At 64.0% G+C, this 124,656-nt stretch overlaps 45 protein-coding genes across 45 annotated transcripts in view; 27 read left to right on the top strand and 18 right to left on the bottom strand.

Annotated features, from left to right (window-relative positions):
- The window catches only part of TAF2 (transcription initiation factor TFIID subunit TAF2), a gene marked incomplete at both ends in the record, with an annotated part of 6,413 nt that extends 3,145 nt beyond the window's left edge, over positions 1-3,268 (bottom strand). Inside the window, 6 exons of the mRNA XM_076649208.1 lie at positions 1-88; positions 151-261; positions 326-490; positions 546-665; positions 744-3,092; positions 3,200-3,268. The exon at positions 1-88 is cut by the window's left edge and continues 119 nt beyond it. Of these exons, the coding sequence (XP_076505218.1) occupies positions 1-88; positions 151-261; positions 326-490; positions 546-665; positions 744-3,092; positions 3,200-3,268 (2,902 nt within the window). The remainder of the gene's footprint in view (positions 89-150; positions 262-325; positions 491-545; positions 666-743; positions 3,093-3,199) is intronic.
- Positions 3,269-4,467: 1,199 nt separating this feature from the next.
- On the top strand, positions 4,468-7,340 carry JCM10292_004014 (uncharacterized protein; the record flags this gene model as incomplete). Its single annotated transcript, XM_076649207.1, has 11 exons — positions 4,468-4,494; positions 4,641-5,598; positions 5,673-6,021; positions 6,099-6,122; positions 6,184-6,269; positions 6,348-6,431; positions 6,536-6,615; positions 6,686-6,768; positions 6,849-6,924; positions 6,987-7,259; positions 7,326-7,340. The coding sequence occupies 11 exons, from the start codon at positions 4,468-4,470 to the stop codon at positions 7,338-7,340; spliced, it is 2,055 nt and encodes a 684-aa protein (XP_076505217.1).
- A 698-nt stretch (positions 7,341-8,038) lies between these two features.
- JCM10292_004013 (bifunctional nucleoside/nucleotide kinase/histidine phosphatase family protein) lies at positions 8,039-10,437 on the top strand (the record flags this gene model as incomplete). The annotated part of the gene is made up of 14 exons (XM_076649206.1): positions 8,039-8,045; positions 8,134-8,172; positions 8,240-8,296; positions 8,382-8,394; positions 8,476-8,531; positions 8,635-8,825; positions 8,938-9,010; positions 9,089-9,156; positions 9,222-9,446; positions 9,514-9,678; positions 9,759-9,988; positions 10,055-10,151; positions 10,259-10,331; positions 10,400-10,437. The coding sequence occupies 14 exons, from the start codon at positions 8,039-8,041 to the stop codon at positions 10,435-10,437; spliced, it is 1,332 nt and encodes a 443-aa protein (XP_076505216.1).
- Positions 10,438-11,173: 736 nt separating this feature from the next.
- Positions 11,174-13,819, top strand: JCM10292_004012 (fungal specific transcription factor domain-containing protein; the record flags this gene model as incomplete). Its single annotated transcript, XM_076649205.1, has 10 exons — positions 11,174-11,531; positions 11,590-11,774; positions 11,833-11,960; positions 12,149-12,239; positions 12,294-12,460; positions 12,521-12,868; positions 12,929-13,139; positions 13,194-13,361; positions 13,429-13,613; positions 13,672-13,819. The coding sequence occupies 10 exons, from the start codon at positions 11,174-11,176 to the stop codon at positions 13,817-13,819; spliced, it is 1,989 nt and encodes a 662-aa protein (XP_076505215.1).
- A 285-nt stretch (positions 13,820-14,104) lies between these two features.
- JCM10292_004011 (uncharacterized protein) lies at positions 14,105-15,547 on the bottom strand (the record flags this gene model as incomplete). Its single annotated transcript, XM_076649204.1, has 6 exons — positions 14,105-14,343; positions 14,405-14,569; positions 14,626-14,820; positions 14,887-15,137; positions 15,204-15,254; positions 15,315-15,547. The coding sequence occupies 6 exons, from the start codon at positions 15,545-15,547 to the stop codon at positions 14,105-14,107; spliced, it is 1,134 nt and encodes a 377-aa protein (XP_076505214.1).
- Positions 15,548-16,056: 509 nt separating this feature from the next.
- JCM10292_004010 (uncharacterized protein) lies at positions 16,057-18,734 on the top strand (the record flags this gene model as incomplete). The annotated part of the gene is made up of 14 exons (XM_076649203.1): positions 16,057-16,212; positions 16,281-16,435; positions 16,518-16,601; positions 16,664-16,804; positions 16,874-17,005; positions 17,099-17,291; positions 17,347-17,403; positions 17,477-17,523; positions 17,632-17,757; positions 17,918-18,062; positions 18,127-18,149; positions 18,244-18,259; positions 18,394-18,441; positions 18,543-18,734. 14 exons carry the CDS (start codon positions 16,057-16,059, stop codon positions 18,732-18,734), a joined length of 1,515 nt encoding a protein of 504 aa, XP_076505213.1.
- A 423-nt stretch (positions 18,735-19,157) lies between these two features.
- ADY3 (Ady3p) lies at positions 19,158-20,908 on the bottom strand (the record flags this gene model as incomplete). The annotated part of the gene is made up of 6 exons (XM_076649202.1): positions 19,158-19,227; positions 19,303-19,423; positions 19,478-19,765; positions 19,823-20,143; positions 20,205-20,322; positions 20,399-20,908. 6 exons carry the CDS (start codon positions 20,906-20,908, stop codon positions 19,158-19,160), a joined length of 1,428 nt encoding a protein of 475 aa, XP_076505212.1.
- A 1,842-nt stretch (positions 20,909-22,750) lies between these two features.
- On the bottom strand, positions 22,751-23,927 carry DIB1 (U4/U6-U5 snRNP complex subunit DIB1; the record flags this gene model as incomplete). The annotated part of the gene is made up of 9 exons (XM_076649201.1): positions 22,751-22,776; positions 22,862-22,931; positions 23,016-23,065; positions 23,194-23,212; positions 23,352-23,370; positions 23,432-23,463; positions 23,528-23,565; positions 23,626-23,698; positions 23,826-23,927. The coding sequence occupies 9 exons, from the start codon at positions 23,925-23,927 to the stop codon at positions 22,751-22,753; spliced, it is 429 nt and encodes a 142-aa protein (XP_076505211.1).
- A 285-nt stretch (positions 23,928-24,212) lies between these two features.
- Positions 24,213-26,035, top strand: JCM10292_004007 (uncharacterized protein; the record flags this gene model as incomplete). The annotated part of the gene is made up of 5 exons (XM_076649200.1): positions 24,213-24,268; positions 24,336-24,498; positions 24,589-24,729; positions 24,785-25,358; positions 25,428-26,035. The coding sequence occupies 5 exons, from the start codon at positions 24,213-24,215 to the stop codon at positions 26,033-26,035; spliced, it is 1,542 nt and encodes a 513-aa protein (XP_076505210.1).
- Positions 26,036-26,421: 386 nt separating this feature from the next.
- GUA1 (GMP synthase (glutamine-hydrolyzing)) lies at positions 26,422-28,576 on the top strand (the record flags this gene model as incomplete). Its single annotated transcript, XM_076649199.1, has 8 exons — positions 26,422-26,521; positions 26,601-26,708; positions 26,784-26,896; positions 26,960-27,319; positions 27,380-27,926; positions 27,980-28,356; positions 28,460-28,511; positions 28,572-28,576. The coding sequence occupies 8 exons, from the start codon at positions 26,422-26,424 to the stop codon at positions 28,574-28,576; spliced, it is 1,662 nt and encodes a 553-aa protein (XP_076505209.1).
- A 723-nt stretch (positions 28,577-29,299) lies between these two features.
- Positions 29,300-31,320, bottom strand: JCM10292_004005 (uncharacterized protein; the record flags this gene model as incomplete). The annotated part of the gene is made up of 8 exons (XM_076649198.1): positions 29,300-29,442; positions 29,510-29,918; positions 29,976-30,127; positions 30,193-30,309; positions 30,369-30,437; positions 30,499-30,701; positions 30,763-30,880; positions 31,008-31,320. 8 exons carry the CDS (start codon positions 31,318-31,320, stop codon positions 29,300-29,302), a joined length of 1,524 nt encoding a protein of 507 aa, XP_076505208.1.
- A 290-nt stretch (positions 31,321-31,610) lies between these two features.
- On the top strand, positions 31,611-34,890 carry JCM10292_004004 (Zn(II)2Cys6 transcription factor domain-containing protein; the record flags this gene model as incomplete). Its single annotated transcript, XM_076649197.1, has 7 exons — positions 31,611-31,685; positions 31,748-31,893; positions 32,039-32,080; positions 32,140-32,745; positions 32,803-33,225; positions 33,290-34,016; positions 34,078-34,890. 7 exons carry the CDS (start codon positions 31,611-31,613, stop codon positions 34,888-34,890), a joined length of 2,832 nt encoding a protein of 943 aa, XP_076505207.1.
- Positions 34,891-35,151: 261 nt separating this feature from the next.
- JCM10292_004003 (thaumatin family protein) lies at positions 35,152-37,740 on the bottom strand (the record flags this gene model as incomplete). The annotated part of the gene is made up of 14 exons (XM_076649196.1): positions 35,152-36,001; positions 36,086-36,181; positions 36,240-36,316; positions 36,373-36,379; positions 36,440-36,455; positions 36,526-36,548; positions 36,612-36,691; positions 36,774-36,882; positions 36,940-37,015; positions 37,087-37,146; positions 37,205-37,299; positions 37,358-37,379; positions 37,439-37,552; positions 37,635-37,740. 14 exons carry the CDS (start codon positions 37,738-37,740, stop codon positions 35,152-35,154), a joined length of 1,731 nt encoding a protein of 576 aa, XP_076505206.1.
- A 240-nt stretch (positions 37,741-37,980) lies between these two features.
- JCM10292_004002 (uncharacterized protein) lies at positions 37,981-39,288 on the bottom strand (the record flags this gene model as incomplete). The annotated part of the gene is made up of 2 exons (XM_076649195.1): positions 37,981-38,457; positions 38,524-39,288. 2 exons carry the CDS (start codon positions 39,286-39,288, stop codon positions 37,981-37,983), a joined length of 1,242 nt encoding a protein of 413 aa, XP_076505205.1.
- Positions 39,289-39,460: 172 nt separating this feature from the next.
- Positions 39,461-40,518, bottom strand: JCM10292_004001 (DUF2470 domain-containing protein; the record flags this gene model as incomplete). Its single annotated transcript, XM_076649194.1, has 5 exons — positions 39,461-39,553; positions 39,636-39,950; positions 40,052-40,265; positions 40,395-40,427; positions 40,490-40,518. 5 exons carry the CDS (start codon positions 40,516-40,518, stop codon positions 39,461-39,463), a joined length of 684 nt encoding a protein of 227 aa, XP_076505204.1.
- Positions 40,519-40,964: 446 nt separating this feature from the next.
- JCM10292_004000 (mitochondrial pyruvate carrier family protein) lies at positions 40,965-41,858 on the bottom strand (the record flags this gene model as incomplete). The annotated part of the gene is made up of 6 exons (XM_076649193.1): positions 40,965-41,070; positions 41,234-41,360; positions 41,428-41,498; positions 41,570-41,602; positions 41,699-41,705; positions 41,789-41,858. The coding sequence occupies 6 exons, from the start codon at positions 41,856-41,858 to the stop codon at positions 40,965-40,967; spliced, it is 414 nt and encodes a 137-aa protein (XP_076505203.1).
- A 223-nt stretch (positions 41,859-42,081) lies between these two features.
- On the top strand, positions 42,082-46,049 carry JCM10292_003999 (uncharacterized protein; the record flags this gene model as incomplete). Its single annotated transcript, XM_076649192.1, has 9 exons — positions 42,082-42,720; positions 42,786-43,100; positions 43,184-43,408; positions 43,515-43,604; positions 43,669-43,740; positions 43,812-43,874; positions 43,980-44,273; positions 44,356-45,469; positions 45,532-46,049. 9 exons carry the CDS (start codon positions 42,082-42,084, stop codon positions 46,047-46,049), a joined length of 3,330 nt encoding a protein of 1,109 aa, XP_076505202.1.
- Positions 46,050-46,290: 241 nt separating this feature from the next.
- JCM10292_003998 (uncharacterized protein) lies at positions 46,291-49,846 on the bottom strand (the record flags this gene model as incomplete). Its single annotated transcript, XM_076649191.1, has 9 exons — positions 46,291-46,611; positions 46,690-46,852; positions 46,914-47,228; positions 47,294-48,047; positions 48,107-48,221; positions 48,278-48,516; positions 48,575-49,112; positions 49,175-49,494; positions 49,555-49,846. 9 exons carry the CDS (start codon positions 49,844-49,846, stop codon positions 46,291-46,293), a joined length of 3,057 nt encoding a protein of 1,018 aa, XP_076505201.1.
- A 133-nt stretch (positions 49,847-49,979) lies between these two features.
- Positions 49,980-56,323, bottom strand: JCM10292_003997 (uncharacterized protein; the record flags this gene model as incomplete). The annotated part of the gene is made up of 5 exons (XM_076649190.1): positions 49,980-50,399; positions 50,455-52,761; positions 52,817-55,752; positions 55,813-56,207; positions 56,280-56,323. 5 exons carry the CDS (start codon positions 56,321-56,323, stop codon positions 49,980-49,982), a joined length of 6,102 nt encoding a protein of 2,033 aa, XP_076505200.1.
- An 89-nt stretch (positions 56,324-56,412) lies between these two features.
- JCM10292_003996 (uncharacterized protein) lies at positions 56,413-58,145 on the top strand (the record flags this gene model as incomplete). Its single annotated transcript, XM_076649189.1, has 6 exons — positions 56,413-56,429; positions 56,554-56,684; positions 57,055-57,280; positions 57,348-57,486; positions 57,542-57,628; positions 57,717-58,145. The coding sequence occupies 6 exons, from the start codon at positions 56,413-56,415 to the stop codon at positions 58,143-58,145; spliced, it is 1,029 nt and encodes a 342-aa protein (XP_076505199.1).
- Positions 58,146-58,509: 364 nt separating this feature from the next.
- On the bottom strand, positions 58,510-60,204 carry JCM10292_003995 (acetamidase/formamidase family protein; the record flags this gene model as incomplete). The annotated part of the gene is made up of 8 exons (XM_076649188.1): positions 58,510-58,701; positions 58,765-58,820; positions 58,877-58,954; positions 59,020-59,077; positions 59,132-59,222; positions 59,289-59,403; positions 59,467-59,485; positions 59,545-60,204. The coding sequence occupies 8 exons, from the start codon at positions 60,202-60,204 to the stop codon at positions 58,510-58,512; spliced, it is 1,269 nt and encodes a 422-aa protein (XP_076505198.1).
- A 1,009-nt stretch (positions 60,205-61,213) lies between these two features.
- Positions 61,214-64,374, top strand: JCM10292_003994 (sodium:solute symporter family protein; the record flags this gene model as incomplete). The annotated part of the gene is made up of 14 exons (XM_076649187.1): positions 61,214-61,385; positions 61,523-61,621; positions 61,723-61,787; positions 61,855-62,128; positions 62,191-62,210; positions 62,274-62,390; positions 62,544-62,698; positions 62,803-63,014; positions 63,091-63,265; positions 63,330-63,408; positions 63,471-63,613; positions 63,678-64,067; positions 64,123-64,211; positions 64,268-64,374. The coding sequence occupies 14 exons, from the start codon at positions 61,214-61,216 to the stop codon at positions 64,372-64,374; spliced, it is 2,097 nt and encodes a 698-aa protein (XP_076505197.1).
- A 340-nt stretch (positions 64,375-64,714) lies between these two features.
- Positions 64,715-66,719, top strand: ADE13 (adenylosuccinase ADE13; the record flags this gene model as incomplete). The annotated part of the gene is made up of 8 exons (XM_076649186.1): positions 64,715-64,743; positions 64,891-64,942; positions 65,043-65,150; positions 65,224-65,553; positions 65,617-65,739; positions 65,799-66,145; positions 66,204-66,351; positions 66,408-66,719. 8 exons carry the CDS (start codon positions 64,715-64,717, stop codon positions 66,717-66,719), a joined length of 1,449 nt encoding a protein of 482 aa, XP_076505196.1.
- Positions 66,720-67,149: 430 nt separating this feature from the next.
- Positions 67,150-68,524, top strand: JCM10292_003992 (uncharacterized protein; the record flags this gene model as incomplete). Its single annotated transcript, XM_076649185.1, has 4 exons — positions 67,150-67,298; positions 67,572-68,084; positions 68,169-68,402; positions 68,464-68,524. 4 exons carry the CDS (start codon positions 67,150-67,152, stop codon positions 68,522-68,524), a joined length of 957 nt encoding a protein of 318 aa, XP_076505195.1.
- A 327-nt stretch (positions 68,525-68,851) lies between these two features.
- Positions 68,852-69,556, bottom strand: JCM10292_003991 (uncharacterized protein; the record flags this gene model as incomplete). Its single annotated transcript, XM_076649184.1, has 5 exons — positions 68,852-68,871; positions 68,943-68,952; positions 69,013-69,070; positions 69,143-69,199; positions 69,348-69,556. The coding sequence occupies 5 exons, from the start codon at positions 69,554-69,556 to the stop codon at positions 68,852-68,854; spliced, it is 354 nt and encodes a 117-aa protein (XP_076505194.1).
- A 232-nt stretch (positions 69,557-69,788) lies between these two features.
- Positions 69,789-72,529, top strand: JCM10292_003990 (uncharacterized protein; the record flags this gene model as incomplete). The annotated part of the gene is made up of 2 exons (XM_076649183.1): positions 69,789-72,213; positions 72,297-72,529. The coding sequence occupies 2 exons, from the start codon at positions 69,789-69,791 to the stop codon at positions 72,527-72,529; spliced, it is 2,658 nt and encodes an 885-aa protein (XP_076505193.1).
- A 461-nt stretch (positions 72,530-72,990) lies between these two features.
- On the bottom strand, positions 72,991-76,305 carry JCM10292_003989 (uncharacterized protein; the record flags this gene model as incomplete). Its single annotated transcript, XM_076649182.1, has 10 exons — positions 72,991-73,178; positions 73,242-73,363; positions 73,421-73,475; positions 73,556-74,027; positions 74,839-74,960; positions 75,069-75,118; positions 75,179-75,241; positions 75,305-75,356; positions 75,416-75,767; positions 76,000-76,305. 10 exons carry the CDS (start codon positions 76,303-76,305, stop codon positions 72,991-72,993), a joined length of 1,782 nt encoding a protein of 593 aa, XP_076505192.1.
- Positions 76,306-76,716: 411 nt separating this feature from the next.
- Positions 76,717-78,320, top strand: JCM10292_003988 (uncharacterized protein; the record flags this gene model as incomplete). Its single annotated transcript, XM_076649181.1, has 4 exons — positions 76,717-76,731; positions 76,797-77,135; positions 77,204-77,525; positions 77,581-78,320. 4 exons carry the CDS (start codon positions 76,717-76,719, stop codon positions 78,318-78,320), a joined length of 1,416 nt encoding a protein of 471 aa, XP_076505191.1.
- A 154-nt stretch (positions 78,321-78,474) lies between these two features.
- On the bottom strand, positions 78,475-80,962 carry JCM10292_003987 (MDR family MFS transporter; the record flags this gene model as incomplete). The annotated part of the gene is made up of 9 exons (XM_076649180.1): positions 78,475-78,844; positions 78,902-79,158; positions 79,218-79,438; positions 79,499-79,777; positions 79,839-79,909; positions 79,968-80,041; positions 80,095-80,365; positions 80,459-80,605; positions 80,670-80,962. The coding sequence occupies 9 exons, from the start codon at positions 80,960-80,962 to the stop codon at positions 78,475-78,477; spliced, it is 1,983 nt and encodes a 660-aa protein (XP_076505190.1).
- Positions 80,963-81,883: 921 nt separating this feature from the next.
- Positions 81,884-83,360, top strand: JCM10292_003986 (class I SAM-dependent methyltransferase; the record flags this gene model as incomplete). The annotated part of the gene is made up of 4 exons (XM_076649179.1): positions 81,884-81,951; positions 82,005-82,198; positions 82,265-82,474; positions 82,525-83,360. 4 exons carry the CDS (start codon positions 81,884-81,886, stop codon positions 83,358-83,360), a joined length of 1,308 nt encoding a protein of 435 aa, XP_076505189.1.
- Positions 83,361-83,624: 264 nt separating this feature from the next.
- On the top strand, positions 83,625-86,862 carry APL5 (Apl5p; the record flags this gene model as incomplete). Its single annotated transcript, XM_076649178.1, has 9 exons — positions 83,625-83,649; positions 83,708-83,841; positions 83,905-84,066; positions 84,121-84,567; positions 84,618-84,831; positions 84,884-85,029; positions 85,085-85,581; positions 85,638-86,346; positions 86,407-86,862. 9 exons carry the CDS (start codon positions 83,625-83,627, stop codon positions 86,860-86,862), a joined length of 2,790 nt encoding a protein of 929 aa, XP_076505188.1.
- A 190-nt stretch (positions 86,863-87,052) lies between these two features.
- Positions 87,053-90,145, top strand: JCM10292_003984 (uncharacterized protein; the record flags this gene model as incomplete). Its single annotated transcript, XM_076649177.1, has 6 exons — positions 87,053-87,370; positions 87,441-87,938; positions 87,996-88,046; positions 88,106-88,214; positions 88,274-89,702; positions 89,761-90,145. The coding sequence occupies 6 exons, from the start codon at positions 87,053-87,055 to the stop codon at positions 90,143-90,145; spliced, it is 2,790 nt and encodes a 929-aa protein (XP_076505187.1).
- A 426-nt stretch (positions 90,146-90,571) lies between these two features.
- On the top strand, positions 90,572-95,245 carry JCM10292_003983 (class I myosin; the record flags this gene model as incomplete). The annotated part of the gene is made up of 13 exons (XM_076649176.1): positions 90,572-90,574; positions 90,643-90,735; positions 90,803-90,906; positions 90,973-90,994; positions 91,062-91,427; positions 91,487-91,564; positions 91,623-92,732; positions 92,797-93,002; positions 93,062-93,620; positions 93,684-93,934; positions 93,999-94,188; positions 94,248-94,938; positions 94,995-95,245. 13 exons carry the CDS (start codon positions 90,572-90,574, stop codon positions 95,243-95,245), a joined length of 3,924 nt encoding a protein of 1,307 aa, XP_076505186.1.
- Positions 95,246-95,550: 305 nt separating this feature from the next.
- Positions 95,551-96,635, bottom strand: JCM10292_003982 (uncharacterized protein; the record flags this gene model as incomplete). Its single annotated transcript, XM_076649175.1, has 5 exons — positions 95,551-95,745; positions 95,806-95,919; positions 96,015-96,122; positions 96,192-96,313; positions 96,362-96,635. 5 exons carry the CDS (start codon positions 96,633-96,635, stop codon positions 95,551-95,553), a joined length of 813 nt encoding a protein of 270 aa, XP_076505185.1.
- A 369-nt stretch (positions 96,636-97,004) lies between these two features.
- Positions 97,005-98,737, top strand: JCM10292_003981 (uncharacterized protein; the record flags this gene model as incomplete). Its single annotated transcript, XM_076649174.1, has 9 exons — positions 97,005-97,088; positions 97,231-97,387; positions 97,459-97,487; positions 97,562-97,665; positions 97,727-97,998; positions 98,059-98,079; positions 98,141-98,273; positions 98,330-98,630; positions 98,702-98,737. 9 exons carry the CDS (start codon positions 97,005-97,007, stop codon positions 98,735-98,737), a joined length of 1,137 nt encoding a protein of 378 aa, XP_076505184.1.
- A 347-nt stretch (positions 98,738-99,084) lies between these two features.
- JCM10292_003980 (O-fucosyltransferase family protein) lies at positions 99,085-101,272 on the top strand (the record flags this gene model as incomplete). Its single annotated transcript, XM_076649173.1, has 9 exons — positions 99,085-99,334; positions 99,404-99,489; positions 99,549-99,639; positions 99,710-99,776; positions 99,836-100,044; positions 100,102-100,205; positions 100,263-101,008; positions 101,118-101,165; positions 101,230-101,272. 9 exons carry the CDS (start codon positions 99,085-99,087, stop codon positions 101,270-101,272), a joined length of 1,644 nt encoding a protein of 547 aa, XP_076505183.1.
- Positions 101,273-102,442: 1,170 nt separating this feature from the next.
- Positions 102,443-102,805, top strand: JCM10292_003979 (uncharacterized protein; the record flags this gene model as incomplete). Its single annotated transcript, XM_076649172.1, has 1 exon — positions 102,443-102,805. The coding sequence occupies one exon, from the start codon at positions 102,443-102,445 to the stop codon at positions 102,803-102,805; it is 363 nt and encodes a 120-aa protein (XP_076505182.1).
- Positions 102,806-103,505: 700 nt separating this feature from the next.
- On the bottom strand, positions 103,506-104,659 carry JCM10292_003978 (uncharacterized protein; the record flags this gene model as incomplete). Its single annotated transcript, XM_076649171.1, has 4 exons — positions 103,506-103,907; positions 103,976-104,027; positions 104,090-104,371; positions 104,454-104,659. 4 exons carry the CDS (start codon positions 104,657-104,659, stop codon positions 103,506-103,508), a joined length of 942 nt encoding a protein of 313 aa, XP_076505181.1.
- A 575-nt stretch (positions 104,660-105,234) lies between these two features.
- Positions 105,235-107,600, top strand: JCM10292_003977 (alpha-keto acid decarboxylase family protein; the record flags this gene model as incomplete). Its single annotated transcript, XM_076649170.1, has 9 exons — positions 105,235-105,342; positions 105,406-105,679; positions 105,745-106,184; positions 106,246-106,317; positions 106,382-106,391; positions 106,445-106,566; positions 106,624-106,697; positions 106,761-107,254; positions 107,320-107,600. 9 exons carry the CDS (start codon positions 105,235-105,237, stop codon positions 107,598-107,600), a joined length of 1,875 nt encoding a protein of 624 aa, XP_076505180.1.
- Positions 107,601-108,327: 727 nt separating this feature from the next.
- JCM10292_003976 (uncharacterized protein) lies at positions 108,328-111,041 on the top strand (the record flags this gene model as incomplete). The annotated part of the gene is made up of 5 exons (XM_076649169.1): positions 108,328-108,709; positions 108,765-109,552; positions 109,613-109,939; positions 110,010-110,846; positions 110,910-111,041. 5 exons carry the CDS (start codon positions 108,328-108,330, stop codon positions 111,039-111,041), a joined length of 2,466 nt encoding a protein of 821 aa, XP_076505179.1.
- A 325-nt stretch (positions 111,042-111,366) lies between these two features.
- On the top strand, positions 111,367-114,073 carry JCM10292_003975 (uncharacterized protein; the record flags this gene model as incomplete). Its single annotated transcript, XM_076649168.1, has 8 exons — positions 111,367-111,775; positions 111,865-112,029; positions 112,088-112,166; positions 112,236-112,295; positions 112,442-113,217; positions 113,290-113,480; positions 113,547-113,811; positions 113,874-114,073. The coding sequence occupies 8 exons, from the start codon at positions 111,367-111,369 to the stop codon at positions 114,071-114,073; spliced, it is 2,145 nt and encodes a 714-aa protein (XP_076505178.1).
- Positions 114,074-114,393: 320 nt separating this feature from the next.
- JCM10292_003974 (uncharacterized protein) lies at positions 114,394-115,505 on the top strand (the record flags this gene model as incomplete). The annotated part of the gene is made up of 2 exons (XM_076649167.1): positions 114,394-114,748; positions 114,832-115,505. The coding sequence occupies 2 exons, from the start codon at positions 114,394-114,396 to the stop codon at positions 115,503-115,505; spliced, it is 1,029 nt and encodes a 342-aa protein (XP_076505177.1).
- A 1,271-nt stretch (positions 115,506-116,776) lies between these two features.
- On the bottom strand, positions 116,777-121,615 carry TOF1 (Tof1p; the record flags this gene model as incomplete). Its single annotated transcript, XM_076649166.1, has 19 exons — positions 116,777-117,322; positions 117,380-117,445; positions 117,510-117,811; positions 117,868-118,135; positions 118,200-118,319; positions 118,381-118,476; positions 118,535-118,687; positions 118,749-118,895; positions 118,970-119,094; positions 119,172-119,299; positions 119,381-119,526; positions 119,591-119,641; positions 119,718-119,971; positions 120,055-120,250; positions 120,339-120,753; positions 120,825-121,026; positions 121,085-121,252; positions 121,308-121,429; positions 121,500-121,615. 19 exons carry the CDS (start codon positions 121,613-121,615, stop codon positions 116,777-116,779), a joined length of 3,621 nt encoding a protein of 1,206 aa, XP_076505176.1.
- A 319-nt stretch (positions 121,616-121,934) lies between these two features.
- On the top strand, positions 121,935-123,242 carry RRS1 (ribosome biogenesis protein RRS1; the record flags this gene model as incomplete). Its single annotated transcript, XM_076649165.1, has 6 exons — positions 121,935-121,975; positions 122,051-122,146; positions 122,210-122,360; positions 122,428-122,614; positions 122,676-122,944; positions 123,003-123,242. The coding sequence occupies 6 exons, from the start codon at positions 121,935-121,937 to the stop codon at positions 123,240-123,242; spliced, it is 984 nt and encodes a 327-aa protein (XP_076505175.1).
- Positions 123,243-123,430: 188 nt separating this feature from the next.
- Positions 123,431-124,656, top strand: JCM10292_003971 (uncharacterized protein; the record flags this gene model as incomplete). The annotated part of the gene is made up of 5 exons (XM_076649164.1): positions 123,431-123,488; positions 123,558-123,601; positions 123,662-123,696; positions 123,761-124,316; positions 124,376-124,656. Coding segments are annotated over 5 exons (974 nt in total), but the record flags the coding sequence as incomplete, so codon positions are not given.

The raw sequence follows: 124,656 nt of genomic DNA, 5'->3' as shown, positions 1-124,656 counted from the left end.
ATTCGTCGGTCTCGGCGCGCGGAACGACATTGACGAGCGCATGCGACAGCGAGTGGATGAGCGTCGTGACGTAGAATGCATCCGAGTACTGCATAGAACAGAGCGGCATGAGCCCTGGCAAAGGGGTATCGCGGGACGAGCGAGACGCACCTTGTTGCCGAGGTTGTCGTTGTAGGTGAGCAGGTCAACGAGGAACTGCTGAATGACGGCGGGCGTCTGCCCACGCTCGTCGCGCACCATCGAGATGGCCGTGAGAATGGCCTGCGAACGTGAGAAGCATCAGGCCTCGCCGCTCGCAAACGGAGCAAGCTGGTGCAGAACGCACCTTCTTGAGGAAGTAGAGCGTGAAATCGGCAAAGTCGTTCGTCTTGGGAATGCAACGAAAGCCGAACGGGTCCTTGGTCTCGATGTCGGGCTCGAAGCAGTACCAGTTCTGGAACAGCTTGAAGAGGTGGAAGAGGCCGAGGTACTCCTGGTCGAGCGTAGCGCACTGCGGGAGAGCAACATGAGGAGGGGATGACAGATGAAGCGGACGAGAGACGTACGGAGATCAGGGCGAGTGCAGCCTCCATGCGGATACGGAAGAAGTAGTTCGACACGAGGACCGTTTTGCACAGGTTGGACGACACGATCGGCGAAGGGATGCCGGACAGCGCATGGATGGCCTGTGCAGGACACTACGGGTGAGCATCTGATCGAGCGCGACTAGCCGCAGAAAGCCAGAGCGTGAGAAAGCCACGCACTTCGAGCTGGGCAACGACGTCGCGGTCGCGCTGCAGCTGACTGAGCCACATAAAGTCGGGCTGCGTGAACCGCACAATGCAGATCCACTCAAGGTCTGCGTCGATGCGGATCCACTCGTACGTCGCCTGGCTCATGACGGCGTCGTCCTCCTCGGTCCAGTCGGCGACGCGCCACCGGTCGCGCTCGTCCTCGTCCTCCCACATGCCGAGCGAGAAGCCGACGTCGATGAGGCCCATGTCCTCTGCGGCCTCGGCGTCGCCGAGCGCGGCGGCCGTCGCGGCGGCCTGGCGCGCCTGGTAGCGCTTCGTGTTTCGCCGCACGCGCTTGTACTTGGTGTTGAAGGGGACCTCGTGGCGCTTGAAGGCCTCCTGAATCGTGAGCACGTGCTCGTACGGCGTGCCGTCGGCCTCGTGGATGCGGATCGTCATCTGGCCGTCAAAGAGCGGGATCGGGCGCAGATGCCCCTGCGCCTCCCACGGCGCCTTCTGCGACCACGCGTACGCGTAGCAGCGCTGCGTCACGTTGAGCTCGACGGCCATGCGCTTGCGGTTGAAGTTGGCCGTGACCTCGAACGTCGGGCACCCGGACCCGTACACCCACTGGTCGAAGAAAATCTTGAGCGCCTCGGACGACCCGCCACACGCCTTGCGGCACGTGCGCATGAAGGACGTCGTCGAGAGCGAGTTGCCCTGCGCGGCGAGCTCGCCCGAGATGGCGTCGAGGAAGAGCTTGGGGAGGACCTTTTCGAGGCCGAGGCTCGTGCCCGACTTGCGCAGGTGCTTGTCGAGGATGTTGAGCACGAGCGGTGCCTTGAGCGCGATGAACTGCATCTGCGCCGGCTCGGGCAGCGTGAGGCGCGCGGGCACACAGATCGGCTCGAACTGGATGTCCTGCTCGACGCAGCGGTTCATGTCCTTCTTGAGCCGGAAGCGGTACTCGTTGTTGCCCCACAGGTGCCGAATGAACTGACTCGTCATGTGCAGCGCAATGCCGATCACGAGCCAGCTGTCGGACGCCGTGCGGGGGACGAGGTTGACCCCTGACCACTGCACGGCGACGGTGTGCGCGAGGAGGTGTCGCGTCTCGTACGCCTGGTCGATGACGCTCGACGGGTGCAGCAAGTCGCTCGAGAGGATGGCGAGGCCAGCCGAGTGGAACGGCGGCGCGCCCGACGCGAGCGAGTCGACGAAGCACACGGTGAAGCTGACGAACGGGTACGAGCCAAACGACTGAGCGTAGAACTCGATCGCCTGCCGCACGACGCCGACCGAGTACTCCATCTCGTGTTCTCGCCCAGGCAAGCACAGCGCGTGCAGCACGGGGCCGTCGTCCTGCGCTCCGCCGGCACCGCCTGCCTCGTCGTCGAGGTCATCCTCGGCGCGGCCTGCAGCCGCCGCATCCTTGTCGTCGCCCGTGCCACGCTTCGCCACACCCTTGATCTCGGTTACGACAAAGGGTCCGACGGCCCAGGCAATCTGCTGCACGCTGACGGGCGACACCTGGACAAAGTGCCAGATGACGCGGTCGGAGCGGTCCGGGTGGACGATCTGCTCGACGAGCTCGCCCGACGCGGCAACCGAGATGGGCCACTCGGCCTCGACCTCGTCGTCGTCGTCGTCGTCGTCCGTCTCGTCGTCGTCTTCCGACTCGTCCTCGGTCGTCGCGCCCGCCGCCGGCGCGCCTTCCCCCTCCGCAGCTCCATCCGCTGCGCGCTCCTTCCCCTTTCCCTTGCCGTCGCGGTCGCGCTCCCGTTCACGCTCACGCTCACGGCCTGGCGGCGCGCTCGCGAGCACGCGGGGCACGACGAGCTCGAGGTCCCACGAGCATCGCTCCCTCGGCGTGTCGATGCAGGGGACCCACGTGCGCGCGGCGATGTCGCTCGCGGCGCTCGTAAAGACATGCGGGAAGCGCGCCGGGTTGGCCTCGTCTGGCGCGACGACGACGAGCCCGAGCCCGGGCTTGGTCACCTCGTACTCGACGGCGATCGTGAACGGCTCAAACTCGTCCGTCGTTGGGAGGGCGCCTGCGCCGCCGGGCGTGGGTGCGAGCGAGGGCGTGCGTGCGGACGAGGCGGCGGTGCGGACGATGCAGCCCGAGGGGATGGCGATTCCGAGCTCGCCCTCTTCGCCCTCGTTGTCGGCGCGCCAGATCTGGCGCTTCATCTCGGGGTAGGTGTGGATGTTGTCGGGCTGGGTGAGGGCCGGGGTCGCGGGCGGGAGGTGCGAGAAGGCGAGCGGGACGACGGTCGGGAGGCGGAGAGAGGCGCCAAGGATCGAGAGGGACCGCGCATGGAGCCAGACGGTGCGCAGGTCGGCCTCGGTCGGCACGATGGTCAGCTCGGTGTAGCCCTGCGAGAGCGGACGAGGGTGAGTACAGTCCGACGAGGGGAGGTGCAGTCACCGCTCGAGTGGCCGCAGCGGATGCGGCAAGCTGTGGGTCATCGGCGTGAACGCACATTGATCCTGCCGTTAAGCCCGACTGCGATCGAGACCTTTTGGTTGGTGATGAGGAAGCCCTTGCCCATGATGAGGACGGCGGAGGGGGGGGGAGGAGCGGGGCGGGAGAAGCGGGGCAAGCAAGCGAATGCCTCCCTGGCCTGAGTAGCGGTGGCCCTGGTCGCTGCCGGTCTCTGAGCTAGCCTCACGCCCGAGTCGGGCCAACGTCGACGAGCAAGAGCAACGCCCTCGCGCAGGTTCGCCCCGACCGGCTCACGCTCTTCGCTCGGCTGGAACGAGTGTGCGTCCTCTGCTCTGAGTCGGCTGTTCTCTTCATCGTCGCATTGCTGGGCCCGCACCCGGAGCCGCCGGCAGTCCGCCCGCTTGCATCCGCTTCCACCGCAATCCGCTCGTCAGTCTGTACAGCTACCGCCTCTTGCAGGGCTAGGAACCTCACTGTGCTGCTCTTTCGGTCCGCCTCGCTGCCTGCCAGCCATGTCGAGCGCGTCGGCCAGTCGTCCGCCTCCCTGACTTCGGCGGGCCTCAACGAGCAGTCGTTGTGGGTGCTTGCTGAACACTCGTGCGCTAGACATGACTTTGCAATCTGGGCATGGCCCTGCTGCTACTCGGCGCGACAACGCTGGGGCGTATAAAGAGTATCGACGTCGTTTCTTCCTGCTTTGCCTTGCCCCTCAAGACTGCGCCTGCGCCGAGCACGATGCACGGACAGTCTTCCGCGCTCACGTAAGTTGACTGGCGCTGTTGTGCTGCCGGCACTAGGAGGAAGCGCTGCTACGACGGCTTTTGCGGTATGTCAGAGGCCGCCGGGGGAGAGGGGAGTCGTCGCCCACCCTTTTCCACGCGCAAGTCTCGCCTGCCTGCACCATGCTCAAGGCAGCTGCATGCAGCGTGAACGAGCGGCCGAGTGATCAGAGCGAAGAGGCAGGCTCGTAGAGGCGCCGCGCGAAAGCGAGAGCAGGAGGAGCGGGTGAGGCAGCGTTTCTCGCGGGCTCGAGGTCCCTGATCGGCGAGGTACAGGCCAACGCGAGAGATTAAGAGCCTGCAAGGGAAGGCTGGGGCGTGCAGGCTTGGCCTTGGGCGGGACGGGCAGCGGGCCTTGGTCACGCCGGCGAGGTCCAGAGGGGGTCGCGGCGCGCGTCGCCGTCGTTTCGCTTCGGCTTGCCTGTCTGCGCTGCGTGCTGCTACTGCCCGCTTCTAGCTCGTGCTACCGCCCGCCGTGGCGACTCTTGCGCTTGCTCTCTCGCACTACCACTCCGCTTCCCTACCAATGGCCATCAAGCAGGGCTCGGTCGAGGTGCGCCCGCCGCCCTCTGCTCCGCGCCGCTCAACAACCCGCTGACGTCCCCACATTGCCCCAATCTCGCCCCTCTCCCGCCTCACTCGCCGCCCTGCCACCTGCGCTGCATTCCTCTCGAACACTGCAACCTTGCCGTCTGCCAGGTCGGCCCGCCCGCAGCCTCGGGCGAGGGCCGCGCACGCCGCTCGTTCGTCTCGCCCGACGAGCTCATCTCGTCGCCACAGCCGGGCAAGATCTCGGTCCTCGCGCACATCCTCGACCACGCCGTCAGCGAGTTTGGCAACGTCCAGGCGCTCGGCTGGCGCGACACGATCAAGGTCATCAGCGAGGACAAGGAGGTCAAGAAGCTCGTCGGCGGCAAGGAGACGACCGAGACGAAGACGTGGAACTACTTCCAGCTGAGCGAGTACAAGTGGTGGACCTACAACGACTTCAAGAGCCGCGTGACCGACGTCGGCGGCGCGCTCCGCCATGTCGGCTGCTCCGACGGCACCGTCTTCAACATCTACAGCTCGACCTCGCCGCGCTGGCAGGTCTTTGCCAACGCCTGCGCGAGCCAGAGCATCACGTTCGCGACCGCGTACGACTCGCTCGGCGAAGAAGGCCTCCGCCACTCGATCAACGAGCCCGAGGGCTACGGCATCTTCACCAACGCCACCCTCCTCGGCACGCTCGCGAGCGTCGCCCACGAGACGCCCTCGCTCCGCGTCGTCGTCTACGACGGCGCCGCGAGCGACATCCCCGCGGGCGCGCTCGACAAGCTCAAGGCGACGCCGCCCTCGGCCGACGGCAAGAAGCTCGAGGTGTACACCTTTGACGAGTTTGTCCAGCTCGGCAAGGAGCACCCGTCGGCGCCGCACATCCCCAAACCCGAGGACATTGCGTGCCTCATGTACACGAGCGGGTCGACCGGCCCGCCCAAGGGCGTCCAGATCACCAACGCCAACGTCGTCGCGTGCATCGGCGCCGTGCAGAAGCTCCTCGGCCACGTCGTGTGCAAGGGCGAGACCTACATCGCCTACCTGCCCCTCGCCCACATCATGGAGTTTGCCGTCGAGATGTGCTTCATGTACGTCGGCGCGCGCATGGGCTACGGCAACGGTGCGTCTGGTCCCTTTTCCTCGTATCGTCGTGCGCCATGGAACGTGTGCTGACTCGCTCGTGCCAACTCACAGTCAAGACGCTCACGGACGCGTCGGTGCGCAACTGCCTCGGCGACATCCGCGAGCTGCAGCCGACCATCATGGTCGGTGTCCCCGCCGTGTGGGAGACGATCCGCAAGGGCATCGTGTCGAAAGTGCGCTCGGCGGGCGCGCTCAAGAGCAAGGTGTTCGACCTCGGCGTGTCGATGAAGCGCCTCGGCGGGCGCGGGAGCATCCTCGGCGGGATCGCCGACAAGGTCGTATTCGAGGCCGTCAAGCAGGGCACGGGCGGAAAGCTCAAGTATGCCCTCAGCGGCGGTGCGCCCATCTCGAAGGAGACGCAGGAGTTCCTCAGCATCGCGCTCGTCCTCATCATCCAGGGGTGCGTCAACGACGCTGTTGCAAGCCTGACTGGCGCGTGCAGAGTGCTGACATCTGGCTCTTCGTCAACGCGCACAGCTACGGCATGACCGAAAGCACGGCGTAAGTTCCCCTTTCTGCGCCCGTTCCTGTATAGGAGCTGATGACCGGTCTGCCCCTCCAGCATGTGCTGCCTTCTCCCGCCCGAGATGCACCAGTACTCGACCGTCGGTGTCCCCGTCCCCTCGTGCGAAGTCAAGCTCGTCGATGGTGCGCGCTTGTCCACTTCGGCTCTGCGTGCTCGCGAAGACCGGACCATAGCTGATGTTGTGGCTTGATCGCGTACAGTCCCCGACGCGGGCTACAAGAGCACCAACACTCACCCCGAGGGCGAGATCTGGATCCGCGGACCCAGCGTCACGAAGGGCTACTGTGCGTTTGCGTTTCGCGCTCGCCGGTCGCGCAATCGGCCCCTTCGGCCGCGCGCGCATCTCGATGAGTGAAATTGTGCTGACGCAAACTTTTGTCGCTCGCAGACAAGCAGGACGAGCTCACCAAGGAGTCGTGGACCGAGGACGGGTGGTTCAAGACGGGTGACGTCGGGCGCTGGAACAAGGTGCGACCCGGCTCCCTCGCTGCACTTCGCGAGTCACTGGCACGGAGCTGACTCTGTTTGTCTCGTCCAGGACGGCACGCTCTCGGTCATTGACCGCAAGAAGAACCTCGTCAAGCTCGCGGGCGGCGAGTACATCGCGCTCGAGCGCCTCGAGTGCGTCTAACCCGCGCTTGACAGTGTTTCTGTCCCACTCTGTGCAGCCGACTGATTGGCCAGTGACGTCTGACGTACAGGTCGCTGTACGGCTCGTGCGAGTACTCGGCGCGCATCATGGTCCACGCCGACAGCAACGCGAATCGCCCCATGGCCGTGCGTCTAGCCTCGGGAATTGCCTTCCTCCGCTTCAGCTGACTCAATGAGCGTCTCTGTAGGTCGTCTTCCCGCACGAGGCCAACTTGAAGCAGCTCGCGTCGTCGCTCGGCGTGCAGGGCGACCTCGGCACGCTCGTGCACAACAAGGACGTGCGCGACGCGGTGCTCAAGAGCCTGAACCAGGTCGGCAAGAAGGCGGGGCTCAAGCCGCTCGAGCAGCTCCAGAGCGTCGTCCTCAGCGACGAGGAGTGGACGCCGCAGAACGGCCTGCTCACGGCCGCGCAGAAGCTTGACCGCAAGAAGATCATGGCCAAGCACAAGAAGGACATCGAAGTGCGTCCCTTCCCTCGATTTCCTGCTCTGGTTGGGCATCGCGACTGACGCGCCACCTTGCGACAGGCCGTCTACCCGTAATCGCCCGCTCGCATCGTTCGCACACCGCTTTGCCTTTTTCGTCCCGCTGTCCATGCCCCACTCCGCACCGACTACCCGTTCCTTCCCCGTCTGTGATGTATGCCTCTCCGCCCCCCTCGCTGCAGTAAGTACGCTTGATGCCCCTCCCGTGATCTTCCGTAGCACCGCTTTCCTCCCCCCTACACCCCCTCAGCCGCGATTGCCGTCTTTCGCCCTGCCTATGCCGTGACGGACTCTGCCTGCCTGTGATGTACACCGCCTTTGCCTTCCTGAACGCCTTCTTCAGGCAAGTCATGCAGACGAGTTGATGGTGAAGAGTTCGTCTAGCTTCGCAAGCGCTCTCCGACTCGGTAGGTAGCCGGACTTTCCGCGTGGTATCGTGATCCGTCCTATGCGAATATACGGTCTACACGGGGGTCGCGCAGGACGTCAGGCTGGGCAGTCTCGCCTGCTTCCGGTCATCGCATCTCGCGGCGCGGGACAGGCGGAGAGTGGAATCCAGAAAGGATACGTATGACGGGACAGTGCCGGTATTCGACCGAGTCAAATTCTGCGCACTGTTGGACAGCTCGAAAGCAGCTTCGGCGGTGCTGCGGTGAGGCGCAGGAGGCCAAAGAGCGACGCCGGGAAGGAGCAGGTTGACGTCTGCTGCCGACGTTGCCCTCTTCCGCCGCTCGCCAGTCGTCCGAGGGTTCGAGATGGCTGGTGCGCTCCAGCTTCTCCCGCCTGGCCCATCCTGTGCTCCTCAGCTTGAGCGAGAGCAGCGCTGACGGCCTCATCTCTCGCACTGCAGCCCCGCTCTATCAGACCGACAGCGGCCGACTCTGGCACGGTGAGCTCGACTGCGATAGCTTGGTGCTCGTAGCGGGATTCGACTGACCCGCTCGGACCGCCCGCAGCCGGTCAGATCCTCCTCGTCTTTGTCGGGTTGCCTGGTGAGCGCGTTCGTCCTCTCGGTGCAGGCAGGCTGCAAGGGTTGCGATTGCACGAGAAGGCTCTGTGAAGCCGCATCGATCAGCACTGACAGCGTTGCCATCGCAGCTCGCGGCAAGACGTGCGCTCTTTCGCCGACCTCTCCCCCACCTTGGCGCCGCGTCGCCTCCGTTCAAGCTAACTGACATGCTCGCACCCGCAGTCATGTCTCCCGCAGCGTCGAGCGCTATCTGCGATGGCTCGGAGTGCGCACGCAGGGTGAGTCGCAGCACAGCAGGCATTCTGACGCGGTCTCTGTCCTCGTCGCCAAGCTTGCCGAGAGTGTTGCTGTGAGCTCGCGCTGACACGTTCGCACGCGCAGTCTTCTCCCTCGGTGACCACCGCCGCCGCATGCTCGGCCCGTCGGCACGACTCCCCCCAGACTACTTCCAGCCGCAAGCCCGCTCGCCCGAGACGGACGAGCTGCGGACAAAGATCCGCGTCACGCTTGAGGAGGAGATTGCGCGCTACTTCAAAGACAATATTGGCCAGGTCGCCATCTACGATGCGAATGTGCGTTCCGCTGCCGAGTGCACTTCTGGCTGGCCAACGTGTCTTCGTCCACCGAAGGCCCGCCTTACCCTCATGGTACAGCTGTCCGCTAATGTGTACGTCTGCCGAACAGAACGGAACAAAGGCAGCGCGGATAGCCTTGCGGCAGAAGTTCGAGGCGCAAGGGGTCAACGTCTTCTTCATCGGTCCGTCTCGTTGTCTTCGTCGCCGACAACGGCATTCGAGCCTTGACGGCCATGCTGACTCTCACTTGGTGCATGCAGAGAACATTTGCGACCGCGAGGACATCGTTGAAGCCAACATCCGCTCGGTCAAGATCAGCTCGCCAGACGTGCGTCTAAGCAGCCCCCTTTCTTCATCTGGAGCCGTCAAATTGACGTCCCCTCTCCTCTGAAGTACGCAGGATGGAACCCAGACGACGCCGTCAAGGACTACATGCGCCGCATCGCCGCTCACGCCAAGCTGTACGAGACGATGGAAACGTCGGGCGGGCCGTTCGTCAAAATCTACAACATTGGCGAGCGCCTCGTCGTCAACAACATTCGCGGCTACCTCCAGTCGCGCATCGTCTTCTTCCTCATGAACGTGCACCACAAGAAGCGGACGATCTGGTTCGCCAGGGTGCGCCCTCCCTTCCGCTCCTCACCTTCCACCTCGAATTTCGAGTTGACTCGAAGCGCCCATACAGTCAGGTCAGTCGGTCGTCGAACAATCGTTCAAGGCGGACGCAGACCTGTCGCCGCAGGGGCAGGAGTACGCAATCAAGCTGCGCGACTTCATCGTCGCCAAGCGGAGGGAGCTGCTCGAGGAACGGGTCAAGTCGGGCGAGCGGGCGCACGAGCGGAGACTAACGGTGCGTTACGTGCTGCCCTCTCCGGATGCGACGGTGCGATACCGGCTTTGCAGCGTGCTGACATTGCGCGCGCGAAAAAGGTGTGGACCTCTGCCCGCCGCCGCTGCATCTCGACCGCGCGGCCCATGGCCGAGCTCGGTTACAAGGTCATCCAGCGGCAGCAGATGCACGAGCTCAACCCGGGCGACGTCGACGGCCTCACGCCGGACCAGATCAAGGAGAAGTACCCCGAGGAGTTCAAGCGGTCCGAGACGGACCCGTACGCGCACCGCTACCCGCGCGCCGAGAGCTACCACGACCTGAGTGTTCGGTGCGCTCGCCTCCTGCAACTGTCCTGCGGTCGAGCGCGACTGACGGCGTCGTGATCGCACTGCAGCCTCGAACCGGTCATCCTCGAGCTCGAGCGCGAGCCCGCCGACATCCTCTTCATCGGCCACGGTTCGGTCATCCGCTGCATCATGGCCTACCTGCAGGTGCGTTGTGCATCACATCCTCGTGCGAGGCTGAGCGAGCTGACCTTCCTTCGACTCCCCACGTCTTCTGTTCGACTCCTTCGTGCTCCACTTCCCGCCGCCTGCAGGGCATGACGCCGCACGAGATTCCGAGGGTCGAGCTCCGCCGCGGCGACGTCGTGCAAGTGACGCCCAGCGCATGTGCGTCTCGCCTCTTCCTGCGGCTGTCTCGCTTGCTGTGCCATCTGACGTCTGAGCTGGCGTCGCAGACGGCATCAGCGTCAACACGCACTTCTTCTGGCAGTAGAGACGGGCGAATCTGTAGCTGTCCATACCCTTTGTGTACGGCTTGCGCAAATGTGCGAGGACGAGATCAGTTGTAACCCTGCCTCGCTGTCGAAATGCCTTCTCCGGTCGCATCAGGCGTGCTGTGTCGTCCCTCTGCTTGCTTGGAGACTGGACTAGAGTGCGAGAAAAGGCGGCCCAGGAGACTTCGCCGCGGTCCCCACCCTTCCGCGGTCGTGCCATTCTCTGGCACGCTACACCCGCTCCGCGTGCTTGCTCAAGCGCGGTACAAGCTTTCTGAAGCTATCTTGTCCGGTCCTTCTTGCTGCGCACTCCACGCGCCGCGTCGGCGGATCGCCGCCAGCCTCGTCCCGCCGCCCTCATCGCGAAGGACCAGACAACGCCGACAACGGTGCTCGACAGCTGTCTAAGCATCTGCGACGCCTGAAAAGTGGGTGCTTGGACGGTTCCGCGCCCAAGGACCGCTCGAAGCAGTCCGCATCGACTGCCGCCGACCGCTCGTCTCGTGCCCGCGCGCCGTCGACACCGTGCACAGTCTGGCGGCATGGCCGACAGGCCCTCGAAGCGAGCAAAGAACACGGCACGAGCATGCGACCAGTGCCGGACCGGCAAGAGAAAGTGCGATGGGCTCGAGCCGTGCGGGCACTGCACGCGGAACGGGAGGAAAGGTGCGCGCATTTAATGCCATACCGCAAGATGATGCACACGGCCGACGCTCAACAGAATGCACCTACACAATGATCGACCGGCGGCGGCGGCGCACGAGCCCTGGTTCCGTTGACCTCGACGATGCCGCCGACTCGCTTGCCTCGACCAGCACTGCACCGCAGCCCCCGACCTACCCGCTTGCGCCGCCCATCTTACCGCCTCCACCGCTCGCTGGGCCGTCCACTCGCCCGCTCTCCTCGCCAGCGCTTCATGCGCACGCCCTCCCGGCGGCGCCCGCAGAAACGGGCCCTTCGCCTCGCTCCGCCGCAGATGAGGCAATGCTCGCTTCGCTAGCGAGGGCGATGGCGAATGAGCCGCAACCAGGTGCTACGCCAAGCGACTTGGAGGAAGCTGCTGTACCCCCGGGGGAAGAGTCGCAGGCACAAGGTGCGGTCATCAATCGGCTCCTCCTTGCTGTCGACCCCATGCCTGACGAAATTTGCAGCCGACCCGACCGGCTTCCTAACCAGCATCCGCCGCCACCTCACCTCAATCTTCTCCTTGCGCGCTGTTCCGCAAGGCCGGCTGCAGCAGGGCACCGATGTGCTCGAATCGGGCAAGGACTCGACCGTCTTCTTCATGCCATCGCGCACCGAAGGACTCGCTTATATGCGGTGCTACTTCGACCACGTGCGTTTAGCTCTGCAAGGCCGGGCGTTTGTTCTCATCTTGACCCCTTCGTTTACAGGCTGCTTCAACATACCGCTTCGTGGATGATGACGAGATCACCAAGGCAACCGTTGGACTGTACGACGACCCTGCAAGTCAGGAGGATACGGAGATGACCGTACTTGTCTTGGCGCTGATGGCGATCGGGTGAGCCTCCTGAGCTGCGGCCCGTCTGCATGAACTCCGCGCTCACGAAGTCTGGCTCGTACTGACACCATACAGGTGCTTGTGGACGCCCTCCTGGACTAAGCGGGATCCACACGAGATGACGAGCCGCGCGTAGGCTTCCTCTGCTTACCTAGCCTTCGAGACCTTGGCTCACGGAGCTCCTGCAGCGTCAAGCTGTACCACGCCTCGCAGAGACAGGTCGCTCTTCTGCCGTCCTTCCCATTACGCATTACGCTTGTACAGATTCACCTTGCTTTGGTGTGTTGCCCTTCGCTCTTCTGACGCTGAGCCCGCTGATGGGGGCTCCCGCAGACGCACTTCCTCCTCGGTCTTTCGCGCTTCCAATCGGCCTACCTTTCCTTCGGCATGGCTGCTCGACTCGCGCTCATGCTGGGACTACATCGCGCCGATAATGTCACATCTCCCGCCGAGCGCGAAAAGCGGCGCCGGATCTTCTGGAGCGCTTTCATGATGGATCGGTGCCTATGAAATGCCCTGAGCCGCTCCTCCTGGGCAAGAACTGATTGTTGTCCGCACAGGCATCTCTCGGCGGTACTGGGTCTCCCCGTCCTTTTCGACGAGCGTGACATCTCGCAGCCGTACTTCAAGGTGCCAGATAATTCGGCTCTCCGAACTGAGCTTTCGCAACAGTCGCGCATCCTCATCGGCTCGCTCGCCAACATGAAGCTCTCTCGCACGCTCGGACGCGCCATCCGCTGCCTCGGCTCGCCCAGGGGCATCACGCCGGAAGAGCGATCGGCGCATGTACTAGCGCTGGAGGCGGAGCTTGCACAGTGGGCGCAGGAGACGCCGGCTTTCTTCCAGCCCGCGGCAGGTGCTGCTGCCGTCGACGAGCCTTTCGCACAAGTTCCGCACATCTTCGAGCGGTGCGTACGGGGTTCGTCCGCTTTATTGGCTCCGACACTGACCGCCGCCGTTCCCTGCAGGCAACGGCATCGCGTACACTCAGCGTACCACTTCATCCACTTGCTCATGTACCGCTCGTACCTGCTTGACGAGCTACTCGGGCGATTACGGGGTGCCGGCGGATCCGCCGTCCCGTCGCAAGAGGTGCAGGCTTGCGTGAATGCGGCGGTGCGGATTGCCGAGACGGCGGTGGCGATGCAGGACCACGCTTCGTACAGCGGTACATTCTGGGTGCGTCCCGTCGACGCCAAGTCCATACCATGCACTGACGACTATGTGGCGCAGAGCACTGCCTACTTTTGCTTCGCGAGTCTCACTGTCCTCTTTGTCTACCTCATGCTTTACCTCGACGCGCCGGACCGCGCGCACATCGAAGTCGTCATCTCGCACGCCCTCCAGGCCGGTGCGCAGTGGAACGGCGCAGCTTCGACCGAACAGCAGAAGCTCCTTCAAGTGTGCTTAATTCCAGCTTTCACACAACAGTTGCCCGAGTGCTGACAGTCTCGTCATCACACTGCAGGAATCGCTTCGCATTGCCCGTATCTTGACGCCGCCCCGAGCTGGGAATGCGCCAGCAGGAGTCGCTCCTGAGCGAGCAGGCTTGGACGTCGGCGGCACGAACGACGACCTTGCCGACAACGGCATCCCCTTCTTCCTGCCGGCCGATCTCGCCAGCGGGGTCGAGTCGACTTCGCTTGTCGCGCTGTACGTCGCTGTCAAGCCTCCAACGCTATGGGCGCTACTGACTTCACAGCTTCCACAGCGGCGCGACGGCAAACGAGTGGGAAACCTTGTGGAACGATCTCCAGGGCATGGTTCATACCGGCTTCGATGTGACGAGCGAGGGCGCGTTTGCCGCAGGCGCAACGTTGGAGAGTTTGCTGAACGGTGAGGGGATGGAGGGCTTCTAGGGGTAATTCATCGCTGCTTTTGCTCGCCTTTCGGCCGTTCTACATGTGCTTTCGAGAGGACCGTTAGTCTCACTGCATGGCACGGCAACGATAGCGGCCGTCCTCGCGACCTGTCAGTCGATCCCAAGCGAACAGTTACAAGCGTTGCACCTCAGGCCTCACAGCGTCTCGCTCACAAACAGCGAGCAATGCAGTTTTCCGTACATCCGTGGCAGCGGAAGGAAGCAGAAGGGGGAATGCACTGCAAGAAAAGAACGATACATGTACAGCCAGAGAAGGGAGCGACTACTTAAGGATCTCCTGGACAACCGCAGCCGTCACCTCCTTAGTTGTGGCATTCCCACCGAGATCACGCGTCTTGATGCCCTTCTTGCAAACCTCCTCGACCGCTGCCATGAGCTGGTCGCCTGCCTCCTTCTCGCCGAGCCACTCGAGCATTTCGGCTGCCGTCCAGAAGGTTGCAACCGGGTTGGCGATGCCCTTGCCCGTGATGTCAAAGGCCGAACCGTGGATAGGCTCGAACACTGAGAGTGGGTGTGGGTCAGTGACCACTAACAGGGGGCCAAAGCGAGAAGTGCGACGTACTCGACGGGTTCTTCCGCGACGGGTCCAGGTTGGCGGTGGGGGCGATACCGATCGAGCCTGCAAGAGCGGCAGCAAGGTCGGACAGGATGTCGGCGTGCAGGTTGGTGGCGACAATGGTGTCGAGAGACTCCGGGTGGAGGACCATGCGGACAGTCATGGCGTCAACTGCGGTTGAGAAGGTCAGCAAGGAAATGCGCTGCTGCATGAGTGCCGCAACACACCCAGCATGTGGTCGAGCTTGACATCCGGGAAGTCCTTCGCCACCTCGTACATGACCTCGTCCCAGAGCACCATGCCGCTGCGCTGAGCGTTCGACTTGGTGACAAAAGTGAGCATCTTGCGCGGGCGCGACTGGGCGAGCTGGAATGCGAAGCGAGCAATGCGACGAATGCCGGTGCGAGTAAAGATAGCGACCTCTGTGAAGCGGTTTGCGGCAAATTAGCATACTACTGCAAAGACAGAAAGAAAGAGGAGAGTGGTACCAGTTGCAACCTCGTGGTCGTGTCCCGTGTGCGAGCGACCACCCTGGCCGGCGTACTCGCCCTCACTATTCTCACGGACGATGACCCAGTCGAGCTGGCCGGGCTTGCAGTTGGCGAGCGGCGAGGACGTGCCGGGCAGGACGCGCGTCCTGCGCACGTTTGCGTACTGCTGCAGAGGTTGGCAGATGGCAAGGCGGAGGCCCCAGAGCGAGATGTGATCGGGCACATCGGGCGCACCGACAGCGCCGAACCTGGACAAGGAAGAGAGGGTTAAGTCGGGCGGTTCGGCAGTAGCGAGGAGGATAGTGAATACGCACAGGATGGCGTCGTAGGCGCGGAGGATGTCAAGGTGATTCTCGGGGAGGTACCTGCGTGTTGAAGGCTTCAGTCAAGACTCGCTACAAGGGAAAGAAGGCTAGAGCACGAACGAGCCAGTCTGCTTGTAGCGGTCCGATGACCAGTCGAGGTGGTCGAAGTTGAGCTCGAAGGTGCCGCGCTTCTTTGCGATCGCCTTGAGGACAGCAATGCCCGCGTCGACCACTTCGGGGCCAATGCCGTCGGCAGGGATGGAAGCGATCTTGTACGCCGGCTTGCGGACAGCGGGAGGTGCGATGCCCTCGACCGAGGGCTCGTTGAGCGCGGAGAGTGCGATGGGTGCCATGGTGCGACGCAGCGAAGTGACTGAAAGCAAGGAGAAGACCGCCGAGCTTGCATCGGGGCTAGGTCGAGTTGGAGCGAGCGGAGATGGGCTGTGCGGCGTGCGGGAATGCGCCCACGTCTCCTTCTCCTCACCCGCCCCCGCCCCTGGGGCGCCTGCGCAGTTTGTCCAGACGCCAAGGAGTCCCGGTTGCCCCGTGATCAGGGCAGCGAGATGCCCGTGGAGGGACTCTGAGTGGATCTCCGCGGGTCCTTCTGCGGACTTGTCTGCTCTGTGCCCTCGTCCTGTCTCTTCTGCCCGCGGGAAGCTCCGCTCCGCTGCCGCTCCCATTCTGTTCCGCCCACGGGGCCGCCGCTTCTGGTGTCGAGACGGCGGAGCCCCCGCCGCTCTTCTTTCGTCCTCATCCTCTTCCTGCCCACTCTTCTCTGTCTCGCACCTGTCGACGACCCCGACTCGTCTTTGCGTCCCTCCGCCCTCCGTCGATATTCCATCCCGCCCTGTCCTACTTGATCATGAGCACGGCCGACGCCAAGCTTGCGGTCACTCACCTCGAGCATACGACGGGTGTCGACCCAGCCAATGTCTCGGAACTACAGACCGAGATCGACAAGGTTGCGCTCCTGACGCCCGAGGAGTTCGCCGCTGAGGAGCGCAAGCTTCTGCGCAAGGTGAGCTTTTTTGATTGTGGAAGCCAGCGACATCTCCTTGTTCTGACGTTTGCATCTCTGTATTGCAGATTGACTACACTCTCTTGCCGACACTTTTCATCCTCCTCATCCTCAACTACCTCGACCGCAATGCGCTGGCTTCGGCTCGTGTTCAGGGCATCGAGGACGACCTCGGAATGGAGGGAACCGACTTCAACATTGCGATCTCGGTGCTTTTTGCCGGGTGAGCTCCGTCCCCATACTCACCAGCGTGTCTCGCTTCGCTTGAGATGTACATGTGACTGACGTATAGACAAGCCACGCAGGTACATCATCGGTCAAATCCCGTCCAACGCAATCCTCGCCCGCAGCCGGCCGTCCATCTACCTCTCAATCTGCGTGCTTGTCTGGTGCGTGTCGGTACTTGTCCTGTATCTATTTGTTACAGCCATTGATGCGGCATCATGCACAGGGGTGTCGTCTCGCTTTGCACCGGCTTCGTCCAGAACTTCAACCAGCTCATTGCCGTCCGCGTTTTGCTCGGTTTCACCGAGTCGCCGTACTTCCCGGGCGCACTCTTCCTTCTCTCGACTTGGTATACCAAGCGCGAGTTGTTCGTGACATTCCCCGCGCTCCCTCACTCACGCCTACAAATGCGTTGACACCTGTTGCGCAATTACAGGGCGTTTCGCACGGCCTTTCTCTACTCCGGGTCCCTGCTCTCAGGAGCGTTCAGCGGCTTCATCTCGGCCGGCATTCAAGGTGGCCTAGACGGGAAGCTGGGCCTCGAGTCCTGGCGTTGGCTCTTCATCATGTACGTTCAGTCTCTTCCCCCTTCTACTTCTGCTACGCCTCTTGTTGCGCCACCGCACTTCGCCACCGTACTGATCTCTGCGCAATCTTTCAGTGAGGGTGCCATCACTGGCTTCTTCGCCATCTGTGCACTCTTCACCCTGCCCGACTATCCGGCCACAACCAAGTGGCTCACGCTTCGCCAGCGCGCCATCGCGGTGTACCGTATGGAGAAGGACGCCGGCGCTAAAGACGAGGATAGCAACAGTATGGTGCACAACCTGAAGCTCGCTTTGTCGGACTACCGCGTGCGTTTCCCTCTTCCCTTTGCCTCAATGAACCTTCCTGACGCCTCCCCGACAGCTTTATTTGCTCGCGATTATCATCATCACCAAAACCACCGCAGGTGCCGTGACTCAGGTACATATCGTCCCGCCTTGGCGGGCCTCGCAAGCGAAGGAGAAGGCGCAAATTCATCAGCCGGGCCCTGCAGTTCTTCCCGACCGTTGTCCAGACCTTCGGCTACTCCAAGATCGTTACGTGAGTTGCGTATCTCTGCATACTCTGCTTCTGGGGAGTGAAGGGCTCTGAAGATTTCGTTGAACGGGAGACGTGCTCGAATTGCTCTGACCTTTCTCCCCGTGACAGCCTCGTTCTCACCGCTCCCCCGTACCTCATGACGACGGTCCTGTCGCTCATCATCTCGCGCACGTCGGACCGCAAGCCGGAACGGTGCTTGCATCTTGCGGTCCCGCTCGGCGTCGGTTTGATCGGGTGCGTTTTGTTGCCCGTCTCCCTCCAGCTTTCCTGCATTTCCATAAACTTCAGCTGGGCATCCACTTCCGACTGTGTCTTGCTTGAGACAACCAGGACATTGATGCCGTGGCTCAGCAACAAGCGCAATCTGTTCTGACATTCCTTCTCCTGGTCACAGCTTCATCATTGCCGCGTCAACTCTGAACACAGCAGCTCGCTACGTATCGCTGTTCTTCATGCTCGGCGGTATCTTCGGCTCGTATAATGTCGCGCTGGCCTGGATCTCGTCGTCATTCCCGCGTCCTCGCGGCAAGCGTGCCATGGTTCGTCGCCTCGCTGAACATGTCTGCTCTCGCTCTGTGCTGACATCTTCATTGTGATGTACAGGCCTACGCCATTATCAATTCGCTGTACGCCTGCCCGCTCATTCGCCGCCGAACTGCCTCAGCTGACCTTCTCACCCTCCTCCCCCGTTGCAACTGACTCTGTGGCGTGTTTTCGCAGCGGCAACATTGCACAGGTATGTCTCTCACGCCTGTGCAAGTAGAAAGGCGTACCGGGCGCTCTTTGCATCGTCTGAGAAAGCGTTTCGCGCTTTCGGAACGGCCCCGGCGTGGACAGGAGCTAGACACAAGCTGACTCTCTCTCTTTTAGATCTGGTCCCCTTACCTCTACCCAAAGAGCGACGGGCCCAAGTACTCGGTGCGTGAGACTTTGCTTGACATTTCAGGATGCGGGCCGCCCGGCTCGAAGCCGCTGCTTCTGGCCGACCAGGACTCGTCGCTGACTTTGCGTGCATGCAGACGGCTTTCATCACCAACTCGGTCATGACGGCGGTGTCCATCACCTTCTGCTTCATCCTGCGCTACTTCCTCAAGCGCGCCAACACCCAGATGGACCGCGAGGACGCCGAATACGACGACGAAAAGGAGGCCAATAGCGACGGCGTGTCGCGCATTGCTCCTGTCACCAAGAAGATTCGCTACGTGCTCTGAGTAGGACAGTACCGCAGCGTGATCCCTTTCCTTTCTCTCCCTTCGAGTTCTTCTGCCGTCCGACTGCGTTCTCCTGCCCTCCCACTGCGTGTCTTCTTCTCTCGGGTCTGTCGTTGTGTGAGCATGTATCAATCTGAATCACAGCCATCACTGTCGTGTGCTTGCTACCTATGATCTCGTCGCGGGGCAGAAAGGCAGCTCAAGAGCGTATGCAAGGCTCCGCAGAACCAGTTCATCCTGCTCAACGATCGCCTAAGACCGCTCTCGTTGTGCTCAGAGCGGTAAAGAAAGTCGAATAGCAAATCTTGAACAACAGAGGAAACAGGCAATTGAGTGCCGCCGTGCGCATGGACGGGATGCGGAGCAGGCGAGGAGAGGCGGGAATGGCCCAAAGGCGGTTCGGCTATGCCGAGCAAGGCGCATTCATGCCTTGATTTTGTTGACGGCATTAAAGAGGCGCTTGAAGAACTCGGCGGACATCTCGGCGCCGAACCTGCCAGTGCGGATGAGAAGGTCAGCTACAACCTTCACGATCTCGACGCTCGCGTTTGACAACCCGGCAACGCACCGCATGTACCGCTGCAGCTCAGGCGATAGGACTGATGCGAGAACGGCATCGCGCTCGGCATTGACGTCGGGCGTGTACGAGACCGTGCCGTCCGGGTGGAAGACGAGCTTGAAGTTGAGCGCTGCAACTTCTTCCGTCAGCACCGCGCTCGCCACAGGAAGCCATTCATACGCACATCCGGTCGTGCCCGCGCAGTCGTTGAGCACGCAGACATAGGTGGCTCCCGTCTCGTCTTGCTTGACCGAGTGCACCGCGAAGCCCGTCAAGTCCTCGTTGAGGTTGAGGTGCGACGTGAGACGCTCGTTCTCCTCCTGCAGCTTGGCAATCGCTGCTGACGAGCCGGATGCGGCGGGCGCAGTCGAGGTGGACGAGATGGACGAGGAAGACGGGTTCGCCTTGAGCTGCTGCTGGAGCGAGATCGAGTGCGAGACTTCGGCCGAGAGCTCAGCGCGCGCGGTCGACACTGCGGGACGGCGTGTCAGAGCGAAGGCCGGGAGAGGGGACTCAGCGAGTGACGCACCTTCCGCCCTCAGCTCGACCAGCTCCTTCTCGCTCTTGTCGGTGACCTCCCTGACCCTCCTCGTCAGCTCCTTCTCCCACCTGCGCTCACGCTCCTCGGCCTCCCTCTCTCGCGCCTCGCGCTCCTCCGCAGCCGCCCGCTCGAGCTCCTCGGCGCGCGACACGAGCGCAGCGTTCTCCTGCTCGAGCTCCTGCACGCGCAGCGACTCGAGGCGCGCGGCTTTGCTGCGCGGTGACGCAAAGGCCGTCTCCTGCAGCGAGGCGAGCTCGTGCCGAAGCGCATCCGACTCGGTCTTGTAGGTCGAGATCGTGTTGAGCGCGGCTGCAGATTCGCCTCGAGTCAGCTCCCTTTACACGAGGATCGGGTAGCAGTGTGAGCGCACCCTGCTGACGCTCGTCAGCAATCTCGCGCAGGCGTGTCTCGGCTTCTTCTGCCCGCGTCGAGCGCAAGTTGGAGAGCTTGGCGAAACTCGCCTCGAGTGCTGCGAGCTTCTTCTGAGTCTGGGAGTGGCGAGACATGTTAGTCAATAAGATGGTTTCCATCTGCGTGCACACGAGAGAGAGACGGGTAGCGCACCGCCTCGAGCTGCGCCTCGAGCCTCGTCTCCTTCGGCGTCGGCCGCGCCTCGCCATCCTCGTCAAACTCGTCCGCCAGCACCGCCTCGGCCGCCTTGCCCTTCTTCGCTGCCGCCGCTGCCGGTGCAGCCTTCTTCGCACCGCCCTTCTTCGCTGCTGCCGCCCCTGCGCCTGCAGCCTTGCGCCCGCCGCGACCTTTCGCGGGTGCCGACTCGCCCTCGTCGCCCAGCTCGTCCGCCCCGTCGACCTGCGTCTCGGCAACGAGAACCGTCTCGTCCTCCTCGTCGTCGTCCTGGTCGTCGAGCATCAGCTCATCGGCGTCGTCGTCCTCCTCGGGCTGCGGAATGGCCTTCTTGCCCCGAGCTGCAGGCGCCTTCTTGGCGGCTGCGGTTGCCGCGGATTTGCCGCGAGCGCGAGAGGTCGCGGCGCCTTTGCCTGCAGACCAGAAAGACGAGCCGGACGGATGGGCGGGGAGGAACGGGTACGGGTCGTAGCGGAGGTCAGGGTCCATTCAGCGCCTCTGTGAGTAGGAGGGAGGGCAGCGCACCGCTGGTCAAGGCAAAGGCGTCGGGTGCACGGTTCTCCTTGTTCATCAGGAGCGACGGCGTGCGGGAAAGGGGGGCGAGCGGGATCGAGGTTGGATGATCTGGACGAAGGTGCGGCGAGCGGTGGTCGAGCTTCGAGCAGGTTGAGGCAGATGCTGTTCTTAGACTCAATAGGTACAGCTCTATCTCAGCCGCACTACAGAGGCTCGAGGGAACGAGGGAGCGCGAGTGTTGGTCGACGGAGCGATGAAGCGGCGTGGCTCGACGCGTCTCGGGGGGATAAGCTGCACGTGACCGGACTTTGGCCGGCGGAAGGATCGAGGCTTTTCTCGCCCGCCCGAGCTCGTCGCGCTGGCCAAAAGCGCGGCGACGTCGCTTCGTCCCCTTGTCCTCCTCCGTCCCTCTCCTCCTCCTCTCCTTGCTCTGGGTGCCGTCTCAGCTCGACTGTCTCGTGCTTGCCCGTCCGCGCTCACCCGTCCACCGCGTCTCGTCCTGTCCTGCTTGGTGAGCTTCCGTTTCCTCGACCTTCCACCTCCCGCCCGCCGTCGCACACACCGAGCACACACACACGCACCCGAGTGGACATGATGCCTTCATCACTTCTCTTCCCCATCTCATCGACCGTGACGAGACTTTCGAAGAGCGCCGCGGTCCTCCCGCTCGTCCTTGTGACAGTGGCTGGTCTCGCGGTCGTACTTTATCATTTATACTTGCCAGTAGCCCTCGTCTGATCCCTCCACTCGCGCTCTTGCGTGTTGTGTGCGTGCCCGTGTGCCGGTTGTGCGCGGCGGCAGCAGCGGTCCTCCGATATCGCGACATCGAGCCTGACCTTGCCCTTGCCCGCCGACGCAGCTCCTCGTTAACCTGCTCACAGTGCTATCATCGTCCCTGCTGCCCTCTATCCTGGTGAGCCTCCTTTCCACCCTCGAGCGCAGCATCATCAATTCGCGCAGCAGAAGCGCCCCCATCTCTTTCGAGGATGATCAAGTCGAAAGACCTTTCGTTCGTAGTTTCCACCCGACGGACTTTGTCATGGCGTCCGTCGCTAGACCGTCCTCCCGCCCCCCTTCGCGGGGGCAGCCGCGGTCAACCCACCTCGTCCTCCTTGCCTCCGCCGTGCACGATCACCTCTCCCGTACGCCGCGCGTTCGTCGGATTACCTCTCGGGGGAAACGGCGAGCGCGTGGCGTATAAAGGAGGGTCGCTGGACGGGCGTGGTGGTCGGTGGGGAGAACCGACGAGGAGCCGCGGTGGAGGGTTTGGTCGTCCGTGCTTCTTTCGAGGCACGGGGCGGCGGCGTCTTCCGCATGTGGGCCGTAAAGACGTCTGAGCCATCGAGATGGGGACCTCGCTCCTGCTGCGCACGCAGCACGGCAGGGAACGAAGTCGCGAGCAGGGCGCTGACCCGTTCGTTCACCCTTCACAGCTGTTTCTCCGTATGCTCAGGCTCCTGCCGTGTCGTTCCTGCTGCGCAATGCATCTTGTCGTCTGTCCCGTCTTTACAGCGCGTCACGAGCGAGAGCGTCAGCGAGAAGTTGGAAGCGTCGACCTGCGTCTCTCGCGTGCGGGTCCGTTGAACGGCGATCTCAGGGCAAGCGCTTCCTCTCTGCTCGAGGCCGCCTGCTCCTTGGTGAGCGGTTGTTGGCGCGACGCTTGATGAGCGATGGATGGCTCGTCGCACGGGAGGACGGGGCAATGGCGAAGGCATCCTTGAACTCGAGGCAACCATGAGAATCAGACGGATGATGAAGCGGATGTTGTTGCAACAGGTACAGCACGAGGGGCAGAGAACGGGAACGAGTGTGCATCTAGTACTTCAACCGGGTCGAGTAGTCTGCAGCACGAACGGGGGAGAGAGCGAGCCGGACGTGAGCTTCTCCTCGGGTAGAGGAGCACGAGCGGGTGACAGCATGACGCACCTTTCGGCGAGACGACCAGACCACGACCCTTGGACGCTCCGCGGTACACCGTCTCAATGATGTCGATGAGCTGTATCGCGACAGATGGCACGTCGAACGCGCGAAGTCAGCACCCAGTAAGCGCGGAGCAGGACGTTCTGAATCGTGGGCACACCTCTTGTTGATCGCTCATGCTCCAGTTAATCTTGTTGTTGTTGCCCGTGCCTTTATAGGGCGAGGATGGGAGGTACGAGTAGACAGGGCGAGTCGCGGAATTTGGAGGTGGGGGGACGTCGAGCAAGTCAGTGGGTGCTCGTTCTTCCTGAGCCTAGCATGCATCGCTCGTCACGCACCCAGATCGATCATGATGTGCTGCAGACGAGAAGAACGGAGGTCGATCGCGGAAAGTGGGAGAAGGAGAAGAAGGGAAACGGCAGGTCAGTCTCGGCATACAGACCAGGCGAGAGCGCTCCTCGTTCATAACAGTGCATTCATGTCGAGTGACACTGACCTTATTGCGATAGAAGAACCTGGACACGCGCGAGATTAGCAAAAGGTCAAGTGAAAGAAGCTGAAGCCTCGAAAACGCACATGGTGGTACACGCGTCGTACAGCTCGTACATCTGCAAACGCATGTCATGTCAATGTGACTGACGAGGCTCTTTGTCAGGGGACAGACGAGCGCACCTTGTTGAAATCGGGCACCTGGGTGATGTCGACAGTGTCTGCGGGTGGAGACTGATGAGCGGAGAGCTCGTCCAACGGCGACGGAGACAAGAGCGAACAGATGACGGCAAAGTTCTTGACCTTTTCTGCAACCTTTAGAAGCGTCTCGTCGTGCTTCATGCAGTCCGAGTCCTGTGAGGGAGGAGTGAACGTCAGCCTCACAGCTCGAAAGATTTACGCGCAGCAGCCGCGGCGAGCACGGAAGGGTTACTCCCGTGGACCGCCGGCCGCTTCACGTCGACGAGAAGCGAGGACGGACCCAGTCATGGCCAAAGCGGATCACGACGACGCGAGCCTCTTCGGCGAGGATGGCCTGGTCGACGTGCCAGCCGGACTCGAGTCGGGGCAGGAAGTACGACATTGCTCGGTGTGGTGCGCTTCAGGAAGGACCGGTGAGGATGCGAGGTCGGAAGTCGGGAGAAAGTGGCGGAAGAGATGAGGAGCGGGAGTGGGAGGATGCGGTAGGAGGGGCGGGCTGAGGTCTGTGGTAGCTCGAGCAGCCGCTGAACAGAGCTCGGCTAGTCTCTGCTTGTCTCTTGAGCGAGAAACGGGCGGGGTGATCGAAGCGGAGGAACAAGAGCAAGCGACGAGCATCCTCTCGCTGCACCTGCTCACTTGTTAAAACGGGCGAGGTGAACTCGAGGCCATGTCGTACACGACAGACACGGCCAACCTCTTCCAGTCGGACGCCCAGCACGAAAAGTCCGCACTTCCACTCCGCGCTCCTCGTCGCGTCTCTCGCTCACCTTGTCAACTCGCTCGCGCGCAGGGCTGCCATCCGTGCAGCGCGCGCAGAGCTCCTCGCAGACCGTGGCGCGCCCATCAAGCTCGGCAGCAAGCCCCTCAGCATCGCCGTCAAGCACCGTTCCGACGCGGAACCCGAGGCCTGGGTTGCAGAAAGCGGCTTTGTCGTCCGCAGGGTCGGCCTTGAGGTGCGTGCAGGGTCCTTACAGACTTCTGGATGTCGGCGAGTCAACAACATTGCGTCTTGGGACGAGCTGACGCCGCCCTCGCCGTTTCAGACGGGCAACACCAAGCAGATCTACCGCGGCCATGGCGGTCCTGTCACGTCCCTCGACTTTTACACGACCCGAAGTGAGCAGAAGCGCGAGCTCCTGATCAGCGGGTCTTGGGACAAGAGCTTCCGCGTGTGGGACACCCAGGTATGCCCTTTCCTCCACGCATCTCCGCTTCAAACCGCTCATTCGCTTGCCGCAGACCAAGACTCTTCTGTCCACGACGGTTGGTCACATCGACTTTGTCAAGACGCTCGTCGTCATCCCGCTCCTGGGCATCCTCGTCACGGGCTCGTCCGACAAGGACATCCGTATCTGGGACCTCTCACCCCTCGATTCGCTCGACGTCCCGACCCTTGCCACCTCCGCAGCAACGTCGACCTCTGCTCCCTCTGACGACGCCTCGCCGAACGTTGCACAGCCGCAGGCCCCACCACCGCAACAAGGCGCCGCCCCACCGCCCGCCGTCTCGCTCCGCCCGCTCCCGTGCCTCCTCGCCTTGAAAGCACACACCCGCCCGATCGAGCAGCTCGCGTTCCTCCCGCTCTCGCACGAGCTCCCCGCCGGTCTGTCCGAAGACGAGGCCGAGGCGCATTCGCGCGAGTGGAGCGGGCGAGTTGCGCTCCTCTCGGCCGACAGCATGGGCGCGCTCAAAGTGTGGGAGCTGTGGAGGGACGAGGAGGGCACGCTCAGGGGCGAGCTGAGGTGCGAGGTGCGGCATCACGAGCTGGGGATTCACGACATGCTTGTCGGACCGCAGGGCGAGCTATGGACTGGTACGTTGCTGCCTGCCAACCGAGTCCTTAAGCCAAGCCTCGCCTCACACGAACGTCTCTTCCCCGCAGCGTCCACCGACAACTCCGCTCTCCTCTCGCAACTCTCGCTCACCTCGGCCTCTGTCCCGCCCACCCCGCTCCTGCGCCTCCCGCACCCGGCGCAGCTGCGCTCTCTCCTCCCTCTCTCGCTCTCTCCCGCCGCACTCACCCACTCGCTCTTGACCGGCACCCCTCCTCCCGCCTTCCTCCTCACCGGCGCTTCGGACGAGCTCATCCGCGCGTTCGACCTCTCTCTCGCGGCGCTCGACCCGTCTCCGACGCGCGAGGCGCAGCGCGCCTGGCGCGGTGCGCCGCTGCGCGAGGGGTCCGTGCCCGAAGGGTGCGTGCGCGAGGTCGAGGGGCACACGCACGAGGTGGTGCAGCTGCGGGCGTACCGCTCGAGAGGCGACGGCGGCGCGCTGTGGGTGCTCAGCGCGGGGCTGGACGGGACGCTGCGCAGGTGGAGGTGGGACGAGATGCGGAGCGAGAAGAGGGACCGGATTGTGCTCATCCCTGTCGAGGGAGGGATCGGCGCGGCCCGGGGGAAGGAGGACGAGGGGGACAAGGCGGACAAGGGCGAGAGCTTGCTCACCGAGGAGGAGGAGCGCGAGCTGGCAGAATTGATGGGCGACGACTAGCACAGCGAAGTGTGGCTACTGTAAGGGCCCTTTCACTGGGCAGGACGAAACAGCGCGCGCGAGAGAGGTTGGCGACATCCGCTTCCGCGTGCGCCAACGTCGGACTCTCGGTCGGCTCTTGGTAAGAGTCATGTCAAAAGAGTGCCTGGTAGCGCTGTATCGTTTTCTCGGAGTTGCGGCCACTATCGGGCGATACGCCGGCTAAGTCCGCGGCGCACTGAGTCCCAAGCTCTGATCGCTCGCGGTTCCCCCGCTTGGATGGCTTCGTCCCGCTCTGCACAGCCGAGGCTGCTCTCAGGCTTGCACCGCTCGCTTCTACCGCTCTCCAGAGCCCCGCTGCACCCTTCTCAACTCTCGCACCGCTTCTCCCTCTTCGTCTCGTCAAGATGAGCGCGATCGCTCCTCCCTGTGCTTCCGAGCCTCCTCCCGCCCAGCTGGCCGACTCGATTGTCCAGGCGTTCGACTCGATCCTCATCCTCGACTTCGGTGCGCGCATGGTCCCGTTCGAGCTGCTCGGAGAGACGTGAACTCGCTAATTCCCAACTCGCTCGCTTGGGGCGAACAGGCTCGCAGTACTCGCACCTCATCGTCCGCCGATGCCGCGAGTTCAATGTCTACTGCGAGATGCTTCCCTGCACGCAGAAGCTCGCTGACCTCAAGTGGAAGCCCAAGGGTGCGCTCCCCTCGTCGCCCTCGCCCTTGACTCGCAATGTCAATCTGAAAGCTGACCTCCCTTTCTTCAATGCAGGTATCATTCTCTCGGGCTCGCCGTTCTCGGTCTACGAGAAGGACGCACCCCGTGTTGACCCGGCCGTCTACGACGCTGGCGTCCCCGTCCTCGGTATCTGCTACGGCCTCCAGGTTCGTTCTTTCCCCCTTCTTAGATTTTACGGGCAGATCTGACATAACTCTCTGGCTCTGCAGGAGACGGCCAACCACTTTGGCGCGCGTGTCGAGGCGTCGGACCACCGCGAGTACGGTGAGGCGATCATCAAGGTGCTCACCCAGCCGGCCGACGCGCCCGCGCACCTCAACAAGCTCTTCGAGGGCCTCCCCGAGGAGTCGCCTGTGTGGATGTCGCACTCGGACCGCCTCCACTCGCTCCCCGACGGCTTCACGACGATCGCGACGACCGAGTCGGCGCCGTGGGCTGCGATCGCGCACAACGAAAAGCCCATCTACGGCATTCAGTTCCACCCCGAGGTGACGCACTCGCTCAAGGGCAAGGATGTCCTTCGCCGCTTCGTCCTCAACATCTGCGGTTGCTCGGCGGGCTGGACTATGGTGCGCGGCACACCGCTTCAACTGTCGGCGCTCGCACTGACCTCTTTGAAAAATTCGCAGGAGTCGTTCATTGACAAGGAGATTGAGCGCATCCGGAAACTCGTCGGCCCGAAGGGCCAGGTCATCGGTGCCGTTTCGGGCGGTGTCGACTCGTCGGTTGCGGCCAAGCTCATGCACGAGGCTATTGGCGACCGCTTCCATGCCATCATGGTGGACAACGGTGTTCTGCGCCTGAACGAGGCGCAGCAGGTGCACAAGATGCTCTGCGAGGACCTCGGCGTCAACCTCACCGTCGTCGACGCGTCGGACCTCTTCCTCGACAAGCTCAAGGGCGTCTCCGACCCGGAAAAGAAGCGCAAGATCATCGGCAACACGTTCATCGAGGTGTTCGAGGCCAAGGCGGCCGAGATTGAGGAGGAGGTCAAGAAGACGGGCAAGGACCACGGCGAGATCGAGTGGCTCCTCCAGGGCACGCTCTACCCGGACGTTATCGAGTCCATCAGCTTCAAGGGCCCGTCGGCGACCATCAAGACGCACCACAACGTCGGCGGTCTCCTCGAGGACATGAAGCTCAAGCTCATCGAGCCCCTTCGCGAGCTCTTCAAGGGTGCGTCTCGTGGACCCGCCACGTCCTCGCAGTCCTGACCTGCCATTCCACAGACGAGGTCCGCGCGCTCGGCCGCCTCCTCAACATCCCGACGCACCTCGTCATGCGCCACCCATTCCCCGGCCCCGGTCTCGCGATTCGCATCCTCGGCGAGGTCACGCGCGAGCAGGTGCGCATCGCGCAGCACGCCGACGCCATCTTCATCGAGGAGATCCGCAAGGCAGGCATCTACGACCAGATGAGCCAGGCCTTCTGCGCGCTCCTCCCCGTCAAGGCCGTCGGCGTCCAGGGCGACCGGAGGACGTATGACCAAGTCATCTGTGTCCGGGCTGTCCGCACAGAGGACTTTATGACCGCTGAGTGGTACGACTTCAATCCTGCCGTCCTTCGCAAGCTGTCAAACCGCATTACCAACGAGGTCAACGGTGTTGTGCGTCTCTGTTCTCCTGTCGTCGAATCTGGGTGTGCAGAGAGCTGACCTTCTCCATGTCACCGCTCTTTCGCCTTCTCACCGTGTCTGTCGTCACACGTAGAACCGTGTCGTGCTCGACATCACCAGCAAGCCGCCAGGGACGATCGAGTGGGGTGAGTCGCCCCTCTCTCCCTTGTCTTCGCACAGACCGCTGACCATTCTTTTCTCTGCAGAGTGAGCCATAGACGTATTCTTGTGTTGCGCAGCATTGTATTCTTACTCGGGTTCACTGGCGGTGCCTGCGCCGTCTGCACCGGTTGACGGAGTTGACGAGGTTACGTGCGGGAAGCGGGAACGTGTCTTTTTCACGGCTCGGAGTCCGAGAGATGGATGCTAGTGTACAGCATACGCAGCCCATTGTCCAATTCCGGGGAAGCCGTAGGCCGCAGCGCGTTAGCGAGAACCGCTTCTAGTAAGACTGGGCCGTGCGGGTCAATGCCGGGTATAAACGTGTGTTGAGGCTTGTGTCAGCAAAACGGGCCGTGTAGCTCAGTGGCAGAGCGGCACCCTCCTATGGTAGGATCGACGCATGTCAAGGTGATGGTCGACGGTTCAATCCCGTCCTCGGTCGTTTCTTTTGTTTTTCCGCCCTTCTCTTTTTCCTGTTCGCCAACACCGGTCACTCGGCGCAAGAGGATGCTAGTGGCTGGTCACAAGTCTGCTCGTGCGAGAGGGAGTATCTCAGTGAAGCGCACATCCCCGACCAACAGCCCTTCTTCTCCTCCTCCTGCTCATCCACGGTCTCCCCAACGCATCCAACGGACTATCTCAATAAGGAGTGCGAGGCCGTCGGAAGACCGCGCGTGGCGCAAGCTGACGTTGTGACCTGTGCATCGGTCCCCTCTTTCTTGATTCAGAGTACAACAGTGGAGCGCGGCGACAAGAAGTCATTGCATTGCCGTCAAGCCCCTGGTCCCCGCACCGCTACCCTCCCGCTCTTCTTGGCCTTGCCAGGATACACGTCCGCCAGCCACTGCTGCCACCGTGCAAGGGCGTCGGGTGGGCCGGAGAAGGCAAAGCGGTGCGGGCTGAGATGACTGAAGCCTGCGAAGCCAAAAAAAAGTCAGGTCCGTCAGCTGGCATGCAGCACTGATGAGCATAAGGGACGCACCCTCGGCCAGAGAAGGCTCCTCGTACTCCCTCTCCCATTTCCGCAGCACGGGAAGCGGAGCCAGACCTTCGCGCGCCTCTTCCGCCGTACCGTGCGTGAGGCGGTACACGGCGTTGTGCTTGCCCAGCTCAAGATCGTCTGCTGCGCCGTCAAAAGTCGAGAAAATAATGCAGCGCACCCGGGCGGACGGAGCAAGCGAGTGAATTAGGCGGAGGAAAGAGGTGCGCGAGCGACGCGTGGGGAGAAGGGCGTCGACCACGATACCGGGGCGAGGAGCGACGGAAGAGGTAGGCGCGTTTGCGAGCGCCGGATGAGTGTCAGAGCTTGATGGGAAAAGCGACGAGACCAGTGTGCCAAAGTCGGAAAGCACGGCGGAAGACGGGAGCGAATTTTGCTGCGGTGCAAAGGTCTGCAGCGCGGACGGTGAGTGGCCACACTGCTGTGGAACCGATGACGTAGCACGTACGAAGCGCTGGTAGCCCAGCGGCTCGTACTGCTCGCGCCAGAGATGCGTTTTGCCGGCCGCCGGACCGCCAACGAGCAGCACAATCTCGGGGCTGGCTGGGTCGAGCTGCGCGGATGATGCAGAGGACGAGACCTGCTCCGGAGGCGCGCGCGCTACGCAAAGAGACGGCGCAAATCGTCAGCTGCGTGTGCGTGCTTCTTCAGTGTGCTCAACGTACTTGTATGATCGTGCGCGTGCGGATGCCAGCCCCACAGCGTCCACGTGGGATCGGGCGGAGCACCGAGGAAGAACTGCTCGGGTGTCAGGAAGCGCAGCCCCGCGTTGAGAGCAAACTCTGTAGAGCGAGTGTCGGGTCAGCGTGAGGGAAAGCGAGATGGACGAGGCAAGCCGCACTCAGGTCCGTGTCGGCGTGGTCTGCTGCGCGTCCGGCCGCATCACCCACATAGTACGACTGCGCATAATCTATATACATCTCGCGCGGTGAGAAGTCGGACCTCTGGTGAACAGCGAAGCGAGCACGCACCAACCGCAACATCCCCGTTGAAACGCTGCAGCAGCGCCGTCCACATCGCCGGTGCAGGCTTGCGATACTCGTCAAACTCCCAGCATGCGAAGACTCGCAGCGGGACGTTGATCTTGCGGCAGACATGCGGAAGCTTCTTGCGGAAATCGGCGGCGAGGCGCGGCATCGGAGAGGCTTGATTCGAGATGAGGATGAGCGAGTACCTGTCGATGAATCATCGTTTGTAAGCACTGGCTCGCGCAATCAGGAGCAAGGTGTGCACACCCTGCGTTGTGGGTCTCGCGCAACTTGGAAACGACGTTGGGGCCGCAGAACTCCCAGTCGTTCGAGTCGCGCGGGAAGGACTGGCCGTTCCGCGGCTGTATGACTGTGCCGTCGAGATCTGCGGGCGAGACGAGGGTCGCCGATCAGTAAGCTAGGCGTGGAAACCCAGGTCTCGAAGCACTGTGTCGCCCAAGCCGCAATGCAGCTGCGCAGAGTCTCCCTTCGAGACTGCTCGCGAAACGCACCGAATGCAGCGATCTTGCTGCTGGGCGAAGGCTGCCCGAAGACGTAGTGTCCGCACCCTCTCCCCGTTCCGCTGCGGCTCGTCAAGTTGGGCAGCCAAGACCCCTGTAAGTGCGACTTGGGCGGGCGCGGGCGCGGGCGCTTCTGTGTGGACTGCGAGGACTTGCTTGGTGCGTCGCCTGGGCGCGAGCGGGGCGGAGCGGGCGTCGACGAGGTCGGCGAGGCGGTGCTGGCTTGCGCGAGATGAGAAGGCGTGGAGGCAGCAGCCGCGGCGCGCGCAGCCCGCGCCGTCGCAGAGACGCGTCCTGGCTGCATCTCTGCCGCCTTTGTCGTTGCAGCAAACAGTTGCGTCGAGGAGGTCAGCTCAACGTTGCGTTGACATCGTCGAGCGCCGAAGAGTCTCGGCCCCAATCGGCATGCTCAAGGTGTAGCTCAGGGTGCACGAAAGCTTCTCCAGTCGTACAAAGAGGACACACCGGCTATCAGGACGCCCGCGAAGAGTCGAGAATTTGTCCGTCTTGCCGAGACAGCGATGGACTCGCAGAGATCAGCGAGCTGTACTTCCGCTGGGATTTCGAGATATTCAGCACGTGCAGTCAGACGTAATGAACTCTCTGCACGCTGCACGAAATCTCCTGCTACGAGCCGACCTTGCCGTCGTGATCGTCGCGCTTTCGTTTGTCCGCTGCAACTTGGCACAGCTCGCTCCGTGCTCGGCTGGGCTGATTGCACGCCGCCGCAGTACTACCACGAAGTCGACCAGATGAGCGGCACTGGTTCAGCCAGGGATGTGAGCGCTGCACGCACTCCCGGCGGCAGACAGCCTGGAAAGGTTGCTAGGCTTGCACGGTCCCGGGCGGCGTGCAGCGAGTGCCACAAGGCCAAACAGTGAGTCTGAATTTCCCCTCGCACTCTGGCCAGCCCGGCCAGGCGCGCAGCCGCCTCTGTCCTCTCGTGCCGTTCGACTCTCACGCGAGGCCGACTTGACTCTCTCGCGGTCAAGGTGCCACGCTGACCACTCGACTACCTGCAGGCGCTGCGATGGACCGCCCGGACCATGCCATCGCTGCGTTACGTGCGTGCGACTGCACCTGGTTCCCCTCATCTGCCCAGCTGACTTTGTTGCACGTGCAGGTGGGGCACCGACTGCATCTTCCCTTCCTCAGCTGGCGCAGCGCCGTCCAAGACAACCCTCTCGCGCTCCGCCACCCCTGTCGCGTCGACCCGAACGACTCGCGGCGCAACACCCGCTCAGCCCGCACCACCCGCCCCCGTCGCATCCACATCTGCCGCGCCTGCACCTCCTGCAGCCCCGAGCCCCGACGTGGCGGAGCAGCTGAGGCTTATGAATGCCCGGCTCGAAAGCCTCGAGTCGACCCTTTCTCGCGCCCATTTCGCTTCCGCTGCGCCGGGGACGCCGCGCGTACCGGGCCTCGCGCCGCAAGCGCTGGCGGCGCACAAGACCAACTCGCTCGCCGGCTCCGAGTCGAGTCCGATGACGGGCGTGACGCCGCACTCGCTGAACGCGACGCACGAGACGCAGCACGACGGCGTGGGCGTCAATGCGGTCGAGACGGCGGGAGAGGCGATGGCCGTAGAGGGCTTGGTGGATTTGGGTGCGGCGCAGGATCGCAACAATAATGGGCACGGGCCGGCGCAGGCGATGTGGGAAAGCGTCAAGCCGGACGTGCTGGGCAGGGGCATCATGACCCTCGAGGAGTGCGATGCCGAGTTCGACTTGTGCGTGACCGTCTATACTGCCGAGCTTGCTCAGACTGACGACCTCGTGCTCTGCAGCTACTTCGAAAACATCCAACCGTGGACGGCTCTTCTCTCGACCACGCTTGACCGGCATCCGCTCGTCGTCCGAGAGCGTTCGCCGCTTCTCTTCCATGCCATCCTCCTCATCACCCTTTACTACCGACCTCGAACTTCCGCAAATATCATCTTGTACCGCGCCGTCTCCTCTATCCTCGACTCGATTCTCGCACCTCAGATCCTGTGCCCCCAACCCGACCAGCTCTCCTTCGACTTCGTCCGCGCCGTCCACCTTCTCCTCATGTACAAGCCCGTGCAGTACTCGTCGCTCAATGCGCGCGGGATCAGCGACACGGCGCAGATCGAGTCGGCGAGCAAGATGAACGTGCGCGCTTCGTGGATGTTGCGCTTGCTCGTCTCGCGCGTGTCTGCCTTCATCGGGTTGCCTTCGATCGCAACCACGTATGTTTCTTCTGATCTGTACGAGCCACTTGTTCGCCTTCTGACGCCGGCGCCATCCACACAGCTTCGCTCAAGCATTTGCCAACCAGCACATCACGCCCATCCCCGACGAAATCATCTCGCAGCAGCGTCTGTACCTCGGCTGCGTTTTTCACGAGTCCCACGGCGCTCTCCAGTCGGGCAAGTCGGCTAACTTCGTCCCGCAAGACGCTTGCCGCACAACACGACTCTTCGCACAGCTGCGCCGCCAGCCTTCGGACGTTCGCCTCGCTGCGTCAGTCGAGCTTGTCGCACATGCCGCAACCGCGCTCAACGCGCGCACTGATGCCGGCGTGCTCGAGGACGCCGACTTGCGGCAGTTCGACGACGAGATGGACGCGTGGCACGAGTACTGGGCGCCGCTGCTCGAGAGCGTGCACGCGCACGACGGCGACGACTCGGTCGCGTGGAGTCTGTTCTACCCGTACGCGAGCTTCACGCGCCTGACGGTGCGCGGCTTCGCGTTCAACAAGTGGAAGGCCGAGCGCAAGGCGCGCGCGCTTGCCGCGCGGGGTTCGGCGGCGCCGCCTGGTCTCGCGGCTGCGACGCTGGGTGAGGACGAGCGCGAGAGCATCGCCAAGGCCGTCGAGGTGGCGCACGAGATGATGCTGGCCATTTCGACCGAGGGACGCGAGTTGCGCAGCGGGAGGACAGGCGCAAAGGTGCAGTGGCGGAACGACACGGGTCCGCTCGTACCTGATCCGGAGGTCGTGCGCATGCTCAAGTGGGCGACCGACAGTCTCACCTGTGTTGTACGTATACTCGCCTCGTACAGCAGCAGCACTCGACTGACCTTCGCTGCGAGACTTGCAGATGTTCAGCTACCCGCTCATCTTCCTCGCCAAGCTCGCCAACGAAGGTCTCCTTCGCTCCGACTTGACCGTCATCGCGCACGGCTCGACGCCCTTGCCTTCTACTGCCATGTCGCCGGAGGACAAGCTCTGCCGCCTCTTCCAGCTCGGCGCCGACCTCCTCGATGCGATCGCGCCAAACCCGCATCATCCGAGCGTGCGCCAGGCGGCCTTCCTCCGCAAGGTCTGGGATGCGGGCATTAGTGGACGCCGTTCCATCACGAGTGCGCCATCCAGTCCGCGTCTCGGTGCACAGGCCGGAAACGGACCCGTCCCGCCGATCCAGCCGCAAGCTCTCTCGCAGCAGTTGCAGCAGACGGCCCGCGCGCAGGCCGCGCAGCGCTCAGCTCCGCAGCCTCCTACCCTCGCTCCTCCCGTCCTCGCGCCCGCCACACTCCCTCCGCCGCCTCAGTCGGCTTTCACCGCCAACATCGCCGCAACCGGTTCGGCCGCGGCCGCCCTCTCGTCCTACACCGACTTCTCCCTCTCGGCGGCGTACCAGCCGACGCCGATCCACTCGCCTCCCTTCGGCGCACAGCAAGGCCCGTCGATCCAGCAGGCCGTCGCATCGTCGCAGCAGGCCGGCCAGTCGCTCGCACCGGCCGCTCCGCTCGTCGAAGACCCGTTCGCAGCGCTGCTCAGCGGCGTCAGCCCGAGCATCTTTGATGCCGGACAGTCGTTCTTTTCGCTCGACGGCGGAATCGACTGGCCCAGCTTGAACGGCGGACCCCTCGACGGGATGGGCGGCGGGGGCAGCGGAGGCTTCTCGTTCTAGACTTTCCTTCTCTTGCTTGTGCTTCGGTGTCGGTGTGTTGTATCTGAGGGTATTGCAATCTGCAGCTTGTCTTCCACTCTGTTGAGGTGCGGGTGTGCACGCGCGTACAAGTCTCTGACACTTGCCCTCTTCACAAGGTATGGATGTTGCACAGGCGTGAGATTGCGCGGAGGCATGTACGATGAGAAGGAAAAGATGGCACTTTGCGTCTGCAAGTTTGCTGTCAGCGCCCGACGGTCCGTATACGGCAGCAAGATGCACCTAGTATGCCCCGTCGCGCCAGCGTCGCCGCGAGTAGCTGTCCGCGCTCCTTCCGCTCCGACTGCGCAGAGGCGCCTGCTCGTCTTCGCTCCCGCTGCTCGCATTCTTCGCGAGCGCAAACATCTGACTGCCCGTGACCCGCCGACCGAAGGTGCTGCTGAGTCCGCCTGGGGACCGCGCGGCAGCAGCGTACACGCTTCGTCGTGCGACAGCGGCTTCGGCGCGGCCGAGTGCGTCAATCTTGGCGAGCGAGTCGTAGTCGTCCAAATCGTCATCGCTGCCCTTCTTGCTCCTCTTCTTCTTGTGATGCGGCTTCTCGTCCTGCGAATCGTCGTCCGAACCGCCCGTGTCGGTGTTCTGGGTTGATCCGCCCGATGATCCGCCGTCGCTTCCTTTGTCGTCGTCGCTGTGGCGCGCCCCATGCGGTTTCTTCTTGTGCTTCTTGTTCTGCGCGAGGACGATCCAGGCGATGATGCCGAGGATGACAGCGACGAGGACGCCGATGCCGACGTAGACGGCGATCCTGGGCAAGCCGAGAATTTTGTCTTCCTCTGCCGAGGTAGACGACGAGTCGGAGCCGGTCGAGCCGCCTGTACCGCCCGAGCCGCCGGAGCCGCCAGATCCGCCGGAGCCGCCGCTGCCTGTCGAGCCGGATGAGGGTGCCGACGAGGAGGTCGTCCCTTTGCTCGTACCGCCGCCGTTCGCGCCGGCACCGCCTGCGCCGCCCGTCGTAGCATCACTACCGCCACCACCACCACCACCGCCACTGGTCGCCTCTGCCCCTGAGCCGCCCGTGCCCGTGGGCTTGGTAGCAGCGGCGGCATTCTCTCCGCCAACCGTTGTTCCCGAGCTGCGATTCCATGCCCATGCAGGACAACATGTCAGCACGGGGCGCAGCGGACAGGGAATAGGGCGGGCGGCGAAACAAACGCACTCTCCGCCTCCATCAGTTTGCGACCCGGTCTTGTCGAGCAACGGGTAAGGCTCGAAGGCTTTACCCTGCGTGACCGTTCCGCCACTCTGCAGCGTTCTGCAGCGTTCAAGGTCAGCACGCACGGTCATTCCTGAGGCGCGAGGAAAGCACACACGCGGTTGTGTCGTACAGAGAAGCGTCGGGACAAAAGGTGATGGTCCAGTCGACTTGCTTCAAACACGTGAAGAGTGCCTGCGTTGCATGAAGGCTCAGTGGTGGTCCCGTCGGCGTGAAGTGGCGGCACATACTGTTTCACTGCAGAGCAGAACGGTCAGTCAAGAACGCGCATCCAGTAGCGGAACACAGAGCACACACCTTGCTTCGTCGTATGCTGTTCGAGTTGAAAAGGCGTCAGCAACGGTCATGCTAGAAGCGAAAGAAGGGCAAGATAAAGAGGATACCATAAGCGTAGGCAATGGGGCAGCTATCGCATGGAAAGGTCAGCTCAATGCAGCACGGCAAGGAAAGGCAAGGGAGCAAACGCTACCTCTCCTTCCACCAGTCGTAGTACTTGATGTTCTCGGGAGGGCAGGTCGCCGCGAGACTGTGCTCGTCGAAGCAACAGTACTGCAAATCGAGCAGAGGCGGGATCAGCACGAGACCCGCAAGAGTCGCGGTAGAGCGAGGTGAACAGCCGGTTCTGACGCACCTCGGCGTTGTCCTGCCATTTCCCACATGCCGTTACGCACCCAACGACGTCCCCTAGGCCGTTCTTGGTCTGCAAATCTTCAGGACATTTCGTGAGAAGGTTGTAAGGGCTGCCGGGAAACCATGTTAGGATGACCTCGCGCACAAAGCGGGTTCGTGGCGCTCACCAGTTGCTCAGCGGACAGTCGGCAGAGTTGGTGATGGCGAGACCGACGTTGAAGCCATCGACGTTCGAGGTGTCGTCTGCGCACGAACACGATAAGGCTCGACATCGGACCGCGTTAGGCTGCAAGTCAGCACGTTGTAAGACGCACAGTGATCGACTTCGGTCTGAATATTGAACTCGGCGAGCGTGCAGGGCAGCTTTCCCGTTCCTGCGTGACCAGACTCTGTTCAGCACTGCACTTCTGCCGAGAGCAGCTCGGGACGCACCTTCAGTAGGGTGGCACTTGAGCCCGCCCTTGCATCCGCCCGTTTCACACTGCTCGTAGTCGGGCTTGGAAGTGTCGGAAAAGTCGCAGCCGGTCCTGTCGAGCGCGACTTGTGAGGTTTGTGGTCGGCAGGACAATCTCTCAGCCGACTCACCTCGGCCAGACACGCCCGCCCCCTATGGACAAATCTGTGAGCGCGTCTGCAAGTAGATAGAGGGCGAGGAAGAGGTCGCACAGCTCTCCTCGACCTCGAACGTCACCGAGGACCCGCTCGGCGCCTCCCAGCCCGTGTCCTGCGACGGTTGCGGCCCGACACTGGTAAACAAGCCCGGCCAGACCGTCTGATCGCCTGCACGCTCGCGGACGAACGCTCGATCAGCCTCGCATGATTGACTGGCTCAGGACAGTACAGACGGGAGACGACAACACACAGTTGTTGACGACGGTGATCTTGCGGTTCTTCTTGGTCGCGGCGGAGCACAGCGTGCTGCCTAGCAGGACCAGCGCGGACGCTCGAGACCAGGACCAGCGCAGCATGTCGCGCAAAACGCGGGCAGTCAGGCGACGGTTAAGAAGGTCCCCTGCGGCGCCGAGAAGCTCGCAAGCGGGTGCAGCGATGAACGCAAACAGACAACGAGCGCAAGAACGCAGCAGACAGCCCAGCGAAGCAAGACAGACAGGAGAAGCACGAAGTTGCCGGAAGGGCCGCGGACAGACAGAGGGCGCTCGCTCCGCCTCCTCTCGGTTCGGTGTTCGGTCCGAGATGGCGCTTCTGCGTTACGCGTCGACCTGCATCGCGTCCGCCTCGCTCTTCCGCGCCTTCTTCTTGCTCTTCTTCTCCTTCTTGACGGGCGAGCTCGCCGGCGCCTTCTTCGCCGCGTCGCCCTCGTCCGCCTCGTCCACCTTCATCTCGCCCGCCGGCCCCGCCGGCGCCGACTTTCTCCGCTCCTTCTTGGCCTTGAGCTTTGCGCTCCGCCGCTCGTCCGCCGCGACGCCCTCCTCGCCGACTTCGACATCGCCCTCGCCCCCGACGCGCGTCGCGGCCCACTCGGCGCCGGCACCGCCGAGCGCATCGTCGTCTCCTGCGGCGCCGGAGCCCGACGGGAGCGCCGCGAGAGGGTCGAAGGGCGCGGAGGGGTTGTGCGACCAGATGGAGCGCGAGGAGGCGGGGAGTGCGGACGACGTGTGCAGAGACGAGAGGGTCGTGAGCGAGGTGAGGAGGAGCTCGAGGCGTGAGGGGGTGAGACCCGGTTCCTGCGGGTGCTTTGCGTGTCAGTAGGCAGTGCGAGAGTGAAGGTAGCACAGGGAAGGAGGACGCACAGCAGCCAGCCCGCCCAAGTCGCCCTCGAACTCGCTCACGAGCCTCGCGCGCCACCACTCTCCGAAGCGGTCCTCGCGCTTGCGGCCCTCCTCCTTGCGCTTCTCGAGCTCCTCCTCGTCGTCTCCCTCGACGAGCCCATCGAGGACGCGCACGCCCTCGTCCTCGTCGTCCGCGTCGTCGCCGCCCTCGTCCGCCTCGGCCGCCGCCGCCTTGCCCTTGCCCGCCGCCTTGCGGGGCACGCGCTTCTCGAGCAGCGGGAAGAGGCCCGTTCCGAGCGGCACAAACGCGCTCGGGTCGGCGCGCGCGAGCATGCTCGGACTCGGGCTCCGCTCCGGGTACGGCCTCGCGCGCTGCTGCTGCTGCTGCTGCTGCTGCTGAGGCAGGGTTGCAGCTGCGGATTGCGCCGCTCCCAAGGAGGCGGCAGCGTCTGCGGCGTCCTTTGCGCGTCGGCGTCCGCGCCCGCGCCGGCCGCGCTCGCCGACGTCGCTGAGGAAGCTGAGGTCGGATCCGCTCGACGAGCTCGACGAGTTGCCGGCGTCCGAGTCCGAATCCGAGTCGTTCGAGGAGGACGGTGCCGTCTGCGCTGCTACTGCTACGGGTGCAGGGCGGGCGGGTGCATCGCTGTCCGAGTCGGAGGAGGAAGAGGACGACGAGCTGGAGCTCGAGGAAGACGAGCTCGAGTCGTCGTCCGAGTCGGCGTTGGTGCGGCGGCGGCGCTGGCGCTTGCGCTTGGGTCGCCCTGCAGCAGTCGTCGTCGGCGCCATCGCGTGCGAGTCGAGCGACAAAGTGGAGGGAACGAGCGAGGAGAGTGGGGTCGAGCGACCAAGCTGGGCAAAGTCGAAATGTCGCACTCTCGCACATCTCGCTTTCAACATGCTACCTGAGGTACGGGTGCATCGATAGTCTCATGCCGTGTAGAAGAGCGCGCAAGTCTACTCAGTGCGACTTGGACAACTTGGCTTCCTCGGCCTTGCCAGCGTCCCGCAGGCTTGTCCACACCGTAAACCCGCCCAAGAACAACAAGACGCGCTGCATGACGAGCAGCCGTGAGCGCGCGTCATAGCCTTAGACAAGCGAGCCGTCTCGAAGCGGAGAAAGTCGCGCGACGCACATACGCCCACCGCACCGCCGGCTTCTTGACGTTGTACGCGATCAAGAGCGGCTCCAAGCACGCCCGAACTTCGATCACGTGCGCGCCATAGACGAACGCGAGCCAGAATGTCTTGATCGCGCGGCCCTGGTACACCTTGGTTGCCGGGAGCTTCGCGGCGGAGAGTAGCGGCGCGAAGAGCTGGCCTTGCCAGGGGAGGAACCCGGCAAGGCGCGCGGGCGAGACGGTGACAAGAGTGTAGGTCAGGGCGAACATGCCGACGAGGCCGACATAGGCGGGACCGGACAGGACGACGCGGTCGACGACTGCGTCCGTCTGCGCGCGTTCGCGTACAAGCACGAGGAGGGAGCGACGACAGTCTTGTAAGTGCCGTGCCCGCTCTGAGCAAGAAAGCAAGTGCACAGCGGACGACGCACGATGCCCAGCTTGACCTTCGCGTCCTGATGCATCTGCTCGAGCCGCTTCCTCGCCTCGCCCGCGTGCATCGGCGGGTCAAACTCGTACGTCCACTCGCGGCGCTTCTTCTCCGGCCCGTACGCAATCTTCATCGCCGGCGAAGAGAAGGACGTGATCTGCGGGTGCGCATACGCAAGCGACGAAGGGAGGCGGGCGAAGTAAGCGAGATAGTGCCTGCGGGCGCAGCGAGCGAGCGAGAGAGCGTGAGTCCTCGGAGATACTAGCGACTGTGCCCGCGGAGCATTCCGGGAGGTTGACGCGGCCTTGCCAGGGCTGAATCAGCGCCATGGAGCGAGGACACACCCGAGCGACTCTTCGTGCTCGCCGTTCATGTGGCTGCAGGGGTGCAACGCAATTGTCAGCACCCCAAGCGCACGCAGCGACCTCAGAAGGCGCACCTGACGATGCGTGAAGCTGCGGCGTCCATGCGAGCGGAAAGTGGGGTGAGCGACGAGCGAGTGCAGCACGAGGACTGGACTAGGGTGCAGCGCACATTCTGCCTCGCTGATCTGCGCCATCCTAGCTGTCTATCAAGCTGAAGAAGGGCGAGAGTTGGGTAGAGGTCGGAGCGAAAGAGAAGGAGCGATCGGCGGCGTCGGCAACCTTGCCGCGCTTCCGTGCATCTCTGTCTGACGAGCCTACAGAGTCGCCGGCTGCAGACCAGGGCACCTGCAAGTGCCAAGAGTCGGAGGTATACACAGATCGGTGCCGCATTGCCAGAACCCGCATCTCCGCCTGCACTTCCTCCTTCTACAGCAAGATCCTCCGCTCGCCCTACCGAGACCCTGGCCACCCCTCGCGAGAAACCCGCACACCCTCGTTCACCCCCTGATCCGCCATTCCCTCGCGCGCCCAGTCGCACACGGGCGGAACTCATGCCTTGATCTTGGTGACGGCGTCCTCCACCTTGGTCTTTGCGTTCTCGGCCTCGAGCTCGAGCTTGATCTTGGCTTGCTCGGCGGGAGACTTGCGCTGCCAGCTGCAGAGGACAAGGACGGAAGACAGAGAGGCAGAGAAGTTGGGAGCGGAAGGACGAGAGGGAGGAGGACAAGGAGGAAGGCAGTCAGTCTGGGCTCGCGAAGCAGCAGGAGCGCCTGCGGCTTGCAAGGATTTCAGTGAAGAGTATGCTGAGCACGACGCACTCCCATGCCCGGTAGAGCGACGTGATGCCGGTTCCGGCGACAAAGCAGTTGACGGCGGCGAGCGAGTAGTTGACGGGCGTGATGACGAACGAGTAGCGGACCCAGATCAGGCCCGTCGCCGTCAGTGCTGCGCGTTCGTACTCTCCCACGTCAGCGTCGATTTATAGCGTAGGAGGGGGAGGGGAGGGACGGACCGAGGTTCTGGGGGACGGAGATGACCTCGGCGGGGCGCGAGAGGTCCTTCAAGCCGGCTGCGACGAGGCCCCTGCAGATTGCGCGGGACAATGAGCCCAATCAGCGCGTATGACAGGGAGCAAGGGAGTCTAAGTGACGCACCACTTGAACATGGGCGCCCAGAAGAAGACGGTCCTGTGGGCGACGAGGCGCGTGGTGAGCACGAGCGGTACGACGTGCGGAGCGGCAGCCAGAGCCGTGTAGATCCCTGCTGACACGTGCGAGACTCACTTTGGCCCTGCAGGAGCGAGCGAGCGGGGTCAGCGACGCGGAGGAGATGCGGGTGCCGAAGGTGGAGGGGGACAGAAAGGGCGGGCGCACCTGCGGGCGAGTTCCAGAGCTGGGTGAGCTTTGAGCTCATGCTCGACGATGCTGCTGCGGGTGCGGCCATGGTCTGCAGCGTGTCTTGCGAGGAGAGACGGCTGTGCGGACGGGCGAGACGGGGCAGACGAGAGCGAGGCAACTCGGCAGCCTCCCCTGAGTCCGTCACGGAGCGGGTGCAGGGGAGGCGCAGTACAACCAGTTATGACGCACTAGGCACGCAGTCGCTGGCTCGCCCGCCTCCCCACCTGCTTCCGCTCGATCTGCACCGCTCTGCGTTGCTGCTCGCAAGCATGGCTGCGCCCGAGCCCTCGCCGGCTCCCACGCTCGACGACTCGTTCCCGGGCTTCTACCCCGCCACGCCCGCCGCCGTCCCCGACGCAGACCAGCCCCAACTCGCTGCGCACTCGGCGTCATCGGCGCCCTCTCCCTCCGCGCACGCTCAAGACCCAGACCTCAAGCCCGCGCTCGACCCGCTCACCGAGTCCCACGACCGTCTCGAGGGCGCAGGCCGCGCCCTCATCGGCGCGACCGCCGGCTTCCTCGTCGGAGGCCCCGTCGGCGCTGCCATCGGCGGCGGCCTCGCCGGCCTCAGCGCCGTCGAGGGCCAGGGCATCAAGGAGCGCCTGGCGGGGAGCAGGCCCGGCACCGCAGACACGGCCAAGGGACCCGGCGTAGGCGACGCACTCGCAGACGAGACATACCGCCCAGAGTTCGGCCAGCGCGCCGTCGACCAGGAGCAGCTCGAACTCGCGCACTCGCCCGTGCAGAAGCTCGTGCACAGCGACAGCGCCGAGGGCGCCCACATCACCGGCGCAGGCGCACTCGGCGGCGCGCTCCTCGCCGGGGCCGCCGGCGCAAAGGTCGGCGACAACGAGGTGCAGGTCCCGGCGACGGTCGACAACCACGCGCAGCGCGAGGGCCTCGTCGAGGTGCGCTTCCCTTCTCGTTGCTCCTGTGAGTGCGAGACTGACCTTGCGCGCCGAGCCGTGCGCAGCCCAAGCCTACGCTCCCGGCGCCCGACTTTGGCACGCCCGCCATCGAGAAGGAGCAAGCCGCGCTCGCGACCTCGCCCGCGCAGCAGCTCCTCCGCACCGACTCGTCCGTCTCGTCTTCGTCCGCCCTGCGCGACGAGGCGGCCCTCCTCGCCGGCGCCGCGGGCGCCAAGCTCGCCGTCTCGCACGAGGTCGAGGAGCCGACGCACGCGCCAGTCGACGTCGCGGCGCAAAAGGCGCTCGACGCCGGCGCCGGACCGAGGAGTCCGATCCAGGCTGGCGCAGACGAGCCGCACGCGCTCCCGCTCGAGCGCGAGGTGCGTCGAGACCTTTACGCGCCCGCGAGCGAACGCAAGCACTGACCTTCTCAACTCGCGTGCCCGCCTCTTTTGACCCGCAGATCTCGTCGCCCGTCCAGCCGTACCAGCAGTCGGGCGTTTCCACGGCCGACCCGACGCGTCCCGCCCTCCCGACCCCGCACGGCTCGCTCTCGTCCTTCTCCGCCGACGTCCTCGCCGCGGCCCAGGGCGTCGAGACGCCCAACGAGGCGCCCGGACCGGCGGTGGGTGGGTTCGGCGTGCGCGAGCCCGGAGAACTCTTCATCACCGACCGCGACATCGAGCAGGTGAGCTGCGACTGCGGGGACCTTGCGCGATGGGCGGACGCAGAAAGCGATCCGCTCGAGCGCTACCGTTCTTGGATGTTCGCAGCTGACGAGCTGCTGAGCACAGAACAACACGACACCCAAGCTGGGCGATTCGGCCCCGCTCGCATCGGCGCCGCAGCCTGCCGAGGATCTCGTGCACAACCCATCTCCGCTCGTGCGCTCCTCTCTCATTCTCGCGCTCCTGCTCAAAACGTTGACTGACGAGGTTGCGATCGCAGAGCCCCGGCGCAGTCTCTGCCGCGGCGGCAGGAGGATCTGTGCTCGGTTCCGACCTCGGCGCGAAGACCGCCGTGCGTCTCTCTCCCGCTCCCATGGCCGTTTCGACCGCATGCAGTCGATGCTAACGGGTTGCGGTTGACAGCCCGAGGACTTTGAGCCGTACAAGCCGCCGCAGCTCTCGCCCAACCCGGCCGATGCCGATGCCGTGAGTTTCGTCGGGCTTCTTTCGCCTCCCGGAGCTCGCACAGATGCCCCGGCGCGATGGTGAGCTATGTCAAGCGATCGAGTACTGAATTCGCGCTTCCCACAGGTCGACCAATCCACTCCGACCGCCTCCCCTGCCCTCGCAGGCGGCTCCGTCCTTCCGGCCTCCGCCGTAGCGGCCGCGACTTCCACCAGCGCGGTCACGCCCGGGTCGGAGCAGATCCCGATGGAGCGTGCGCTCGACGAGGGACCGAAGCGCGCGGCCGAGGGCGAGGAGAAGAAGCTCACCAAGGAGGAGAAGGGCAAGGGGAGGGAGGTGCCGCTCGCTGCTGCTGCTATTGCAGGGACCGCAGGGGTTGGCGCGGGTGTCGGCATGAAGGAGCTGCTGGACGGGGACAAGGTGCGTCTCGCCCACGGAGCCGATTAGTGCTGCTCAGACGTCTAAGCGGGTCTGACCGTTCCCGTATCCGAGTAACGTACAGCCCGACAACAAGCACCTTGACACGGCGACGTCTGCCGCCCCTCTCCCGACCGACTCGACGCTCGACTCGCGCGACCACCCGTTCCTCAACAAGCCCGACCCGCTCTCGGAGCAGCGCGCCTTCCCGACCACGCCGCACATGCGCCCGACGGACGGAGCCGCGTCCGGCCCGACCGTCGGCGAGGGCGAAGCGGGACGGGGCGCGCGCGTCCTCGACCCGCACGAGCTCGTTGCCGGTGCGCACCCGACGAGCCCCGAGCAGGCCGGCTTTACGAACGTGACCGAGATGACCCCGGCGATGCGCGACTTTGCTCACCTGAGCCAGCCCGCGCCCGTCGCCGAGCAGCAGGCTCTGCGCGAGGCCCACGCCGCGAGCGGTGCTGCTGTTCCGGTCGAGGCGCAGAACCAGCAGGAGCTCGACCCGGAGGCTAGCCGCGGCAAGGTCGTCCCTGTCGCCGCAGCCGGTTTCGCTGGCATCGGCGCTGGTGCTGCTGGTGCCGAGGTGCTCGCGCGCGACCATGCGCCGACTCCGTCGCCGCCGCAACAGGTGACTCCTCCGTCGACCGTGGGACCGCAGCGCACGCCCGTCTCGCGCTTCCAGGAGGACCCGTCGCTCGCGGTCCCTGCCGGCGCGCAGACCCCGTCAAGCACCCGCGCCGTCATGGGCTCGCCGCCCTCGTCCACGCGCGACCCGAGCGCGACGACGACGCCACTGTCGGGCTCGCCGACCTCGACGCCGACGCACTCGCTCTTCGAGGCGGGCATTCTCGAGAAGAGCCCGCACATGAAGATCCAGACGCACCGCGTCGACGGCCACAAGCGCCTTCACCGCAAGAGCCTCTCGGGCGTCGTCGCGCCGGCGGGGATGAGCCCGGCGTCGCGCCGCTCGGGCGAACTCGAGCGCCCAGTCCAGCCTGCGCCGCTCTCGGCACCGCCGCCGCAGCCACCCGTGCGCACGGGAAGCCCGTCCATCCTCCAGCAGCAGGAGCGCCTACAGCCTGTTTCGACGGCCGGAGTTTCTGGCCCGACGGGCCCTGTCGGCGAGAGGCCACCGCTCGACTCGAACAGGAGCGACCGGCGCGACCGGATGCTCAACGACATGGTCGGTGTCGCAGGTGCGTCACGTTGGAGCTCGTGACTCTCGCTGAACCAAACTGACAATGCGCTCGCTCTGCAGACCCGACAGTCGCTGGTTACCACCCGCAGCAGCAGCCGCACTCGGTCTCTTTCCAGGAGCCCGCCGGCGCCGCCCCGAGCATGCCGTCGCAGCCTTCGTCGACTACGCTAGGAAGGAACCAGCCGCACGCCGGTGCGCCGCCGATGGGTGCACCCTTCGCCGTCCGCTCGCCCGGCTCGATCAACGACATTCCCGCCCCGGTCGGCGCGCCCGCCGAGGCGCATCACCTGCCTGCCGACGTTGCGCCGTCTGCGCCCGCGCCTGAGCCGGCGCAAGCTCCTGCGCAGCCCCACGCGAGCCCGAGTGGCGCGACTGTCGGCCGCAAGCTCTCCAAGGCGAAGCACCACGGCGGGCCGGCGGTCGTGGGCGAGCCTCGGCACAGCAGCGATGGCGGTAACGGCGGGAGCGGCTTCTTCAGCAAGATGTTTGGCCGGTCCGGCTCGAAGCACTCGCGCACGTCGTCGAGCAGTGCGGGCGAAGCGAGCCCGAGGGCGAGCGTCGACTCGTCGAGGGCGTGAACGGTGCAAAAGCGCTCGACGCCTGAGTTATCTTGTTTCGCCAAGTCTGTAGCAGTGCCTCTCTCTCGATATCCCTTTTTGCTGTCCTGTCCAGTCGCTGTGCATAGCTCTTTTCGCTGTCGCCTCAGTAGCCTCAATCTATCCGAAATTTGAGCAACCACGATCTCTCTAGCGACCCGCTGCGAGCGTGTGGTGCGAACGGCGCTCATGCGACAATGCAAGCTCATGCTTATGCACCTCTTCAGAACTCCTCGTCCTCGTTGACGGTCGAGCTGACCAATCTCCCGATGAGGATGTCGAAAGCGCGATCCTGCTCCTCCCTGCTCTCCTCCCCCTTCTGCCCGTTCTTGCCCTCGAGTGTCGCCCCGTTCCCATTCGACGCGCTCCCCGCTCCGCCAGCAGCAGCGGGTGAAGCGGCGCCCGACCGCTCTGCGTGGTACAGTTGCTCGAGTTTCGATACGGCGTGCCCCGCTTCGTTGGCGCCGGCAGCCGAGACGGGCGGACCGACGTAGCACTTGTTGCGGATGCAGAGGCGGTAGAAGTTGAGCCAGTACGGATCGCGCTGCAAGGGAGGACTCTGGGTAGTCAGCAAAGCAGCGCAAGGCCAGGCCAGGCTGACGGGTCTGGTCCTCCTACGCACCGTGAGTGTCTCGGCATTGCCGACGACGAGAAGGAGCTCCTTCGCACGCGTCATAGCGACGTTGAAGCGCTTCGGCTCGTGTATCAAGCCGCGGTTCTGCGCACGGTCGATCGGGAGCCAGCGCAGTTCTTTCGATCGGACCGTGCTAATGATCACGACACGGCTGTAACACGCAGAAAGTCAGCTCGCTTGTGGGGAAGTGGAGAGGAAGGTCATGCACGCACTTCTCGGCACCCTGCAGCGCCTCGACGTTGCCAACGTCGACCTCGCCCAAGCCGACCGCACGCAGCGCGAGACGGATGCGCCACACCTGCTCACGAAACGGACTGATGACCGAGATCTCCTTGGGCGCAACCGTGCCGTGCGCAGCCTGATCTGGCGGCGGGCGGACGAGGGCGAGGATGAGGCTGCGCACTTGGACGACTTCGGCCTCGTTGAAGAAGGAGGCGCCCTCGTCGATTTCGAGGTCGTCGCCAGCGACGTGCTGGAACAGCATTGGGAAGCCGGGATTAGGTAGGCGGGACCAGGAGCGAAGCGGGCTGTGCAGGATGGAGCTAGTCAGCGATACGTCGGTCGAGCGGACAGCGGACAGGAGGCGACTGACGTCTGCTGTACACTTCGGGCTGCACTCGGAACGAGCGTCTCGTGGTAGAAGAGCGTGGATGGCAGCCAGAGGATCTCGGGCGCGCTGCGGTAGTTGCGCACGAGGTCGACGAACGGCGTCGTGCGCACGTCCCACCGCACGTCGGGGTTCCTCGCGCGGTTTCGCCGCGCGTACGGGTGGTCGGCGTACACGGACGAACCCATGAGGCGCTCGAGGAGCGAGACGTCGAAGTCGGCGGCGCGCGCCTCCTCCGACACGATGTGCGGGCCGAGTTGCCGCGCGTCGCCGCACACGGTTACGTGCGCGCGATGACAGCGCGAGTCGTCGGTAGCGACGACGTTGAGGGCGCACGTGATGTCCGCTTCCGTCGCCTGCGCGGCTTCGTCGACGAGGAGGAAGCCGAAGTGCGGCTTGGCGAGAGGCGGAGGGTCGTTCGGGTGTATACTGCCCGTGATGAAGATCTCGAGAGTGGAGAGGTCGTGATTCGTGACACGAGCGTTGAGGAGGATAGAGGCGTCGAGAACGGTGCAGCAGATGACACGCTTCGAAAGAAGGGTTGACATGGTGGGGAGAGCGAAGCGGTCGTTTTCGACATGGCAGAAAGGCAGGAGCTCGCCGCGAACCTCGGCGAAAGGTCGGCTCGGCGAGTTAAGGCGGAAGAGGTCTTTCGGCATGAGGGAGCGAAGCCGCATGGCGAGAGTGTCGGTGGAAGGGTTGGATGCGCCGCAGACCAAAACGTGCGTGTTTGGATGCCCTGTGATGTTGAAAGGTGTCAGTGATGCGATTTGTGGTTTACGGCTGGGACCAGCTCACGTCGCAAGATCTGGAAGACGGCCTCGACGAGCGTCTTCGTCTTGCCCGTCCCTGGCGGACCATGCAACAGCAGTGGACACCTCTGCTTCGCCCAAAGGATCGAGCGGCACGCATTCTGCAGTGCGCAAAGGTCAACAAGGTCCAAGCGAATGTCTTCAACGAGGCACGCACCCGCTGCTCCTCGTTCAGGCTCGAGTCCACCCACTCGCAGTCGAGGTCCTCCTGACTCGGTGCAGCGGCATGCACCGAAACATCTTCGCTCTGCGGAAAGAGCCAGCTGTCGAGCGCCGTCCGGCGGCGCTTCGTTGGGCGAGCGTCTTTCGCCTTGCCCGCGGCCAGAAGCGGGCTGTCGAGGTTGAGGTAGAGGTCGGCGAGCTCGGTCGAACGACGCCAGTCGTTGAAGACGCGGTCTGCGGTGTACAGGTCGTCAGTGTCGCGTGGCAGACGGGGAACGAGCGCAAGACCGACCCTGCACGCGCCAGACCACGTTGAACTGCATCGCCTCCTGGTACGGGTATAAGCTGTCGCACCGCAGGAGCACCTCTCCCGCCGCGCGGTTGATGCCGGCAACGCTCGCTTCGAACTCGAGGCCTTGCCACGTCTGGTAAGCCGGGCGCAGCTGGCGAAGGTTGAGAATGTCGCCAAGGTCGATCGGCGGCCACCCCTCGCGGATGGAGCGCGCCTCGAGTATGTACAAAGGCGGGCCGGGCGGGTCGCTCGGATGGCGCGGGACCGGGCGCAGCGGGACGGCGTAGAGCGCCGCCTGCTGGAGCTGCAGAGCACGAGCGGTGTACTCGGCTTGTTGCAGCGGCATCCAGTGGTGGGCATACGTAGTCGGAGTGAGAGGGAGGGGCGGGGGACGGGAAGGGACGGCTGGGTTGGTCGAGTTCTGCGCTCGGGCGAAATGCTCCTTGTACAGACGCGAGCGGTGCGCCTTTTCGATCTCGTCGAGGTGCGAGACGAGGTGTGGCGGGTACATCATGTTGTGTGCAGTGGCGTAGTCGATCTGCACGCGAGCCTGATCAGCAGGTTGCATGGGAGACACAGATTGTTCCGTGTCGGGCATACCGAGAAAGACTCGGCAGGAGTACGCGGCACGACGAACTGTGGCCTGTCGGCGTTGACCCGGCGGAGCCACAATGGCACGTACAGCTCCGCGAACCGCGAGAGGCCGGGAGGTGCGCCCGTCGGCTGTTGCTGCGGGTTGATCGAGTTGGTCTGCGGCGGTGCGACGACTGCTGGCGGAGGTGCGGCACTCGCAGCGGCCATTGCCGGCCCGACAAAAGCGGCGCCGAGCGGGACGGTGGGCGAGGGCGTTGCATGAGGAGCCAGAGGATGCGAGAGAGCCGCAATCGAGACGGGAAGAGCTCCGGCGATGACAGGGTGGGCTGCACGGGGTCCCATCTGGTCAGTCCTAGAGCTCTGGGCTTTCGCAAAGCCCCACGCACCGTGCATCGGAAGAGCGGAACCCGCTGTCGTCGAGGAGAGGGTCAGCGACGACTTGACGAGAACAAGCGCGAGGAACGTACTGGACGCGCGGTAGAGCTGCTCCTGCGCCTGGCGAGCATCGGCAGCCCTGCGCGCCTGCTCGTCGCGCATCCTCGCAACGGCCTCTGCCTCCCTCCGCCGGTCCTCCTGCTCCTGCCGCACCGCAGCCTCCTGCTCGGCCTTGCGCACCTGCTCGTACTCGGACCGCGAGAGCCCGTTCGGCCGCTGCGGCACGCCCTTCTTCCGCGCCATGAGAGCGATGACGAAGTCGAAGAGCCGACGACGAAGAGAGCAGCAATCACGGCCCTTCTCTGCAAGTGGCTTCCTCCGAGCGATAGGCACGTTCAAGGGCTTGAGGATGGTTACAACAGCGTCTCCTGGCAATCTACACCCACCCGCCAACCTTGTGCCGCAAGACCTCGAGCAGCACCTTCCGCTTCTTCTCGTCGTCCGCCTTCGCCCCCGGCACCGCGAGCGCGACCGCCTTGTCGACAATGTCACCGAACTCGGACCCGAGCTCGTGCAGCGTCCGTGCAAACCCGCTGCCCCGCTGCTGCGTCTGCGGCTGCTGCGTGTAGAGCGCGAGCTGCGTCGCCGAGAGGAGCAGCGACGCCTCGAGCGTCTCAGCGCATGCGTCGCGTAGCGCGGCTTGCGAGGGTGACGGAAGGGTAGGGAAAGGTGAGGGCGAGGGGAGAGAGGCGGGCGAGGCGGAGGAGGCGGGCGCGCGGAGCGTGTCGATGCAGAAGGAACACAGGTCGAAGAGCGTGCCCAGCGATGCCTTGTCCGTCGACGTCACAGTCGCAGTCTGTGGCCCGGGATGTCAGATTGAGTGCCGAAGAGCTCGCAGAAATGGAACGCACCGGAAGAACCACTGCCCTCTCGACCTTCCAGTCCATCGGGTCCTTAAGCAGGGTCGCCCATGCGTCCGAGAACTCGACCAGCGCGCCGACAACGTCCCGCGCGAGCTGCACCACCTTGAGCGTCACCGCTGCGGCTACGGGACCGTCGGCCGCCGACCCGCCGCTGTTTGCCTCCTTTTCGAGCCAGCCGCGCTCTTCGGGCGTCAGGCCCTCGACGAGCGCCGCGAGGTGGTTCGGGTGCAGGAGCGCGTAGACGAGGTGCTGCAGGAGGTGAAGACTCTGCTCCACGAACACGCTCGCGACAGCGACGACGGGCGACGACGGCGCGAGGCTCGGCGCGACGCTGCTCCGCGCGATGCCGTGCATGAGCGCGACGACCGCCGAGAGCTCCTCGAGCCCTGCAGCGGTGACGGGCGTGCTCGAGGTCCAGCTGAGCGCATGCACGAGCTGCAAGCCGTACAGCCGCACAAAGCCCGTCACGTCCTGCTCGACGAAGCGCGTCGACTCGCCCAGCGCGGCGACGAGCGCGACGACAAGCGCGAGCATCGACGTCCACAGCTCGTGCTGTGGCGTGCGCGAGGCGTCCGTCGGCGAGACGAGGGCGATCGCGCCGGCCTCGGCGGCGCTCGTCAGCGCATTGTTGGTCAAGGCGGTCATGACGCCGTCGAGCGGCAGCTGCTCGGCGGCGCGCGGCGACGACGTGGCGAAGGCGAGGCAGAGGTCGAGGACGTGCTGGGCGTAGAGCGGGCGGCCGGGCTCGAGCTGCTCCATGTAGACGAAGACCTCAAACGCGCAGCGGAGGAGGTCGAGCGCGTGCAAATGCGCAAGCCAGACGGCGGCGGGCGGGCAGAAGGGCGACTTGAGGATCTGCGAGACTACGGCTACTGCGAGCGCGAGATCCTGCTCGAGCTCGACGTCCTTCGAGGCGCGCGCAAGCATGAGGATGTCGCGCGTCGCGGTGAGCATGTCGCGGAGAACCATCTCGGTCGCCGTCGTGACCTTAATGCGCTGCTCGCCTGCCACCGCGGCGGCGGCCGTTTCGGATGGGATGGCGTTGCCGAGCTGCCGGAAGACGAGGTAGACGGAACGGAAGAGGGTCTGGTGGAAAGTGGGCGTCGAGCGGCGGGCGACAGACTCGAGCGGCTCGAGAGCATCGCTGGAGAAGATGGCGCTGAGGTCAGAGACCAGGTCGAGCAGCGCATTCTTGCTCTTCTCGGCGCCAACGCCGCCGAGGACCTGCACGAGCGTGAGCAAGATCGACAGTCGCTCGGCCTGGACCGTCGTCATGACCTGCCCTGCGCGGGTCTCCTGCGCAACCTCACGCGCGACGAGGCTCGCAGCGGTCGCCGCGACAGCGGGCGCGTCCTTGCGCGCTAGCGGCGAGACGATCTCGAGCAGCTGGCGCCACGACCTCGTGCCGAGGATCTGCGCCTCAAGAAGTGAGAAGTTGAGGTTGAGCTTGGCCGTCTGCGTGACCACATCGGCGAAGGTGTCCGACTCGACATGCGTGTCGGGGTCTGCGACGTAGCCGTCGAGGCGGCGCCGGACGAGGGCGAGCGAGTAGAGGTACTCCTGGCCGAAGTCGCGCGCCTCGTCGAGCGGGTGCGTCGAAGGGGCATTGCGCAGCGAGTCGAGGTCGAGGCCGGGGAAGGACGAGTGGACGAGCGCGAAGATGCCCTGGTGCAAGTCGGGCGCGCACGACGACGCGACAGCGGACGACAGCGCGCTCGTCACCTTGCGCGAGTCGCGGAACGCTGCAAGGAACGCTTTAACGCTCGGCGCCTGCTCCGCTTTGGGCTTGCCGAGCGCCGCTTGGATGTCGAGCGCGAGGATGCGCGCTGCATGCGCCTTGGCCGTCACGCGGTCGCAGTACTGCGCGACGCCCGCGTCGTCGTCAGGCTCTGCGCCGGCATTCTCGCACGCGATCTTGACGAACGCCTCCCAGGTCGAGAGGCGTCCGCGGAAGTCGTCGAGGGCCGAGCCGTAATCGACGAGGTGCTGCCAGGCGAAGTCGAAGAAGCGGAGTACCGCAGCGAGCTGTGCCGGTCGGTCTCGCCAGAGGGTCGACCACTCGCCGAGTGCGGCGAGTGCGGCGCCGACAGCGGTGCGAGCGAGCGGTTTGGGCGGAGCAGGAGCGAGCGACTTGGCGAGGTCCTGTGCAGACTTTTCGGCCGGCGCGAGCTCTGCGCCCTTGCCCTTGTCGGCGGAAGGGGCGGGGATGAGCTCGTCGGTTGCCGAGAACGGGTATGCGCGCCCAGTGACGAGGATCATGCCCAAGCCAGGCTGCGAGTCGACGATTGCCGAGAGCTGTACAAAGGAGTATGTTCAGTGAAGCTTACAGTACCATTGAAGAAGGACGCACAAGATCCCAGATGGCGACCTGCAGTTCCTCATGCGCGAGGTGGTCCTCCGCAACCGCCAGCAGCGCCGTGACGATCCGCTCCACGCCCTCGCTGCCCCCGAGCAGCGTCGTCAGCCCCGCCGAGCCTCCCAGCGCCGGCGAGACCCTCCCACCCTCTGCCGCGTCGCCGTCAGACGAAGCGAGGCACAGGAGCGTGACGACTTTAGCCGCCTGGACCGCAACGTCGCGGTCTAGCGGCGCGACGACGAAGCGCGCAAGACTCTCGATCAGCTCGGGCTTGCGTGCGGGCTCGTTACCGCGCAGGAGAAGCGGGGCGGTGCCGAACCCGAACGAGGCGGCAGACGAGGTGGCGGCGTATGATGCTGCGCCTGCAGGCGAGAGGCACAGCTTCTCGAGAAGCGAGGCGTGTCCACTCGATGCTGAGGAGCCAGTGCGGCGCCGCGCGCGGAGCAGGCGGAGGAGGAGTCCGAGCGACGCGCGCACGAGGTCTTCGAGTGCCTGCGCATCGGCGTACCGCCCCGCTTTGCGCAACAAGAGGATGCCCTCCGGCCCGGCGGCGAGCGTCGAGAGGAGCGGCGCGAGCTGCGCGACCGTCGCGCCGCGCGGGCTGAGGAACGCGTCCGTCACGATGCGCACCGGTCCAGGCGCGGACGCGGCCGTCGGCGAGAGGGTCGCCTCGTCGAGGACGAGCTTGTACAGCTGCGTGCACCGCCGCGCAAGCTCGTACTTCTCGGCGAGCGTCGCGAAGCGCCACTGGCCGAACGCGGGCCACACTTCGTCGCGGATCCAGGCGAGGGCGCGCGCGAGCACGTCGTGCTTTGTCTCGCGGAACGAGGCGGGCGTGACGCAGTGCGAGACTTGCGCCTCGAGGACGAGCGCGTGCACGAGCGAGAGGAGCGCGAGCGTGACGGGGTACTGACCCGTCAGCGCCTCGGCCTGGAGGACGAGCGGCCGCGACGTGCTCGACGCGGTAGACGCGCGGCCGTAGCCACCGCTTGCTTTGGGGGACGGGAAGAGGAGGGCCGAGCCGCGGAGGTACGTCCAGACAATGCCGGGGAACGAAGGGAGGAGGGCGGCGATGAGGCCGAGGAGCGAGCTGACGAGCGCATTGGGCGGCGGACGCGTTGCGCCTGCGCTGGTCGTGGGAGCTAATGCGCGCTCGAGGATGCGGAAGAGCGTCTGGATAAAGTCGGCGCGGTCGCCTCCGCCCTCGGCGAGGTGGTCGACTAGCGGGACCGCCAGCGTGTGGTCGTTGCGGAGCGTCGAGCGGAGGATGTCGAGCACGGCCGTGACGTCCCGCTCGTGCTCCTCGTCGTTGTCCCACTCCATCGGCAGCGCGTCCGTCTCGGCCTCTTTGCTCCCGAACACGTCCTTGCGCTGCTGCTGCTGCTGCCCCGCGCTCCTCGCCGCGCCGCCCGCATAGTCGCCGAGGACGTCAGCAAAGAGCTTCCACGCGCTCCACTCGACGTCCCACGCGACGACGACGGGCTTGGTCCCCTGCTGGCTGACGAGGCGCCCCTGCGCGCCGACGGGGAGGACGATGCTGCGCGAGACGCCGATCGGGCGCGTGCAGCGGAACGAGTAGCCCGTCTCCGGGTCCGGGTACGCCGAGGCCTCGTACGGCAGTGGCGCGGCGGTCGAAGCGGGGCCGGAAAAGGGCACGACATGTGTGAGGCTCGGGAGCGTCGCGAGGTAGGCAAAGGTGCTCTGCGCGCACTTGGCCGCGAGCAACTCGTCGTTGCTGCTGCTCGCCCCCGCGCCTGCATCGTGCTGCTGCTCTGAGGGGAGGAGGCCACTGACGCCGGCGCACAGCGCGCGCACGAGCTGGGCGAGGCTGCCAAACTCGAGCGGGAAGCGCTGCCGCGCGAGCTCGACAATCTCGGTCTCGCCGGCGCTCTGCGCCGTGCGCTCGAGGAGCATGCTCGAGTCGGCGTCGGCGAGGTCGACGTGGTTCAGGACGGCTTGGTCCTCCCAGAACTGGGCGCACAGGAGCGCCGCAGACGGGTTCGAGTAGAGGACCGAGACGACTTCAAAGAGGGACGAGAGCTGGGCCGAGGAGAGGAACGGGAGGCGAATCAGGTTTGGGAGGGCGGTGACGAGCCCGCGCAGGACCGACAGGTACCCGATCGCGTTTGGCTCGGAGTTGGCCGCGGCGGACGAGCTGACAAGGGGCGATTGGAGGATGGAGAGCAGAACGGGGAAGAAGGAGGAAGCTGGCGCAAGGGCGTGCGCGGCGTAGAGCTGGAAGAGCGGCTGGGTCGCGGCCGAGCGAGACGAGCCCGAAGGCACCTCGACGCGGAGCGACTGCTCGGCGAACGCGTGGTACGCCTCGGGCACGCCGCGCTCGAGCAGCGACGTCGTCACCTTGGAGAGGAGAAACGCCCACGCGAGGAGGACGGGCGAGCTGCGTTCGGCATCGAGACGGACAAGGGCCTCGACGAGCTCGTTGCCCTTGGTCAGGTTCGCCGGGTGGTACACGCTCTGCGCGTCGACCACGTCTTCCCCCGGTGCGCCGATCGGGTACTCGTCCTCCATCGCGGCCTCGAGGTTGTGCGCCTCGAGCGCGACAATCGTCAAGAGGTCGCCGACCTCGCGCACGAGCGCCTGCGTCTCGGCGTCAAAGTACCCGAAGAGCTCCTGCCGCTGGCCCCACTCGGTCGCGCGGATCGCGTCGAGCACGGCGGCGAGCTCGGCGCCGTCGGCGGGGCGCGGCGCGTAGTAGACGAGGAAGACGAGCTCGAGGAGCGTCTTTTGCTCGCGCACGAGCTGCTTGGTCCAAAAGAGCGAATGGGTAGGCGAGGGCCGCACGGCGTCGGGGAGCGTCTGCGATGTGCGCGAGACAAAGGCCGAGAGGAGGGTCGAGGTGAACGAGTCGGAGACGATCTGCGGAACGAGGTCGACCGCGAGGTCGTAGCACGGGCTGGACGGGTCGTCGTCTGCGGAAGCCGCGATGTGTCAGCGTGTGATGTAGCTCAACCGCCTGAAAGAGTACGCACGGCTTCGGAGTAGAAGGGCGACAACCTGAAGGAGCGCCATGCGTTCCTCAAAGACCCAGGCGGTCACCCGGTCCCACTCGTCCTCGGACAGCTTTTCGCCCGTGCTCTTGCCCCTCGTGGCGCTCCTCACTGCGCCCAGCGCAGCAGTCTCGTCGAGGTCGAAGCGGTCTGCGACCTGGAGGACGACGGCCTGCTCGGGTTTCGCGACGTCGACCGACTTGGCCGCAACCTGGAGCTTGCCCGTCGCGAGCTGAGTCTTGCCCTGGTCAGTGCGGGCAAAGGCATGGTGCGGGCGCTTGAGCTGGTCGAGGTTGCGGGCGAGGAAGGTCGAGGCGGAAGGGGGGACGCCGTCGACTGCTGGCGTCTCGAGGAGGACGAGTGCCTGCGCCCAGGACCTGTACAAGCGTGTGTCAGTGACTGCAGCTGGTGCTCGTAGCTCTAGCGGGTGCGAGAGAGCGAGGACGGACAGGGCAGAGTCGGATGAAGCACTCGACACGACTGGGCCCGCCATGGCGAGTGCGTTCGAGGGGCTGGGCGAGCTCGTGCGCCTTTGTCGAGCACTGCAAGCACGCGCTCGGCCTCTCTTGCGACGCGGCGAGGATGCGGTCCAAGTCGACGTCTTGCGTTCGTCGCTCGTCTCGCTGTCACCCACCTCTCGCCTCGTCTCGAGCGAGCACCTGAAGCCATGTGAGTGGACTGGAGCTGACTGCCGACCACCTGCTGACCGTCTCGCGCCCGCAGGAACACTCGCGAGGCCCCCAACGCCGCCCGGGAGGCGCCCCCGCCGTACACGCTGCAGCGCTTCAGCCGCAACGGGCAGACGCGCAGCAATCTGCGCCCCGTCATCCTCATCGTCGCCTTCTTTGCCACCAGTGAGTTCCTCTCGAGGATGGGGAGGACAACGCCGGGCTGTCGAGGTGGCGGGACCTTGGCGGCACGCTTGCGCTCTCGTCACGCGCTCTGATCGAGTGGGGGATGCGCCGGGCTGTCGGGATCTAGCTCTCCTCGAGTTGTGCGCTGCCTCCCGCGCCCTCGAGCTGTGACGGCGGCGCAGCGGACTTGCGCAGCTCGTCGACGAGGCGGTGCACCTCTCTCGACCCGCCTCCCGTCGTCGCTCTCGTCTCGTTCCGAGCAGTCTCGAGGCAGGAGGCAGTCTGTGTAGAGTGCTTGACGGTGTCCACCGGCCGAAGCAGGCCCTAATCACCCGTTGAAAACGCTTCTGACCCTGCTTCGCCCTCGCAGTCTATGGCATCATCCTCGGTGCCGCATCGCTGCGCCGCCGCGGCGACGACGAGCCGGCCAAGATCAACTCGATGAACCTCATCGTCGCCATCCTCTATTTTGTCTGCGTCGCCGCCGAAGTGTTTGGCTTCTTTGCCGCGTACCGCCAGTCGCTCGCGCTCGTCCGCATGTATTTTTACGCCTCGCTCGGCGTCGCTGCCATCGTCACCGGCAGCGAGTTGGTCCGGTGCGTGTGCACTTTGAATTGCTCCTGTCGCCCTCGACCTTACTGACACTTTCGCTCCCTCCCTCAGGACCATCTTTCACTTTAGCGAGAAGAGCTCGATCATCAGGTCGTGCATCAACTCGTACTCCAGCGACGTCTCGTCCGGCCGCCTCACCTCGACGACCGTCGAGGACTACTGCAACGACTCGTGGCGCCGGCAGAGCTACGTGCGTCGTGTGCCACTGTCTTTGCGGGTCGCCTGCTGACACTTTTGGCAATTAGCTCGACATTGCGCTCCTCGTCTTCTCGTTCTTTGTCGCCTTCCTCTTTGCTTCGCTTGCGGCGTCGTACCTTCACCAGCTGAAGAACGTGCGTCCAGTTTCGGTGTCACTTCGCATGGTAGTGTGCCATCCGCGACGCCGAGCACTCACGTTTTCTGCACGACCACAACACACAGCCGCAAAGCATGCGCACTCACGCCCCGACCCTCGCGCCCTCGTCCTCGTACGCCTACCCTCTCCAGCCCTACCCGGACGGCGGCCCGATGCCCTACCCGCACTCTGCCCACCCGTACGCCGCCGGCCCGCCGGGCTACCCCTCTGCCGGGCCCACCCTGCCGCAGTACGACAACCCGCACGGGTTCGCCGCGCCGAGCGACGACAAGCTCCCGCCCTCGTCTGCCGCCCCGCCGCCGCCGGCCGAGAACCCGTTTGCGGACCAGGTTGAGCATGGCACGCAGCAGCGCGGAGAGCCGACGCGGCGCGAGGGCGAGTCGGCGGCGGACTTTGAGCTGAGGCAGCACGAGTGGGACCAGGAGGAGCAGGAGCGGCGGAGGAGGGAGTATGGCGAGAGCACCGAGACGGTCACGCTCGAGTCGAGGCGGTGAGGTGGCCGAGCGCAGTTGGGTTGGATTTGACGCGAGGGAGGGACGAGCGGAGGTCGAGAGAGACGAGATGTAGCTTTGCTCTGTTTTTTGCCATTCTTCCTAATTGTCGGATAGTCTGTTATCTTCGGCTTTGTTTCGTGCGACGCGCCGTCATTGCTGTCGCAGCTTTGTGAGCTTCCCGAAACCGTGCACGAACTCGGTTCCGCTTCGTATTGCTGGCCACATGGACGACGCTGCGTGACGTGCTCTCCCTCTCCTGTTGCAGAGGTACTGAACTTCTTTGTACTGCACATCAGGGGATGTCCGACTACTTCTCAATACTTGACTGGTACCTTCGCAACACCACTCGCACTCCACTTCCCTACTACTTCTCCTTCGCCTCGAACGGGTCAAAGCAGCGCTGCCCGTCACTGCGCAGCGCCGCCTGCCCATAGTCGCGCCGCTCGATCCCGTCCGGGTTCGGCAGAATGTCGCGGTCGAAGATCTGCTGCGGGAGCGACAGCGTGCAGCACGCGTTCGGGACGTCGACGACGGCGCCGACGTGCGACTCGACGGGCTGTGAATGCACGAGCGTCAGAGGCTGCAAGGGTGAGCAGGCGCTTGGGGAAGCAGGGCGCACCGCTGCGCTGAGCAGGAGGTGAGCCTGCTCAATGGTGTAGCCAAGCTTCTTCAGGTCTGCAGGAAAGTCTGTGAGCTTCTGGCCGTCAGATACTCTAGGACGTGTGACATACAGGCAATCGTGTTGAGCGAGGCCTGCTTGTAGGCCGTGGTCAAACACATGTCCTTCTGCTCGCCGGTCCCATGCAGGTCTGCGCAGATTGCTTCCTAGTCAGCGCGCGCGCTCCGGGATTGGAGGATGATCAAACCGACTCACCAACGCCGATGCCTTCGAACGTGAGCTGTTGCGAGTACATCGGGTCGATCGGAGACGGCTGTTGCAGTTCTGTCAACTCTCTGTCGTTGCGGCGCATGCAGTGGGCACGCACGAGGAAGATGGGCTGCTTGAGCGCGAATTTCTCGACGCCCTGCTTTACAACTGAGCACTTGAGCGTGACGATGCCGCTCATCTCGATGGCGCTGTTGCGGAACGAGACTGTGAGCGCGACATAGCGCCGCTGCAGAACAGAAGAAGGAATGACATACCCGCAGAACGACTGCTCGCCGTCACCTTGGCTGAAGTGCAGGTCGCCGATAGCAAGACCCGCGCCGGAGACGTAGACAGGAAGCCAGACACGGGAACCGATTGAAAGGTTCTTGACTGCGAGCATAGCGAATTGTTATTTGACGCAGTAAGGACTGAAGAACGCCTATCCGTGCGCACTGTCGCAGTTGCCGCCGTGCTGCAGTGAAGAGACAGTCAGCATGAAAGGGCACGCTGCACGGAAAGAAATGACCGGACCTCGCGCCCCGGGATCGTCCTTGCACCCTCGCGTGCGATCTTGTCAAAGATCTCCTTCGGAAGGTCCTGCCCAATGTACGTTCCTTTCTCGATAGGCGGGAGCGCAACAGCGGGCGAAGCGCCCGGGTGCGCATCGATGAGCGCCTGTTCGCGCTTGTTCCAGGTGTCGAGCAGCTCCTGCGAGGGGAGCGTGCCGATGATACCGGGATGCGTGATGCCCGCAAATCGAATGCCTGGAATGTGGCGAGATGAGGCAAAGCGGCCTTCGAAATCCCAAATCGCCTTGGCCGCCTTCGTCTTGAACTCCTTGGCGAAGAGACCGCCGTTCTCCATGTCGAAGATGCCGGTGTAGCCCCACGGCACCTCCTCATAGTACTGAATGTCCAGAATATCAACGACGAGAGCGTCGCCAGGCTCGGCGCCTTCGACGGCGATCGGACCCGTGAGGTAGTGGATCTGCGTAAGGTCGACATTGGCCACGTCGTCGGCGTTGTCGGAGTTGACGATCTGCCCGCCCGTCCACTCAATACTGCCAAGCTTGAACACGTCGTTCTGCTTGACGGTCGCCACGGCCGGGATGTCGGGGTGCCAGCGGTTCATCAACCCTTTCTGGCCCTGCGCCGGCTTGAGCGGGTCGATGGAGACCAGCATGGGGTGCATGATGTGCAAGCGAGACTCTCTGTCAAAGTGCAAGGGCCTGAAAGCGGCGACGCGGGCGAAGGAAGAGAGCGGAGAGCCTCAGCGCCGACACACGGCGAACTGCAGCAGATACGGCTATAAGCGCGTGCCGATTGTCGCAAGGTCGATCAAGCCGCTGCGTTCGGTGCGCGGCTAGCGAGAGCGAGGGCGAGGGCAACGAGGGGAAGCAGCGCGGAGAGGGCGGCCGAGATAACGCTTTCATGACGTCGTCCCTCGCCGGTGCTCTGAGCGCTCAGCGGGCGAAGCAGTAGTCCCCTGATGCAGATGCGGCCACTCAGCACGGACGAAGCGCGCTGGGAGAGGAGTGAGAGGAGGGTGACCCTCTGGTCCGCTTCCTCCGCTCTTCGCCCCGCTGCGTTTCTGCTTGCCTCCTGGGTGCGGGGTCGGCTTTTGCGCAAGGCTCCGGAGCTGCGCACGACTTTGGCGCGACTGGCTGTTCCCCGCATCACCAGCCGGCGGTTGCCCGAGTGCGGTCCCGACCCTGCTCTATCCTCTCGGCCGACAACGCAGCGCCAGCTCCGCCGTACGACTCGAGTGCAAGTTGCGGAGCTCGCAGAGCGCCGACTTGGTCTTCCCCGCTCGTACAAGTCTTGTCGTGAACGCTGGGCTCGCGTTTCTTCTCGCGCTTGCCGCCTTTCGCTTATCACGACGCCAAGCATTGCCTCGGTTTTGCACGCGCTTCCTCCGTGCTGCCCTGATGACCAGTGAGCGTGTTGCTCGTGTTTGCTGGGACTTTCGCGCAATCGGGGCCTCGGCAAGCTTGATTTCGCGGTGGACGCAACCGAATCGCTGCCGCTCTCTCGCTTCTCCCGCGGCTTGTTCTTGCTGCTACACCGCAAGCTTGCTCTCCGCAGCGCCTTACGACACTACAAGGTATCGACACCCCAGGGCAAACAAGATCTTACCGGCTTAGCGCCCCTCTCTCGCCCTGCGCCACGCCTTTCTCCCCCCTCAGCGGTATCAATCGACCATGTCCAGCCGCGGTACCGCTATCCTCACGCCCGGCACGGGCTACGGCATCGTCGTTGGCGTCGGACTCTTCTTTGCCGCGCTCATGATTGTCGCGAATTTCCTGCAACGTCGCTACACCCGCACGAGCGCAACAGTCGCTGAGTTCTCCTCCGCCTCGCACTCCGTCAAGCGTGCGTTCTTCTCCGCTGCCTGTTTGCTGTATGTGTATGGTGGTGTGCACTGCAACGGCGGCTGCCCAGTTGCCGTTAGCCCTGGGAATCGTTCCGCTGACCTCCTACTTGCTTGCCGGACTCTTCTGAGGCCTCAGCCTTCATGGTCGCTGCTGCTGTCACGTCTTCCTGGACCTGGGCTGCATCGATTTTGACCTCTGCGTCCCAAGCTTACGCCAACGGCATTGTGGGACCTTGTGCGTAGCTTTCTCTCCTCGCTCCCCTCTTCCCCCGGCCGCCCGTCCCTCTCCTTACAAGAGATTTGCGCCGTGGACTCAGGCTGACTTTATTGCTTCAGACTCGTACGCTGCAGGCGCCGTGGTCCAGATCCTTGCGTTCTCTGCCAACGCCGCCAAGATCAAGGTGAGCACCGTTCTCCGGCTGACACGAGCTCCGCTGGCGCCCGCAACTGACACTGATTTACCTACAGCTGAATGCACCCAACGCTGTCACCTTCCTTGAGGTCCTGCGAGCACGATGGGGAGCAGTTGCGCATATTGTGTTCATGGTTTACGCCTTGATCACGAACATCCTCGTCACGGCTATGCTTGTCACGGGCGGTTCAGCTGTCGTGACGGATTTGTCAGGTGCACACACAGCTGGCGTGTGCATGCTGATCCCGGTTGGCGTAGTTGCCTTCGTTCTGGTCGGCGGTCTTCGCGCGACCTTCTTTGCCGACTACTTGCACGTCGCTTTCCTGTTCTGTGCGTGAGGGATCTCACTACACTCTTGATACAACAGCTGACCCTCTGTGCGCATCCTTCAGCCGTTATTCTGGCTTTCCAGGTGAGCCTTCTCAGTCCCTTCTTCGCTCGACTGCTTATCTGACCAGGGAAGGATGCCCGTCAGTTTGTCGTGTTTGCCACAAGCGACAAGATTGGGTCGCCTGCCAGGCTGTACGACATGCTGGTCGAGGCGAGCGCGCGTTGGCCGGTCGACGGCAACGCAGAGGGATCGTACCTCACGGTGCGTCTTTCTGCTGCGTTCACCATCCCGGGACCATGCATGTATCCAGCATGTACCACAAGACACTTTGTTCATGCTCTAGGTATGAAATGGGCATTGGAGGTGGTCAGGAGCTTTGAAACCTCTTCAGACTGACCCAGTTTCGGTCCCCAGTTCCGAAGCAAGTCCGGCATAATCTTCATGATCATCAATCTTGCTGGAAACAGCGGAACAGTCTTTCTAGATCAGTCCTACTGGCAACGAGCTATCGCCTCCGTGCCGTCGACTGCTTCGAAGGGGTACTTTCTCGGCGGCACCGCCTGGCTGTCGTGAGTCCCTGCCCCCGCTGATCTCGTCCTCTGTTTTCTACGCATGTATTTGTATCGCACGTTACGCCTCGTAATTGCGCTGACCATGGTTTGCCCCATGACAGAGTGCCGCTCGGCATGGCCGCATGCCTGGGACTCAGCGGCATCGCCCTTCGCACCGACCCGCTCTTCCCGACCTACCCGGAGGGTCTTTCGCCTGCTCAGGTCTCGGCAGGTCTTCCGGCGGCAGCTGCCGTGCAGGTCCTCATGCGTGAATCAGGCGCCGCGGTCCTCCTCGTTCTTCTCTTCCTCGCCGTCACTTCAACTTCGGCAGCTGGTTCGTTTCCTCCCCTCTTTGTTCAGCTAGAATACTTCTGACCATCTGCTGTGACCATCTGCTGAATGTGCTGCAGAGCTGTGCGCCGTCTCCAACATTCTCACTCACGACATTTTCCGCACCTACTTCCGCCCTGACGCTTCGGACAAGACGCTTATCATGGTTAACCGCGCCTGCATGGTCGGCTATGGCCTCTTTGCCGGCTGCATTGGTGTCGCGCTTTACTACGCCGGGATTTCGATGGGTTGGCTGTGCGTCGTGCGCGTCTCGGGAAATCCTCGATTCCCTGATTGACCCGCAATTTGCGCTCAACAGCTACACCATGATGGGCATCCTCCTCGGCGCTGCTGTTGTTCCGGTCGCGGTTGGCATCATGTGGGACCGCGCTTCGAAGGTTCGTCCTGCTCTGCCTCCAGAGCATTAGCCACCTCCGCTGAACGAGTCCGTCATTCGCAGTGGCCATGCGTCTTTGCTGCTATCTTCGGTACCTCGGCTGGCATCATCGGCTGGCTCGTGGCGGCCGCGCAGCTGAACGACGGCGAGGTCAGCGTCGTCAGCACCGGCCAGGACTACCCTCTGCTCATCGGCAACCTCCTCTCGTGAGCCCTCTTCGGTCGATTGCTGAGCCAATGGCCGGCGATTCTGACGTCTTCTGACCTCCAGAATCTGTCTCTCCGCCATCATCGCCCCGATCGGCTCGCTCATCTTCCCCGAGCGTGGCGGCGCTCCCTACGACTGGGCCGAGACGCGCGCGCTGCACGCGCACCCCGAGCCTACAACGGTCGAGAGCGGCGCCCCGTCCGCGACGCAGAGTCTCACGGACGCGGGCGACGAGATCTCGCCGCTCGACGAGGCGGCACCAGTCAAGGAGTTGATGTCGGGCGAGAGCGAGAAGGAAGGCGAGAAGAGCGGCACGGTCGTCGCCAAGCCGCCGCGCGACGTTGCCGAGGAGCTCGACGACGAGTCGGACCCGAATCACCCCAAGAAGATCCAGCGCACCTTCACAATGTCGATGCTGGCGGCCGTCCTCGCTTCGTTTATCCTCCTCGTTCTGTGCGTGCTGTCTGGACACTTCGGTGCAACTCGGCACTGACTCCCATCTCCACAGCATTCCCATGCCCCTCGTCGGCACAGGCTACATCAGCACGAAAGCCGGGTTCCAGACGTACTGCATCATCACAATCATCTGGGTGTTCTGTGCGTTGAGCACTTCGTCAAAGTCGGCACAGCATCCACTGACTTCCGGCTCGCAGACGGTGCCTTTGTCACGGTCATCATGCCGCTCGTCGAGTACCGCAAGTCGCTCGGCGAGATCTTCAAGCATATGTGGCTCGACATCACCCGTCAGGCGAAGTACTAGCCGTCCCGATCTGTAGACACTCCGTATGTGCATGGGTATCAGGTGATCCCACCAGGCGATGATACTGCAACAGCGAGAGTGCACAGGAGCGAGCAAGCGTATCGGATAGCACAAGAATGCATAGAGCGAAACGAAGCAGGAACGTGAGGGTAAAAAGACGATGGAGAAGGATTGCGCGCCGACAAAGTGGCTTGTAATCAACGTGTGACCGTACCACGGCCGCGCACGAGCGCCCGAGCGGACTGCAACGCGAATCCAGGTTTTGGGCTGATGAAACGAGGAGCACGAGCGAGCGGCTTGGCCCCGCCGCAGCTCATACGCTCCGCCCAGAACCGCCAGGATGTCCTCGATTGACGCTTACCAGACCCCGTACGCTCGACTAGGCCCAGCCTGACAGTCCCTCGGCGCTCTGAGCTGACCTCGACCTGCCCCTCCTCAACTTCATCTCTCGCCGACTCGGCACTCGACAACTCGCTCACTGGCCTGTTCTGGCTGCGGCGACACTCTCACATGAAGGCTCTCGTCGCGCTATGCGTCCAAGGAGATGAGCAAGCTCTTCTCATCGTCGGTGCGCTCAGCGTTCTCACTTCTCGGCGCAATCCGATCATCTCCGCAATCCCTATTTGGCTCGCCTGAGCGCCTCGCTGACTCTGAACGCACCCATGCAGACTCGCTTTGGCACCTGGCGCAAGCTCTGGCTCAGCCTCGCGATCGCCGAGAAGCAGCTTGGGCTCAGCATCTCGGACGAGGCGATTGAGCAGATGAAGGCCAACCTCGTGTGCTTGATTCCGTTCGGCAATCATGGCCGATTGTGTCCAGCTGATCACCTGCGCGGCTGCATGTTTGCAGGAGCTTGACGACGCCCAGATGGCCGAGGCTGCCATCGAGGAGAAGAAGCGCCGTCACGATGTCATGGCGCACGTCCACACCTTTGGCCTCCACGCGCCCGCTGCTGCCGGCATCATCCACCTCGGCGCCACGTCGTGCTACGTTACCGACAACGCCGACCTCATCTTCCTCCGCGACGCCTGCGACATTATCCTCCCCAAGCTCGCCGTCGTCATCGAGCGCCTCGCTCGCTTCGCCGAGCAGTACAAGGACCTTCCGACTCTCGGCTGGACCCACTTCCAGCCTGCGCAGCTCACGACCGTCGGCAAGCGTGCGACCCTCTGGATTCAGGTGCGTTCGCTCCCTCATTCTTCGCATTTCGACTCGTACTGATACACCCTCTCCCACCCGTAGGAGCTCCTCTGGGACCTCCGCAACATCCAGCGCGCACGGGACGACATCGGCTTCCGCGGTGTCAAGGGCACGACTGGTACTCAGGCCTCGTTCCTCGCGCTCTTCGAGGGTGACCACGACAAGGTGCGTAGGCCCGCCTGTCGCGTTCAATTCACTGTACTCACGTTGTGGCTGTTTTGTAGGTTGAGGAGCTTGACCGCCTCGTCACCGAGCTCTCCGGCTTCAAGCACGCCTACCCGGTCACCGGTCAGACCTACTCGCGCAAGATCGACATCGACGTCCTCGGCCCGCTTGCCTCGTTCGGTGCGACCGCGCACAAGATTGCGACCGACATCCGCCTCCTCGCCAACCTCAAGGAGGTCGAGGAGCCGTTCGAGAAGGACCAGATCGGCTCGTCCGCCATGGCGTACAAGCGCAACCCGATGCGCTCGGAGCGCGTCTGCTCGCTCGCGCGCCACCTCATGGTCATTCAGCAGAACGCCATGATGACCGCCTCGGTCCAGTGGTTCGAGCGCACCCTCGACGACTCGTGCGTCCTCCTGCCTCTCTCTCCACAAGGCTTGCACTGAATCCTTGCCTGTTCGCAGCGCCAACCGCCGCATCACCATCCCCGAAGCCTTCCTCACCGCCGACATCATCCTCACCACTCTCCAGAATGTTACCGAGGGCCTCGTCGTCTACCCGGCCATCATCGCCCGCCGCGTCCGCCAGGAGCTCCCCTTCATGGCGACCGAGGTGCGCCAATCCCCCGAAAGGCCCCTCGAGCTTCGCTGACTCGCACTCCACTGCAGAACATCATCATGGCGATTGTCAAGAAGGGCGGTGACCGCCAGGTCTGCCACGAGAAGATCCGCGTCCTGTCGCACGAGGCGGGCGCCGTCGTCAAGCAGCAGGGCGGCGAGAACGACCTGATCGACCGCGTGCGCGCCGACTCGTTCTTCGAGCCCATCTGGAACGACCTCGACCGCCTCCTCGACCCGTCGACCTTTGTCGGCCGCGCGCCCGAGCAGACGGCAAAGTTCGTCGCAGAGGTCGTCAAGCCCGCGATCGAGCCGTACAGGCGCCAGGTCGAGCTCGCCGTCGCCGCCGAGCTCTCGGTCTAGACGCGGAACGTGCAAGGTAGAGAAGTCGGCGAGGGCGGCGGTGGGCGGCCCTCCACAAAAGCATGCTGTCCGATACGGCGTGCAGTCTTGTCCTTTTCCGCTTCGTATTCCGGCTCTCTATGTGGCTGTTGGTAATTCACAGGGTTTCAACATCGCCTGATGGGCCGTCTCGCCGATTCTCGCCCGTCCTCTCCCTCGCCGTTGCTTCTGCCGACTTCTCTCGCTTGCTTGCATGCGAATCCGGCTGTGCTTCCCTGCTCGTCCACCACTCCGCGTTTCCGAGTGACCATCCAATCAGCCGGCGTTTCACCCGGCGTTCGTCCGCCTCGCGGACCTACCGCGGAGGGCTGTCGCGCGCAAACGGGCTGCATCCGGTTTCACCTCTCTCGGCTGTCCTTCCAAGCTTGGCTCTGTCTGCAGTTCGAGGAGCATGCCAAGCGAATTGTCGAGCGTTGCGAACGCGTGGATGCGGAACCCGCAGCAGACGGTGCTCAAGCGGGTGCAGGCGACCGACGGTGGATGGCACGCTGCGGTGCTTCACCTCGACGGCTTCTTTGTCGACGCCGTGCAACATAAGTCGTGAGCTACTGAGCCGCTTTTACAGGCGGAGCTCCGGGCTGAAGCGGACGATGCACCTGCAGGATGCTGATGCAAACCGTACTCAAGGTCAACGACAAGGAAATCATCTCTGAGCGACCTGTCGATATCAGCATGCTGCAAAAGCTCGACACGACGGGCAGCTGGGTCCCGCAAGTGCCCTTTGGCACCCTGCTTGCCCTCGTCGAGCAAGTTCAATGCCTCACTTGGCACTCGTTACCCGCTCACTGACGCCTCGCCCCGTTCCCGACGCAGCAACTGGCCCACCGTCCTCCCTCTCCGCGCAGCGCGCAGACGGTGGCTCAACGCACTGTCGCACGACCCGTCCCAGCGCGCCTACTCATTCGCAGCGTTCCTCCTCGACGCGCTCGACTCGCTCGAGCGCCTTCCAGACACGGCCGCCTACCTTGGCTACAGCGCGGACGCGCAGTATGCACTCGCAGACTGGGTGCAGCAGCGCTGCCCCGCTGCGCTCGAGCAATGGACCGTGTATAGCGAACGGGCACTCGCCGGGCCCGCGCCGGCCATGCCAGAGTCGGGGGCGCCCGACAGGCGCAGGGAGCTCCTCAAGCTGAGCGTGCAGAAGGTCGAGCTGCGCGAGTGGGTGAGCGATGAGGCGCTGAGGGAGCTCAAGAAGCGGTTTGAGGCGTGGGAGCACGGGAAGGGAGACCCGGAGGAGGTGCTGTGGCGCAAGGGGAGGGTCGAAGTGCTCCTGTCGACGCCGACGCTCGTCGACGCGCTGCAGTATGCGTCCGAGCTAGCACCGAGGTCAGTCTCGCTCACTGTCCTCGTCCCGCAAGCCGAGGGGAGAAGCGGGTCGCAGAGCTAATCCTGCGCGCGCGCGAACTGCAGGGAATCGCACCGCCATTCGCGCAGGTCCAGCGTGCGCTCGCAAGCGGTGACCATCCTGACGCCTGTCGCGGAAGGAGACGCCGACTTTCACACGGACAGCGAAGTCGGGTCGCCGCTATCGTCGAGCCAGCGCTGGTCCTTCGGCCAGACGAGCCAGCAGAGCACGCCGAGAAGCAGCCTGGCGCTCACGCCCGAGGCGCGCGACAGCAGCGACGAATTGCACCGCAAGCCGAGGTGCGAGAGCGCCGTCTGGACTTCTCCGTGGAGGGCGCTGACGAGCGAGTAGCGCACACAGCGTGCTCGGGCGTCTGCACCGCCAGGTGTCGACGCGGCTGCGCAAGGACCGGCCTTCCTAGTAGCGCCGGCTTCGCACGCAGACCGAGTCTGCGCAAGATGTCAAAATGCGTGACGATATCTGAGGTTACAACCTTGCTGCAGAGGCCGAGAGCGAGAGAACCGATGGAAAAGAGAGAGAAAGAGGTGGTTGTACAACGCCCTGTGCCGCGCGGAGCTGGGCGTGGGTGGGGTAAGGGTATGGAGCAGGAGCGGAAGAAAAGGGGGGGAGTGGAGCGGTGAGGAGTGCGATGCGGCTGTGGAACGGGACGGTCAGATTTTGCTCCAGGGAGCAGAGAGAAGTACGCACATGCGTGTAGAGAGGGAGGCAGTGGAAGAGCGCAAAGCGTCTACTTGGAAAGGCGCTTCTCTGCGAACGAGGAGGAAGAGCGAGATCAGTCTCCAGCCGCGGCAACAATCCACGGCGAACCTCGAGCGCACCGAGCATGTCCTGTGGGTACAACGGGGTAAGCACGCAATACAACAAGAGAGGAGAGCCTGCGGAACGCACCTTTGCCTCGTTGACCTTGGAAGCGATGTAGGGCGAGCCGCCGCGATCCGGGTGGTTGCTGTGAGCGACCAGGTCTACGTCAGCACAGAACAGAGGCAACGAGAGCGCTCGGAGAGGATCTGCAACGCACGCGAGCATGATGCGGCGGTGGGCGTCCTTGAGGCGGTTGAGGGTCATGTGCGATTCCCTGCGGGGTGGCCAGGCGGGTCAGTGCATGTTAAGAGAAAGGTGCTGCATGCTCGTAGCGACGACTGGCAGGTCTGGCAGGCCCTCGGAGCGGGTTGCCACCCGGGTCGTCTCCGTCGCGGCAAGTCGAGGAAGAGGGAGGGACGCACCGGAGGCCGAGGATTTGGGACGCCTCTTCGGGGGTCATCTTGGCGAGGAAGCCGCCCTTGACCCAGTCCTCCTTTCCGCCGTGGGTGCCTGCGAGGGCCTGCATCCAGGGCGAGAGGCGAGCGCCGTTCTTTGCGGCCGAGCGGAGCGAGAAGCGGAGGGCGAGGGTGGTGGCTGCGACTGCGCCCGTGGCTGCGAGCAGGCTTGCCATCGTGTGCGTGTGTGCTTAGAGGGTGCAAGAGGGTCTCGGAGTGGGCCGGCGCAAGTGCGTCGGGTTGACGTTTGGCGCGATTCGTACGTACGCCGTGCTCTTTCCGACTGCTCGCACTCGCTGCCCTCGCTCGCACATCCAGGCGCACTAAAGCTCGAGCCCAGACCACCGTCTCGTACTGCTCACAGTCCACACACGACTGGCCCTGACCCCACCGCGACTCCCGCCAGCCATGGCTGCTCCTCCTCCTCCTCCCGACGCACCCGCTCCCCTCCCCTCGCCCTCGGCCTTCCCCGCCCTTGCAAGCGACCCTGAAGCCGCACCGGCCCCGCCAGCCCCAGCCCCTGCCACCAGCCAGCCGGGCATCTCGTACGCAAAGGCCTCGGCTTCCTCGCTCCCGCCCTCGACCCTCCCGACCGGCACCTCGCTCCCGCCCGCGCCCGCCCCCTCCACCTCTAGGGAGCGCCTCCAGCCCAGCCAGAACGGCCGCGACTCGCCCTACGCCCGCCCGCTGGGCGCAGGTGCCACCGGGCACGGCGGCGCTCAGCAGCCCGGGTGGGTGCGCACAAAGAAGAAGAGCGCCGGCAGGGAGGGCGCCGCCAAGGGCGTCCACCAGGCCAACGGCAAGGGTGCAGACGGCGCCGCACAGCAGGGGCAGGCGCAGGGCAGGCCGCGTACCGTCCCGGGCATGCCGCCGTCCATGATCCCAGCACCAGCGTCGGGCAAGAAGGGCTCGCACTCTCGCACGCCCTCGTCGTCCGCTCCCGCCGCTGCTCCCGCCGCTGCTCCCGCCGCTCCGGCAGACTCGAACGCCCCGCCCGCGATTGGCAAGAAGCGCCGCCAGTCGCTCCGCAAGGTCCTCCCGCCCACCTCGTCCAAGCTCTCGCCCTTTGCCGCCTCGTTCGAGTTTGCCCCGCGCGCCTCGACCGGCTCGTCGTCCTCTTCCTCCTCGGACGAGGCCCCTCCCGCCGCCGCAGCGGCGAACGGCTCGATTCTGAGCGCGTCCGAGCAGCGCGACGTGCGCGAGACGGTCGCGAGCGCCGGCGCCCAGGGCGACGAGTTCCGCGCCAAGTCCCTTGCGCAGGCCGACGCCGAGGGCGCCGCCGAGGTTTCGGCCCCGCACGCGGGCGCGCAGAGCGCGTCGCCCGACAAGCCTACGGCCGTGAGCGGCGCGGACGAGGTCCCGCGCGGAAGCGTCGAGGGACAGAAGGCGACGCTCGAGCCGGAGCAGGCGCCGCGCGAGGCGCGTCCGCTGGGCGCGTTCCTCGCGCAGGCGTTCGAGCAGGCTTCGGGCGAGTTTGCGCCGCTCGTCGTGCCCGCGCAGAACGAGGCCACGGCGGCGGACAAGGCCTCGCGCTTCGCAGGTGCGACCGAGGTGCGCCAGATTCGCGGCGCGGTGCAAGAATCGCCGGTTGCGGACCTCGCGTGGCGCGAGAAGCGCGGGTGGTGGCAGGACGGGTTCGACTATGACGCCGAGCACGCGCTCGGCGCGTCGGCAGCGGCGGAGCCGGCGAAGCCTGCGCCCGTGCCCGTGCCCGTCGCGGCGGTCGAGCCTGCCCAGGCGGACAAGTACGAGCCGCTGCTCCACTTCCCGCCGTGGAAGCCGAGCGCCGCGAGCGACGTCTCGGTGCAGCCCACTGCGCGCGAGGCAGTCGCGCCCGAGGAGGTCACGCCGCTGAGCGCCTACCTCGGCTCGGCGTTCTCAGAGCGCGCACAGGCGCAGCGCGACGTGCCGACCTCAGTCGAGGAGGTGGTCGCCTCCTCGTCTTCTTCGGCTCCTGCAGCGCCGCCCGCCTCGGCTCCGCTCGCGTCTTTCCTCTCTTCGTCCTTCTCGACCTCGCGGAGCGGCTGGACCGCCTTCGAGTCGGTCGACGAGGTCCGCGCCGAGGCGCTCGCGCGCAACGGGCCCGGCGCAGTCCCCGCGACGGAACTCCCAACCAGCGCCGAGGCCGTCGCCGCGCAGCCGACGCTCGACGACGTGCTCGACGTCGACGGGATCGAGGACGGCAAGGTCGTCGAGGGCAAGAAGCGCGGGTGGTGGTCCGACGACTTTGACGGCGGCGAGGGGAAGGACAAGCGCGCGGAGCTCTTCTCGAGCGGCGAGAAGCGCGCGATCCGCGAGACGGTCGCGAGCGCCGGCGCCCAGGGCGACGAGTTCCGCTCGAAGTCGCTCACGCAGGCCGACGCCGAGGGTGCAGACGCCGTGGCGGGAACGAGCGCTTCGGCGCAAAGCGCGCGCGTGAGCAAGCCGCAGGGCTTGAGCGGCGCGCGCGAGGAGGACGGCGAGAGTGCGCAGCAGCAGGCGCAGAGGCCGGGGACGCCGCTCGGGCAGTACTTGGGTCAGGCGTTCTCGGCGGAACCGACGCCTTCGAGCGAGTTCCCGCCAGAACTCCCCGCCGCCGCCACCGCTTCGTCCTCCACCTCGACCTCGTCCTCGACGCCCAAACCTGCTCCCGCCCCGTCCGTCCCGCGGTCCTCGTCCGCCTCGCCTCCTCCGCCCCCTCCCGGCGGGTCCAACTCGGCCGACTCGGCGCCGTCGCTCACGCTCGCGCTCGCGTCGGCGTGGCACACGGCGCCGTGGTCGCGCAAGATCTGGGCCGTCATCGCCAGCTTGGCCATCAACGTTGGCCTCCCGTTCGTCAACGGCGTCATGCTCGGTGCGTCGCACGACTTTCCCGCTCGCTGTCGCGCTTAGGTCCCGGAGCTGACACTGATGTTGTTCATGTTGCGTGCGACACAGGCTTTGGCGAGCTCTTCGCCCGCAACGTCATCGGCGTCCGTCTCGGCTGGCCGCTCTCGACCTCCTCCGCGCCCGCCCAGCAGCAGCAGCCGCAGCGCGCCAACACGTCCGGTTTGGGCCTGCGCGCTGCCGGGTCGGGCCCGAGTCCGAACGTCGGGCGGGACGTGCCCGGGCATGCGGCGGCCAAGACGGCAGCCGAGGCGGCGGGCGAGGCCGTGCGCGAGGCGGCATGAGCTTGCGCCTGTCACGTCTTTCGAACCGGGCCGACGTCGCGTCGCACTTTATTTTGTATCACCTTTGCCCTGCCCTTCGACATGTCAAAAGCTCGACCCTCTCTTTCGGGCACTCTCCTTCTTCCGCAAGGCTTCCTCTCCTCGTTCTTTATGTCTTTCTTGCCCCGATCCCGCCTTCACGCCTCCTTTCGTTCGTATCACTCGCATCAACCCCATTTCTCGAGCCTCTTAACAAGTAGAAAACGGACAAACCGTCTGATTGCCTCGCTCATCTCTGCAACTCTCCATCTTTCGTCCAATTCTCGCATCATGCCTCTGTTCGGGCGGTCCTGCTGACGTGCAGAGTAGAGCAGCTCACCTACGAATTGCAGAGAAAGGACAGACAGGGAATAAGGACGGCGAGACTCGAAACTGAGAAGGCCGACGACATTGCGTGAATCGACGGAGACCGCGGCCACCGCTCAAGGCGAGTGCTCGTTGCCAGTGAAGGCCGTGATAGAGACGCGCGAGTTGGCGCAGATACGGATGGCGTTCAGGAGGTACGAGTTGCGCTCGTGGAAGTGCTTCGGGTCCATCGACTGCCAGATGTCGAGCTTGTTCCACTCCATCTCCTTGATGTGGTACGCAAAGTTGGTCTCGGTCTCGAGGTCTGGACGGTGAGCTCGACTCAGTATCGAAAAAGGAGCGACGGCGGAGGAAGAGCGAAACGAACCCTTAAGGGCGGCGACCATGTAGAGCAGGATCTGATCGTCGCAGGGGCGGACGTTCGACTTGTACTCGATGCGGGGGACGAAGATGTGGTTGTACGGCTGGAGCGCCATGCGGCCCTTGAAGCTGCAAGTCGAGAGAGAGATCAACGCGGAACGCTTCTTTGTCGAGCTGGGGACGCACTCGCTTAGAACGACCGTGTTGTGAGGACCCCAGGGAATCTCGCCCTCCTCCTCCTCTGTGAGCAGCGGAACCAAAAGAAAGAGGGGGCAACGGTGAGAAGAGCTCTCGCGCTTGAGAAGCAGGGACATGGCGCACTCAATGCCTGCCAAATCACCTCGAGGTCGAGGTACTCGTAGTCGCCGTCCGCGCCATGCTTTGCGTAGCGCAGGTCATCGCGTGCAAAGAGCCCGACGACGCCGTCGCGCTCGTCCTTCTCGGGCCCGCCGGTCGGAAGGTTGAGCTCCTTGAGGCGACGAAGGGCCTCGACGCGGGGCAGGCTCGAGTAGAAGCAGAAGTTCCACGGACTGTCGCGCGTCAGGAGGTACCCCATGATGGTCGTGAGGTACGGGCGCGAGAGGACGTCTGTATGGCCGCCGCTAAGGTGGTACGGAAGCGGAGCGTCGACCACGCCGTCGAGCGCGATGATGAGAAGAGGCGCCATGGCCCGCATCGGCTTTGACGGAACGCTCGCCTGGCGCAGGTATTCGGCGGTCGGGACCGCAGGACGATCGAGGGGCTTCATGTCCGGGTCGTGGTCGTGCGAGACGATGGGACGCGCCGGTCCAATCTGTTTGTGAGATGAACAGCAGCGTCAGTCTTGGGTTACACTCGTCGAACTCTGCTCAGAAGCCATGCAGGGGCTCGTTGCGGTACGGAAAAGTCGCAGACACACCGCGCGGGCGGGCCTGGTAGAGTGCAACGGCGTGTAGGTCAGGAGCGGCTGAGCGCCGCCCATACCTGGCAACGCCCTGCTGAGCGCTTGTGCGAGACCAGCGAGACCAGGGTCGTTCAAAGAAGCGGTGTTGCGACGACCCGGGAGCTGCGACGCAAAGACGACAGGAGTAGCCATGGTTGTGAAGCGGTCGTGAGAGGCGGGCTGCCAGAAGTGCGAGACGGAGAGAAGCAAAAGAACTGCAGAGCGAGGGACACGGACTCGCGTTCGTACGACGGAGCGGTCCGTGGAAGGTCCGCTCGTTCAGGAGTCGCGAGACAGAAGGCGGTGACCAAGCTCGCAGGGCGGTGCAGCTGGTGCACAGCCTGAGTGCGCGTTCTTCTAGACAGCACTGGAGCGTACTCACACCGAGAGTGCGCAGCAGACTCTGGTCTGACGTTGACAAGAGGCGATTGAGAAGGTCACAGCAGAGCGGCGGGGCGCAACGAAGAACATCGGAGGAACAGCTGCCCCTCTCAGCAGCATCGATTTGAGCAACTGACGCCTCTTCGGAACGGGAGTCTTACAGCTTGAACGGAGTGGAGCGGATCCTGCCTAGTCCTGCGAGCGCTTCGACCAAGGCCTTGATCCCTCGTCCTCCTTACGCTACGTGTTCGTTGCCCGTGAACGCGGTGATGGTAACACGTGACTGAGCGCAAGCGCGAACCGCTCCAAGGAGGTATTCATTGCGGCGGCGCAGGTGGACAGGATCATCGTGCGTCCAGATGGCAATCTCGTTCCAGTCCGAGTGGCGTATGAAGTCGGCAAAGTTGTTCTGGTGCTCAAGCTCTGCAGCATGGTAGGAAGGCCGGGGAGGACGAGAGGACAATGCATCGTCAAGACGAGACTCACACGCAGTGATGTGTGTAGCGACAGTCATCGGAGCTCGACACGCACCCTTCAAAACGCCAATCATGATCAGAAGAAACTGATCATCCTGTGAAGAGCTGCGAGCGCAAGCCTCAGCAGTGTTCTTCAACGCTGGCATAGGGTGAGCGAGAGCGCACTGGTAGCGCTGTTCTGGGACGAGAATGTAGTTGAACGGCTGTAGCTTCATGTGGCCGAGGTAGCTGTCGATTCTCGAGCGTCAGTAATAGCTGCTCGGCTACATGCGTGCGATGCGGGCGGCGTACTTCGTTAGGACGACGGTGTCCTCCGGTCCCCACCTCACACATTCCTCGTGCTCTGCGTCCGATGCTGTGTCAGCACAGCGACGATGTGATACCTCATATGTTATAACGTACCAAGCTCGTCCCACAGAACGTCCAGGTCCTTGACCTCGATGGGGCCGCCGTCCCAGCCATCGCGCATGTCATCGCGCGCGAAAAGGCCCATGACACCGTCGCGCTCGTCGCGTTCGGGTCCGCCCACGGGCAAATCGAGCTCCTTGAGTGCCTCGAGCGCCGCGGCGCGATTCATGTGCGTGAAAAAGACGACGCGCCAGGGCGAGTCGCCGTGGGGCTGGAGGAGGTAGTCCACGAGCGTCTTGAGGTAAGGCCGCGCCAGGTAGCTCGTATAGCCGCCCGACAGATGGTACGGAGGTCGGGCCGCCAGCACGCTCTCAAGCGAGAGGACGAGCAGCGGCGGCTGGGCGGGCTGCCTGGGTCGCGAAGGAACGGAGGCGCGTTGTAGGTAGCTGTACGAGGAGATCGCGGGCGGACCGACTGGCTGCACCGGCTTGAAGCGATGCGGAGTGGTACGTCCCGTGTAGTGGTCCCTTTGCCGATTCTGCTCGCTGCACTGCGGGCAGTCGGTGCACTGGCAGCCGGGCTGGTGTTTCGACGACTGAGCCGCATGTAGGTGGGAACACAATGTGGATGAGACGCACCGGGCAATGGAGCGTGTGGCAAGTCAGAGGCGCCTTCGAGGGGAGCGAATCGCGCGCGTGCGACGGACGGCAAGTCGAGCTCTGATGCACGGCCGACGTGAGGGCCGTTCCAAGCATAGTCTGCAGTCCTGCGAGCTCGTCGGGCGGGAGGTGCAACCCGCTGGGCAAGCCCTTCGGATTGGCTTGCGCCAGGGCTTGCGCAAGGGCAGCTGACTCGTCTTCACTGGACGAGTCGCCAGAGGTTTGGCTGCGCGAGCGCGCCAGACCGCTCGGCATCTGCGAGGCAAAGACAATGGGCGTGGCCATGCTCCCTAGCGATGGAGTGAAGACGAGCAGCAGCAGCAAGCGACGCAAAAGAGGCAGGAAGCGTGCAGTCCGCGGCACATCCGACAGCAGGACAGGAGACATGAAGCGAGCAACAAGCGAGTGCGAGAGATCCGCACATAGGCGTAGCGCGTAGCGCGCAGAGCAGCCCGACGACAGTGAGCACGATCTTGACCCAGTAAGCAAGGAAAGCGAGGCGACGGAGAGAAAGGATCGCGCAGGAGAGTCGATCGAGTTGGGCGAACTCGAACGCGACTCGCACCTCTGGGCAGCTTAAATCTGCCTTGAACTCCTTCAGACAGGCACCAGTGTGCCTCTGGCTAAGCCGCTGAGCGTCTGCGCTTGCTCCGACCCTTTTCGCCTCCTCATCAGTTCGCTCGCTTCTGGACCAGGATGGAGTGGGACGAGGTGCGTTCTGCGAGGTAGCGCTCCTCAAGGGGCTACATGGGTTGATCTTCTTGCGTCTCGGCCAGGTCAATCGGCTCTTTTTGCCCGTCTCGTGGTCGTCGTTCCCCACTTCGGACGACAGCAACCTCCTCCTCAAGCTGTTGCCTGATCACATGAAGGGCGGGCTCTCGCTCATGGCCACCGACCTCGAGAACGTCTACTTCGAGTCACTCTCGCGCCGCCAGCTCACCCGCCGCATCGACGACGCCCTCAGCAGTGCGGCAGACACCCAGAGCCAAAGCCAAAGCGTTGTCGTCGGAATCGGCGAAGACGGCGAGAAGCTGCTGCAGGAATCGGTCGACAAGCTCTTGAGTGCAGTGACAACCGGCACTGCGAAAGCAGACATCACGCATGAAGCGTTCGAGGCGAGTCCTGTCGCGTCTGCTGCACTTCCCTCTCCGTCATTGTCGCTGACAAGGTATGCGCGGGACAGCACATCGTTAGCATCACTGTGACTGGAGGCTTCACCATAAAGTTTCTCACATCGTCGCTCGAACATCAGTCGTCTGCCGCGCTTGCCGCGCACCTCGTCAATCCTCTCCTCGGCGTCTGTTCGAGTCTCCTCGCCCTGCTGCGCGACTCGTCTGGCAGCGACGATGCGCTACTCAAGCGGATCGAATCAGCCATTGACTCCTCGGGCACGGCCGAGCGCATGGACGAGGGTCGAGCGACAAAGCGCTTCATGAGCGTTGGAGGGCCGGCCTTGCTGCAGCGATGGACGCAGCGCTCGGTCGGCGCTAAAGAGAAGGATCTGCGTGAGTGTGCACATTCTGCGCGTGGCGGTATTTTGCTAACGCTCCGGACCCGCAGAGCCCGTTACCCTCTCGCTCCCCTCCCGCTCGCAGCGACCGTTCTCGCCTGCGCAGTCCCAGCCTCGTCCACCGACGCCGAAGCGCAAAGCTTCCGCCTCTCCCGCTCCCGAGCAGCCTCCTCTGCGCAAAGCTTCGCACGCCTCTCCCTCGCCGACGAAGCCGCCCGCCTCGAGCATCGCGCAGCGCATGCTCGACCATCACGGCGGCGAGAAGGGCGAGCGCGTCGGGTGGGACGACTCGCAGCGTTCCTCTCGCAGCAGCACGTCTGCGAAGGGGAAAGACCGTGCGCCGTCACCGATGGCGATTGAGGAACCTGCTGCGCGTGCGGCGGAGGCGCCAGTGCGGGTGACCGAGACGGACGAGGACGAAGAGCCCGCCACGGAAGACGACGAGGATCCAACCGGAGCATTACCTCCGCCGCAGCAACGGCGTCGCTCTCCCTCGCCGCTCGGCTTTCCGCCGCTACGCTCGTCCCACCCGTCGTCTAGTGCCGCTTCGCCGCCTCCGCCGACCGCCACTTCCGCCATCTCGGACACGCTTGATGCCCCCCAAGCGGAGCGTGCGCCGACTCCCTCGCCGAGTCCAGCAGAAGACGCAGCGGCGAAAAGGCGGCGGAGACAGGAGGAGGAGCAGGCCGCTGAGGAGCAGGCCGAGAAGGAGCGACGGAAGGCGAGGCTGCAGAAGGTGTCTGCGGCGCCGGCCGCTGCGTCAAAGAAGAAGAAGCTGAAGAAGCTGTAGTATTTTTCGAAACGTATGTGGCATGCAATCGTTGCCTTTGCGATAGCAGCGGAAGCTCGGCTCGCGGCCCAGCTCATTCTCTCAAGCCCGTGCGTCTCTCTCGAGGGTGAACGTACATGTAATATAAAGCTGCAAGAGAGTCTCGTCGTGCCGTCTACTCTTGTGTAGCCTTCTCGCCTTTTTCCGCCTGATCTACCGCATCTCCTCCATGCTTGGCACGCTTCTTCTCCTTGCGGTGCGAGACCCACTCCTTCCCACGCTGCTTGAGCGCCTCCTCGTCGCCGCGCGAGAGCGAGTGCCGCTTGATGAAGAGCACGGCGACAATGAAGTCGAGGCCGACGACACCGCACAAGACGTGGAAGAGGGTGTGGAAGCCCTGAACGTAGCCGAGGATGATCTGCGTCTTTTCGGCGGCAGAGAAAGCCGAAGTAGACGTCCAGATCGAGGCCGGGTCGTCAATGACTGTAGAAATGGTGCTGCTTTCGAAGCCATGCGAGGTGAGCTGGCTGCGCAGAGTGTTGTTCCTGCAATCGCATGGGCGTGAGTGACAAGGACGGCAGAGCAATGCTCAGGAGACGTACAGGATGGCGGAAGCGATGACAAGGAAGACGGTGCCGCCCAGCGATCGCATGAAGTTGCGCACGCTCGTCACGACCGAAATTTCCGACCGCGCAACCGCCGCTTGAGCGGCCACTAAGGAGGTTTGTAGCGTCTGGCCCTGCCCAGCGCCATTGACGAGCTGGAAACCGATGATTTTGCCAATCGAGCTGTTCTCATCGAGCGTCGAGAGAAGCCCGAGGCCGACAGCCCAGATGGCGTAGCCAACACAGATCGAGGGCTGGAAACGCGACACTTAATTAGTGCTGGGACAAAAAATGTCTGGAAATCGGTGCGCGCCTTGTACTCGCCCACCCGCGAGACGAGCTGACCCGAGAGGAAGACGAAAATGGTCGTCGTGGCGAGTTGCGGGATGATGAGCGCGCCAGACTTTGTCGGGCTGTAGCCGCGCGCAACCTGGAGATATTGAGGCAGATAGTAGACCTGCGTGAGGATGCAGGCACCGTTGATGAAGGTGGTGAAGAAGATGGCCGAGACGGTAACGTTCTTGAAGATGAACGCTGAGGGACGGCGCGTCAGTATTGGACAACAACACGCGTGCCTGAGGGGTAGGACCGCACGAGGGACGACCGGGATCTTGGCAACCTTCCATTCGTACAGAATGAAGACACCGAAGAGGACGACGCCGGAAAGGAGGCAGCCGAGCACGGGGCCGGACACCCAGTCGAAAGATGTACCGCCCCAGTTCAAGGGCAGGATGACGAGTACAGTGGCGAAGCAAGTCAAGAGCGCGCCTCCATAGTCGATTTGAAGGAGCTTCTGCTTGACATCGCCCTTTACCGCCTTGAGCGGCAGGAAGAAGACCATGACGAGAATGGCGAGACCGCCTCCAGGGAGGTCTGCAACAATTAAGTGTCAGCTTTTAAGCAGAAGTCAACGGTGGCAAGAGAAGCAACGCACTGAGCCAGAAGACCCATCGCCAAGTAGTGTGCTGCGCAATAGCGCCACCGACGAGGGGACCGATAGCGTTGCTGCAGGATGATCGGGTCAGTGAGCCGGTTGCGGGACTGTCGAGCGGGTCGGACTCACCCAACGAGAATCGTTGCCTCAGTAACACCCTGCCACTTCCCGCGGTCTTTGAGCGAAATGATGTCGGACACAATCTGAAGGGCAGTGAGTTTAGTGACGACCCTGAAGAACAGCGGTAGGAGCTCACAATGAGGACGAGCGTGAGCAATCCTCCCCCTCCCGCTCCTTGCAAACCGCGCAGCACGATGAGCTGCAGCATCGTCTGGGCGACCGCGCAGCCAAGCGAACCGATGATGAAGATGCTCATGCACGCAAGCAAGGTGTATTTGCGGCCGAAGATGTCGGACAAGCGGCCCCAGACTGGTTGCAGGGCGGTAGAGGTGAGAAGGTACATGGCCGGTACAAAAGCTGATGAGCGGCCGGCATCGAAGGCGGCGGATATCGTAGGTAGAGCGGTTCTGCATAGCCGACGCATCAGCGTGAAATCCGGAAGCGGAGCCGCACAAGTAAGGCGCATAGCAGAACGCAGAAGCGGGATGGGGAGGACGCACGACACGATTGTTTGCTCCAGGAAGGATAGGAGGACCGCCAGTTGCATCGAAAGCATGACGACGAGGATTTGCTGCAGAAATAGGACAGGTTTAGCGGCACGTAGTAGGCGAAAGGAGAGGTTGAGGTGAGGTATCACCTTGACGGGCCTGTAGCGCGCACATCTTTCTTGGTGAGCGGACTCGAAAGCGGACGACGAGATCAATCACGCACATGTAGCTCGTCTGATCCACCAAGCCGTTCGCATGATGCGTCGCGAGCTGAGCAGGCCCGTCTGGAGGCGCATCTGCACCGCTCGCATGCGCCTCCGCGTCGCGCACCACCGCGGCCTGAGCTCCGGCGACCTCCCCGACGCCTCCACTGGCAGCCGCGTCCGCCAAGTCACCCTCCTGCGGCCGCCTTCCCTCCGTCTCCTTGACTCCTGCCGGCGAACCTGGAGCGGCGGTGTCGCAAGCTGTCTCCGGCGTCTCTGGACGGCTGCCAGCCTGTGTATCGTCTATCGGCATGCGCTGGAGGATTCTCGTGGGCTCATCAGACCAGCGAGTGGCGCGCAGAAGCGAGAGACGCGAGTCGTGTGGTTGGCTTTATTCGGACGCGGGGTTGCGGCGGGGTTTCGGCAGCCGCCTCGAAGGGCTTCACGGGGTCGCAGCAAGTGCGCAGAAAGTACATACTCACGTGTACGGACACCTCTGCACCGGCATACTCTGAGCGAGTGTGTCGCCATCCGGATCGTCTTCCCCCAGCTGGCGCGATGACCTTGACCTTGCCTCGACCCGCTGTTCGCTGGCGCTTGCTCTGGGCCAACTGCTCCGCATGCTGCGGGCCACGCCGGTACAGGCCCCGCTGCTCGCCGTCCTGCGGCGGACCGAAGCCGTGTCCGCTTCTCGTCGCTCGTCTTCCCTTTGTCCCCTGCGAACTGTGACTCGCGGATATCCCTTTGTAAAGCTGGCCGGAGCGACCGGCATGTACACCCTCCGCGGTTGTACTCTCCCTCTGCGCACGCGCCGCCTGCTCTGTGCCATTCAGCGCACACCTCCCTTGTCTACGGCTGCTGCTCGCTCGTGCTCGAGCTCTTTCTTGCGAGTCTCTTCTCAGCTCGGATGTTCAGCAGCCATCGCCAAGAAGCTACCGCGCCTCGCCCCAGTTTTGTGTTACCACGTCAGCCAGCAGACTCGCCCCGTCGCCTTCGCTCGCACTCCGGCCACTTCACCACGACCGGTTCAAAGCTGATCAAGCGGGTCCACCGCGAGAGCCGCTACGAGCCAGCAGATGGCAATTTAGTCGCCGCGAGTGCGGGTGAGGCGCAAGCGCGCGAAGCGGTACCAAGCTGCGCTTCGAGCGAGTCGCGCCTCGAGCGGATGCTTCAGAAGATTACGCCGGAGGCATACGACGTCGAATGGTACGACTTGCATGTCCCGCCAGGAGGAATGGAGTTGCAGCCATACGCCAGGGATCTTTCGTCCTTCTTGTCGTACTCTCGCTCTGCGCAAGATTGGTATGTGAGTTTTTGCCCTCTTGTCGGGCTTCTCGTTGACAAGCAGATCGCAGGGACGGCCTGCGGACGTCACTTCTGTTCTCAAACTCGCTCCAGGGGTCCGTCGCGCTCTCGACCTGCAAGTCGCTGACCGAAGGTGACAAGCCTGTGGCACCCCGCCGTGTGCTGGACATTGGATGCGGCGCAACACCGTTCTGGATTCTCGAAATGGCGGGCCAGGACGCATGGGAGAAGACGCGGTTCGTCGGTACGTCGGACCATGCGCCTCGCGCGGTCGGCCCGAATGTCGAGGCTGACATGACTACCGATCCAGGTCTTGACATTGCTCCTTCCGCCGTCTCGACCGTCCTGCCTACCGAGCTGGAGTCTCGTCTCACTTTCATTCAGCACGACTGCCGCGACGCCCTGCCCTTTCAGCCGGCTGAGTTTGACTTTGTCCGCACCGGCTTTCTCAACCTCTCGCTGCGAGAGCAGGACTGGGCGGCTCTTTGCGAGGAAGCAATCCGAGTGCTCACGCCTGGAGGTGCGTTGTTTACACATGATGCTGGGTAGCGCTCACACGTGCGACCACAGGTATACTTGAAGTCGTCGACGAAGATCACATGGTGCTTGGCGACAAAGGGACTGCGTCCCTACCCGGCAAGCGCCTCGTTGCTGTGGATGACCTTTTCTCCGACATCCTACATCACGGCTTCATCAACCCGCGAGCCCTCACCGTCCTTCCCTCGTCCCTCGCCATGTCCGGCGGATCCCATCTCCGCTCGACCGGCCGCATCTCGCTCGACCTGCTCTCTTCTCCCGACCCTCCGTCCAGCTGCGACAAAGAGCTGCTCGAGAAGTTTGCCCCAAGCCGCACCAGCTCGTCGGCGGCAATGCGGACGACCGAAACGCGCGTGCTGCTGCACGCGTACGCGGACCGCTGGACATCCTCCTCCTTTGGCCTTGCCAGAGCTGCTGTCACGGTTAGGCATCGGGCAAAGCCGGATGTCGGATCTTGTCGCGGCGAACTCGCACCAGACCTGGAGCAGCAAGAGCTCGACGGCGTCGAGGATCTCGTGCACGCTTGGACGGACGACCTGCGCGGACGCCCCGACATCGCGTCGCTTCTCCGTTCCCGACTCGGATGGGAGCCGGCATTCGATTACGCGCTGCAAGAAGCGCTCGAAACGAACCTGGCGAAGCTGGACGCGCAGATGCAGGAGGACTTGCAGCGCAAGACACTTCACAACGAGGTATTCGGAACGGCCAACTGCGAGGCCGAGTCAGCAATGTTGCAGCGCGAATATTCGCGGAGGGAGACGGCCGCGGAGCTGGAGCAGGTTACGCAGAGGCTGCAAGGCCGGCCAGCGGCGCTCGAAGAACGAGTCGGTTCGCTAGACTTCGAGGTGTTTGTTGTGCAGAAGCCGTAGTGCTCTTTGCAGTAGTCTATGAGACAATCGGACCCGTTTCAGTGCACTACAAGAGTGATGTTGCTCTCGCGCTGTGCACCTCGTCGTGCTCCTCGACGCCGGTCTCGATGGAAAGCACCTCTTCACTCACATCGCTCTGCGCGCGCGAGCTTGTGCTCGCTAGTCTGACTCAGCCCTCTCGAGCACCAGAACACACCGGTGAAGCTTGACAAAGCGCGAGGTGGCCGCTTGAGGACGATCGCCTGGTGACGCCTCATCGCCAAGATGCTGTTCCAGCAGCAGGTCGAGGGTGAGACACGCTCTGTGTGGGCTGAATAGGACCGCGTTGACCCTCGCCTTGCACCCAGGCCTCATCAAGGCGTTGCGGGCAAACAAGAACGACCAGGACCGGGTCGTGCAGCAAGCACTCGACGAGACGCGCAAGGAGATTGTGAGCAAGGATGTGGACATCAAGGCTGCTGCAGTGCTCAAGCTCGTCTATGTGCGCTCCTCCCCGTCTCGCAGATGGCCTCTCCCGCCAGGCTGACCTCGCCCCCACCCGCAGCTCGAGATGCTCGGTTACTCGATCTCTTTCGCCTCTTTCGCCATTGTCGAGTGCATGACGAGCACAAAGTTCCACATCAAGTCGATTGGGTACTTGGCCGCATCGCAATGCTTCGACCGCGAGACAGAGGTTGCTGTCCTCGTCGTCAACCTCGTCAAGAAGGTCAGCAAGCACCGTCTTTCGGGTTTCTGCTCTAGCTGACATTTGCGGTTTCAGGACCTCTTGACCCCGCCAACACCGCTCTTCTCGTCGTCGCCCAACTCGCTCACAGTCGCGCACCTTACCTCTACCCTTTCGTCCGTCTCCTTGCTCCTCACGCCCACGCTCGCTCACGACCTAGGGCCCGACCTCCTCACCCTCCTCACACACACTCGCCCGCTCGTTCGGCGGCAAGCGACTCTAATCCTCTGGCGCATCCTGCGAAGCTGGCCGGGCGTGCAGGAGTTGACGACGGGGCGAGAAGAGCGCGGCGAGGACCCGTGGATCGAGCGACTGCGCGAACGTCTCGGTGACGAAGACATGGGCGTTGTTGGCGCGGCGGTCAACGTTATCTGCGAGGCGGCGCGGAAGGACCCGCACAAGTACCTTCCGCTTGCGCCAGAGCTGTTTGGGCTGCTCACCGCAAGCACGAACAACTGGATGCTCATCAAGATCATCAAGCTCGTATGTAGCTTCACTCTATGTCAGAGCTGGGCCTGACGTGTGACTCGCAGTTCGCCGTCCTCACGCCCGCCGAGCCGCGACTCGTCAAGAAGCTCCTTCCGCCCCTCACCGAGCTCATCGAGACGACGCCCGCCATGTCGCTGCTGTACGAGTGCATTCAGACCTCCATTGTGGGCGGCATGTTGAGCGGTCCGGACGGGGAGGGCCTCGCGCGCACATGTGTCGGGAAACTCGGCAGTTTCCTCGAGGACGTCGACCAGAACCGTGCGTTTTCTTTCGCTGCGATTACATTGACGCTAATCTCTTGTTCGATCAGTCCGCTACATCGCGCTCGTAGCACTGGTTAAGATTGCACCGACGCACCCGCACCTGATCTCGACTCACTTCGACACGATCCTGCACTGTATCGACGATGCCGACGTGTCTATTCGCATGCGCGCACTCGACCTTGTCGAGGTCATGGTACGCTAGCGACAACTCTTTTGAGAGGCTCTCGCTCACATGAGCATGCCTGCAGGTCGATCGCCACAACCTGCAGACAATCGTCAAGCGTCTCCTCACTCACCTCCGCCCCTCTTCCACCTCGACCGCCTCTGCCGCTGCATCTCTCTTGAAGGCACAGCAAGGCGCCTCAGCTCCTGCCAATCCTGTTCTCTCGACCGCCTACCGCACCTCTCTCATCTCGCTCGTCCTCCGCATGACCTCGAGCGGCACCTACTCGAACGTCACCAACTTTGCCTGGCTCATCGACACGCTCGTCGAGCTCACGTACATCGCCCATTTGCTGCAGCCGGATCAGTCGGCGCCCGCTCCGTCGGCCGATCTGCCGAGCCTCGGCGCTCAGCTCCGCGACGAGCTCATCGACGTCGCGGCACGTGTCAAGCAGATCCGTCCGTATGCGACGCGCAAGATGGCGGCGTTGATACAGGATGAGGACCTGCTCGAGAGCGGAGAGGCGGGCGACGCAGCCGAAGTGCTGGGCGCAGCGGCGTGGATCTGTGGGGAGTACTGCAGGTGCGCCGCATTTGCCCACCTCGTAGACGCGACTTCTGATGGGACCGATCGCACAGGGATCTCGACGACCCCCGTCCCGTTATCGCATCGCTCTTCGGTTCGAGCACGACCTCGACGCTACCCCCGCGCATCCTCGCGCTGTGGGTGCACAATGGCGTGAAGATCTATGCCTCGTGGCTCTCTGCTCTCTCGTCGTCGTGGGACGAATCGGCACTTGAGCAGATTCGTGGCATTTCGGCCGCCCTCGAAAGCCAGCTCGCCGAGTGCGCGAAGAGCGCCGACCTCGAGCTACAGGAGCGCGCAGCCGAGCTGCACGGTCTGCTGCAGCGCGTGCGCACAGGGCTCGACGCGCCACGACCGCTCGTCGACGCCGCGCACGACGAGGGCGACGAGCGCGGCGAGGGCGATGAGCATGCGAACGGATTCGCGGCGCAGCAGCGCGCGCCGCCCGAGTCGCTCACGCTGCTCGACGCGCTCTTCTTTGCGCACGAGCTCAACCCGGTCAACCCGCGCGCGCAGGGCATGGTCACGCTCCCAGAGGGGCTTGACCTCGAGGTGCCACTGTTCGAGGGCGGGCGATGGGCGGACCAGGCGCTGAGGGAGGCGGAGGGGAGGGTGGAGGAGACGGACGAGTTTGGGAGGCCACTGGGGCGTGCAGCAGTGGCGGAAGAGCCGGCGGAGGGGAAGAAGAAGAAGAAGGTCAAGGGATCGGGCACGGGGAAGAAGAGCAAGCGGAGGGAGGACGACCCGGAAGAGCTGGCACGAGTACGCCCTCTCGATTGACTCGCGCGCTTTCCTTGGCTAATGGACATTTCCCTCGTACAGCAACGAGCCGACCGCCTCGACCGTCAGCGCGACGACCCGTACTACATGGACGACGGTGGACGAGGGTACCACGACGGCGAGGGCGACGACGTCGACTCTATCCCGATCGTCCAGCTCGACCTCGACCTGCGCTCTCCGCCTGCACGTACGCTCACTCCCCCGCCGCGAGAACCGACTCCACCGCCAATGCTCGTCGACGTCGAGGGCGAGCTGCCGCCGGGCCTCACACCCGGAGCTGTCGTCCCGCCTTCTGCTGCCGCCAGTCGCGTCGAGTCGCCTTCTATCGCAGCGGAGGGGAGCGGAGCGGCGACACCTGAGCTGGACACGCATGCGGCAGAGGGGTCGGTGGTAAAGGTGGTGAAGAAGAAGAAGAAGGACGGAACGGCGGGAACGAAGAAGAAGAAGAAGACTGCCGGCGGAGCAGGCGGGTCGGGAGCGGCAACGCCCATCGAGTAGCTGCGCCACGCGCTGCATCGTGCGAGCTCTCTTATCGCGACTACATCGTATCGCGGCGTGTGAGCGCGAGTCGGAAGATGCGCCTCTCCTGAGCTGAGGAACGCAAGCTCGCCGTTCCGCTCCAGCTCTGCGCCTACGCCGCCAGCTCACTCAAGCTGTTGCACAAGCTCGTGCGCCTTCTTTGCGGCTGATGCTGTCGGCTGCGCGGCGTTTTGCCTCGCTGGCAGGCGCAGACGCACTCGCGCGTCTCGAAGCTCATCAGCTCGCCGTTCGAGCAACATCATCGACGCAGCCGGCTGTGCGCGCTCTGAGCAGCTCTGCGGCCGTGCAGGGTGCTGAGAAGCCGCGCCTGAGCAAGGCTAAGCGGGTCGAGCGGCGGGAGAAGCTTGCCGACAAACGCGAAGTTCGGGCGATTCGGAGGGAGCGCGAGCGGGCCAAGGAGGAGCTTGCGAGGCAGGCAGAGCTCGCGAGGAGGACCGAGGTGCAGGACAAGCTCGTCGTCGCAGAGGTGCGCTCCGCCTCTCCGCCGTCCTTCCGCGTACTTCGAGCTGAGCACCGCCTCGTTCGCACTTGCGCAGGACATTGCCGCCTCGCTCCCGCCTCTCTCCGAGGAGCAGCTCGAGGCGATGTACCAGGGGTTGATTCAGGCTCCGCCAGAAGAGCTCGCCCTCCCTGCTCTCGCCGCCTCGACTGCCCCCGCCCTCCCTGATCCTGCCGCCGACTCGCTGCAGCGACAGGACCGACTCTCCCGACTCGCTCAGCGCCTCGAGGACTTCGAGAACGAGCTCGCAGAGGAGGAGGGTGCAGAGGCTGCTGGAGAAAAGGAGAGTTCCACCTCCCTCGCACTACGCTTGCGTGAGCGGCGAGGCGAGGCGGGCGTAACGCTTGCGCCGGCACCGGACCAGCCGCTCGAGCTCATCGACACGGTCTCGCCAGCACGAGTAATCCTCGACCACCTGGAGGCGACTTTGCCAAACGAGGAGGTGCCGCCTGCGGAAGCGCCTGCGGAGGCTGGCGGACCCGTCTCGCGCGGGTTGCTCGTCCGTTCCGAGTGGAACGACCTCGTTCTCGCTTGCGTAAGCAGACCGCCTCATCATCGCCTTCTGAAGCCTGACTGACCCTTTCTCAAACAGGCTGAGGCGGGAGATCGCGAAGGCGTCCTCAAAGGTTTGCGATTGATGGAGGTTTGTCCCACTCTACACCAATCATTCCTTGGCCTCTGCTGACTCTCCTTGTTCAACAGCGCACGACACCTATAGCAGAAGGCAAGGTGCTGGAAGACGCACTGGCGATCTACGCCTCTCAAGGCAAATCGCAAGATGCGCTCATCGTCGCCGATTTCGCTCGACAGAGTGGGTCCAGGCTCGTCCGTATGATTATCCTGTTCAGGAGCTGATTTTGGGGTCTTCAGATTCGCTACCGCTTTCTGCAACCGCCCATCATCACCTTCTCGTCTCGATCCTTCCCTCTCATCCCCACCTCGCCTTACGACACCTCCGCTCGATGGAGGCGACCGGTCATACTCCGCTCCTTCCAACTTACACTGCCGTCGTCCAGCGCTTCCTATCAGCCAGCTCCCCGCCCGAACTGGTCCGGCAAGGCTGGGATCTCTACAGCCACACCCGCCTCGTCTCTTATCCCGTTCCCGATGTCCCCCTCTTTTCGACCATGATCCAAGCCTGCTCTCAGGGCGCACACCCCTCGCCTGAGCGCGCCATCGACCTCTTTACCGAGATGACCGACGACCACCGCCTCGCGCCGTCCGAGCGCGCCTACAACGGCGTGATCCGGTCGTGCGCCCGCGAAGGGAGCCAGGAGTACTACTTCGAGGCTCTGCGCTTCATGCGCCGCATGCTCGACGAGAACGTGGCGCCCACGCGGCGCACGTTCCATGCGCTCCTCGAGGGCGCAAAGCGTCACGGCGATCTCGCCCGCGCGCGGTGGATGCTCGTCAAGATGGTCGGCGTTGGCGGAGAGGCTGCGCCGGATGAGACGACGCTTGCGCTCGTGCTGCAGACGTATGCGGCTTATCGTCCCACAGGAGGGCGTGCGAAGCAGGCGTCGAAACCGATGCCTGTGGACCAGCCCGGTGCAGCCGAGAAGGAGGATGCGGCACAGGCAACCGAGGCCGCCCCGGATGCGGAGCCTACCGAGCCGAAGAAGTCGCCTCGCCCGTCATCGACGCTCGATGCGAAGGACGATCCGACGGACCTGCCCGTCGGCCCGCCAAGCGGGGCGAGCGCTTCGACGCTCGAGGTGATCAAGATGCTCGGCGAGGCGTCGCTGTTCTACCCGGGTCCGCTTCCGACGAACTCGGCTGAAGTGGTCGCCGAGGCGCAGAACCTCATGCTGCAAGTCGTCGACGCGTCTGTCCTGGCATCGACTGACTCTCCGGCGGCAATGTCTAAGCAAGCACCTCGCGAATCGGGCATGTTCCCTTCTGTCTCGCCTTCGACCTTCCTCGTCAACGCCTACCTTTCGGTCCTCAACTCGCACGCCTCGTTCGCCACGGCGCACTCCTTCTTCCGCCACGCCTACACACGCCTCGACCTGCCCAAGAACCGCTATTCGTACGAGATCATGCTCCGCCGTTGCGAGCTTGCCAAGAACCGCGACGAGGCGGTGCGCGTCGCGAAGGAGGTGTGGGACGAGTGGATCCGATGGAGCGAGGAGCCTGCACCGCTCGCCGAGGGCGAGCGACCGATCGAGGAGCTCGATGCGGACGAGCAGGAGCTTGCGCGGGAGCGGAGGAAGAGGGTCGAGGAGGACTGGGCGCGGGAGAGGCGCGCGGGGAGGCATGTGAGCAAGATGTGGGCCGGGCTCATCCGCATACTCGCCAAGTGCGCCTCGTTCTCTCGCGTCGTCTCGCGCATCCACGCTGACTGACCGAGTTCATAGGGCGTACAGGGAGGACGAGGCGATCGCCGTCCTGCAGCGCTTCCATGCGACCTACCCGCCCTCTGCGCTCCGCAGCCAGTCCGGTTCGGCGGCCCCGCTCTCGCCCATTGCGCCACTTCTTGACCGTCCCGCAGTCGTCTCGTACCCATCGGTCCCCATCCGCATCTCGTCGCCGCTCTACCCCGAGACGGCGCCCTCGCGCGACAACTCGCGCCCGCCGTATCTCCTCTTTGACGACCTCAAGATCCTGCACAAGCGGCTCGCCGACGTCGAGGACCGCGGGCGGCTCGAGGTGCTCCACCGCGTGTGCGGCGAGTACTTTGAGGCGCTCAAGACGGCGCGGAAGCGCGAGATAAGGGACGAGGGGAAGAGGAGGGAGTTCTAGACGGTCTGGGGAGTATCCACGGTTGTTGTATGTGCTCGCATTATCCTTCGCAACTCGCATCACTCGCATCTCTCGACTAAACACGCCTGCTGCGGAGGAGGGTGGTTACGAGAGCAAGGTGGTCCAGGACAGCGACTTCTGCGGGCTCTTCCGACTGCCTCAAGCTTTCCGATACTGCTTCTGTGCGTGTGCTGCGCAGCTTCGACTCGATGGAAAGGGACGCCGAGGTTGGCGGCACACGGCAGCACCGCCGCTCTCGCTGCGACCGTCCGCACCTTTGGCCCTCCCACCAGCGCAGGGAGCCAGCGATCGACTCGAGAGAGCTACACAGGAGCTGCACTCGCCTCTGCTACACCTACAAGCCCCGCGCACGCTCTCCCCACCTCGTTCACTCCGCTCCGCTCCCCGAGCCGCTCCACCCATCCGATGGTGCGTCCACCTCCTCCTGCGCTCGCACGCCGACGTGCACTGACACGATCCCTTCACTGTTACCTCAGGCGCCCGTTCGCAGGGGCAAGAAAGCTGCCGCCGGAGCAGGCGGCGGCGCGGCCCCCGCGTCATCCCGCAAGGCAGGCGGCGGCTTTGCTAAGGTGCGTTCCTGCGCTGCTGGCCTCGTCTCGGATAAGCTTCGCCGGGCTCACGCTCCCGCTCGATCAGGCCGACTGGAAGGAGGGGTTCAAGAAGAAGCAGGCGGGCGTGAGCGACATGACCCTCTTGTCGACCATCTCGAACGAGTCCATCAATGACAACCTCAAGAAGCGGTGCGTTGTATTCGCAAACCATTGCTCACGGCGAAGTAGCCGAGGCTGACCCCGAGTCGTCCGCAGCTTTGAGAACGGTGAGATCTACGTGCGAACCTGCTTTCCTCGTGTTTCGCCAGTTGATGGGCAATTGCTGACCTACCTGAGCCTCATAGACGTACATCGGACACGTGCTCATCTCGGTCAACCCCTTCCGCATGCTCCCCATCTACGACGACGCGACGCTCCACTCGTACCAGGGCAAGAACCGCCTCGAGATGGTCCCGCACGTCTACGCCGTCGCCGAGAGCGCCGCATACAACATGCGCTCGTACGGCGACAATCAGGCCGTTATCATCTCGGGCGAGTCGGGCGCCGGAAAGACCGAGGCGGCGAAGCGCATCATGCAGTACCTCGCGGCGACGAGCGCGGGCGGCAAGTCGACCGGAGACGAGGTCAAGGACATGGTGCTCGCTACCAACCCGCTTCTCGAGAGTTTCGGTTGCGCCAAGACGCTCCGCAACAACAACTCGAGTCGTCACGTTCGTCTCGCTTTCACATTCCCTTACTCGTCAAGCGCCTGCTGACACTTTTATCGCAGGGCAAATACCTCGAAATCGAGTTTGACGCGCAGGGTGCGCCCGTCGGTGCGATGATCACGAACTACCTCCTCGAAAAGGTGCGATTTGCGCTGCTTCCTTCGTTCGAGGCCCACAACTCATCCTCCTCATCGACAGAACCGCGTGACTGGCCAGACCAAAACAGAGCGCAATTTTCACATCTTCTACCAGCTCACCAAGGGCGCCTCGCCCGCCCAGCGCGACGCCTATGGCCTGCAGGGCCCCGAGGCGTACGCATACACCTCGCGTTCGGGCTGCCTCGAAGTGCCCGGCATCGACGACACGCAGGACTGGGCCGAGACGATCAAGGCGATGCAGACCGTCGGCCTGACTGCCGACGAGCAGGACAACATCTTCCGCATGCTCGCGAGCATCCTGTGGCTCGGCAATGTCGAGTTTGCGCAGAACGAGGAGGGCAACGCCTACGTGCGCGACGAGAGCGTGCCCGCCTTCGTCGCATACCTCCTCGAGGTCGACGCCGAGCGCGTCAAGAAGGCGCTGACGCTGCGCGTCATGGAGACGCAGCGCGGCGGCCGGCGCGGGTCCGTCTACGAGGTCCCCCTCAACCCGGCACAGGCGTCGTCCGTGCGCGACGCGCTCGCCAAGGCCATCTACAACAACCTGTTCGAGTGGATCGTCGACCGCGTCAACATCTCGATGAAGGCCAAGCAGCAGAGCCAGACCATCATCGGCGTGCTCGACATTTACGGCTTTGAGATCTTCGACACGAACCAGTTCGAGCAGCTGTGCATCAACTACGTCAACGAGAAGCTGCAGCAGATCTTCATCCAGCTCACGCTCAAGACGGAGCAGGAGGAGTACGTGCGCGAGCAGATCAAGTGGACGCCGATCGACTACTTCAACAACAAGATCGTGTGCGACCTGATCGAGGAGAAGCGCCCGCCCGGCATCTTTGCCGCGCTCAACGACGCGTGCGCGACTGCGCATGCCGACCCGCAGGCGGCCGACAACTCGTTCATCCAGCGCCTCGGTGGCGTGAGCAACCCGCAGTTCGAGACGCGCGGGTCCAAATTCCTCGTCAAGCACTACGCAGGCGACGTCATGTACACGGTCGCGGGCATGACGGACAAGAACAAAGACGTCCTCCTCAAGGACCTGCTCGACCTCGTCGACTCGTCGAGCAACAAGTTCCTCCAGACCATCTTCCCCGACCGCCCCGACCCGGACAGCAAGAAGCGCCCGCCGACGGCCGGCGACAAGATCAAGGTGGGCTCCGCCTGTCTCGCTCGCGGGCCGTAGCAGGCAAGCTGACCGCGTTGACGTCTCGCAGGCTTCGGCAAACGCGCTCGTCGAAAAGCTCATGCGGTCGCAGCCGCACTATATCCGCACAATCAAGCCCAACCAGAACCGCTCGCCGTCCGAGTACGACACCAAGGCGATCTTGCACCAGATCAAGTACCTCGGTCTGCAGGAGAACATCCGCGTGCGCCGCGCCGGCTTTGCGTACCGCAACACGTTTGAGAAGATGGTCGAGCGGTCCGTGCCTGTATTCTTGCTCGTCGCGCGACCGCTTGCTGACGCTAGCCGCTGCACAGATTCTACCTCCTCTCGCCCGCAACATCGTACGCTGGCGACTACATCTGGCAAGGCGATGCGCGGTCGGGCTGCGAGCAGATCCTGAAAGACACGGGCATCGCGCGCGAGGAGTGGCAGATGGGCGTGACCAAGGCGTTCATCAAGAACCCCGAGACGCTCTTCGCGCTCGAGTCGATGCGCGACAAGTACTGGCACAACATGGCCGCCCGCATCCAGCGGTGCTGGCGCGCGTACCTGCGCCGCAAGCACGACGCGGCGCGCACGATCCAGCGCTTCTGGCTTGACAAGAAGGAGGGCATCGTGTACGCGCAGCTGCGCGACTACGGGCACCAGATCCTCGGGCAGCGCAAGGAGCGCCGCCGCTTCTCGCTCGTCAGCATGCGCAAGTTCCTCGGCGACTACCTCGCCGTCGGAGATCACGACAGCATCGAGGGCAGCCGCCTGCGCAGTGCGGCAGGCATCGCCTCCAACGAGACGGTCGCGTTCAGCTGCCGCGCCGAGCTCCTCGTCTCGAAGCTCGGCCGCTCCTCGAAGCCGAGCCCGCGCTACCTCATTCTCGTGCGTGTCGCGCTCGCATGCGTATCCAGAAAGGCTCGAGGGGCTGACCTTCTCGCGCCGCAGACCGACAAGGCCGTCTACATCCTCATCTCGCAGGCCGTGCAGGGCTCGGTGCAGACGACGTGCGAGCGCAAGATCCAGCTCGTGACGATCCGCAGCGTCGGCTTGTCGAACCTGCGTGACGACTGGATGGCGCTCAACACGACTAGCCAGGAGGAGGGCGACCCGCTCATCTCGTGCCCGCTCAAGACCGAGTTCCTCGTGCACTTGCAGCAGCGCACGAACGGTGCCGTGCAGATCAACGTTGGCCCTACGTGCGTCCCTCCCGCCTATACTGCTGTCGGGGAACTTTCGCTGACACAGCTTTGCGGCGCGCAGGATCAACTATGCCAAGAAGAAGGGCAAGATGGCGACTATCACATTCAAGAAGGACCCGTCGATCCAGCGCGGGGACGTCTACAAGTCGTCGACGGTCAGCGTCGGTCAGGGTCTGCCGCCCACGAGCCAGTCGGACCCGCCTTGCGAGCGCAAGCCCAAGCCGAAAAAGGTGCCCAAGCAGTCGGTCAACGTGCGTCCCCTAGACATTCGCTTTCGAACGAAATGCTTACGCCGAACGGATTGCTGCAGCGCACTCCCGGCGGTCGTCGCCCGCAGGCGCAGACTTTGCCCGGCTCGTCCGGCTTCGGCGGCGTCAAGCCCGCTGCGCCGGCCGGCATCCCTCACGCTGCTTCGGCCACGCCCACCGCTGCGCCGGTCGCCAAGGCGGGCGCAGGCCGTCAGGCCCCGCCTCCGCCTGTTCGCGCGCCCGTTGCCGCGCCCGCCGAGCCCGAGGTGGAGAAGTGGAAGGCCTTGTTCGCATTCGAGACGGATCAGCCGGGCGAGCTCCCACTTGCGAAGGACGAGCTTGTCGAGGTCGTAACGAAGGACGACGGCGGATGGTGGCTCATCAAGAAGGGCACCCAGGAGGGATGGGCGCCGTCGAACTACCTGCAAGTCGTCCCGCCGAAGCCGAAGCCGGCTGCACCGCCACCTGCACCTGCCCGCCGCGCCCCTCCCGCTGCACCCGCCGCTCCAGCTGCACCGAAGGCGCCCGCCATCCCGGCGGCACCCAAGGTCCCGGTCGCGCCGTCTGCGAGCTCGAGTATCGGGCTCGGCTCGCGCACGGGCGAGAGCAACGCGGCGCCAGTCGCCGTCATGCCCGGCATGGGTAACTCGGGCGGCCTCGCGGCCGTACTCGCTGCGAAGCGGGCGCAGGCAGACGGCGGCTCGAGCCCGAATGGAAGCTCGCCCGCAAGCTCGCGTCCTGGTTCTTCCCTTGGTCCGTCTCTTCGAGCTTGACGACATCTCCAATGTTGACTCGTGTCACGCTCGCAGGCAAGGCACCACCGCCTCCGGGCCCTAAGCCGGCGCTCAAACCGAAGCCACCCGTGCCGGCCAAGGTAAACGGCTCGTCGGTCGGCAGCAAACCGCCGACGCCGGCACGACCGGCTGCACCACCGGCCCCCGCCGCAGCGCCGAGCAGTGCACCGGCACCAGGTGGGCTGGTCAAGCCTACCGCCAACGACCTGGCTGCGGCGCTGGCGAAGCGGGCGGGACGGAAGCAGGATGATGACGATGACTGGTAGACCTCGCTGTAGAGCTATGTCACGAGGTTCTCTTGACGAATGAGACCGCGCTGTGCCGAGACTGCGAGACTGCTGGTTGCTCAGGCCTAAGATCGCCCACCAGGAAGAAGCGGACTGTCCTCCCCGGCCAGACTCCTTCGTTCCCACCCAGAAGAAACCCGGTAGGCAACGTCTTTCAGCTGTCGAAGGAACGTCGACTGCGCTCGTTACAGCAAAGAAGGTACGAAGCCAAAACGACATGGCACGAACAGGCAACAGAGGTGTACGAGAGTACAGGAAACAGACAGAGCGGCATCGGCATGACCTCACGGCGCCTCCATCTCAAACCCGATCCTGCGCGCGCGGATGTACTTGAGAACCGCCTGGCGGTAGTGCCACACGCAGAGTTTTGGCTTGGGCGGATCGAGGAAGCGCACGTCCGCCTTGGAGAAGGAACGGCCGTGGTACTGGAGCAGCTCCCCGTTCTCGCAACCGAAGGCGTGAAAGTAATAACGATCCCCCTTACGGCGGTCTGAGATTAGCAAGATGCTTGAGAAAGTTGAAAGCACGTGGAGGCGCACCAGACAGTGAATTGACCATTTGTAGTCGTCATACGGGCCTTGGTGTAGCTTTGACATGGCAAGACCAAACGAGACATCGTACCGGTAGCTGGCATCGAGGAGGTCCTCGTAGATCTGGCCGTGCGAAAAGACCCTTAAGTCAGCAGCCTCCCGGCGTGTGCTGACCGGCTTTGCAGTCATCCGCTCAGCTACGATGCTCGCGAACGCACATCAGGACGGGACACGGGCACGAGGTGTACAGCCTCGCAGTGCAGGCCAGATACGTTGGCGAAGAGATCGCCGCCGTCGCGCATCATGACCAGTTTCGCAAACTCTGACTGAGGAACAGCATGGCCACAGGTCAGCGTCGCGGGCCTCCATGTCAATACGAACGTGATGATGCTCGCTTGTTGCGTTCGGCTCCTGTTCCACTTAGTTACGTCCGGCGAAGCGAAGTCGGCGCTGATCGGAGCCGGCTTGCCTGGGCTTTCGCCCTCGGGGCCGCGCGTCTGCGTGAACGTGCCTTCTCCTGCGAGGAGTAGGTCAGAGCTACGCGTCGGTGCCAACGTTGCGGTACCGGACACACTCGGAACGAACTTGTACTCTGCCGCTTCCGGCGCCGCTCCGAGATCGAGGTCGGCTTCGACATCGGCGGCAAGACGCAGGGTCCCCGGCTCGTTGACGAAGTGCTGTGCAATGTGCTGCACAAACGCGAGGGTGTTCTGCCCTCCGCGGGCGATGAAGTCGAGAGGGACCTTGACCTCGAGCTCGAAAAAGGGACTGAGCGATATCGAGAGCTTGTCCGTCCCGGGCCACCATTCATGCAGTGGCTGATAGTCGGGGTGCGACATGTCGCTCAGAGAGCGGGCAGGGATACAGCGGGGAGGTGTACGAGGAGCACGTGGAGCACGAGGAGCACGAGGAGCACGAGAAGCTGCGGAGGCACTGGGAGAAGAGCGTGGCGAGGGTTCTAGGCAGCTCGCAGAGAGGATGAGCGGAGCGTGTCACTATGTGCAGGCTGTGGCGACTCCCCTCCTAACACGGGCGCGAAATTCGGAGCAGAAGCGAAAGCGCGCAGGCCGTCAGCGGGGATGGATCCGCTATCTGTAGATGAAGATGCGGACTCCCCCCGCGATGCGAGCAGGGTCAAGGAGCGGTTCTACGCGAACGACGATGCGAGCCTTCCCTCACGCGACATTCATTCCCTCGGTTCGCTCGATATGGCTTCTGTTCTGCCGATCGTCGACCTTGACGCGTTCAGGCAAGGCCCTGACACTCCTGCTGCCCAAGCTGAGGCTGTCAAGGTGTGTGTGCACCGCCTCCTCGACAGCCTGCAACCGCGTGCACCTGCTTCCTCGCCACTAGAGCAACCACGACGGCGTGCACGTGGCTGGAGGACCTGCACACAGCCCCGTGAGCCCAGCTGACCCGTGTCCCGCCCGTCAGACTGCCGAAGCTCTCATCGAGTTCGGCGCCCTCATCGTCCGGGACTCGCAGGTGTCCGAGGCGGCGAACGAGCGCTTCCTCGATGTCATGGAGGACTACTTTGCGCAGCAGGACGAGCGTCTGCGGGAAGATCTGCGGCCCGAAGTGCACTATCAGGGTGAGGCTGCTGTCGCTACCTCCGCTCCTCGTCCATGTGCGAGCGAGCTGACCTATGTGTCCGCATTACAGTCGGCGTGACGCTTGACAACACGGAGAAGGTGCGCTGAACGTCTCTACAGGACGCTTTCAGCGCGAAAACGAAAGTCGCAATCGCTCACTTGCGCATTCGCAGCCCAAGTGCCACTCCGACGACTCCTGCAAAGCTGTGATTGCTGCTCTCGACCCTGCCGAGCGCCCGCTAGACCTCGAAGGCGGAAAGGCGGATCCGAAGTGTCGGTGCGCTCGAGACTCCTGCTTCATGACCAGCGCTTCGAGCCTGACCTTAAAACATACTCAGCTTCTTCCACCGCATGGGCAAGACTCCGCCACGAACCGACTTTCCCTCGCTTCGCATGGACAACGTGACGCCGCGCGCGTTCGGCTCGACCTGGGAGGGATCAATGGAGGAGTGGGGCACGCAGATCAAGTCGGCGGTGGAGGGTGTGAGCGAGATGCTCGCAGTCGGGCTCGGCCTCGAGCAGGAAACCTTTCTCCGCGCAGGCGAATACGGGTCGCATTTGCTGGCGCCGACTGCAACGGATCTCAAGAAGTACGGCCGGGAGGGCGAGAGTGCGTCCTCTCTCCTGTCATCTCACGCACCTGAGCTTGCCTAACATGCCACAAGAACAGTTTTTGCGGGCTTCCACACCGGTGCGTGCAGCTCGAGGGAGATAGGTGCTACTCATTCCACATGTCTGACCGTGTCCCGCAGACCTGAACTTCCTGACAATCCACGGCCGCTCTCGCTTCCCCGGTCTCCACATCTGGGCGCGCAACTCGGGTAAGCGCTTGACCGTCAAGATGCCGCCCGGCACGCTCCTGGTTCAGGCGGGCAAGCAGCTCGAGTGCGTGTCCCGTCTCACACGCAGTCTCATTCAGTGCTGACTTGTCGCACTCGCAGGCACTACACGGGCGGCCTGATCCTCGCCGGCTACCACGAGGTCGTTTGCACTCCGGGCACGCTCGCGGCACTGTCGGCACGCCTCGACAATCCCGCAACCGCGCTGCGTCCGCAAATCCGGATCTCGTCGACCTTTTTCTGGCACCTGTCATCGGACGAGACGCTCTCGCCGCGCAGCTTCCGCGAGCGGACAAGCGGCAACGAGGTCGTGCAGCGCGAGCGGCGCCGCGTTGAGGAGGCGGGCGGCAAGTGGGACGTCGAGAAGTACGAGGAGGGCATGAAAGTCGGCACGCTTGTCCAGGTACGACTCCTACTTCTCCTCGCAGCCTGTCAAGACACTGTGCGTCGTACTGATGTCTCCGTCCCCCATAGAACGAGCTCAAGCACATTGCGCTGCTCGCCGACTAGAGAGCTTCGTTCTTATCTCCTCCTTCGTGACATCTTCTGTCCCTTGCACGTCGTATCGCACGCACCTGCCCTGCATTGCAATCTGTTCTCCCGTTGACCTGTCCGTCCTGCCGCTAGCTTGCTTGGTCGCCTCGTTGCGACGCGTGTGGGCCCTGTGGGGTTTCGGAAGTCGCGTTCCCACGCTTGCGGCTTGCTTGCTTGTCGTGCGCTCGACTTGGATCTGGCGCCAAGCGCACCTGCTGCTGTGCGCGCTGGCTCTTCCGGCTCGACCGTCTTCGCAGACGAGGCGGCGCAGCTCGACCGACACGGCCCAGTTCCAGCTGTCATCACCGCCGCCAGCCTCGCGCATGCCGCGACTGCCGTCGAGCCCGACGAGCCCGACCCGCACGGCGCTGCACGCCGGCTCGGCGTCGCCGTGGCCGGACACTGAGGGGCGCGAGCCAGAGGCGCGAGCGAGGAAGCGGCGCGGCGGCGGTGCAGAAGGTGCAGGAGGAGCGTTTCCGCTGCGGATGGACCGGCGACGGTGGCTCGTGTGCGGGCTACTGGCCTTCTGCGTGCTCTGGATCGTCACGGTCGACCGCACGACGGACGCTCGAGGTGTGTGCAGCTGGCGCCTCTTCAATTCGCCTCGTCCCAACTCCGCTGACCGTCTCGCACCTCGGCCAGGGCGACTGCGAGAGTCCGTGCACGATGCAGCACACCGCCTACATGACCTCACGGCCGAGCCGGTTCTCGGCTTCGACAAGTCGCTCGTGAGCGGTCTCCTCGTGTGTGCTCTGGCCTGTTCCCGCTGATGCCTTGTTGCGCCCAGGTTCTGAGTCATCCGGAACCCCAAAAATCGTACAAGATGCAGATGAAGGACGGTGTGCGGTACATCACAACGATGACCTACGGCGGCCACGGTGCGGCCTCCCCTCTGTGCACGCCGACTCATTCGAAAGGCTTACTTTGCGACCCGCATTCTCATTGCAGCCAACCAGTTCATCGCGATTCAAAACCTTCTCTACCTCGGCAAGCTACTGAACCGAGTCACCATCATGTAGGTGCTCCTACCTTTGTTGCCGCCGCGCATCAACCTGACCTCCGCGTATCACGCAGCCCGTCTCTCTTCGCTCTGCACTTTGACGAGCTACCTCGCGATCTCTCCGACTTCTACGACCTCGCCCGATTCTACCACGACACGGGCATACCGTCCGTCGAGTTGAGCTCGCTGAAGCGGTGGAACCTCACGCACCCGCCTGAAGTCGACTGGATCTCGTGCTGGTCCGTTCTCGAGGCGACTGCAGGGAATGTCAACGTCAACGATGGTACGTGAGCAATCTCGCCATTGCGTCCTCGGATCTCTGACAGTTGCTCGCGCGCAGGAACCATGGCTGCGCATAATATCATTGTCCAATACTGGCCTCTCCCACCTACCATGGCACGAGCGTCCGAACTCACGGCGATATGGTTCGAGGCTTTCCACGAAGTCAGTATCGCTTCGCGGCTGCCGAGACCGCCAGCGGCTGACTGTCTTGACGCGCAGTTCGACTTTGACCGCGAAGCGCAGAGCGACTGGATCGCCAAGGTCAAGAAGGAAGAGCTGCCTCAGCTGGACTCGCCCGCTCAGAAGCAGGGGAACAAGACCCTAAGTCGTCACGAGACGATCAAGCCGGGCTTCCACCCTCGCGAAGACGCCGAGCCGGACGACCGCATGCTCTGCCTCGACACAACCTTCTTCACCGGCTCGCGCATTCTGAAGCCCGCCTACATTCCCGATGTCGAGCTCGAGCCCCCGCGGATCTACGAGGGAGAGGGGTGGACCAAGGCCGGGCAGTACCTGCGCTTCTCGAGCGGCGTCGAGAAGCTCGCCGACATCTACCTTACCGAGCTCTTTGGTGTCTCGCATATGCGCCACGTCCCGCCCTTCATCTCGGTCCACATCCGCCGCGGCGACTTCCAGAGCGCGCGCGGCCTCACCTCGCTCGAGATGTACACCGATGCAGTGCAGCGCGTGCGCGACAAGCTCAATCGCCGCATGGACAACCCTGACGGATGGACCGGCGCGGGCCACGAGCACCAAAAGTACTTCCGGGGCGTGCGCGGCGAGGACTACGCAGTCGTTGCGACGACGGATGAGGCGCCCGACAGCGACTTTGTCCGCCAGCTGCGTGAGGAGCTCGGTTGGAAGGTCGTTGACCACGAGGCGATGAATACGGTCGGGGAGCTGGGCGCATGGTATCCAACCATGGTGGACGCGGCCATTTTGGCGCGAGGTCGAGGGTTTGTCGGGTGCGTCCGAGATCTCTCTTTCTTTCTGTCGGCTTCACTCGTTCGCTTTCTGCATGTCCTCTGTGCGCTTGCTGACTCGTTCAATTCGCTCCTCCTTCCGTAACTATAGCACCGAATGGTCGACTTTCTCTTACCTCGCTGGTCTGCGCGTCAAGTAGTGCGTGCTCTCCTCCTTCTCGCTCTTTCCTCTGTCTCGCTGTGGCTCACGCATCTCGTCACAGCTGGAACGGCGGCGTTGAAGACTGGACGCCGTCTCTCACGTAGACTTCAATAGACTTTGTGCATATTCTCGGTACGCCCCTGACTGCTGCTTACTCGCTGCCGCTCCGCCATGCACTGGGCTGACCTGCACCTGCCATGCAGTCTGCTGCATGTCCGCTTCTTTCTCGCAAGCTTGCATTCCCAGCACGTTCTCCCGCTGCAGCCGCCCGGCGCGCACTGGACCCACGAGCGATTCCCAGCCCAAGCTCTGCGGCTAGTCGGCTATACATCGCTACAGCATCGGGAAGCGCAAGAGCTGCCTTTTGCGATCATACGATGGCGAGAAGCCCAACGGACCCAAGTACCGTAGTCGATTTCATCGAGCAGCGGGCGATCGACACCTGACCTTGCCCGCGGTCCACGAGCCACTTCGTCGACTTGATACGTATAGGTACGGCAAACAGATAGCCACCTTAATGGTTGGCCAGCGGTGTGCTCTGCTGAGCAAGAAGCGGGCACTGGGAAGAGGCAAGGAGATTAATGAGATGTCCGAGAAGGCGCACGGTCAGAAGGTAGCACAAGATCCTCAGATCCCGCCATGCGCGCGAGTTCTCTGCCATGCACGATGACGGGAAGCTTCGTTCCAATGCAGATCCCAGCAGCGAGAGGGCAGAGGCCGTCGTTCAGGAAGGTGCGAGGGGGTGTCGCGACGCGTTTGCGGGTGCGGGACGGGCTGATCGAGCAAGAATCAATCATGCACCCGGGTGCCCGCCCCGGTCGGAACCTCGTCGGGAGCAGGTAGCAGGCGCAGCGGGCGGAAGGACGAATCAACCAAGCTCAATGTCCCGCAGCGGATGAGCTCTGGCGTGAGCTCCGCGCTTGAGCTCTCGGTGCGCCTGGAGAAGTGCGCTCAACGCTGCGCACAGCAGCGGTTCCCACGAGCCATGCCGGCGAGGCGTAATGTGGTGCGCAAAGAAGGCGGACGATGGTCAAGCTGATGAAAGGTCTTTGACCGTGCTGCGATCGAGCTAAGAAGCAGAGATTGAGCAGAGATTCTCGCGCGGACTGTTGAAGGGTGCAGGCGAGGTCAAGAGGTCAGCGTGGAGAACACGTGGAGGTCGATACGGCAGCGATCCCACGCCTTCGAGCTGCACTTGCTCGTGCCGCCTCGCCAGTTGCAGGCTCTCTCTCCTCCTCTTCACCGTCGTGAGCAGTGCAGCAGCACACCCACCGATGCTCGCCCAGCCGTCGTGCACTCAGATCACCACTCGTTCGCAACTCGACGAGCGCTCCCACTGCGTTGCTTCGCGCAACCCTCGCCTCCGCTGCCGCCTCCCGTCGCAGCCTCGGTCCATGCACGATTTCCGCGGGGACTCTGCGCCGATCAGCCCCTACGCCAGCATGTCAATCCCGTTCTTCGACCGTCAAGAAGCCGCCGCGTTGTCCGAGGTCGCCGCGCGAGAATACTCCAGCCTCAGTAACGGCGTATCTACCGACGGACTGGTCGCCAAGATTCGCGAGACCGACAAGGCGTCTCTGCACAAGATGAAGAATCCCGGTGCACCCGTCGATGCGGCTTCGACCAAGCCTACGTGAGCCCCTCGCGATCATCCCGACACTCCCGCAATGCTGACCAGTCCTTCTTGGCAGAACTTGAGCGCTGCATAAGCTCCAACCTCCGTCATGACAACATATATGAACCTCGCGGCACATACACGAACGCCGCCTCTTCCCTTCCGCGCTTCCCCTCTCCCGGCCCAACTTCGCCCATTCCGGTCCATCCACAGAGACCTTCCCGACACCCTCGTCGGTTCATCGCGTTCCCTTCGCGCGCTCGAACACGCCGCACGCCGCCTTCGCCGCCTTTGTCGCCTGAGTCGGCGCTGCGCCGGCCGATCCCTTGCCGTGCTCGACCTCGTCGGTCCGCTTCGACCCTACCTGCGGTCGCCCAAGATCCTCTTTAGACTCGACTTGTACACAGTTCTGATTAGACGCTTCTCGGCCCCTCTCACTGTTGTTGCTCTCTCAATTCCTCGTTGGCTTCCTGGGTCAGGTTTTCCCTTCTCGTTCTGGGATGCACGGTTTATTCGCGGGAACGACAACTTCATGTAACCTTGACGACACTCGGATGTATTCGCGCGGTGATTCGAGCGGTAAATGTGTGCGAGAGCGGGAAAGTGAGCGTTGCTGCCGGCCAAAAGGTACGGCTGCTGCGGGTGAAGGAGGTTGCTGGCTTCACGCCCTCTCGGTAAGTTAGTCACATGCACCACCTGCTTCATTTTATATTCCACCTGCTTCACACTCGCTTGTCCCTACGCGCACCGCGGCTGCTCCTCCGCGACTGACCCATCTCGTGCGCCTGCAGCAGCGCCTTCTCGTCATCCTCGTCGCTGTGGTCCGGCGCGCTGCTTTCCGGCTCGCTCTGCTCGTTCGCCGCCGCCCGCATGTCGCCGTCGCCGCGCTGACCCATGCTTTGGGTGTCCCGCCCCGTCGGTGCCGAGGGGTTGCGCGGCGGTTTGAGCCAGTCCGGGATGATCGGCTGGCCCTTGGCGTCGAGCGGGAGGGGCTTGCCCGTCTCTGGGTCCTGGACGATGGGCATCCCGTGGGCGTCGAGAGGCGGGTTGATGATCGGGTTCCAGTAGAGGCGGCAGCACAGGAAGAGCTGGATCGCGGCGAGGACGAGAGTGAGGAGGCCGAACTATCGAGCGAGAGTACGTTAGCTGCTGAACGCCTGGGTAGGCCGGACGTCGATGCGCGGGGACGCACAACGAGCGGGCTGATCCTGACAAAGCTGAGTTTGCCTTCGCAGTCAACCTGGCTGCAGGGACAAAGGCTTGTGTAAGTCGTGACGTTACATCGAGCGGTGGTATCGGTGCGTACCACGACATCTGCATCGCCTCCAGAGTGCCGTAATAAGTCATCTTCCGGAAGAGGTAGCAGAGAAAGGCGGCGCTGAACACGGCGGCGAAATGCGAGACAGAGAGGTGCGTCAGTACTCTCCGAGGGGTTTCCCTCTGCAGGCCGAAGCATACCATCATCCAGCCAATGTCGATGAGCAGCTGATCAGGCCAGCCGAGATACTTGACGTGATACATGAAAACACCCGTGTACACCGACCACATCAGGGAGAAGACTCCTGCAACAACGTAGTGGAATATGAACCTGATCACACAAACAAGTCAGCTGCTGTCGGGTGGGCGCACGGACACGCGATCCGCAAGGGAGGCAGGACAATAGGACCCACCACTTCTCGGTCGCGATGATTCCGCCTGCGAGCGCACCGGACGCGCTCACGCACGCGATGTTACCGGTGGCGCCGAGCATTCCCAACGCCAGCGTGGCGTAGACTTCGCGCTTGATGCGCTTGTGGATGGGAGACGAGAGGATGCGATGCTTCTGCTCCGGCGTGAGAGGCGGCGGCGGCTTCGGCGGCTCGGTTGCTGCAGACATCGCAAACCGCTGGCAGGTCTTAGCGGGTCGCGAGCGAAAGCGAGCGGGCAAAAGCGAACGAAGCAGAGAGCGCTCGACGGGAGTCCCCGAGGAACAGGAGGCGTCGGACAAGCCGCGGACGTGCCCTTGCAGAGAGCCAGCTATGCAACGCCTCAGGCCCGGAGCAGCTGATGTCCTGCCTGTGAGCGGCGCGGTGAAGGCCTCCACTGAGCGCTCGACCGGAACAAGCGGGCGACGGGCGTGCAAGATGATGAAAGGGAGGGGCTGGCCCACACTGGGCGACGTGCAGGACATTCTAGCCTCGTGTACAACATGCTCAGTTCAGCAGCTAGGGGCAGAGAATGGCAGCGAAGGTGTTCGGCGAGAGGCCAAAAGAAGGCCGCGGGGCGATGCCGGCGATGATGCGCTCGAGGTCGGGCATCCGCTCGCACGCTCGCTCGGCTGCGAGAGCTTGTGCAGACACGCTCTAGCTCGCACCATCAGCTGCTCGTCTGCACTCACCAGGCAGCAGCCCCGCTCGAGGTCTCGTTCGCTTCGACCCGTCCCCACCTTGCTCGACCTTCCCGATCACCACGATGTCCAAGCCCGGACAGCTCGCAGACGACCAAGTCTACCTCGGGACCTACCTTCTCGACCGTCTCGCCCAGCTCGACGTCAAGCAGCTCTTCGGCGTCCCTGGCGATGTGAGTTCAGTCCGCTGTTCCGCGCCTCGCATCCTCCGGAGCTCATCTCGGCGATCGACACAGTTCAACCTCACTTTCCTTGACCTCGTCGAAGACCACAAGAACGTCGACTGGGTGGGCTGCGCCAACGAGCTCAACGCTTCCTACGCGGCGGACGGCTACGCTCGCGTCAAGCAGGCGCAGCTTAACCAGATCCACGAGGGCGAGCAGGCCGACTCGAAGCCCGGTCAGGCTCAGGGGTCGAGCGGCAGCAACAAGACGCAGGGTGGCGTGCGTGGACTGGGAGCCCTCCTCACGACGCAGGGTGTCGGCGAGTTGAGTGCGGTCAACGGTATCGGTGTGCTGTCCTCCTGTTTGGTCTCAGTCTTTGCCGCAAGGAGGCTGACCTAGCCTCCGTTGCAGCCGGTGCCTATGCTGAGCGTGTGCCCGTCATTCACATCGTCGGCGTCGCCTCGACCAAGCTGCAGAAGTCACGCGCGCTCTTGCACCACACGCTCGGCGACGGCCAGTTCACCGTCTTCGAGCAGGCGTACCAGGGCATCACCTGCGCGCGCGCGTTCCTCCGCCGTGCCGAAGAGGCTGCGGACGAGATCGACCGCGTCCTTCTCGCCGCCCTCACGACTGCCCGCCCGGCGTACCTTACCCTCCCGACCGACTTTGTCTTCCTGCCCGTCAGCAAGAAGCGCCTCGAGACGCCCATCATCCCCGAGAGCGTCGGCTTCGACGAGAAGGACGTCCTTCCGACCGGCAAGAAGGTCGAGGCCGAGCAGCAGAAGCGCCTCCAGTTCGTCGTCAAGGAGATCTCGCGGCTATGGGAGGACGCCAAGGAGCCGATCGTCTTGGTGAGCTACGAGTGCGCTCCTGATGAATGTCAGATTGGCTGACACGGCGGTTGGCGCATAGGTCGACGCCTGTGCGATCCGCTACGGCGTGTGCCACCTCGTGCGCGACCTCGTGCACGCGACCAAGGTCAAGGTGCGCTGCCCCTCCCCTCGTGCACGGTCTATACGCTCACGCACTGACACACGCTTCCTCGCAGTTCTACACGAGTACGCCCCCCAGACTTAGGCTTCGGCCGCCCATACTGATCACTTTCCTGCAGCTCCCCTTGGACGCGCCGCTCTCGATGAAGTGCAGGAGAACGGCTACGGCGGCGTCTACGTGGGAGAGATCACGGACCCGAAAGTCAAGGAGGTAGTTGAGAAGTCGGACCTTGTCATGATGGTATTGCAAGCCCTCGCAACACGGTCACGGCTCCTTGCTGACCGCCCCTACCTACAGGTCGGCAGTCTCAAGTCGGACTTCAACACAGGCGAGTTCAGTTATCCTTTCGAGCAGGAGCAAGTCATCGAGCTGTAAGTATCGCTTCCATCGTTGGTTGGCCGAGCAAGCCGGAGCTCAACCTGGACTCTGTGCAGCCACTCGGACCACACGCTCGTCCAATTTGCCCACTATCCCGATGTTTCATTCCACCTCCTCCTTCCTGCTCTCGCGAAGGCGCTTAAGCCCAAGCCCGCCGTCTCCCAGCCGCCCTCCGATGCCGGCCTCAAGACCAACATTCCCGACGGCGACAAGAACGCCATGGTTAAGCAGGCGGCCTTCTGGCCCATGATTGGCGAGTTCCTGCAGGAGGGCGACGTCGTCCTTGCCGAGACGGGCACCTCGTCCTTCGGCATCCTCGCCACCCCGCTTCCGAAGGGCTCGACGCTCATCTCCCAGGTCCTCTGGGGCAGCATCGGCTTCGTCACGCCTGCGACGCTCGGTGCGCTGCTCGCCGCCAAGGAAGCGCCGCGTCCCAGGCGTGTCGTGCTCTTCACGGGCGACGGCTCCATTCAGCTCACGGTCCAGGAGGTGGCGACGATGGTTCGCTACGGCCTCAGGCCCATCATCGTTGTCCTCAACAACGACGGCTGTTCGTCTGGCTCGTCCGCCCCCTGGTGAGCTTGAGCACCGACTGACTGCCTTGCGCCTGCACAGACACAATCGAGAAGCTCATCCACGGCGAGACGGCGCGGTACAATGACATCTCGTCGTGGAAGTGGCAGTCGATGCTCGACTTCTTCAACGCGTCGTCGCAGCCGTTCCCGACCAAGTCGTGGCTCGCCAACACGCGCGGCGAGCTCGAGGCGATCCTCCACGACCAGGAGTTCCAGGCGGCCGACAAGATCCAGGTCCTCGAGGTCAAGATGGAGAAGCTCGATGCGCCCGAGGCGCTTGTCAAGCAGGGCAAGCTATCGGCGCAGCTCAACGCGGCTTGAGCAGTCAGGTGTGCTGCGTAGATAGACTCTCTTTCGGTTCCGAAAGCTGTACATACAGGACTGTCGGCCCGTTGTGTCGGGAAGACCTCGCGGGAGAGAGGGGGCGTACTTTCTTCAGCGGTGGTCTGGTCAACTTCGGCCGGTCAGGGCGTGCACTGCCGCGCTCAGCAGGTGTCAGCGTTCTATTGAGGTGCTCGCGAGCACGAGCGCGAGAACGGCGGACCCCAATTTCGGGTGCTGGTCTCTAGGAAGACGTCGAGCAGGTGAGTGCACTCAGCGGGACATTCAATAGAGCAGCAAGCAAGAAGACGTCGACGAGGCGTCGGTGAGGCGGTCCGCGCGAAAGCGTCGGACGAGGCGGCGACAGGGCGGCCCTTGTCCTCGACCCGCTCGCTTCGCTTTTCTCGCCTGACTTTGCTCTAGCTGCATACGACTGCGCCCACAGGAGCCGACAGACCCTGCCGTACCCGCCCGGCCTCTGCGGTGAGCCTTCCTCTCCTCTTGTTGATCGACGTTCGGACGGACGCAAGTCCGCAGGCATCATCGCTCAGACGGTCAGCACCTGCGACGGGCTGTTGTTCTTGTGGATTTAGAGCTGTTCAAAGCTACCATGAGCCCGCACGTCGCTGCAGAAGCCAGCAGGCTCGGGAGTAGACTCTCGGCTGACACTCGCGCATGTCTCCTCCACAGCCCACTCCAGCCCGCCAGACCCACCAAGTACACCCAGATGGCACTCTTCTCGCGGTCTTACGCGACCACCCACGCCCTCGAGCAGGAGCGCCTTTCTTCGCCTGCCAATGCCCTTCGCTCGCCCATCCACCTCGCCCCGACTCGTTCCATCCCCGAAGAGCTCCGTGCCATCGCACCGTCCTCGCCTCTCGCGCTGCCAGAAGAGCCGACCGAGCTGCCAGAGGCGATCGTCGAGGAGGAGGAACCGGTTGAGGCGATCGAGCCGGAACGGGCGCTCGAAGATGATGCTCCCACCGACCCTGAGCCTTCTGCGCCCGAGTCGTCCAGCGAGGAGGTCGAGCAACAGCTTCTTGGTTCCGGCGAAACGATCAGGCCGACGGCACGACACAGTATGATCGGCCGCATCCTCTTCCCGCCTCGTACGTCGCTTTGTCTGCTTCGTAACTGCTAAAATGTTGATCTTGGCGCCTGCAGGCAATCACTCTTCAGCAACTACTTCGCAGGGAAGCCCTCGCTCGAAGCGCCTGTCTCTTCCCGTTTCCACCGCCTCCTCTTCCTCCTCTTCCTTCCACCACACCTCGAAGCGGGTGTCCCTACCAGGACCGACTTCGCTCGCGTCGTCCGTCTCCTCCGCATCACAGCGCAAGACGCTGTCCCCCTCTCACGCCTCCGCCCGCCGCTCCCTCTCTTCCTCCCTCAGCTCGTCCTCCTCGACCGCCGCCCGAGACGGCACCCTCCTCGCGCTTCCGCTCGCTAAGCAGCTGCACGAGCTCAAGTCGCGTAACTCCCACTTGAGCAAGACGCTCGCGGCGCAGCAGGCGACGGCAGCCAAGGCTGCCGAGCGGATCAAGGCGCTCGAGGACGAGCGCGAGAAGGGGCGCACCGAGGCCGAGGGGTGGGAGGCTGAGGCGCAGCGGCTCGGCGCCGAGCTTTCGTCTGGCTCCTCGTCGTCTGCGGGCCCTAGCGCGGCACCGGCTGCCGTCCAGGGCGCAGCGGCAGATGAGCGCGCCGATCTCGTCGCGCGCGTGCAGCAGTTCGAGCGCGAGCTCGCGTCCGAGTCGAGCAAGCGGCGGCGAGCAAAGGAGATGCAGAGCAAGCTGCGGTGCGAGCTCGTTAACCGCCGCTGGAAGGAGAAATGGGAGGTCGAGCTGCTCGAGCGCGAGGAGCGCAGGTGGGAGATCCGCGTCGTCGAGCTCGAGGCGGAGGTCGCCGAGGAGCGGTACCGCAAGGAGATGGAGAAGGCTGAGAAGGCGGAGCTGCAGGTGCGCCTCGCTCTCGGCTGATTTGTCTCCCCTCTCGCTCACTTCACCTTTGACCGGCAGGCTGTTCTTGCGGACCGCACCGCGCGCGTGTCGGCACTCTCTGCCTCGCGCCGCCTCCTGCTCGAGTCATTCCAGAAGAGCGAGGCGACCATCGCCACCCTGCGCGCCGACCTGTCGACCGTCCGGCTCGAGCTCGACGCAGCGCTCGCCGGCTCGTCCGAGCGGATCGCCGAGCTCGAGGCGCAGGTCGACGAGCTCGACGAGCTCAAGAAGGAGGTTGCGAGGCTCGAGAAGGGCGGGAAGAAGAGCGAGGCGGACAAGGGCAAGGAGGTCGAGAAGGAGCGTGCCAAGCGCGAGAAGCTCGAGGGCGAGGTCAAGGAGCTCAAGGTACGCTGCTCGAGTCCGCTTTCCTCTCTCCTCAGGCACCGAAACTGACCCAGCTCTGTGCACCTTGAAGGCGCAGCTGAAGACTTCGCAGGCCGCGCTCAAGGCATCGGAGAAGTCCGCGGCGAGCGCGCAGGCGTCCCTCGCCGCACTCGAGAGCAAGGCGGCTTCGGCGCGCGACCTGCAGCGCAGCAGTAGCACTGTCAAGCCGCTGCGCGCTGCTGCCGCTGCCGCCGCGGACGACGACACCGCAGACGAAGACGATGCGGTACCCTCGCCCCCGCCAAAGGCGCCGGCAAAGCGCCCGCGCAAGGTCGCACCGTCGCCCTCGCCTGCCCCTCCCCCTGCACTGGTCGAGCCTGACACCGAAGTGGACGGCAGTGCATCCGAGGAGGAGGAGGAGGCCGACGTCACAGCACCCGTCGAGGAGGACGACGAGGAGGTGTACCGCCCGGCGAAGAGCAAGTCTCGCAGCGCTCCGGCGCCGAAGGTCTCGAAGGCTTCTGCGACGTCGCGGCCGAAGAAGCCAGTCGCGCCGAGGGAGGAGGACGACACGGCCGGCGACGAGGACGCCCTGCCGACTCCCAAGAAGGCGGTCGCTGCGCCTGCTGCCGGCGCCAAGAAGCGCAAGGCCGCCGTCCTCGGCGACAAGTCGGCCAACTCTTCCACGACGTCTCTCGTCGCGAGCAAGCCTGCGGGAGAGCTACACGAGGGCGGCGGCAAGCCGCTCAAGGTGCGCAAGGGCAAGAAGAAGCCTGCGCTCGCGCTGAGCGACCCCGAGGAGGAAGACGACGACGCTCCGGGTGTGCCGCCGGCCAAGAAGGGCAAGAAGGGCGGCGACGAGCCGGCGAAGAAGAAGAAGAAGATTGGGCTGTTTGGGCCGAAGAAGGCATTCGACTGGGGTGTCGAGGTACGCTTCTCCTCGCCTCTTTCTCTGAAGCGTACAGCTGACATGTGGGCTGCGCGCGTGCAGAATGCCAACATCAACTCGCTCGTCCCGATCGACCTGTCGCCGATCAAGAAGGAGCCGGCAAAGAAGTCGTCGGCGCTGAGTGCGGCGCTGCAGGGCCTCGGCGGCGGGCGCAAGGGTGCCATCTTTGGCTGAGTCTTTGCCCGCCATGTTTTTGCTCGTGTCGGATGAATAGCCCTTATCCTGCTCGGTTTCGATTTTCCCCCGCCTTATTTTGCATTGTGTGCATGCTCTGCCGTGTGTGGCCCCTACATAGCCCTATGCTCTATCGACTGCATCGTTGTCATGCCCTGTCGTGTGCCTAGTACGAGAGGAGAGCGTGGCCGAGGATGCGCGTGATTGCCGTCGCTTCGGGGATGGCGCGGGCCGGCGACTCGCGCGAGCAGGGAGCGCTCCCGCCTCGCCTCGACCGCAGAGGGCGCGCTCAAAAAGAGAGACAGCGCGCGTGCAGCTGGCTCGGATGCTCTCGAGTGCCCGTCTGCTCGCCCGTCCGCTCGTTCGCCCGCCGTCCCTCGCCCGCGCCGTCCCCTCGTCGTCGTCGCCGCTGCTCCCTCGCGCTGTCCCCCGCGTCGTCCACGCCGTGCGCCCAGCCGAGCACCAGCAGAGGATGTTTGCGCTCACGCCCTACCGCCAGGGCAACACCCGCACCTTTGCCCCGCAAAAGTCGCTCCCGCGCCTCCCCATCCAGCCCCTCGACCGCTCGCTCGCGACGTACCTCGACTCGCTCCGCCCCTTCCTCCTCGAGCAGGCACTCAAGGAAGGCCACCCGCCCAGCTGGGTCGGCGCAGAGCTCGAGCGCCGCAAGGCGTGGGCGCGCGACTTTGCCGGAGAGGGTGGCTTGGGGCGCATCCTCCAGGAGCGTCTCAAAGGTGCGCACGTCTTCGAGCCTTCTCAGACGTCCGTACACGCGTACCTTGCTCTCTGCTGACTTGTGTGGGCTGCGGCGGTCGTCGCGCAGACGTGGACCGCACCACGCCAAACAACTGGCTCGACGACCACTTCTGGATCAAGGTTGCCTACCACAGCTGGCGCGTTCCCTTGCCCGTCAACAGCAACTGGTGGCTCATGTGCAAGGACGACGACAACATTCCGCGAGACGTGCGCGAGAGTGGGCCAAGTGAGGGTGCGTTTCGCCTCTTGCTCGCACGCTGCGAACGCCGCTGACTTTGCCTCCCCTGCAGGCGAGTTTACCGACTGGCAGATCAAGCGTGCAGCCAAGCTCACGCAGCGACTGACCGACTTCAAGGTCCGCCTCGACCGGTCAGTCTAGCCTCGCGCTCCTGTCGACCTTCCCAGACAGTGCAAGCTGACTTGAGCCCCGTCTTGCAGCCAAGAGATCCTTCCCGACTCGTCCCGCGCAGGTCCGTTCGACATGCATCAGTACACCAAGTACGCGGTCTCCCCTGCTCGAACACTTTCCTGACGCGCCCCGCTCGCCCTGCTCCCCCTCACTTCTCTCGGTTTCGCGCCTTGTCTTGTTCTGGGTCGCGGAACTGACCTCCAGGCCGCGCGCAACGCTTCTGGTTCACCCGCAGGGTCTACGGCGTCACCCGACTCCCGCAGATCCCGACCGACAACATCGTCTACTCGCCTTACCCGCATCCGAGCCGCAACGTCGTCGTCATGGCTCTCGACCACTTCTACACCCTCCCCGTCATCGACGCCACTTCCGGCGACCCGCTTCCCGCCGCCGAGCTCGAGGCGGGCCTCTGGGCCATCGCGGACGATGCCGCCAAGCGCGGTCCTGCCGCAGACCCAGTCGGCGTTCTCTCCGCCGACGACCGCGACAGCTGGACCGTCGCGCGTGAGCACCTCCTCGCGCTGTCGCCCACGAACCGGGCCTCGACAACCGCGATCGAAGACTCGCTTTTTGTCGTCTCGCTCGACAATTACACCCTCCGCTCGCCCTCGTACGTCTCGTCGGCGCCGCAGTCGCAGACGCCCGACCTCGACGCGCACATCCGCAACGCGTCGACCGCCAACGGGACGGGCCGCAACCGGTGGTGGGACAAGGCCGTGTCGATCCACGTAGAGTCGAACGGGCGCGCGAGCATGGTCGGCGAGCACTCGCCGTGCGACGCCCTCATCCCCTCGATCGTGTGCGACTATGCTCTCGCCGAAGACATTGACGCCGCGAGTGCGAGTAGGAGGGGCACGGGCGCGCTTGGCGACCGGCTCGAGTGGGTTGTCGACGAGCGCATCAGGGAGGCGATCGACAAGGCGGGCAAGACGGTAGAGGAGCTCGCGGCGGACAGCGATGCCAGGATGCTTTGGTACGACGAATATGGCGCGGGATGGATCAAGTCGGTCGGTGCGTGCTCTGTCCTGCACCTGACCACGATGAAGGGGCACGATCGCTGACCCGCTCTTTCCGTGTACGCAGGCAAGCAATCCCCCGACGCGTACCTCCAGATGGCGCTCCAGCTCGCGTACCACAAGACGCATGACGAGCCGACGGCGACGTACGAGACGGCGTCGACGCGCCTCTTTGCTCGCGGCCGCACGGACGTCATTCGCACCTTCAGCGAGGACAGCTGGCGCTGGGTTAAGGCGATGCGGGATCCTGCTTCTGACGTACGCTTGCTTGCTGGTCGATGGCGCTGGGACGGAGATGGACGCTGACCCGCTCCTGACTCGCAGGCTGCGACTCGCTACGCCCTCTTGTCCAAGGCGACCAAGGCGCACAACACATACACGAAAGAGTCCTCTACCGGTCGCGGCATCGACCGGCACTTCCTTGGCCTGCGCCTCCTCCTGCGCGACGGCGAGTCGCACCCGCTCTTCGACGACCCGCTCTTTGGTAAGAGCCAGGAGTGGATTCTCTCGACGAGCGGGCTCAGCGCGGGTGATCGCTTCTTCGGAACTGGGTTTGGCGCGGTGTACCCGACGGGCTACGGCATCAACTGCGCGTTCTTCTCCACGTCTTCGTGCAGCTTTCTGTTCGCTCACCCGCCCTTTCCTGAACAGACCTCGCCGGTAACAAGTTGGTGAAGTTCGGCATCGAGTCGAAGCGCTCGTGCGAGTCGACCTCGACCGACGTCTTCCGCTCGAACCTCGTCGACGCGCTGCGCGAGATGCGCGTCGCGTGCGAGGAGGGACAGCCGCCTGCGCCTTCCGCGGGAGCGGAGGGTGCACCCAGTGCGGGGGTGATCAAGCCCAAGCTGTGAGTGCGGGAGCTGTGGAGAGTGAGGTGTGCATGGCCCGTTTGTCCGTCGTTTCGTTTTTGTTTGCCGTCTCCGTTGTGCCCCGATACCCCCACAAGGCTGCTCTGCAAAAGATCGCACTCGTTTTGCTGCATGCTCGAATCTGGTTCGAGTCTGCTCTCGCCGCCGTTGGAGGGGCTCGTGCGCCGTCCGCCCTGTCCGGGTTGTCCGCTCGCCTCTTTGGCTTGCTTCTGCTCTGCTTCAGACCACGACTCGCCGGCTCGTCCGACTCGACCCTTCGCGCCCAGCTCGACCACTCGTCGCTCCCTGCCCTTCCCGCCACCATGCTCGACCGCCTCCCTCCCGAACTCGTCGCCTGGATCGTTGAGTGCTGCGGCGTCGGCTTCGACAACGAATTCAGCATGCGACAGTCGCGCATCGATCTGTACAATTGCTGTCTCGTCTCGCGCAACCTCCGCATTCACGCCCAGCCAGCGCTGTGGCGCGAGGTCGACGTCGACGAGCTAGAGCGGAGCACCTCGCCAGCCGATTCACCTGCCTTCGACGAGCTCAGACGACACACGCGTGTACTCTGGACAAGGGTATTTGCCCCGCAGACCACGTCCGACTTGTCAGCGATGTACCCGAATCTTGACCAAAACCAGGTCTCGCTGCTGCTGCTGAGGGAGGAGACCGAGCGTGATCTGTGCGATCTGGGATCAGTGCCGAGTGCATACTGTTGCCCTTCACGCCTGAAACATTCTGACCGTCCCTCGCTGCAGATCTTACCGAGGCCGTCCTCCGTTTCCAGGACTTCGCCGGTGTCCCTTCTTCTTTCCGGCTCGTGCCTCTCGTTCGCCTGGTTCACCTCGACCTGGTGATCACAAGCGCACATACCGCCGCGCTACCGGTCCTCGCTCGTCTGACGGCAGAGACAGTCCCGTCTCTCAGGACGCTGGTTCTCGGCGGCCACCGCATCGTGCAGGACACGCAGGTCCACCCCAGCCTCCACGCGCAGCTCGACCTTCTTCAATTCTCGACCGGCTTGAGCAAGAGGTTGTACGCCGCCAGTAAGACGGGATGGTCAGCGCAGGTACTTGTCGCAGTGTGGCAACCGCGATACGAGATCGAACCCTTTTGGGCTCTCGAGGCCGACGCCTCGCCCGCGATCCAGCATTTGCGGCTCCACGGTTCCAACAGCGCGCTCATGTACTACCCTGAACGTACCCTCGACGCTCTCAAAGGGTACGATGCGCTAGAGACGCTGTACCTCCCGGACCACCTCAGCCCGCAGCGCCTGCGGGGGCAGGTTCGGCAGTCGGCAGACCGACTCCGAGACCTTCTTACCGCAAGGGGGGTGGAGCTGCGCTGCGTGGCACCGGCGGACTTCACGGGACTCAATCGTGACTGCTGGGCGAGGGCGAGGGCGAAAAGGAGGGAGCAGGCGAAGGAGTAGGGCACCTGCGTCTGCGGTAATCAGTCTGGGCATTGCCACGCGTTCTGTACACAACGCTTAATGGCTACACAGAGAGCGCTTCGAGGGTCAAGCCCGCAAGCAAGACAAGGCGCCATCTTGCTTTCTTCCCTCTCGCTCCTTCTCCCGCCTCGCTTTCGCCTCACCTCGCTCCTGCGAGGCTGCCACTCTAGTGATCCAGTTTCCGACTTGGAACGAGCTCGCTCCGAATGGCTCACGCCGCGCAGAGGCGTGCTCGCTCGCCTCGCCCGCCTCATCGCTCCGCCTCTCTTTGCTCAATTCGCTCTGGGGCGACACCGCGACAGTCCATCTCGCAACGCCTCAAGATTGTGCGAAAGTCCACACGAACGTAGCGACCCCCCCGACAGGAGTTGGCGACTCGCCTCCGCTGGCCGTAGAGCGACCTCAACCCCCCGGTCGGGTCGACCTCATCTCGACGTCGCAGCTACACCGCACAGCCTGCTCTGGTTGTTCTGGTAGTCCCTCAGCCGGCGGTACATATACCGTCCAGCGCCTCGGCCAGGCAGAGAGCGAGTCGACGAGGTCGAGCGGACGAGGCGTCGGCGCACCGACTCGCTCCTCACCGCGAGCAGCAGCTGCGGTCATCACTGTACGACGGAGGCTGTGCTGACTGCTGGACGTCGTGCGCACTGCCGGTCGAGTGCGCGCGATGGCGAGAGAGGCGAGTCGAGTTTGGTCGACCTTCTCAACCGACCGTCGATGCCAATTCTTCGATGCACCTGCCGCCTCGCTCGGTGACAGTCGTACACCGACTCGCCCTCCTCGCACAGTCTTGGCCGGTACGCTCTCGACCTCGACATCTGCGCTGCTTCGGAAGCTTGCCTCCGACGGACTGCCACCATTACACAGACAAGGCGGATCCCTCCGCGAAGTTTGGCCTGGATCTCTCGTACTTACTCTCCTGGCTCCTAGAATGCCGGCGGTGCTCAAGCGGACCGCCAGACGTTTCTTCTTCGTTGAGCTGGAGCTCGCTCTTGCTGAAAGTCTCGATTCTCGTATGTCGCTGGAACGCCCGAGCACTGCCCCCCACAGCCTTGGCGCTACTCGCAAAGTAGGCATCACCGCTGCCGAGGTTCGCAGACTCGAATAATTCGGCCTTCTGAAGCGTGTGAGAGTCGCAGGAGCGCGGCGGCAGACCAAGATTCAAACACGTATAGACGCTCATCATACGAGTTGCAACAGGGCACAACAGAGAAACCAAGACACGAAAGACGCGCGACAGTAAGATACCTTCAGTCCTCGTCGTCTGAATCGGCAATTACCCGCCGCTTCTTCGCCTGAGAGACGGCGCCGACAGGCTCGTCCTCGTCACTCGTCATCGCGGTGTCGGCTGCTGGCGCCGACGAGATTGAGGAAGCGGAGGCGGAACGCTTGCGGCCGGAAGCCAGGGTGTCCGAGGTTGACGGCGAGCTTGTCGCGCCGCGCGCCGGCCCGTCGCCACCATCGCTGTCCACCTCAGCAGCATCGCTCGCTGCCGCCCGCTGCTTGTCGGCCTCCTGTCGAAGCTCTGAGACCAGCTCGTCGTCGTCGTCAATGTCGCTGACCTGCTCCGTGTCGAACTTGGTCTTCTTCGCCGGCTTCTTGCTTCGCCGCCCCTTCTTGGCAGCTGCGGGCGGCGGAGACGAGTCGAGCGAGTCCGCAGGCGAAGTCGCACGTTTTGACGCGGCAGCAGACGAGGAGGGTGCCGCCTTGCCGGCTGCCGCTTTGGGCTGCTTCTTTTTCCGCGTGCCCATGTCTAGTGCGGTCGAGATGGCCCCGGCGTTCAGCTTGTCTCGCAGCTGTCATCGCGCAGTGTGTGAGCAGGAGTACAATGACGCAGCGGGAGAGTGACTCACAGCTTGTTCGGCCGCGAAGAAAGCGGCGTCTCGGTCGGCATCGTCGTCGTCGTCCGAGTCGTGGATCTGCGACGCTGACCGTGAGCAGGCGAGCACAGACGGTCACACGAAAGAGGACAGAACCACGCACGAACTGCGCCGACTTGTACGCGATCTCCTCCTCCTGGCGCTTGCGCTGCCGCTTCTTCTTCTCCTTCGGCTTGACGACCGCCTCGCCGTCCGAGCCGATTTCCATCTCGTCCTCGCTCGCGATTTGCCGCCGCCGTCGCACGGGCTTCTTGCGCTGCTTGCGCAAGAGCTCCGACGCCGACTTGCCGTTCTGCGGGTCGACCGGGTCGAGGAGGAAGTCGTCGATGATCTTGAGGTCGGCGTCGAGCTTGGTCGGCACGAGGCTCGCCGGGATGGACCAGGTGAGCTCGCCCACCTCGGGCGCTGCGGATCGAGGCGATTCAGCGGGAATCAGACAGGCAGGCATTAGTAGAACGTACCGTCTGCACTCTCCCAGCTTAGCAGGCGCATCAACAGCTTGAAGTGCGCATTGATCGTCGCCGCCTCCTTGACCTCCGCGTCCTCGCCAAAGTCGACATTGTGCGCCTGGAAGAGCGCGAGCGCCTCGCTCGACGGACCCTTGAGCTGCGCAGCTTTCTCGCGCAGCGCAGCGTCGGACTCGAGGTCGGCGAGCGGGTCGGCCGCGGCGGGCAAGCCGTCAGTCGTGAGGACGATCTCGGTGCGGGCGGCAGAAGCGAGCTTGAGTTGCTGCGAATCGAGAGGAGCAGGTCAGCAGGCTCGAGACGCTCGCGACGAGGACTTGTGAACGTACGTCCTTGATGAGGTCGACGAGCCGCTGGTCGCCGTTGTCGACGAGGACAGCGATGGCGATACCGATCTGCTGAGTGTGCGAGAAGCCGGGCTGCACCTCCACCTCGCCGACCTTCTTCGCCTGCATGCGCCGAGGTGTGTCAGCGTGCAGCGCGACAGCGATGCGGGTGTCAGCTACGCACCTTGTAGATGAGCGTGTCGTCGTCGCTGTCGGCGTACGGGTCCGCCTCGCCCAGGCGCATCTTGCCGAGCTGGCCCTTCGTCTTGGGGAAGAAGCACTGCGAAAGTCCTCGTCAGTCCGCACTTCGTGGACGCACAGTCCGGGCCGTGACGCACCTCGAGCAGGAGCGCCGGGTGCTCCTTGACGGCCTTGAAGAACCGTCGCAGGACATACTCGATCAGCTTGCGCAGGTCGACGTTGGGACCCTCGCGCGCGTCAAGGATGTCGCGATCCTCCATCAGGCGCCGAAAGAGCTCAAGTACAGACGGCTGCGGACGGGATCGAGCGGAGCTTAGCGGGTTTTGGGGGCGACGGAAGCGAGATGCGCACCTTGTAGAAGAGGCCCTCGGACTTGGCCTTGACGGCTTGGCGGTGCATGAGCGCGACGATGCGCTTCATCTGCTCAGGCGAGCGGAACGTCTTGTACGACTCGAGGTAGATCATGCACGTCGCGAGGACCGATTCATCGGCGAAGCGCTGTGGACACAGGATCGGTGAGTGAGCGCTGCGAGAGCCCAAGCGAGTCACGAATGTAGGTGAACCCAACGCACCTGCTCAAACTTCTCAAACTGGAACGCGTGCTCGCCGAACGAGACTGTCCCAGCGTCGATCTCGAGCTCCTCCTCGTCCTCCTCCGCCTCCATCCCAAGCCCGTCACCGCCGTTCTCATCGACCTCTGCGCAAGTTCAAGGGCGATGTTAGCGAGTGAGCCGTGAGGCAGATACCCTGGCCAGGAATGAGAACGGGACGCACGCTTCTTCTTCTTCTTTGCCGCGCGCCCAGCCTTCTTCTTGCGCACGTACATGTACGCCTTGGACTTGCTGTACTTCTCGAGCATGCGGAGGAGCGTGTAGGCGAGGTTGAGCACCGCGTCGAGGTACCTGCACAAACGCGCTCAGTCGGTCAGTCTCGCTCGAACGCGCCGGTGCTGACACGGGCAACGCAAGGTATGCGGAACGCACTTGTACGACTGGGCATTGTACCGCGTGACGAGGTTGACGACCATGTCGAGCGTCTCGGCCTCGTAGTAGAGCTTGTTCTGCAGGATCTCGGCCACGTCTATGTGGTCCTGGTTGCCCGTAGCCTGGAGCGCTTCGATGACGAGGAGCTGCGGGCAATTGGTGAGTAAGGACTGGCTGCACGGTCGTCGAGGGCGGGAGGAAGAGCCGCACCATCTGCGTGAAGCACTCGACGCCGGCGTGCAGATCGGTCCAGAGAGGCGGCTGTGCGCGGGGAACGAACCAGATCGTGAGTTGCTGTGTCCAGGCCACCTATCACGATTAGCGCGGCCAGACGCACCTTCTCCTCGAGCGCGTTCTTCATGCGCATCGTGACGAACCCGATCGCATGCGGCTCGGTGAGCTCGGCAATCATGCCAAAGTCGTGCCCGCGCTCCTCGTCGAGATGCGAGATGCCGCGCGCCTCGTCGTCGCGGTACACGAGGAGGAAAAAGTCGAGGAAAAAGGCCGAGAGGTACAGGAACCGGACCGTGTCCGACTCGCGCACTTTGAGGCGCTCCATGCGGATGTCGCGCAGCACGGACGAGAAGAAGGCTGTGCGCATATCGCCTTCCACCATGAGCGATGATCGCCTGGGTGGGAAGGAGGCAGATGAGCCCAAGGAGAACCACACGCACGGTTGAACGCCGACTCGATAAAGGTCCTGCTCGTGCGTGCGAGCACGCCGACCGCCTCGGGCCGCAACTGGCACGGCGGCGCGAGGTCGTCGTCCTGCCGGACGCGCTTGGCGCGCGAGCGCTTGATCTTGTCGAGCGTGCGTTCGGGGCCCTCGGCGAGCGTCGACTGCTTGTGCAGGATATACTTCTTGCCGTTCTGTCGCACGTACTCTCCGTTCAGCAACGGTTCGAGAGGGGCTCGAAGAGCCCCACGCGAGGGCGTTGATATGGAAAAGTGGACGCACAGACTGCACCGCGATGGTCGTGCCGAAGCGCGAGTGCCTCGACCCCTTGAGTCCGAACTGTCCCTGCTGCTCGCGCGCCTCGACATCGAGGAGCGCCCTCAGGCGATTCTGCTCGACCTTCTGCTCGGGGACGAGCAGCTCCTCGGCGCGCACGCCGCGGTACAGAAGGTGGAGGATGTCGAGGACGACCATGTTCCAGGGGGCATAGTCGGACGAGTCGGCCTGCGACGACATGGCGAGGAGGAGGTCGAGGATGCCTTCGCGCTCGAACGCGACGATCAGGTCCGACTGGAGCGACGAGTCCTCGATCGCGCTCGCGGAGGTCGAGGATGTGTAGCGGTCGGTCAGGTAGGCGAGGTTGCGGAAGACGTGCAGGACGAGAGAGATGACGTTTTCGTCTTTCGGCGTGCGCTCGCTGCAGTAACGAGGGAGATCAGCCTCAAGCGGGACCTTCGCAATCTGGCGAGGTCGAAAAGCGCGGCGCACCGGCGGTTCTTCGACAAGCTGTTGGCGAGGATGATCATCATGTGCTTGAGGACCTTCTCCTTGAGGATCGCAGCCTTGTACGAGCGCTGCGCTGCGATGAGCGTCGTGTAGTCCATCGACTGCTTCAGTTCGCCGAGCAGCTGGGCGTCGCGCAGCTCCTCGGCGACGTTGATTGGCCAGGTCATCGCGCCAATGAGCTCGACTGCGCGGGCGATTCGGTCAGCAGGAAGAGCGGGGTGGAGGGAGGAAGCGGGACGGACCGCAGGCGAGGGCAATGCGGTCGCCCTTGTTGCCCGTGCCGAGGGTCATCTTGAGGATGGGAATGAGGTCCTTCGCAAGCACGCCGACCTCGTGAAAGATGCGAGCGACAGTCCGGTCGTCGTCCTTCTCGTCCATGCGCCAGAAGCGCTTCAGGTCCTTGAGACAGCCTGGGAGACGAGGGTCAGTAGCGGTCCTGCCGAGACGAGGGTCGCTTGGGCGCACCGACGACCTGGTCGCCGAGCGAGTAGGCCGAGTAGACCTGGCCATTCTCGTCGAGGAACTCTTCGTAGCCTCCGAGGGCGGCGCAGATGGACGAGATGGGCGGGTGAAGGGCGGCGCGTTTCCTGTTGCGCCATGCGCGCGTCCGAGGTCAGCCCAAGACGTGCAGAGGCGGGTCCAGAGGGGAGAACGGACCGCTGCTGGGGGTTGAGGGGCTCTTCGTAGCCCTCCGCGACCGACTCGAGGTCGTCGTCCGAGTGGGCAGGCTCGGACTGCGAGTCGTCGGACGCGTAGCCGCGGTGCTTGGGCATCGTGCACCCTCGTGAGCCGATCCGCTGGCTCGTTCGCGGGAGGAGGAGCGAGTTGCGAGGTCGAGGCGAGTTGGACGCGACGCGACGAGGCAGCGAGGCGGTGAAGGTGTCGCCGGCGATGGCTGCAGGACAAGTCGCAAGCGGGTGAACAATTCGGATGAATGAGTCAGCGTGGCACTGAGGCTGCTCGGGCTGCACTCGGAGCGACAGAGAGCGCGGCAATGTCGACTTGGCGAGAGCAGCAGCGACGAGGAGCTCGGACAGGGTCGCCCCGCTTGCATCGCACCGGCAGCACCAGGACCGCACAGAGCCTGCCAGGATGGACGTGTCCGGTATCCTCGAGCAGCAGCAGGAGCGCCAGTGCGTCCGCCGTCCCCACTCCGCCTCCCGCACCCTCGCCTCGTCGAGCTGACTTGCGGATGCTCCGTCTCGCAGGAAGGCCATCTCCGTGCCCAGGGAGATCCCCGTCGACCTCGACCTGGGCCTCCTCGCCGTCTTTGACCCCAACCCCATCGACCTCGAGTCGTACCAGTCCGTCTCCCACTCGCCTCCTCCCGCGGAGGCGATGCAGGCTCACGCTTCGCACTCCCGCAGCGAGAACAAGGAGCGCGCCCTCCTCGAGCACGCCAGGGGCGGCATCCAGCTCCTCGTCAACGACATCTGGTCCCAGAAGACCCGCATCGTTGACGACGACGTGATTGCCGACCTCCCGCCCATCGCAACCGCCCTTCCGCGCGAGAAGCCCGTCCGTCTTTTCGCGCTCATTCGTCCTGAGATTTGCTTGCTCACCTGCGGTACACATACACACACAGCTTCCCAAGCCGGCTCCGCTCACCAAGTGGCAGGCGTTCGCCAAGGCCAAGGGCATCGCGCCCAAGGAGAAGAAGGAGCGGCTCGTGTACGACGAGGAGCGCCAGGAGTACGTCCCGCGGTGGGGCTACAAGGGCAAGAACAAGGACAAGGAGGACCAGTGGATCCACGAGGTGCCCAACAACGCCGGTCCGTCTTGCATTCGCTTGTTCGTACGGTCACGACCCTGGCTCACCTCCGCCCACCGCAGACCCCGACTTTGACCCGCGCGCGGCGCAGCGACAAGAGCGCAAGCAGCGCAGCCTCAAGAACGAGGGGCAGCGGCTCAAGAACCTGCAGCGCGCGGCCGCGCACGCCGCGACGCAGCAGCAGGAGACGCAGCAGCGGCTGTCGGCGCGCGACGAGCGCAAGAAGGACCTCGCGCGCACGCTCAAGGCGACCAAGACGAGCACGGCGAGTCTCGGGCGGTTCGACGACAAGCTCAAGGGCGAGGGGCGCGAGAAGAACGTCAAGCGCAAGGTGCGTCCCTCCTCTGCGTCTCCTGGTAGTTGCACCCCACTGACGACGACCTCGACAGTTCGACGCCAACGAGGTCTCGGCCAAGGACGAGCGTGCGCAGGCCATGTCGATCCTGACGTCGCTCGGCGCGACGCCGTCCAACAAGCGCACCAAGGTGTCGGACGACGCGCCGACCGCGCGGCAGGAGACGCGCGGGCTCGTCAACGAGCGCAAGGCGATCAAGCACCTCACGGGCGGGCGCGGCGCGCTCAGCCTCGAGCAGAAGGGCAAGAAGGGCGGCAAGAAGGGCCGCAAGTGAGCGAGCGAGCGAGCGAGCGGGAGCGGTGTCGTGTCCTGGGTTGCCCGAGCTACTGTTGTACCTGCCTTGTGTGCTCGTGTATTGCTGTACTGGTTCTGCGCCTTTGCTTGTCTGTGCCGCGAGAAGCAGAAAGGGTTGCTTGAGGAGGGGGAAGCGCAGGTTGACCTTGACCCCATCGCCCGCTCACGATGCAGTACGGCGGAGGAAGCTACGGTCAGCCGCAGACGCGGTCGAAGGTTGTCTTTGGTGCGCTTCTGCCCGTCACAGTTTCCCCCGTGAGCGAGAGCTGACTGGGTTATCCCTCGCTCGCTGCAGTCGGCAATCTCCCGTTCGACTACACCGAGGAGCAGTTCATCGAGGTGCGCACAGCTCCTGAGCTAGCTCTGCGGCGCTGCCGAGCTGACTCGCCCCTCCCGCAGGTCTTCCAATCGGTCGGCCCCGTCGTCTCGTTCCGGTCCGCTTGCTCTCGCTTTCCTCGCGCTCACAGAGCTCGAGCTGACTCGCTGGCGTACATGCAGCCTCGTATTTGACCACAACACTGGCAAGCCCAAGGGCTTCGGCTTCTGCGAGTACCGCGACGCCGACACGGCCGCCTCTGCGCTCCGCAACCTCCAGGGTGTCGAAGTCGGCGGGCGCGGCCTCCGCCTCGACTTTGCCGACACCGACGACGCACCGCCGAGCAAGCGCTTCCGCGGTGGCGGGCCTCCACCGGGCGCGGGAGGCGGCGGCGGCGGCGGAGGTGGGTACGGCGGCGTGTATGGCGGCGGCGGGGGAGGCGGCGGAGGTGGAGGAGGCTACGGGCAACCGCCCGCTGGTCCAGGCGGGTACGGCGGTGCGCCCCCTCCCCCCGGCCCGGGCATGCCCGGCTCGATGGCGGGCGCCGTGGCGGCGGGAGCGGTGCCGACCCCGCCTGCAGGCGGATACGCCCTCCCGCCTGCGCCGGGCGGGACGGGCCCAAGGCCGCTGCCGCAGGGCGTGCCCGTCGAGCCCGGAAAGACGGCGACGGACAAGATTACCGAGACGATTGGGACGATGGCGCCGGGGCAGCTACTCGACATCATGTCGCAGATGAAGGTGCGTTGCCCGCTTCTTTCGTTCCTGCACTCAGCGGGGCTGACACTTTTCTCTCACAGGCACTGGTCACCGCGAGTCCGTACGAGGCGCGCGCGCTCCTCACCGCGCAGCCGCAGCTCTCCTACGCCCTCTTCCAAGCCATGCTCTGCATGGGCATCGTCGACCCCTCGGTCCTGCAGCGTGCCTTCCCCGGCGCCAACGGCACGCCTGCGCCCGCGGGCCCTCCCGCCGCGGCACCGGGCGCGCCGCCCTACTCTGCCGCGCCCGCCGCCGCGTACGGCGGGTACAACGCGCCTCCGCCGGGCGCGGCGGGCGCCGGGTACGCCGCGACGCCCCCGCC

This window comes from Rhodotorula paludigena (genome assembly GCF_050403205.1).
Source record: "Rhodotorula paludigena JCM10292 DNA, Rt_paludigena_JCM10292v1_ctg22, whole genome shotgun sequence".
Classification (NCBI taxonomy): Eukaryota; Fungi; Basidiomycota; class Microbotryomycetes; order Sporidiobolales; family Sporidiobolaceae; genus Rhodotorula; species Rhodotorula paludigena.
The sequence above is the reverse complement of the archived record's forward strand: the minus strand, read 5'-3'. Positions and strand labels throughout refer to the sequence as shown.